General features: G+C 36.2%; 3 protein-coding genes across 10 annotated transcripts in view; 1 reads left to right on the top strand and 2 right to left on the bottom strand.

Annotated features, from left to right (window-relative positions):
• Window positions 1–2,313: 2,313 nt before the first annotated feature.
• On the bottom strand, window positions 2,314–47,662 carry LOC128011356 (eukaryotic translation initiation factor 4 gamma 3). Of its 7 annotated transcripts, none has more exons than XM_052593665.1 (35): window positions 47,045–47,662; window positions 41,110–41,197; window positions 37,469–37,645; window positions 31,489–31,581; window positions 31,165–31,197; window positions 28,108–28,128; window positions 23,391–23,570; window positions 23,103–23,211; window positions 22,554–22,660; window positions 22,266–22,361; window positions 17,811–17,898; window positions 16,306–17,082; window positions 16,144–16,223; window positions 15,768–15,987; window positions 15,555–15,679; window positions 15,168–15,287; window positions 14,531–14,686; window positions 14,110–14,307; window positions 13,804–13,950; window positions 12,018–12,254; window positions 10,318–10,422; window positions 9,219–9,357; window positions 9,019–9,107; window positions 8,012–8,108; window positions 7,743–7,860; window positions 7,148–7,362; window positions 6,955–7,073; window positions 6,307–6,479; window positions 5,944–6,069; window positions 5,761–5,842; window positions 5,587–5,685; window positions 5,328–5,474; window positions 5,163–5,244; window positions 3,454–3,600; window positions 2,314–3,299 (listed from the first exon to the last, which is right to left on the bottom strand). In XM_052593665.1, the coding sequence occupies exons 1-35, from the start codon at window positions 47,200–47,202 to the stop codon at window positions 3,118–3,120; spliced, it is 5,130 nt and encodes a 1,709-aa protein (XP_052449625.1). In that variant the 5' UTR covers window positions 47,203–47,662; the 3' UTR covers window positions 2,314–3,117. The 7 variants fall into 7 exon arrangements, with proteins under 7 accessions (XP_052449625.1, XP_052449626.1, XP_052449627.1 ...); XM_052593666.1 differs by having other exon boundaries at window positions 17,811–17,895; XM_052593667.1 differs by lacking the exon at window positions 28,108–28,128.
• Window positions 47,663–49,166: 1,504 nt separating this feature from the next.
• On the bottom strand, window positions 49,167–54,140 carry LOC128012021 (putative beta-lactamase-like 1). The gene is made up of 7 exons (XM_052594931.1): window positions 53,974–54,140; window positions 53,448–53,586; window positions 52,740–52,849; window positions 52,486–52,643; window positions 51,243–51,481; window positions 50,635–50,740; window positions 49,167–50,474 (listed from the first exon to the last, which is right to left on the bottom strand). The coding sequence occupies exons 2-7, from the start codon at window positions 53,551–53,553 to the stop codon at window positions 49,499–49,501; spliced, it is 1,695 nt and encodes a 564-aa protein (XP_052450891.1). The 5' UTR covers window positions 53,554–53,586; window positions 53,974–54,140; the 3' UTR covers window positions 49,167–49,498.
• A 42,123-nt stretch (window positions 54,141–96,263) lies between these two features.
• The window catches only part of LOC128012110 (ephrin type-B receptor 2), a 56,203-nt gene continuing 30,570 nt past the window's right edge, over window positions 96,264–121,896 (top strand). For both annotated transcript variants that reach the window (XM_052595103.1, XM_052595102.1), the window contains exons 1-3: window positions 96,264–96,427; window positions 110,376–110,440; window positions 110,751–111,435. In XM_052595103.1, the coding sequence (XP_052451063.1) occupies window positions 96,328–96,427; window positions 110,376–110,440; window positions 110,751–111,435 (850 nt within the window). In that variant the 5' untranslated portion in view covers window positions 96,264–96,327. The remainder of the gene's footprint in view (window positions 96,428–110,375; window positions 110,441–110,750; window positions 111,436–121,896) is intronic.

Raw genomic sequence — 121,896 nt, 5'->3', positions numbered from 1 at the left:
CAACTGGCTTTTCCCAGCGGAGGGATAACCCCAGACCAGCGACCGCGGCTGTGACTGCTACTGGTCCTCGCCAGGAGACAGGTGTCCAGAGGAGGGCGTGGGGGCTCAGAAGGAAACACCAGGGCCAGTGGCAGTTCAGATTCCGGCAATCTTTATTTGATGTTTATTCAATAAAAAGGCATACATTTACACAAAAAGAGCTTATTCCTCCTCACTCAGTCAATTTGGTGCCGCTCGCTCCGCCTCAGAGCAGCGCTTTGCAAGCATCCATTCAGGATGATAACACTGAAACAAATCCTGGTGCCAATTCACCTCAGGGACTGGTTTGCGTCCGTGGAATTAAAAGGACGCATACTTTCACATTCAGATAGCACCGCATCACAGACACTTTCTGAGGTTTACTTTCGAAGGTACAGCTTACCAATACTCTGTTCTCCCGTTCGGTCTGGCATCTCGAAGTGCATGGATGCAGCCCTTCTGTTAATATGAAGGATTTATTTCTCAAAAGTGCACTTCTTCTTTCCCTCGCATCGGCTTAAGTGCATAGGGAATTTAGGTTTGAATGCCCTTAGGGCCCACTCAACAAGACCTATCGTCTCCTCCTGGGGGTGGTCGAGAGGTATATCTATTCAATAGATATGCTTTGCAGCTGGCTGGTTTCTCATAATACCTTTGCCTGGTTTTACAAGCTTGGCGTTCATTCCATATGCACTGGCTTCAAATAGCTGCTCGCATAAAATTCAAGGCATTGATGTTTGCCTAAAAAACTACCACTGGCTCTGCACCCATTTACCTAAATGTGTTACTTCAGACTTATGTGCCCTCTAGAAGCTTGCGTGCTGCAAGTGAACGTCACTTGATTGTGCCATCCCAAAGAAGCACAAAGTCACTTTTACAGACTTTTAAATTAAATGTTCCCTCCTGGTGGAATGACCTCCCCAACTCAATCCGAGCAGCTGAGTCCTTAGCCATCTTCAAGAATCGGCTTGAAACCCATCTCTTCCATCTTTATTTGACCCTCTAACTAACACTATTATAATTCTATTCTTTAAAAAAATCTAACTACTTTTTAAATGATTTTGTATTCTATTTTCTTTTCCTTTATTATGCAATTGTATGTGTGTGTGTGTGTGTGTGTGTGTAAAGATCTCTACCACTAGCTTGTTCTACTCTTTTTTTTTATTCTGTTTTAATTTTATTTATTATATTATTTAAAAGGTCATGCTGTGTGTACTGTGTTAACCTCACTGAGATTTGTTATAGCACTTATATATCATTGCTCTTTTTGTTGTTTTTGATTGCTTCCACTGTCCTCATTTGTAAGTTGCTTTGGATAAAAGCGTCTGCTAAATGAATAAATGTGAATGTATTCCAGCCTTAAGTAGTATTGTACATCAGATATTATTTTAATAATTTCAACAAATTGTCAAGCTCACAACTCGGAAACGGTTTCCAATTCGACTTCATGGTGTTCATTTGCTTGAAGCACCAGTTGGTCATAAAATGTCCAAACTACCTGACAGTAGGCCTATTTACTGAGTTTCTTGAATCGCTGTAACAATTTTTGACTCAAACACAAAAAAAGTAAATTCTTTGCCTTTTGCAAGCTGAAATCAGCTGGACATCTGCCGAATAGTTGTCGTGCATTAATTCAATGCATTAAATATGAACAATGAACAACACTTTAATTTTGATATTTAAAGTGGTATGAATTAACATTGATCATAAACACATTAAATATGAATTAATGAACAATAGTACATTTATAAATAAACTAATGAATTAAGAAGAAAAGTGTTTTAGTTCAGGATTCAAAGTGCATTAATGTTAACAAATAAAATCTTATTGTAAAACAGTACATTTCTTACTTTTTTATTTGCAATTATTTACTTACATATACCTTTTCTACCTTTTACTTTCTTTTTTGTATTAAAATAAGTTTTTCTTTTCAGCAAGGGTGCATTTGTAATCAAAATATCTTATGATCTGTCTATTAATTAAAGAATCCTGAAAAAAAAAATTAGGTTTCTGATAAACTATTAATCAGCACAACCATTTTCTACACTGATAATAGAAAAAAAATGCATCTGGAGCAGCAAATCAGCATATAAAAATGATTTCTTAAGGATTATGAGACAATGACTGGAGTAATGATGCTGAAAATTTAGGAATCACAGGAATAAATTACATTTGTTACTGTATGTATGATCAAATAAATGCAGACTTGGCGAGAATAAGACACTTCTTTTAAAAAAAACAAAAAAAAAAAATCTTAACTGACAACACTGTAGAAAATTCACACCATCACCACGGTTTTGTACTTTTATGAATCTTTTTTGTCTTTAATTTATTTACAAGCTTTACATTTGCTCTATCAGTATGAAGAATAACAAGCACTTTAGGTTCAGCAACATCTCCTTAGTGGTTTTGTACACGTCACCATCTGCTCGTGGATGTCCATTCTGAGCTCTCGTCATGTGATCCCAGCAGTCTCCTGAATGCATAATTCCTGCAAGTTTCTGCCAGATTAAATGTTTCACAAAGAGCAAGCTAAAGCAGAGGAACATTTGGTATGGTTATTGAGATAATAACCTTAAACATGTACTAAACACTTCAGTACTGATGTACTCAACGCATCAAAAAAACAATCTGAAAATCATGGAAGCTGTTTAATCATTGTTATTCTCATTATATGAATAAAATCATCATTGTTATTACTCGATCCACCGATAACTGCTCATTGTGTCTGTCCGCAAATGTTAAATACCCTTTTGTTTATGCTGTACTTAAAAAATAAATAAATTAATGAGTCTGTTTCATTTCATTGTTGCGTGTTTGTATTTTTTAAGTCCTCTTAAAAAGTATAAAAAAAAAAAAAAAAAAAAACTTAACTGCAACATTTCTATAAATCATACATTTTTTTAGTGCTCCAGCAAATGTAAGTCATCTTAGGGTCGCTGTATGTCAGTGAACCGTACCATTTCAAATCTTGCTGAGCTCCATCCATCCTAATGCATAATGTGTTGCTTATGTTACATTTTAATTTGATGCAGTTATTGTTTCAGTGACTATCGTCTCTTCAGAACTAGTTGGCAAATGAGTCCATTTGTCCCCTCGTCAATTGTCCTCTGACTCCTCCTCTGCCTCGCGCAGCCACGTGAAGAAAGCAGTGACTGACTTCAGGGCCACACCTTTGCCTTGCTGTTCAGCGGGGTCTTTACTGACCTCCCACTTACAAAAGGCATCTTCAGATATCACATCCTCATCATACAAACAGTCAAAGAACATCCGGAGCAAATCTGCAAAAATGTTAAGAAAATGAAAATGTTTTAATCTCATGGTTAGCGCTCAAAATATCAAACTTAAAAAAATAGCATCCATTGTAGAATAGTGTTTCTAACAAATATTTGATGTGTTGTGCATCTAAATGGGAATGTGAAAGCTTTGACTCACTAGGAGGCTGGTCCAGTTTTACTATCAATGCTTGAAGTGCGTAAAGTGCTTGCAACTGTCTCTCTGTGTCTGAGTTAAGGTACTTGTGCAATACAGGCAATCTTTTCTGGATTATAGACAAGTCCACTTTGTATGAGGAGCCCTCAGCTGCAGACACAAAACACAAGATTAGAGTATTTCACACTTTGGCATTTGAAACTGTACCACAGAGTGCTAAAATTTGCATAACTGTATGTCCACTAATCTATAATTTTATTTATTTTTTCTGAAATTAATCGCGATTAATCCCACCTAACAATAACGTTTTTAAATATACTTCTATATTGCAATAATTAAATCTTCACATTCAATCTTCAAATGAATGTACAGACAACAAAGACAGTATATTTTTTATGTTTAATGCCTTAATGACTGATCAGTATCACTGTTGCCAACACTACTGGTGTCTCTATAAAATAGTTTTTAACACTAATATTTAACTAATGACTATAACCATTCAACATGATAGTATAATTGAGAGCTATCAATTTTAACATTTATTAGACTTAAAAAAAAAAATTCTAATTTAACACATCTTCACATAAACCCATTATAATAAAAGTCATATTTAGCTACCTGTGCCCTTCAGCAGAAATATACAGAAATTGAACAGAGTTATCCCTTAACCTCTTAAAGCTATAAAAGATTTTTTCTCTTTGATTAAAAACTTCACATCAGCCGGCTTATGAGGTTATTTGGCTGCTACTGCTTTAAAAGCCGCCGCTGTTGAACATGATGTGGATCTGACATGCATTGTATCTTCTTTCAACTCTCTTTACCTTTTCTGACTCACTTAAGGTCTTAAAGTCTCTGCTAATGAACTGACAGGTTGAATCGAGTGTGTTAGATGAGGAAAGTAGGGACGGAGTGCTTTAGGGCAGTTTGGAAAACCATTTTAGAGGAATTTTCTTGCAATATAACATATGTTATAGATATATCACTACATGCATGCACAGTTGTAGGCAAATTTAATTGCCTTTTTGGCAGTGTAGTTTATTTTGTGCTTTGATATGAAATGATGAAATGATGCAGGCTACAACCTGCTCTGTGAGACACACTGTTTCCACACTCGTTTGACTCACACCTGCAGCTGTAGTAAAGCTGGAGCACGCGTCTGAAATATCTCTGGTTTATTGTGGTTGTAAAGACGTTCTACAACTAAATAAATGCTCTTCTTGTCAAAAAAGAGTGCACTTGTGTGTGCGGTCTCCAACCCTAGCCCTGCCCCAGCTTTAACAGTGTTAAATATTTTGAACGCATTAAACTGAAAAAAATCATCACCTGCATTAACAAGCTAATTTTGTCAGCACTAATACTAAATAACTTGATGTGCATAAAATAATACATTTTGAACTTTTTATTTATTTGTTATTTATTTATTTATTTAGATTTTTGTACAGTTATGCTTAATGTGGGAAGAAAAATTATTAAGTTATATTTTTCACAAATATTATTCGAGTAAGTAATTATTAGCTATTTGAAAATCCCAAAACCTGTCTCATAACAACGTAAATAGCAGTAATTTTTTACATTTTTTTGTGTTTTAATAGTCGTTAAATGACGTCAATTTGGGATTAAATATGGCTCAGTCATTTCTTTAATAAATTACACTTCCCAAAACAGCTTTCTGTTGTTACTGTATTAAAAAAGAAAAAACCTAAGCCACTTACTTTTCACTGCTGCCTTGCACACAGCAGTCATTAAAGCTCTGATGAAAGGAGGTGAACTCATTTCTGATTCATCTAGATTGGCCTGTAATACACCACCACACATCAGTGACAAGATCCTTCACTTCCTATAACCAAACAAACCTAAAGAGCTGGATGTAAATCTACCTCAACCCAGTCAAAGATTCGTTCATCACCAGCCATGTCCTCCAGCAGTAGTTTTTCAAGTTGCTTGTTCAGTTCCTCAGACGAGAGTGTTCTCTTAGAGACAGCCTCGGGCAGGGTTGAGCCGTCAGAAAGTGTAAAGTCTAGTTTCTGTAGGAAGGTAAATGATTATCCCTTGTTCAGTATGGAACAGCTGATTAATAGGTGAGTTTTGATGGTTAGCATATATTAGATGTCTAAGAGAAGGTAAATGAAGGCTCACATGTTCTGTGATGAAACTGTGCACATCCTCCGTTTCAGGTACAAAATCCACCCAGCTCAACCCCGAGTCCCTCCATAGGGATCCCACTTTCCTATGGCTCTGCAAACACACAATCCATTCATTCCTACTACTGGCAATACAAACCAAATGTTTGATTCGAATCTTTCAGCTTACCATTTGTTTGCATAGAAGGTGCAATATTTCAGAAAATAATATCCCAGCTCTTCCCACAGGGAGTAATTGTTTGCTAAATTCACTGCAGACACAAAATAAGCAAATAAAACGCGTGTAAAGGCAATTACTAAAGCTGATGAGTTCTATGAATCTATTAACACCTCACCAAACACCAAACCTCACCTAAATAATTCTCTCATAGAGATTCCCCCCTCTCGAAGCACAGGGGTCACCAGCTCCGCAAGGTACAGCCATATATGGGGAATATCAATGGCCATATCATCTGCTAATTCAAGAGTTTCAGAGAACCTGGGGGAAGAAACAAGTATATTAAGTTGGCAATGGTATCGTTAAAATAAAAAAAATGTAAAAAAGTTATACATTGAAATTAAAAAGGGTTATCGCCTCATGCTATCTTAGTAGGTAATGATTGTGAGGCTGCTTACTAAATTTTGGAACAAAATTCAAAGGCACACATAACACAACCAATGCAGAGACTATAAGGATCAGTTTTCTTCTGCATTTGTTCAAGCACTGCAATCTCACCCTTTAAAGAACTGATGTTTGTGGAGGATTCCAGCCTGCAGGAGCTGGTAGAGCAGCTGACCCATATGGTCTCGCGTGATCTGACTCCTCTCCAGCGTGGACTCCACACCCACTCGCACAAACACATAGAGCATGGCAGGTTGCTCTAGTTCCTCCACACACTGCACTGCCTCCTGCATTACAAGTACACCACGCTTAGAAAACCTTCTACTGCCATTCACGACTTCTTTTTTCCTTTTATTTAGTTGACAGGGACATTGTACATTAATAAAACATTCCTGTAAATGTACTAGAATCAGCCTTAGACAAGATGTTACAAGTCACCCTAAAATAAAAATTAATTAAAAATACATACTAAAACATTTTATAATTACATAGTACAAATCATACAGTATTCCATTAAACAATTGGATCAAATGAAGACAATATAAAATAATTAACAATACAGCAAGCAAATTTAAATTTCTAGTTTTGACAAGTCTGAGTAGCATGTGTGTCTAGATCTCTTATAGCTGTCAGAATAGTATTCCATTCCCGTGCAGCTTTGACAGAAAAAGCAGACTGACTAAAATTACTTCATCTAAGCGGTATGATACAGGACTGGGAGATACAGTATTATAAGTGGTGATTAAAAAAAATAGTACAAACCTTGTAATCATTAATGTGCAAAAACTCATCAATAATGGACTTGGACCGCCTCTCCATGTCCTCTTCTGGTAATGTAGGCTTATCTGGAGAGAGTCCTGACAGTACTTCAAGTTTAACAGCTGCAATGAGAGACAGCCTTTAATGTTGGATTCTCTTTATGTATTTCACCATCATTATAATCACAATGGCTCACCGGACTCCCTGGATTGGCTACGCTCCAGTCTGCTGTTGTCTGCAGTGCTGGCGGGCAGCTTGGGCGTGTCTGAGGCATTCGAGTCTCTGCGGGACACTTCCTGGGCCGACTCCTCAGGAGCCTCCTTATTGCTGCTACCCAATGAGACGGGCCCTGTCCGAGCGGGACCCGCACTCAAAGGCTTATCATTACGTTCTCGTCCTGAGCTTCCTCGACTGAGAAATTCACAAGCACACAAAAACAGACATTCATGAATCCCCAAATGTAAGTGTTTTCTATCAATTCATTACAAATGAAATCATATTTTAATTGAATTATTATTATTTAACTTATATAATGTTTTATGTTTATTTGAATGTATTATATAATTTAAATATAATATTTGAAATATATTTGAATAATTATTCAAATTCTAAAAATGTCAGGTATAATAATTATAAAGCTTCTAATATTAATAATAGAGCAGCACAGAATGAGTGATGTGAGTGAGCGATTTTTTTTTACACATATTACATTTTGATTAACACAAACTAAATGTATTAATGAAAAGGTGTCTCCTCTTTCTCAATGAATATATTTTACATGCATACAATACCTGCTGAGAACTTTCCTTGCATCAAAATCTGGGGATGTAGAGGGTAAAGAGGAGGCCGGGGGCGCTGAGGGTTGCAGGGCTGAGTAACGATTTAAACTGGCACTGGGACGAGAGACATCTAAAAGAAAAAAGGGTCGATAGGGGGAGAGGAGGATCAATTTTACATTAGTAAACAAAGTATAGAGCAAGAAAATCCTGCTATAAAGTATAAAACAGCCAGAATTGATAGAGCCAGCAGCCCACGTCTGACTACATCAGTATTTCTTTACCTGACTCACTGGCCTTGGCTCCAGCCCCTCCACTGCTGCCCTTCATCCAGTTCAACTGAGCTCTTGGTCCCAGCTGAATCTTCTCATCTATCGTTGGCTGAAAAAAACAAACACACACACAAACACAACCATCTTTTGTAAGAACATGTTATATTTACTCATGCATTCACATAGATGAGTGTTTCTTGGGGATTTACAGACGTCATCATTTAAATTAGCAGCTCATCGGTGAGAGCTTTATGAACTGCACTTGGTCTGTAAGAAAAGGTACAAAGTGAGCAGCACTGCAGATCCCCAGAACCAGTGAGATACTAAGATGCTACTACACAAGACGACAGAAGAACCATCAGATGGGGCTGTTGAGTCAAACAGTTAATTAGCATACTTACAAACAAGCTAAGCAAAAAAGAAAAAGGTTTAATGTAAAAAAAATTATTTTAACACCGTTAAGACTCACTAAATATTGTTATATTCATGCTCAAAAGGAGATAGGGCCAATAGGGCTAGAAAGTTCATCCCGATCTTTTTTGTTTTAGTTGAGATGTTTTGCAGTAGTGTTTTAATTGTGCTTATGCTGTGCTTTTCACTGTCAGACAGTTTGCATGGTAAAATCAAGCACAGTTATACAGTTTTACAGTTAAGACCAATTAGTAGAATAGTCATTTTTTATAAAATGAATGAATGAAATATATATTATTTTTCTTTATAAATACATATTTTTTGGGTGAAATGCTTTAAGTCAACATGTTTTAAAGCAGCACTCTGCAAAGCACAATAAATGGCATGTAGCAAGGTGTAGTTAGACCTTCACAAATGTGATTCAGCTGATAAGATCGATTATTGACATAAAGATGCAGCTTCCTTGCTTCCAAACAGATCATGGGGGAGTATGACAAAAATGCAGAATAGGATATATAGATTCTCTTTCTCTAAAACTCTGTTATGCTAGCAATCTCAAGATGTGACTAGAAGGAAAACGTGTTTTTAGTTTGACATCTGGACTTTACCTTTGAGATCTTGGGAATCTTAGCGGGGTCTATTGTTCTGCTGTTCTTAGTCATAGGCACAGTGCTCCAGGTCTCCTCTCTCTGCACCACTGCAACATTAAGAGAAAGAACGGTTGGAACAGAGTACGGCTGGGAAGGAGGCCCACAGGACTGAGTAAGCTGTAAAGAGGATTAGCCTACAGCAGAAGTCTCTTTCTGACCTGGTCTCCTCTTGTTGTCCTTGGACAGCAGTTGCTGCTGGACCTTCCTCTGTTCCTCCTGCTCCTCCAACTTTGCCTCTTTATGGATCTGCTCAATGGTCTTTGGGCCAAGGTCAGCTCTCCGAGACACCCAATTGTGCTGAAACGAAGGAAGAAAAAATATTAAAGTACTCGCCCTAAATAAAGTTCAACAGGATCATAAATACTATTAACAACATTGACTATTTTGAGTGTCTACTTGGCCGATTAACAGAAACATCGCGTCCCCCACATCCCTGCCTACAAACTTTTCAATGGCTAAACAATTATTTATTACAATTTCTTTGTATATTGAGTAAATATAATACAAAAGAAACAATTTTTAACATTTCATTTCTTAAACTTTGTCTATGTCCTATTTACCATTATTAAACTGAATTACGTATTAAAAAACTGCCAATGAGTCAAATTTTATAAAAATAAAAAAAAATTGTGACTGAAGGTTTTTTATTTTAAATAAATGCTGTTCTTTTGAACATTCCATTCCAGAATTCTGTAAAAATGTATAATGGACAATAGCATATACATATATAAGCATTATATCACAGTTAAAATCAACAAACTGAACATATCCTTGAGTTTAAGCTTTTTGAGAAGTACCGTATTTTCCGGACTATAAGTTGCACTTTTTTCATAGTTTGGCTGGTCCTGGGACTAGAACCAAGAGAAAACATTACCGTCTCCAGCCTCGAGAGGGCGCTCTATGCTGCTCAGTGCTCCTGTAGTCTACACTGAAAACAGAGTGCCTCTCGCGGCTGTAGACGGTAATGTTTTCTCTTGGTTCTTGGTTCTAAATAAATGCGACTTATAGTCCAGTGCGACTTATATATGTTTTTCTTCTCGTCATGACGTATATTTGGACTGATGTGACTTACACTCAGGTGCGACTTATAGTCCGGAAAATACAGTAGTTAATTCATTCCCTCTTACAAAAACCTTAATGACACAATCTTGTACATCTGTCTTTATTTCATGAGTTTCAAATGAAATGTTGTAAGTTTGGTGCACAGGTTACTGAAAAGCTTTCTTTGATCCCCATTCCAAATGTAACAAAACTCACCAATCGCAGGTCAATAACATCCTGCAGCATGAACCGAATGCGCGATGAAGTTTTTCTCTCCTTTACTATCTTCTCCATCTGGTTAAAGTACTGATCCATTCGTGGCTAAAAAATAAGAAGATTAAGACTGTGAAGAAGATTCACAAGCTTAAAAAATAATAATTAATAGACTCTCATATACTATTTAATGGACTTCTTTGCTGACATGAATTGACATTCGCTTTTAATTAAAGGGGGGATGAAATGCTCGTTTTCACTCAATATCCTGTTAATCTTGAGTACCTATAGAGTAGTACTGCATCCTTCATAACTCCAAAAAGTCTTTAGTTTTATTATATTCATAAGATAAAGATAGTCTGTACTGATTTTTCCGGGAAAAACACGACCGGCTGGAGGCGTGACGTGTGGGCGGAGCTAAAGAATCATGAGTGCCAGTAGGCTTTTGCGTCGAGAGCATGTGGAAGCTGTGACATTACCGTGAGGGAAAACCCATCATCCCAAACAAACCATGGTTCACAGTCAGATTCAGCCGTTTATTTATGATCCAGAATCAGATCCAGAGGCTGAAACTGAACGAGAGCAGCAGCAGCAACCACTCGCTCCGAGCGGGGCTCGAACCCTGGTCTCTGGCATGGGAGGGGACGCACTAACAAGGAGGCAGAGATATTTGAAGCAGTTTTACTCACCGCCTGCGGTTCCATCACACGATCGTGACCCTTTATTGTTGGGATTGCATCATCCTTAAGAAATAAACGATACGCAAATCCGTCGTCAAACTGGGCCTTGTTTGTAAAACAAGCATCTTCGAAATGCAGGGAACAAACAAAAACACTTGCACAACTCCATTGATGCTCTGTAAAAATAAACTCCATCCACTGTTCCCTTAATGCTGTTTTTTTTTTTGTAATCTGTGCAGGGTTGTCTTGCCCTGGCAACCAAAAACACACTTCTTTTGTGACATTTCGCGACGCTCTCGCTCTGATCAGTGAATCGCTCTGATCAGTGAATGTCAGTGCTCTGCTATACGGGAGCACGCGCTCTTCCGGCAGAAGTGCCCTTAGGACCCATATAAGGAAATTCCGCTCCATCTAACGTCACACAGAGCCATACTCGAAAAAAACTTTCCAAAACTTGAGACAAACCGGAAGGAGTATTTTGGGAACAAAAATACTCCTTCAAACGTACAACTTAATTTTAGAAACTTTGTCCATGTTTAGCATGGGAATCCAACTCTTTAACAGTGTAAAAAACTCAGTATGCATGAAATAGCATTTCACCCCCCCTTTAAAGTAAAAAAAAAAAAAGATCAACTAATGAGACGAGGGTGAGTAAATAATGACAGAATTCCTATTTTTGGATGAACTACCCATTCAAGTGCATTAGGCACCACTCTCACAGTTCTCAGCTGAATCCAAAGTGAGTTTTGGAAGCAGAGCACATTAAAATGACTCATTTAGGATTTGTTTCCAAACAGCAGATGATATAAACGAGGCTCTGTGGATGTGAGAGGCAAGAGCAAAACTCCACTGCTGCAGTGCAAAGAATGGCCAACATATAGATTACTTTGCATATTTGCATTGAAATAAGCAAGAGTGTGTATGCATTCATATGGGCTGCAGCAGCAATCAACAGATTAGATGGACAGTTATTCTTAATACCCATTATATAGGACATCCTCCCGATTAGGATAAACCGCTGACCTTAGCTTTCTCAAAGTCCAGGTCCTTTCCAATAGTTGTGAGCAGCCTGCACAGGCACTCCAGTGACTCCTCATCATGGTTTTTCAGCAACTTCACCACGCAGTCGTGCATGATGGCCTCTGTCAGCATCTTCAGCTTGAAGAGCTCACCGATGAACTTGATGTTGCCAATGGAGCGTCTGCGGGCCTTATCTTTGGCTTCTTCCAGCTCCTCCTGCAGCCTTTCCCGCTCGCTAGCCTGAAAGCGAGAATAAGAGAAAGAGGACAAGTCTGGAGATTATTTTCAGAAGAAGCCCTTACAATAGCTTTTAATATTGAGATTTCAGTCTTTATTTCTTTGATTAAACTGAAACAATTTAATTGCAATTTGTTTTATATTTGTGAATTTTTTATTGGAATTTAATGGAAGTGACAGATTTTTTCTTCTGTATTGTGACTGCTTTCCAAAAGAAACAGATTATCGAGAATGCTAAAAATGTAGGGGGAGAATTTGGTTCAATTCATTGGTTGTTGATTGGATGAAGGCAGATCTAAATGCGAGCTAGCAGTGCATTGTCAGAAAAGGGTGGAGACTAAATGATTGGAGAAATCCAGCATACATCACCAGAGAAAAGTAGGTACGCACTGAAACAACAAAACCAAAATGAAAAGTTTCGGCAAATACATTTGGGTCGCAAAACTCGGTAGACTGTTTATAGTGTCAAATCCTCAGGTGATTAAATCAAATCAGTCGTAGTAAGTTTCTTTGGCAACAAGTCGCCTCTCAAAATCTAAAATTATCCGTATTGCTACTCAATCATATTTTTTTGACGTTCACCTGTTGTAATATATCCATGTTGTATGCATGAAATATATGCTAAAACAGTCAAGAAACATCACGCATCAGTCATATTTTATTGCCTTCAAAAGCAGTTTGGGCTGAAATGTTTTTTGGTGTTGTTGAGAAATTCAGAATTCAGAATCACAACGTTACACAAAGATAAAAAACAAAAAAAACAACTTAAAAACAGCACAAGACTTACATCGACTACTTTTACAGTAAAAATCATGAGATCAGAGTAACATGAAGGTCAATGACAGCAACTAACTACTGTATTTTCCGGACTATAAGTCGCACTTTTTTTCATAGTTTGGGCTGGTCCTGCGACTTACAGTCAGGTGCGACTTATTTATCAAAATGAATATGACATGAACCAAGAGTTCACATTACCGTCTACATGTATGAGGAGCTATGCTGCTCAGTTCTCCTGTAGTCTAGCACTGAAGACATAGAGCGCCCTCTCGTGGCTCGAGACGGTAATGTTTTCTCTTGGTTCTTGGTTCTAAATAAATGCGACTTATAGTCCAGTACAACTTATATATGTTTTTTTTCTTCGTCATGACGTATTTTTGGACTGATGCGACTTATATTTAGGTGCGACTTATAGTCCGAAAAATACGGTATAAATATGCACACAATTACAAAAAAAAATTATTTTAAAAACTAATTTTATATTTAATTGAGTTAAGGCTCATGTACCATTCATTTTTGTATATGTACTCACAGGTACATAAATATAAATACTAGCAATATATATATATATATATATACATATATAAAAGAAAATATGGAATATAATTGCGGAAAATGTTTTGGAGGTCATTTAAATCCACACAAACAATTCTAAGAAACGTTCTCATATCTCATGTTATTATAGGCAATTGCATCAAGGCAATCTGAATGGCCTGTGATCCATTTAAGATCCATTTAACAGTTTTAGTGATACTTTTGGTGCTGAAGGACTTACTGAAGTAGCTGCCTCCAGCTCCCTGTGTTTCTTCTCGAAGGCATCGTCATCCACTTTGTCTCTTTCAAACTCCTTCTGACAGCGATTCAGAAGAAGCTTCCGGAAATTCACATAGGTGCTGGGCTTATCCGTCATGGGTACTTTTAACTACACACACAGCATGTGACTAATTTAGACGTGCACTCACCAACTAAACACACTCAGTTTCCAATTTCACTTTGCTCCCAAAAACACAAATACAAATGTAAATAATGAATCAGTGATATTTTTGAACAAACCCTGGTTTTAATGGAAAGTCTGACTCACCAAGGCCAGACAGCTGCACATATTGCCATAGGCCACAGAGAAGCTGGGTTCATCAATGGCTTTCTCAAAAACCAGGTCTATGACTCCTTTGAGCCGCTCCTCCGTGTCGATGGTGAGGTCAGTCACCTGCTTCATCAGCTGGTTGAACATCTGTGGTGTCAATTTGTTGAGAATACTACGGACTTTTCGGAAAAGCTCCTGTAAAAATATCAATGAACACATTACTGAGTGTCCTTTACTTTACTTTCCAATACAGAATGCAAAAATCAATCCCAAGCTCGATTTCCTTTCTATATAAGAGGAAGTAATGATGTAATGATTTAATCATAGCTGAACATCTGGATACCACAGCATGCTTTTGTTGTGCTGCAAAATAAGACATTTGCATTTGGTTCCGGATTAAGTGTAAGTGCAGGAAGACCTGAGTTTTCATGGTCTCTGAATCGTCAATGACATTGTCCCGCTTCATGCCAGGTTTCCATGCATGCTCTGCTGTCTTCAGCTGCACGTCATCATTTACCGACACATTTGTGATGATCTTACGTCCAGATGGGCGACGCAGGCCAACATTCAGCAGCTGAGGGAACAGAAATTATAATAACAGAATTAAGAGCATATCTAGAGTAAGATCAATTAAAAATGTTTTAATTCATGTGAAGTATTAGAACTGAATTGCATTTAAGGTAGAGAGCGTAATAAATGACTTATTGTATTATATATTTATGGCAGTGAGAGAAGAGCAAAGGAATGTGTGAGAAACCAGTGACAAATGCTAAACTTCTCCTTTTGTGCATCAAGGAAAAACACGAGTTCAGAGTAACATGAAGGTGAGCAGCTGATATAAATTTCGGTGTATCTGTCTGATTATTCATATGCACGTATTTATAAAAAAAATGTTTTTGCATATTTACGAAAATAGATCGTAGGAACGTAGTGCAGGGGATGTTAATTGTAACTAAATGAAAGATCTCAAGAGAATAATAATTGGCTTACTGTAGTAATGAATCAAAACTCCATATTTTTTTGTATAAATAAAAATGTAAAAAGTTGGGACGAACCGGGGCTCCCCTGCCTCCTGAAATCTGTCGGCCAAAATCTGCAAATGCTGGTGTGAAGTCCGGGCCTCTGGATATTACACGTGGGTCTACCGGCCGCATGGCCAGCTTATTTTGGTTAATCTGTTCAGTTAGGGAGAAACACATTAGGCTTCTCTGTACAAGATCACTAATGAGTTTTACAGATTCAACAGATTTCCATAGCAGTCCATTTAATGGGACAGTGCTACTTAATTATGGTACAAGATACATTTCTATGGGAATTTTCAATTATTGCTTTGAAAACCATGATATACATGTTCAAAATATGGCTGTCAATGAAATGTGTTCACATAGTAGAAGCTATTGTTTTAACTTTTTTAATAAACTGTCCTTTTAATATTGTCTGACCTTATCTAGAACAACATCAGAAATAGGAGGAAGCCCCTCTGGTTTCTGCACACAAGCAGGCATGAATTGGAAGCCCAACAGGAAGTCTCTGTCGTACTGCTTCTTTCCATTCTTCTCTGCAGGCTCTGCAGAAGAGCAGAAACGCTTTCAGTGGTAAAACCTGGCAGATACACATGCGGGAAACTAGAGAAGGTTATAGAGAGATGGCCTTACGTGGCACTGCTTTGATCAGCGGCTCTTTGACTGCAGGCGGGTGCATGCTGTCACTGCTTTCGGTTTCAGAGGCGTGTTCAGCCCCGTTTCTCAGAGGCTCTACTTCCTGTTCTCCGTTCTCCTCAAGCATAGTTTCTGCTGACGGCCTCCTCTCCACCTCCACAGGAGGAAGACTGGGGATCTCTGCAGCAGGTTCCATAGAGGACTGATCCACGTCCTCCTACCAAACACATACATATAAGCGATATAAGCTGGATTTGTCAAATCACATTCAAATTCAAAAAACAATGCCTTGTTAGTGTCAAATAGCTTTGGTTTTATACATAATTTTATTACTTTAATGTTATATGTTAAAGGAATACTGTGGTAATTTTACCTCTTTATCTGAACACAGATCTTGCCCTACAGGTATGTCCTCTATTGGCTTCTTCCAGGTCTTTGGTGCACTAGATGTAGCTGTACAAAGAAAAGTCTTGTGTTATTTGACCGACCCCTAAATCATAGCAATTCATCTTAGCCGTATATTCCAACTGCTCACCTTGACTTGAGCTTTTTCTGGACTGCAAGAAGGGCTCGCCTCTCTTGTCCGGGAAGGCCTCGGTCTCCTTCCCTGTTTCCTTGAGCTCTGCTCCTGTAGACGGTCCCTTGGCTGACCCTGCAGAACCCTGACTTGGGTGCGTGAGTCCTGGAGGAGGAGCAGGTGTGGTGGAGATAGCAGCAGTAGTGGAGGTGGAGAGGGATGTGGTGACGGGACATCCAGTGCTGTCCTCAGCAGGGGGCTCCGGGCTATCCGCCTTTCCAGCCGCTGACTCGGCCTCCAGCACCGGTGTGATGGGCCTGGGCTCCGGGCTGGGGGACTGGGGCACGCTAGAAGTAGGCAGCAACGGAGAGACTTCCCTGGGTTGGGATTCCAAGTCGTCACTCGAGGGAGCAGCATCGGTGTCCGTCAGCCCATTGATGGCCTTTTCAGGCTGGGCAAGGGTCGTAGACAGGCTCTGAGGTGAGGGCTGCTCTGAGGAGGATTTCTCCGGCTCTGAGCTTTCAGGTTCTGGTGTGATAGCTTTAGTGGGGACAGGCTCAGCTGATGGGCTCGGGACATCAGCTGACTCCACTGTTGAGGCAGGTATGGAAAGAGTCGGGGTCATAGCTACACTTGAGGCCGTGTCTGGGCCAGAGGGGGGAAGCTCAGTTTTCTGTGGGGGAGAGGGCGACTGGACTGGGCTGCTGGGATCTCTTCTCTCCAGTGGAGTCTCTGGCTCCCGCAATCCAGGAGATGCAGTTTTTTGCGAGGCAAACTCTAGTTTTGGCTTGTCATCTAGAGCCATAAAGTAAACAAGGAAACGCATTAGAGCTATATAAACTGATAGAGTAAGGAACTTAAATATACAAATAAATCCTGAGAATACAGAAATTTGCTTGACAGTTTGCTCATGTTTTTGGTGAGAATATTATATTATCAAAAAGAATATCAAAGTGATATAAAAAAATGTATAATATATTTGGAGTGATATTGTTGGCAATATAACAGAAAAAACAGCTTTAAAGCGATGTTAAGAATTTCTATGTGAAAATTAAATAGTACAATATACACTTATAGGGGTGCTCTGATTGATCATCTACTGATCACCATCAGACGATAATTGCTTTGGGAAGTTTGATCGGCGGTCTCTATAAAGGCCGATCTCAAGCTGATGATGCACCTGCCGTGAGAGGTTAGGCACGACATGCAGTGACATGTCTCAAAATAAAATATTATATAAATGTATAAAATAAAATACAACTAAAATATAAATTAAATGTTATATTTATTTAAATTATAAAATATAAATAAATACATAGTTGAATAAATTAATGAATGAATTAAAAAAAAGTAATTTGCAGTATATGAGAAGAATTTTTTCCCCTAATAAGCCTAATTAGTTTCATTTTATTATTTGCATTCAGGATTGTTTATTCCCTGCTGTCTATAACTCTCGGACCTGTGACTGTGGACCACTGCTCTGAACCTGTGGGAAGAAGGTGGCAATTGCTGGAAAGCCTGACCTGCTTTCAAGTCGATGGTTGCAGGAAGCTGGGCGCTGTCCATGGTATACCTGATGTTGCCGTGATCCACTACCTGGCTGTTCAGCTGCTGGGATTTGAGGTAGAAATTGTGAGGATAATGAGGGCGGCATAAAAACTAGCAACATAAAGACACAAGGCACAAGCACGTATGAAGCACACAAACAGAATGGAAAAAAACCCCCAGAAAAATAAAAAGAATGGAGAAGAGAAAGAGGGGCACAAATGAACAAAACATAGGGAGGAAAAGGGGAAAGAGAGCAGAGACAGACACTTTTAACATTCAGGGAGAGAAGACAGAGGAAATGTCAAAACATAGTGAGTGCTCCATCGACAGGGACAATGCCTTAGGCTACATCTAGATGAATCTGGATGCATTTGAAAATGGCATTTTCGTTTTAAAACGCTCTCTGTCCACACTAGTGTTTTCAAGTGTTTTGCAAACTTAGTCTCACCCACACTAAAACATCAGAAAACATAACATTTTATTTCTGCACATGCACAAAGCCTCAAAAAAGCTCACTACAGACGATACACATGGAACAGACATTATACGTTTTATGTAGTTCTTCTGACAGGATTATTTTATTTACGAAAAGAACCCACCATTCACTGACATGTACAGGTCGCACACACTCACGACTGTATGTCTGTCTCAGTGTGGACAGAAGGCCAAAACAGAGAGAAAAAGATTCATTTTCAAACTAAACGTATTAGTGTGGACATGGCCTTAGATTGGGGGGGGGGGGTAACCCCTTAACTGTCCCTCACATTATTGAACACAGACGTGAAAATACATGATCCAAACTTAAATTTTTATAATTCAAGAATGAAAACATTTTGTAACATGATATTGATGTACCATTTTCATAGAAATGCAGTCTAATTTTGAAATGGGTTTCAAAGGATGCATTTTGAGATTAAGTTTTAATTGATTAAATCACATTTCTGATGATTTCTAAAGTGTGCTATAGAAAAAGGCAATGAAGAAGACTTTTTTTGACAAAGGTCAGAACTCCTGTTATGATGTAGATTTTTGAGTTGCACTCATGTCATAAATGAATCTATCAATTTTCTACATAGTTTTTTTTTACAAAAAAAAATATATAAAAAAAAATATATATATATTTAAGAGTCTTAGACCTTTCCAATAATATATACTTTGTCATGATTAGATTAGGATTGAATTGTTATACAGTGAAGTAAACTTAGGCGTCCCACAGAGGGGATGGGTGACAATTAAGAGGTTTTTAACCATTTTATGCCAAAAATCTCCCAAAAATGATCCCTCTTTTACATAGATTAATTTATACTGCATGTAAAAATGTAAAATTTAATGCAAATGTATAATATATATGTGTGTGTGTTAAAAGAAATGACTGGATTTTATCTGTTAGCTATTTGACTATCAACAATGTATTAAATTAACAGTATATCCTTCATTATTATTCATTATGAATACAAACACATATATATTTAACAAGTATATATATATAAATATATTTATACATAATATAAAATATAAGAATATAAATATATAAATGTATATACATGCAAATATTTTCAATATATATACTGTATATATGTGTATTTATATATACATAATATCCACAGCGCACACACACACACACACACACACACACACACACACACACATATATATATATAATGTACACAAAAACTTTTATTTTGGATGTGATTAATCTGAAGACAACACTAACCTAAAAAAAAAAAAAAAAAAAAAACATTTTTAGTGACGCCGAATAGTCGAAGAGTCAATGTTTCGATAGGAGGAGCCTGAATCGACTACTAATATCACAGTCTAAATTCTAATTGGCTATATGGGGTGCTCATTGTCTGATTTCACAAATAACAACAATGCAGAATATTAATAACTTTGACTGGGACTGTTATATACTGTCATATACATAACATTATAATGAGAACACTATTTTAATGCTGTGAATTTTTTTAGTTTAGTTGCTGTGTTTCTGCACTTTGTTGTGTGAAGAACGCGTCCACAAAAGGAGTTAATTCAGAGCCGCACAGACATGTTCATGCATTCGGGGCATTTGATGCAGATAGCTTGTCATTTGGTGCATAAGTCCCTGTGTGTTAACGTCAGTAATTATGACTGTCGAATGTCTGACTTGACTCTTGGAAATGTATTTTGATTCGACTGTCAGTCAACTGTCCGCAACATTTGAAAATTCAGATTCAACTTTGAAAATCCTTAGTCGGTGACACCCCTAAACATTTTAAAGTGTAGATTACTCCATAACTTCAGTGTCACATGATCCTTAAGAAAACCATTCTAATATCCTGATTTGGTGCTCAAGAAACATTTCTTATTACTATCAATGTTGAATACATATTTTTTTCATGGAAACAATGACACATCTTTTCAGGATTTTATTTATTTATTTATATATTTTTGGTAATAATATAAATGCCTTTAGTAAGTATTTTGATACATTTGATGTGTCCTTACTGAATAAAAGTACACATTTCTTAATATTAATAATATTTACTGATTTCAAACTTTTGAAGGATGGTGTATGTTACAAGAAAATATTAAAACTTCTTTTTTAATAATAATAATAATAATAATATTAATAATATGTATATATATATATATATATATATATATATATATATATATATATATATATATATATATATATATATATACATATATATATAAAATTTACATTTTTTTAGATCTAAAACACTGCCTTTTTTAAAATTCTTGTTAAAATATATTTCATAAAATATTGTGATATCACTTTTGACACAGACACCCCGCACCCCCTTGCAGTCCGTGGACCATAGTTTGAAAACCCCTGTTTTAGATTATGCACATAGAGGACTACGATATTCTATCTAAAATGTGCTGATGAGGAGTCACTATACAGGGAACACAAAGGGATCAGGATGACACAAACAATAATGAGGCAGAATATGCAAGTTGAAACTTTTTACATAAAAAAAAACAAAAAAACTTTTACCTCCACAGAAAAAAAAAAAAAGTTTTATTAGTATACATTAATTGTGCATTGATTAAAATTGGTGGCTTGTGGGTAAAAGACTCTTAAATAAAGGCAATGACTCACAGATATAAGTTGTGGCTTTAGATAAGAAGATAAAGTCCTGGGGCCTGTTCTTCGTACGTCGCTTATTACATCCGAGATCAAATGACACATCCAAGATGATATCATCGTGCTAATCCTGATCCGGCTAATTGGGTTCTTCCATCACACCTGTTGTGTATGATTAGTATCGCTGGATTGAGTTGTCTGAGATAATTGCGCGTTCATGTGTTGTCTTAAAAGGGGATATGTATCGATACTCGAAACCATGATCAGCAGTGCAGCGATTGGCTGGTGGCAAGATGGCAATGTAATGACGTCATATAATTTAAAACGACACCTGACGAAAAACTTGACAAATTTCTGGACTTTTATAAGGAAACAGCCAAGCAAACAAAACTACATAAATGTGATAATAGATACATGAGACAGATAATAGATACATGTTTTTATTTTATTAGAATTTTTTTCATTATTCCCAATTATTTAGATTCGCAATTTATAGTTGTGCAGTCTTTACATTTTTATTTCAATGTAGAAATGATCTATTCATTTCATTTTATATTTGGACAGATTTGTTACGTGACAGCATTAATGAAAGTTTCTTAAGGGTCAATATCATGATATCTGCATCTCCTGCGCTCCATCAAGCCACTCTTATAATAGCAGTCATCACTCAAAATAATGCACGACTCTATTATCTGTATAGCATGTGTGTAAGACTCTAATACAATTATGAAGTAATCATTTTATGACAAATAAATATTTCAGTGAGTAAAACTGGCTGTGTCTATAGTAGGCTGTTACGGACTACACAACATTTTTATATTATTTTTAAATAATTTTTTTAATGATTATTATTTTAAATTATTGTCCCTGGATCAGTACGATACTCTTGTAATAAAGTAGCGGTGATAGCAGGCATATTTTGAGTATCAGTTCTGGTTGAAAAGAAGCGATCTAATCCTGTTTACATGAAATAAGCTGCTCCCGAGCAGGTTTAAGCTTATGGACCTGTTGCTATGACAGCAGCTCCGGGATGAGCTTCGAAGAACCAAACGATCCAAGATCATGCCAAATCGTCAACAATCAAATCCAGCTAACTGAGTTAGCGACGTACGAAGAACGGGCCCCTGAATATAAAGGAATAGAAACTTCGGCAGTGTGGCTACAAAGTCAGTGGGATTGCTATGGTGTTCAGACTTGATTTTACGGTTTTGGATGGTCGCTTTCGTAAGAGTTGATTCCTAAGGTGCAGAAATTAAAAAAGGAGCCATATCAAGCTAAATCTGTATGTGTGAATATGGGTCTGTGTGTTTGATTTGAACTCTGTGATTGGCCATCTTACCTGTGGAGGTGTAGGAGTGGAGGAGGGCCGTCCCACCCCTGATAATATCTCGTCCGTCACATCCTTGCCGCCTTGGTTGGGGTCTCGGATGCGGATCTTGGAGGACAATAAAGTGCCGGATAATTAAATGATAAAGCATTAGAAACATCATTTACTACCCTTTCTGGATTTCTGAAGCCTTGTTAATTACATCTGAATTTTTTTCAATACAACTTTCCGAAAGGCATTATGGATTCCAGTTCACATACTGCTATAACGATACTCAATGTATGCAATGATGACACTCACTGTTTTCTTTTCCCTCTTAGCAGGTGGAGGTTGTTGTGGTGTAGGCACTATAATGGGTGGAGATGGTGTGTACATGTGTTGCGTATGATAGTAGGAAGGTCCTGCTCCTAATAAACCCCACAAGACAATTTAATTTAGTTCCATATTCAAAAATAATTCAAACTAAAATGAACATTTTGTTGATTATTTCTGATTAATCAATTAATAGTATAGCAAAGCCTATAAAATTAAAGGTTATAAATTCAAATATAAATGCATGAATGAATGAAAGCTATGCTATACATTTTGTGCACAAAAAGTGTAAAATATAATAACTTTATAAATGTTTTCTTTACTTTTATAACAATAATAAAACTTTACATTAAATAAATCCAATAAATGTTAGATTTTTACAAATTTTATTTAAAACTGTAATTTATATAGTTGTTGCAGCAAAGGGAAATCGCATAAAGTATATTAAAACTGCTCACAATCATGTGCCACATTTGTCGTAATTTTCTGAAAATATGTCAATTATGAAATTGTAAGGAAAGAGGTTGCCAAACTCACCATAAGCTGCAGAGAAGTCCCCTGGACTACCAAAGAAGGTACTGGGTCCAGTGGGCTGGACTGGGTACTGTTGAGGAGGCCCCACATATTGAGGAGCACTGTGACGGTACTGTAGAATTACAAATATAATTGAAAACAATACATATATAACCAGAAAAGAACTCTGCAATCAAATTTGTACGTAACACAACAAATCAAGTCTAGCTCATTAAACATCCTGATATAAACACACGGTCCAGATATAGTTAGTGTAACGTGATTCCGGTCTGCAGTCTTGTGCTGTCTGACCTGAGGGATGTAGTACTGTGCTGTTTGTGGGGAAGAAAAGGGCATGGGAGCCATGGTCATCATGATGGCCTGATTGGGGGGGTAGACCGCTGCTGTGGGGGTCTGAGAACTGGGCCGAATCGGAGGGTTGTTGCTTGGAATGGCAGACCGCGCCGTTTGCATCTGTGTCCTCTGGAAAAACTGTTAGGAGAGATACGTTATGTGGCTCACCTTTGGAAATGCTGACAAACCAATGAGAGTAACATTTCAGCCATGTTGTGTATCTAAGATGAAGTCCACTGAAGACATATTTGTAAAACTATTTAAGTAATAGCATGCAAGTAACAAAGAAAAAACATATCATCCTAAGTAACATGCACTCAAAAGAATACAAAAGTATTAAAGGGTTAGTTCACCCAAAAAATTCTCACCCACATGTCGTTCAAAAACCGTAAGACCGCTGTTCATCTTCGGAACACAAATAAGATATTTCTGATGCATGCATGTGAGCTCTCTGACCCACCATAGACAGCGAGTGCCCTTACACGATCAAGGACCAGAAACATAGCAAGGAGATTTGTAAAATAGCTGTGGTGTGGACTCTGCTATTCTTTAATAATGATGACGATTTTTAGAACTATATCTTTATTGTTATCTTTATAATTATCGTGCTTGGTGTAAAAGGACCTTAAGGGTCTTTGCTATCTCTAGGAGGGTCAGAGAGCTCTCAGATTCCATCTAAAATATCTTAATTTGTGCTCTGAAGATGAACGAGGGTCTTAAAAGTTTGGAACAACACGAGGGTGAGTAATTAATGACATTTTTGGGTGAACTTTCTCTTTAATACTTTAGCTAAAATGGTTTCACATTAGGGAGATTTTTCTTTTCAACTCTGAAGAGAACTAGCAAACTAAAGCAGCTTATTTGCTATACTATGAAGAGAACTTCCTATTAATAAATCCCTAAAATAGACCTGTTGACACAAGCTTTCACACTTGTGACTATGTACCAAGGCCAAACAACAACAGTGAATCATTATTTTTCATCCAAACAAACGGATAACTGGTTTCCCACTTAATCAGTGTATTAACAGTTTCGGAAATGTGTGAGTCATAAGGGCCACGTACACACTGCGGCTAAATACAGGTGTCACTCCTTTTCTGGTTGCTTAATTATATTTTATACACAAAGGTCACATTGTTACATTTTAGGAGTGACAACCACATTTAAACAATTAGCATTGTGTGTGTGTGTATGGAAAACAGAAGTCTTTCAGAAAAGCTTGCTGGCTTTATATTGTAATTTTAAGTTTAGCTATTTTTGATTTAAAAAATATATACTACTGTTCAAATGCTTGGGGTCAGTATAAAAGAAAAAATATTCAGGAAACACGCATTTAATTTAACAAAAGTGTAACACTAATGAGCTGATGGTATTTCAGCCAGCTGTTCCATATTAATGAATCCTGACTCTTAACACATTCTGCACTCAAAGACCAGAACGTGAGTAAACAAGGACCTTCGTTGTTTACATAATTCACCATTTTGGGCGCCCTGATGTCGGCCACATCCTGCCTTGAGTGACAGTTATTACACCTATTGAGACTGTCCAGGGATACCCGTGCTCTGTGTGATTTGTAGTTTGGTGTATTATTAGTTCAATTATTAAAAACCAATATATTCATGATTGCCTCCGAACCGCTCACATTACGAGTCAATGAAGTGTGATCTTAGCTACATGCTGTTTAAATTGAGTAACTAAATTTATCATAATGATAGGATAATGTTTTCATGGCCAGAGAATATTTTTCCTTGAATTATAAGAAGTGATAACTTTATTGAAAATTGATAAGTTAATCTTACGGCCGTTTGCTGGACAAACCACTGTTTGATTTGCAGTAATTTACAGTAAGAGATATCACAATAATTTATATGAAGAATGGAATATTGACATATTAATGAGTAAATTACAGTGCCCTGTAATGAGTTATTGGTATAGGCAATTGAGCTATTTTTCATAATCAATAAAATTTTGTGTAACTGTCATATGAGATATATATTAATCATATTCCCTATATATCATTTGAGTTAATTATTATGTACAACCCAGTAAATATTTCTATTTTTAAAAATGTGCTGCTCTTTTGAACCTCATGTTTGTCAAAGAACCATGAAAAATGTATGTATTAAGAAGCACAACTCTTTTCAACCCTGAAAACAACTAATCAGCATTTTAAATTGATTTCTAAAGGATCATGTGACACTGAAGGCTTGAGTAATGACTGCTGAAAATGCACAGAAATAATCTACATTATAAAATATAATGAAAAAGAAAGCCACTGTAATCATTTCATTCATGTTCATTTTAAAAAAGCAGCTTTTGATGTGAATAAGAGAAAAAAAGAAAATCTACCAACCCCAAACATTTGTACATATTTAACATCCCATTTAATAACAACCATCAGACCATAATATATTTACAGCCATGAGCTAAACTGTTGAATTATAGATCATATGAAGCACGTTTCACTTGAGACTGATTGAACAGAAACCTTTAATTAAAAAGATCTCAAACATTTACAATGTCTGAACCAGCATACCCTAAAGTGCGGTGACTGACGGTGATGTGAAAAGGATTTTAATTATTAAGCAGATAGGAGACGCTTGTCACAGGTAAACAGTCTTTCTTGAACTCTCTGATGCTGACAGTACACCGAAACACACAGTAATTGGAGACTGTGGGTGTGACCAGTAGAGAAGAGTTCCCTTAAGGACAGTCAGCAAGCTGCTCTTTGAACACAGACAGAGGCTGTACTATCTGCAGATGCAGCATTACTCTAACTGCCACAGATGATCAGGAGCCAGCAGTGCTACCTACAGAGGCAGCATTTTAAGGCATCATATGCACACTTCCAATTAAAATGCCGTACCAAACAGGAAGGCAATATGACTTAAGGTCCATTCTTTAGGCCAAGCATCACATGAAGCCTTCAAAGATGGTACAGTAGATGAACCAAGGGAAATGTAAAATACACATGTATAATCTATTCAACGAAAAATGAGTGCTGCACAGCAATAAAAATTCTTAATGAAACGAAAACTGAAAGTGACTAATCAAGCTGCAATTTAAGAACTTTTAATGTAATCATTTGCCTCTAAACACTTTGTCCACAATTTTAACTGCTTTTGAACTAAGTTTCCATTCCTTGCCTGAAACTACTTTGAAACATAACAGGTCTGTGGTCCAAGACACTGTGGACCATTCATTTTATTCAGAGTTCTTGACAATCTCGATGCCACATCAAATTATTAAGTTAATATTTCGAGTTTAGAGATTATTTTAATATCACTCTGCTTCATTTTTTTTAAACAGAAATTGTAAGGAAAAAGTAGGACAGATCTTCTTCTGACCATTCTATCATACACGGAGACAATGAAGCTTTTAATGAGAAGACTGTTTATAAGCTGTTTTAATCAAATGATACTGTCCAGTTTTAGACAACAGTCAGCATATTAATGCAATACTCGTTTCATCACATCATTAAATTTTTTCATAATTTATACTTTTTATGTTAAAATATGGTTAACAAAACTTTGGTTCTTAGGTCATAAGTGGCAGCTTGTAAAAGCAGTTTATGGCTCACAAATAATACCTACTTAAACATACCAAAAAAAAAAAAAAATTTACCTTCAGGCTCTACAGAGCCAGGAGTCCAAAGTAAAATTATAGTAATGATTCTGGACTACTAATAGTAATAAATTTTAATATTGCACATTACAATAATTTCTGAAGGATCTTGTGACATGATTAGAGCAATGGCTGCTGAAATGTCAACTTTTACATTTTGAAATATATTTAATAAGAAAAGTTTATTTATTCATTGCAATACTATTTCACAATATGAATGTATTTTAGATTAAATAAATGTAGCATTGGTAAGCATACGAGACTTTGTTCAAAAAACATTTTAAAAAAAACTTACCATTCCTCAAACGATAGAATGAACATAGAATATGTTACATGTTGCAAATTAACCTGCTGGCAAAGCAAGCGATTCAGCTCACCAGTGTTTTGCTCTTCCAGCACAAGCAGATCAATCCTCCACATACTGGGTTTTTTTAATCAATTTTCCCTATTTTTTTTTTTGGTGCATAATGTCTTGCAGCGTTTTTTTTCTCATTAACTACATTTGACTATATTTTTCTCATCAACTATATTTGTTTTAATTAAAACAATTTAATTGCATATTTTTAATAGTATTTATGAGCACTGGTGCAATAAAAAACCCATCATCAATAAACATGTCACTAAATTCACTGAAGACATTAATGCTGTTAGAAATCAACGTCTAACAGCTGAAAAGCAGCATGAAAACCCTCCTATAACAATCACACAGAATCTTAATGTCTGCATTTTAGCAGTCATGTTTTCTAGAGCATTACAACAGTGAATCCAGTTCCAACAACATCGACAACCAGTTCCAACAGGAAGCAATCAATGCATATAGAAAGAAACCGGTCGGCATGCAACCCTAACAAAATAAAAATACAGCAAGCACTTTCAAATCAATAAGACCAACATGAACATATACAGTGAAGAAGTAAACTGAAATGGAGGATTCTGCTGTCTTTGGGGTGGGTAGCTGCAGTGCAGTTGACAGCTGGGAAGCAGGAAGATGATGTGGAAATAGAAACGGAGGACTTCATGCCATGCATTTTCCTCAAGACTTGCAAATTACCTGAATGGGTCTGAATCCTCCCTTGAATATTGAAGCAGGAAAGAGAGAGAAGCTAATGGGATAATGCACTAATTGGTATGGAGGGATAAAGAGAGACTAACACACACACTTAAGGAGAGATCTGCAGTACAGAGCATGCAAAGAGCCTTTCCTTCAGGGAAAGCCATTTACAAAACAAGAGGGCACTATACTCTCCTTTTTGGGTAGCCAAGTGACATCATCTTTATGTAGAAATGCACAAGAAACAGGACCTGAAATCCACTAACCCTCACAGATGCTCACAATAAACTGATAAAGCGAAATGGAAGATAAATAGGCTTGAGCAGAAACAAGTTCAATATTTAAAGAGACAGAAGTTCAAAGCTCTCTGTAAAATGGGATGAATCACGGGATAATAATTCAGGAACAACACACCCAGATGAAGACACAGTGATGGTGTTAAATGACATGTAAAATAAGACTTTTAAAGCCTTTTAAAATTGTCTAGGCTAGTCTTGACTATAAGCTAGTCAAGCTTATAATGGACTACTACAGACAAGATCTACTAGCTACACCTGGTTATTCACTTCTGAACAAGTGGACTTATTTAGTTTGAGCTAGGAGTTTAAGCTTACAGAAGCAAACAGACCCTATAATAAAGTAAGCACACTAAAAGACTCAAGCTAGTTGCCATTTGATGTTTAAAGGTACAGTTCTCTCTTTTTTTTATTAATCCATGTCATTCCAAACCTGTATGATTTTCTTTCTTATTTGATAGATTATCACATCTTTCACTTTTTTTTTTGCCTACAAATTGCTTACTGGTTAAATGGATTGCAAGATACTGCCAAAAATCTGGATCACTTAAGGCCAAAGTATACTTCGGTTTTTACATGTACCCGAGGGTCTGCATACAGTGCGCATGAAGCCAATTTCATCACCAGTAGGGGTAACGTACACGTATTTGTACCTTTTGATACGAGGCCTTTGGTTTGGTACACATTACAAACTGAACAATTTGTGTGACCAATCCTATTACATTTGTAAAATAAAAGAGCTTACAGTCTGTGAAATATAATTTTCTCAGTGCCACTGTGCTCAACAGCCCAAAAGACATAACAGGCAACGTGATGTCTGCTTCTCCCATCCCAAACAAAGACACAATACTGCAGTAGGGTTGTGACGTTGAGGCAGTTCATTGGATTTTACACTATTTTCCTCTTTTATAAGTTTTTAAATTGCTTGTAAATGCTTTTCAATTAAAACGTTGATATGTATCATCTCAGTTTATAACATCAAAATAACAAAAGACGTGATTGCAAAACAATGGCAAAAAAGCATTACATGCATATTTATATAGTCACCAGTGGCGACCTCAGCAAAAACTTAATTCGCAAATTAAGATTTCTGGTTGCAACTGTTTTAAGCGCAGTCTGGAGCCCCGAGCTCTGGAGAAAAATAGAACAGATGCTGGACAAAGATGGACTGCCTGCGTTCACGTACATCAAATGGACTATACTTTGAAAGGCTACGCATTCGGCTGTGTGCATATGCTAAAAAAAAGAATACTTGGGACTTTAGTGCTCACACTGTGATTTTTCACACCAAATCTAACGATCTAACTAAATCTAACAAAAGCATTAGGATACAGTCATAAGCTGATAGGACAGATTTTATGACATATTTTGCGAACTTAACAAACAGCTGTAATGAATGAGGTGGATCGGACACATGATTATTTGTTATATTTAACAAATAGTGAACGTTACCCCTCCCCAACATGTGCTAGAGAAAACCAGGGCTCTGGTTAATATGGTAACAAAGAAACACATCAATATATGATGAACTCGAAGGAAATATAGAGTTTTCACTCTAAATACACTTTGAAACAGACAAATGTAACCTTGTTCTATACAGTATTGATTCAAACTCTTTTAAATTAATATTTTAGAATCGCATACTATTGTTAACAGAGATCACAGGTATGCCATGTTTGGTATCTTTCAGCTGAATTTTTAATGGTCGAAACACATGCCAACTGTATGCGCATGTGTGTGTATGTGTATGTTAGTTTAAGTGTTTATGTAGTTAATAAAGTCTTACTTGTATCACACTTGAGGTCGTTCATTGTTTGTTCATAACTGGAGTCCCTAATAATGCAGATTTTTGCTCTAAATAGTATTGTACAGTACGAAAGTTGTTTTCCTTCAACAGGAAAGTAAATTTCTTTGAATTGACAGACAGTTGACACTGAGATGTCAAGTAAATACTTACAGCGGATCTCAATATTTATAATTAAACATAACTAGTTATGATTGATTATTCATATTTCCCCTTTGAGCTGATTCGCTACACATCCAAAACAATGCTGTGTGCTGGGATAAATGCACTTTTAGGACATACTTTAGTGGTATTTTTACCAGTTTATAATTCATGAAAAGCTTGAATTAAGAAGTCAAACAACGGCAGGAGTTTACACTTATTCAATGCTAACGGAGTTTGTTTTAATCAAACCAAATCTTCCAAATGTAAACATGTTCTAAAATAACACTGGGCCCCATTGAAAAAACATGAGACAAAACATCTCCTATAGTAGCACAGAAGAAATAAAGGCATACAGATTTGGAACAACAGTGGGGTGATTAAATGATGAAAATTTTTATTTTGGGGTGAACTGTCCCTTTAAATGTGTGCAAAAGCGAATTCAGTCTTATAGTATTTGTTTGCTATTAAACTGATAGGCCCCGGGACTATTTTTTAATGTAGGGACAACATTGCCAGGTACAATAATTCACAAGACCACAGAGCAGTGGTCCTCAACCAGGGGGCCCCTACAAATTCCCAGGGGAAATAATTTCTTTAAGATTTTTGTAAAAAAAAAAAAAATAATAATAATTACTGTAATATGTTAATTTAGAATGCTAATACACTACACAGCAAAAAACAAACAAACATTTGTCCTGGCCCTCTGTCTGAAATGATAAATTTTTAAGGAGTGGCTCCTTTAAGGTTTGTTAATAAAACAGCTACTGGCTAACGTCACTGCATGCAAGGAGGCCATGCATTTGCGTACATTACCTGGTGATGGGTAGGACGAGGCACAGGGGCAAACTGATTGAAGGCAAAGAGCAGCATGGCAGAAGGGAAGAATCAGAGAGAAAGAAAGAAGCGAGAGGTAAGAATTATCACCCACAAACACATAAACCACAAGCTGTGCATGGCATATACAGCGCACTTCCCGAGAGGAAGTAATGACGCAAGGTATGTTATATGTAACATATACACTGCACCAACTAATGACCACAAACCACACCATAAACAACAGCAAAGTGCTCAGCATAAAAGAAGCATTTCTAACAGAAGTCTAATTTGAAAAAATAACATGGAATCACAGGCACTCACCGGGCGGCTCTGAGGCTGTGTGTTCATTGGCTGGGTTGGTGATGAGTAGACCAGAGGGGTCGTGCCGGCATTCTGCCCTGGTGTGTATGGAGGCTGCAGAGTCACGGGGTCCGAGAGAGGTCGAGTAGAGACCGGCAGAGAAAGATAAACAGCAGTTAGGATGGATGTGAGTTTTAGCCTCTCTGATAAAATCCCTACAGCTGAGTGAGCGTGTGCTGCGTGAGTGTGGGTGACAGAGTGAGTGTGTCCACTCCCTGCCGCTGCAAACACTGCGGTCTGCTGACACTGACAAATCTGCCATCTCTCAACACTGGCTTCAAGGCAGAGAAAGCGAGAGAGAAACAGAGGTGTAGTCCTGTTCAGACGTGAGTGGGCACAAACGGAGTGTTTGTGTGCCACTGGGTTCAGGATATATTGAACTATAAAGGATGACGGAACAGTTGCTTTCATTCAAAGCAACTTGCAGTATATTTATTTTGCCGTCGTTCTACCTTGCTCAAGTGGAAGAATGGTGATGGCTTGTGGGTTGCCTAGCGTGGGGTTTGAACCTAAAACTTTTCGGTTTTCTTGAAAGGTTTCAAAAATGATTGGGCAAAAGCAATATATAGATTTTTTTTGTTTATATAGTGGTCAACCATTCCAGTTTTTAATTGCAGAAGTAGATGAAAATATGTATTTTTGGCATTTTTTCCTTTTATTATGATAGGACAGTAAGTAGACAATTAGTTAGGTGGGGCTGGAATTTGCGCTGCTTTATTTAATTTTTTTTTAATTTTAGTATGTCTTTTTTTTTTTTTTTTTTTTTTTTACATTCCCTTATTATATAGTTGTATCTACATTTTATATTTGATCTAGATTTTTAGGCTTTAATGTTAATGTTATCTGTATGCACCGGGGGTCTGAGAGTAACACAGTTTTCATTTTCTGTATGTATGTACTGTATATATGGAAGAACTGACAATAAAGCAGACTTGACTTGACTTGAATCTGGAATCTGTCCGTGAGCTTGGACATGAACTTAGGATGCCTGAAGTGAAATGGCATTAAATCATGAGGCTATTGGCGCCGACTGCAAATACTGATTTAGCAAATGTTACTCTAAAATAAGCAAATAATATTTACAAAGTAAAAAAAAAAGAAAAAGAAAGAAAATAAACAAAGGAAGCTTAATTCTTATAGTTTTACATTAGATCTTTCAATTTCTGTAGTAAGCTGTTAACAGAATAATTTAGACTTGCATTAAAAAAACAAAGCACAATTTGTATCTTTTTTGTTAGGGCTGGGTATCAATTCAGATGTCCCGATTCGATTCTGATACAAAAGCTCTCAATTCATTCTGATTTGATTCGAGTAACAATTTTTTGGTAACATTTAATGAATATAGTTTTAATATAAATGCTATTGATATTTCTAAAACATGAACAGTAAACATCATTTTACAGATGGTGAATTAATAAAAAAATTAAGAGCCACACACCTGAATTTTTTACTTTTTTTTGTATAGGGTACTATTTTTTAAAACAATAACGGCAAAATGTGTTTCTTATTTTTCTGAAAATTAAAACATTAAATCAATTTATCTTTATCAAATTAAAATTAAAGCAGTTTATTTTTTGGTTTACTGCTATTTTTATTTTTACAAAACTAAATCTTATAAACATTTAGTAGTAGTAGTAGTTAGTGTTGTCATGGTACCAAAATTTCAGTATTCAGTACCGATTACCAGGAAAAATGCACAGTTCTCAGTACCAATTTCGGTACCAAAGCAAAACAGAAAAATATGCTTAAAAAAAAAAAACACAAAAAAATTTTTATCACTAAAAATAAAACCAAAGCCATTCTTTGTATTTATTTACAATTGTGTTTAAAGTTTTTCTACAAGCAATATAATTATGAAAAACAGAAAACAAGTTTCACACAAATTTAATTAGTCTTTTAATGAAATGAAATTTAATGAAATTTAATGAAATTTAAACATTTTATTTTCTGGTAAAATAAATGCTATTAAATTAAAACATGGAAGAAATATTGTGTGATTTATTTCTTTAAAAAATAGTTTCATTAATTTATAATAATTTACAGATACTGGTCCATATGGAGATTTGATTTGATTAATTTAAGCTAACTTTGACTAATTTCCTGACTGTCCATATTAAAATGTAAGTTTCAGTTTCATGACTGGATTTTGAGATTCCGTCCGCGTTTTCTGCTTTGTGGAAATCATAGCGCTGTACGCGTCAAGAACCAGGTCGACCAGGTACTCGGTACCACCAGTACTTAAAGAAACCTGGTACCGTGACATTTTCATTTTTTTTAGTACCGACTTGGTACCGAAGTACCGGGTCTTTTGACAACACTAAGTAGTAGTAGTAGTAGTGTTGTTATTGCACGGAGTCTTAAGACTGCACAACAGGCGAATACATTTCTGTCGCAGTTTCTTCATGTTAAACCAAACTTTTATTTTGACAGGGTGCCATGAAGAACTTGCAGCTGCTGTGTGTGTGTGATATGATGGTAGTTTTCTTAAAATAAAAGTGACTGTCAGCTGGAGATGATTTTCGTGTGTTCATATCGTCATATAATGAGACGCCGCAAGCATGGCCTGCGCTTAAGTATGTGTGAAATAAACAAAATGGTGCATCTGCTGTATCAGCCATTCATTCACTGCAGAAATCAAATGAATAAATGACATGGTTTACGTTACTAAGGTAAATAAGAGGGTGAAATCTAGTGGAGAAGACTAATGATAAGATTCACGTTAATCAGATCTTGTGTTAAATGATTGCTGAAATAAATACCAAAAAAGATCGATTTGTGACTTTTGAGAATCGATACTGAATCGACGTCATTTAAAAAAAAAAGTAGATTAATCAATTAATGCCCAGCCCTATTCCTTTATTCTATTGTATTTATCCTTTACTTTTTTATGTAGATGTCGTAGCAACCTTATTTACAGAAAATAAATATTTTATATATATATATATATATATATCGCTTTCTTTAAATCATTCACATCAATTTTTTATCATATGGCCCACGCATAACGTGTTAAATAATCCTGATTACAATATTTACCAAAATAATCATGATTATGATTTTTGGCACAATTGAAGTAAAATTCAGCCCAAATCTCTATCCGCCTCTGACATCCACAAACCTCAGCGATTCCTGCATTCACATGCACAGATTTTGATAGAGGAAAGTGTAGATACGTAATTAATGTTTAGCCTCTGGAGCACTCTTAGCTTATTAATAGGCAGTCACACTGGCAATGCGGGGCAGCAGTAAAGTGGGAATGTGAGTGCTGGTCCCAGACAGATAACAAGCTTGAGAACAGCTGAGTCACCCTGACAGTCTTTCTATTCCTGTGTCAGAGTCAGATGGGCACAGTGTGCATGTGCGCGAGTGGCTGTGTGTGCTTTGACATCTGCATCCAGTTATGTGAAATACCTTCCATCTGACCTATAAAGACCTCTGTGTAATGTATCTGTGAGAAACAAGACAACAAAACATTGATGTACATGTGCTGATTAATTGTGGCAGGCATTAGGGCTGGGAAATCTAGCTAAAAATGTATTTCGTTTTTCCTCAGCATCTTGAGGTTTCTGACAATATTCATTATATATCACAGTAGTTGTGTATTTGCTTTAAAAGGCTTAAATAGTATTTTTTTTCTTTATTATCAATGGGACCATAATTTTTTACCAAATTGTCCCTGAAAAAAATGTAAGTAGATCTAATTTAGCATAATGAAGATGTTTTTCAGTGTTGAAACACCAAATGAACAAGACGTTATTTTTTTTAACTATTTAAATGCTCCAATATACCGACACATTTTTATTAATATGAAATGAATTGCTTAATCAGAGCTTAGAGTCACTCTTTGACTCAGAAGGCCCTATTTTGACGATCGAAGTGCATGGTCTAAAGCGCATGGTTCAGGTGCACTCAGGGCGTGTCCGAATCCACTTCTGCCAGTTTAAAGACGGGAAAACAGACGGCACGCCAAAGACGCATGGTCTAAATGGGTTGTTCTTATTCTCTTAATGAGTAATGGGTGTTTTTTGGCCGTAACGTGCAATAAACCAATCAGAGTCTCATCTCCCAAGCCAGTTGTGCTTGCGCCGTGGCAGGTTCGCTATTTACATGCCGGAATTTAATTTTTCATTTTTACAAATATTTTGCCGCGTTTCCACCGAAATTACCCGAAACATTTGTACCAGGAACTTTTTTTCCCAGGAACTTTTTTCCCCCAGACCTGTTGCTTTCTGTGTTTCCACCGCGGTGTAAAGTACCGGGAAGATTAGGCAAACAGACTGGTGACGTAGGTCTGCGCGCGTTTCTCAATGGAAAGCACGCTGATTTTGGATGTGCATCGTCCTCGGTAGTTCAGACTTTGTGCATTCGTCTCGGGAGTGTGATGTACGCGACGACGCAAGTCCGGTAAATCTGTAAACAGCAGTGTACTTGATAACTTCAGTCAGCTGACCATGGCTACTGCAATTTTCCTCTCTTTATATTTACAATAAAACTAAATAGGATATCAAATACCACTGCCTCCTTTCATTTTCATTTTAACATGAGAACAGCTGCAGAAATGTACTTAGTTCAGGGATATGTGTGTATATACAACTTCTCGGCGGACAGATGATGACTGAGCTCTCACTGATTGGGTGGAGCAGACCGTCTCTGAGATCGGCTAAAATAGGCGCTGTCTTTATAAATAAACCACAGATTTCAGTTTTAAACAACTACATTCTCGCCTGAAATACTTTTAAAATTACATTTCATGACACAATAACAGTAATATTTTGAAAATGTTGATCCGAATAAATGGTGGTTGAACTCAACCAATGCTGCGTGAACTCAACCAATCAGGATTTTTAGCGCCCAAGTCCCGCCCCCGAAAGTTCCGGAACTTTGAAAAAGTACCACCTCGCCAACAGGGACTTTCTGAGGGGCATTTTTTTACCCGGGAACGTTATTTAGTTCCTGGTTCCTGCGGTGGAAACACACCAAGTACCAGGCCAAAGTCCCTAGTTCCTGGGTAAAGTTCCTGCGGTGGAAACGGGGCATTTGTGTGCTGCTTTGCGTCCCTGTGTGTGTAATAAGCAAAGTGTACATACATTGTGCAACCGCCTATAGGCACATATTATTAACATGTTCTTAAGAAAGAAAAAATATTGCGCCAGACTTTAGAACAGGTTTGAGTTGTGTGAGCACAAACTGATTGATTCCGGGACCGACCCCGGGTTGGGGACCTAGCAACATTGCCTGTCTCTTGTGACTCTTTGAGCTGGTGTTTTCAATATTACAACCCTGCAGTGCCAGAGGGGCTAGTCTGTGTTTTAAATGCAGAGGATGGTGTTTGTCTAAAAATAATACATAAAATACAATAAAAAGAAATGTGCGCAAAGACTGAAGCAGGAACCACGGAGCTACCCAGTATCCCCGCTGAAGCTGAGATTGTTCGCCAGGTCAGTGCAATGGTACGTGATGAGGTTGTGTATGAGCAAATTAAAAACAAATTGCAACAGCATGGAGAGATAGAGAAATCACAGGTAATTAGCAAATAAATCCACCAAGTGCTGGAAAACAACAGAAAGAGCAGCGGAAAATTAGATTGACCTTGCTATGATTAATGTTATGATATAGCCTAGCGTTTTCTATTTGTACATTACACGTCACATCCTTATCTTACATGTCATCATGGGACCTTTACGGGATGAGTGTGAATACATGCACAGATTCCGGGAAATCACTACCAGTGTGAATAAACCAAAATCTAACGATCCAGGAACAATTGCCAGGACACATTACCCGTGTATTTTCCAGCAATGGAGTTTTGTTGTCAACTTGTATTTATATTGTAACAGTATTACAAATATTATATTATAATATATTACCCAGCCTTACCAGGCATACAAACACATAAAAATGACACATTCACACAAACAGAAAGACTTGTGTGTGGACTCACCCCTCCTCCTGCATCCCAGCCTTTAGGGTTAGCATACAGATGCGCAGTGTTCACTGTTGAAACTGATACCTGAGAGAGTCCAGGGGAGGAGGCAAGACCTGGTGGTGTGGCCGCTAGGTTAGGGTGTCCCTTGCTGATTTCATGTGCTGTATATGGGGGACCAGGGGGTCTATGGACCTGAGAAAATAAAGAAGAAACACTTTAGTTTCAACACTGAAGAGTCAGACAAAATAACCATTACTGTTTTTTAAGTCAACATGAAACAATATTCGCAAACTCTCTTTACTTATGTAACACGAGACGTTGAATATCGTTTTAATTTGGTAACGACATGAAATAAAGGGGGGACATTGGGGGAGGTTTTGTGACCAGGAAGTGGAGTATGAAGGTCAAAGCTCACCTTCAAGAATATCACAACATCTCCCAACTAGGGCTGTGCGATATGGACAAAAAAAACCTATCACGATTTTTTAACCAATTTTGCGACTTTGATTTTAATCACGATTTTGACACACACAGACATGGTTTACAGTCATAAATGCATTCAGTATAAATTTTTAACTTTTTTTTTCTTTTTTTTCCTCGCATTGGTCATATAGCTCATTGTAGCGGTTCCTCAAGTGTTGAAATAGATTTGTTATACATTATACAGGTTCACACGTACTCCGTTTGCAGTGCGTATACAGTATGTGTATGCGGTGAAGAAATAGCAGCGATAGCGCGTTATTGTAACACGAAAGCACATTAAAATAATACGTGAGTGCGCTCACAACACTCTCTATGCTCACCGTGTGCAGTGTGAACGCTCTGATCCATTAACATGGGCTCGAATCACAGACAGTGTGTGTGAACCTGGAGTTAGGCATATGCCCAGTCTGTTCTGTTCTCGCGTTCCACTTAAGCACGCTGCATTCTGATTGGTTCAGATAGCATACTGCGGGAGGTCGGGACAGTGGAAAATCGTGCTCTAAAGCGATTTAGAAATCATTTCAATTAATCACACAGCCCTACTCCCAAAATCTTTCTGTTATTGTAACCTTCTGTAATCTGTATACTAGCATGTACCACAATTCACATATTTTGATTTTAAAGGGATAGTTCATAATTCAGTGAGAAATTAATGACAGAATTTCCATTTAGGGCTCAACTATCCATTTTAGAGAAACTACACCACCATCCAAAAGTCTGTGGTCGTTAAGATTTTTTTGGCTTGTTTTTGAATAAAATCAAATAAAAAGTATCTTATACTCACCAAGGTTGTATTTATTTAATTAAAAAAAAAAACAGTAAAAATTGTTGAAAATTTAATAGAATTTAAAATATCTGTTTTCTAACATATTTTTAAAATGCAATTTATTGCTACGAGAGCAAAGCTGAATTTTCACCAGCCATTATCCAATCCAATCTTCAGTGTCATGATTTTTCAAAACATTATACATGCTATTAACATAATAAATGTCTATATTAACACTTTTTATCAATTAAATCTGTCCTTGCTAAATAAAAGTATTCATTAAATAAAAATCTTACAGATCCCAAACTTTTCAACAGTACTGTATATTTCTGCAACAGCTATTACAATAGTTAACATGATTTTCCCCACCCACAGCCTTGATATCATCAAACAAATAAGGAAGTCAAACAGCTTCACTTGTTTCAGATTATATTACATTCTGATGAAAGACAAAAACTGATGAATCATGTTCAGTAAAACCAGAAACATTAATTGAGGAAGTAAATCATTTCAAATACATTGAACTGCCATAGTTTGAGGCAGCTTTCCTCATATTCGAATTAACTGTGAACAAAGCTTAAACAGTGTTCAACAACAGAAAGTAGGCTTATTCCTGTGTACTCTAGACTACGTCTTGAAGTCCAGTTCTTTCTATTACAACAAGCAAGCTCTGTTTACATGTAGATAGCAATTAGTCACCACATGAAACTCTCCTGTGAATACTCATTACAGCAGCAGCAATGGCGGTTACTATCCATAACCGTCGCTTACACAGGCATATGAGAGAGTGCAGTGTCATTGTCAGTTCTGCCTGGATTTTTAAAGTTGCTGCTGTAATTATAAATTGTAAATGCGGGGCCAGAAACTGATAATGAGATTAACTTGGTGGTTGCACGGTGAGAGACTGCAGCCCGAGCTACTCCATAACTCATTAAAGAAAACAAGAAACCTGCAGTACTGTCGTCTTCCTCACAGATCAAAGGCTTCATACAGAGAGCAGCCAGTTTTTACCTACTGTGATGGCTAAAGAACAGCCATCTGCATGCCAGACATAGAAAAATAAACATCTCCACCTCGGTCATACAGCTTATGTATTAAATGACAATCATTCAGTCAGATCTAGACACCTGAAATTTCACATGACTGGCTTGCTGGCTTTTCCAGGCAACAGCAGCAGGTGGAGAATGACCCACTTATTTGCAGAGATTACGCAGCTTACCCAGCAGCCTGGGCTTTTCCAGGGTGGGGTGCTGCTGTGCTGAGAAGGGGCGGGTGAGATCACACACACAGCGCTTTGGCTCCCAGAACGAGGGGCTTTCTGACCCAACACAGGAAGCAGGAACAGGAGAAAGACTAGCTCAGCAGAAAAAGAAAAAAAAAAAGCACCCCACCCGTCCACTTCCCTCACTACTGCTCGCTCAACCTCACGTCAGTCCAGCCAGCTGTCAGAAATCAATTCTCCTATTAAGGCAACAATATAAAACACCTAGCTTGCCCTTTATGTGTGTCAAATATTTTAAAGCCATTTGACACTAGATTGGCCAAGAACAGAATATTAAGAAATATATTCATAGTTTTATAAAAATACAAAAAAAAAAGTCTTGTTGTGGTATTTTTACTATAAATCTGGAAGATGCTACATCATGCAATAGGTTTATTTAAATTTCATTTTCAGCATTAGAAACACATGGATATCTAAAAGATATAAAGTCATGTTTATATGTAAAAATCATATACCTTTTTATTATTAGTTATTTTTATTTATTTTTTATTATTATTAAGTGTGTTCTCAAAATTCATTGAAATATTTAATTTTGTTGGAATATGATTCATTGCATTCCAGGAATCTTAATAAGGAAGAAAGCAATTTTAGCCAAATTTGTGGAAGTGGATGATGCATAATTTATGTAATGATTGTCAACCATCATTTTCAAAATGACTGGAAACATGTACTAGCATCTCTAAACTCAACTATGTATGTTACATTTTGCAATAAAACAAAAAAGAAAGAAAAAAACAGCTGAAAGACAGAAATGAATAACACATTCAATTTTTGGCGCTTTCCTGCTGTAGCTATTACATAGCTACAGCAGCAAACAGCTTCCACCAGTACACATGGTGGTCCTCATGTTGATGACTCAAATGCACTGAGGTTAGGAGTCAAATATTTTAATGTTACATTTGCGGGGAGAGAGGAGTGGTCTGATCCCAAATAAGAGTTAAAGCAAACATATGTACGAGAATGGTTTTATTTCTACAACATGCTTTAAAGAACCAGTTATATTCTTTAAAATGACTGCAGCAAAAGGGACAGGCTCAGATCATCTAAGGTAAAGCTGCATGGTTAACAAGTTTGTGTCTAGATGTGAAAGTCAGCCAAAGAAAGAAAATGAAACATTCAACTCACACTGTAGACAGCAGCGAGGGGCTGTGGGGGGTAGATTCGTTCCTCCAGGGACACTCTTGGGATCCTAGAGGGGAAATTAAGGAAAACTCTGGGGCAGAAAGTACTTAAGGCCAAACACAGCAACAAGGTGGGAAAACACACACGTAATGCATGAAGGAAACTGTTCAAGTACAGAGATTTCAGAAAGAAAAGCTGACAGAATAAAGCAGATCACATTTATCCACATGCAAATTAGCTTGTTTTACCTGTTCTGCAGATATATACAAATCATTCTCTCATTTTTATTTCTACTGGGCCAGATGGTCAGACTTGTACATGTCTTGCCAATATTTCGACTAGTCCAATTAAAAAAAAAAAAAAAAATTATAATAATAATAATAATTATATATATATATATATATATATATATATATATATATATATATATATATATATATATATATATATATATATATATATATATATATATATATATATATAGCTAGCAACACACTACTATTTTAAGTGATAGTTAATAATGATATTTCTTTGTAGATTATCTAACAACTTGGAAAACAGACAAAACAGAAAAGGTAAGAAGCATTATTAGGGGAAAGGGCATACTGATAAAACAGGCGCAGACCTGTAACAGAACTAACTTTACCCTGCGCTGACAAATATTTTTGTAAAAAAAAAAAAAGGCTAATTAATCTAAATAAAGTTTCGATTTCGGCCTCCAACGATTATGAGAATACAGTATCGTGATAAAATAGATATTAAACGAATAAACGCAAGATAAAACAAACTTTATTCCATCCCCTTTCCAGCATTGCACTTCTGTTCCTCTATAGAAGCCCAATTTCACATGCAAATCAGTAAAATCAAGTTTTCGTGACTTTAGCAAAATGGGATGTGGTTGATTTATTAAAGTTGATTTGATTAGGTTTTTTAAAGCACAGAAGATAACTTGCGCTGTTCCTCAGGAGTTGGACTGAGGAGTTGTATGGAGTCGGAACAGAACACGGACATGTTAAGTCAACTGTTAGCATAAAGTGCGCGCCTAAACAGTCAAATACGTGCACAATTTTGTCAAAATGTGGTACCTGTGGCTTGATTCCCATGATCGATATGGTTTAGTACAGTACAGTATGGTACGGAATTATGTACATTTCCACTGTCAGAAGTTTCTTCCACTTCCGCTTCCACTGGGGTACCTAGCACAGCAAAGGGTACCAGTAGGGTGGAGCTAAACTCACTGCAGAACGAATGATTAGTTGACTAGGATCATTACTTCTGCATGATAACAAGGGGATAAATCAAAGCTTCTCTTTCACTTGTTCCACTCAGCTGTGAGTGTTGGGCTTATTTACATCAGAGTGCGCAAATGCAAAAAATATATAACAGTGTATTTTATCATTTTATATTTTCACTCAGACAATAGCCGTTTCTCAATATAAGTTCTTGTCTGTTCTTGTGGACTTGGGAAACGTCATCGGCCAAAAACTGCGTAATTTTATAAATATTACTGTTATTGTGTCAAGAAATGTAGAGGTTTTTTGGACAAGAATGTAATTGTTTAAAACTCAAATCTGTGGTTTATTTATAAAGATAGCGCCTATTGGAAAATTTGCTATGCCGATTTCGGAGCTCTAGGCGATCACCGGGCGCTCAGTGTTCTTGTATCCGGCCGAGAGCAGCCTCGGCTCGGCCAGTCCTTCTGACATTTGTTGCTGGCTCTGGTGTCTCTGTAGTGATTAAACATGAGATACAATTTGTTTTGGGTAGGCTAAATTTAACAGGCATTCGTGGTCTCATGAATCTATTATTTGTTCCTGGTCATATTGTTTTGGCTGAGCTCAAAGTTAATATATTTAATTTTAACTCTACCTTAGTACAGCACTGACTTTGTAGAATGCATTCGACTGAACTATTTGCTTTTGTCTATATTTCCTTATACAAACCTCTTATACTTGTACTTAATACTTTTATAATGGCTATTATTGTTCATTAAAACTTACATTTAACATAAAGAGGCAGAGCTGTGCTTATTGTCGCGGTTCATTGTAGGTCGCTACTTTCCAGCATACACCATGCCTACCAAGTAATAAGGGTACTTTTGGCAGTGGAAACGCAAGCCTTTTTTAAAATGATTTTATAATCAAGTTTTTTATTACTGACATTTTACATTTACATTTGTATTATTTTCAATAATTTTGAGGACTCTTTTTGTTTTTGAAGATGCAGATACCATATAGCAACCTCATTTACAGAAAATAACTATTTTGCTATCTTTAAACAAATCACTCATATAGGGTTTTGGTAATATGGCCCAGTCATAATCAGACACAAGGGTGAGTAATTAATGACAGAATTTTTATTTTTGGTTGAACGATCACTAACCAAACAAAAGGTTAGAGATCGTTCAACCAAGGACCTACAGAAATCGTTCTAATTTTATTTTGCGCTTTAAAAAAACTCATATTATTAATGTTGAAAACAGTTTTGCTACTCTATACTTTTGTTGGTGAAAACCATAACGTTTTGACTCCATTTTCTGTAATTTAATGAATACTTGCCAAATAACAGTATTCACTTAAAAAAAAAAAAAAATCTTACAGACCCCAAAATTTTGAACAATATTCCATGTGTTTATCACTTTCAACATTCTATATGATATCCAGCACAAATTATCAATGCAGATAGATAACGTTCACCTTGGAATGTTTATTTAAATATGCTGATTAATTAAAATATGCTTCGATATGCTAAATATATACATTTTATTAGCACGCAAAATCATTTTTACTATGATTTGATCTATGTTTATGATTTAAACAACTATTGATTTTTACATTTACACATTCCTGTTGCTCAAACATTAGATCATGGTACTAGCAACACCAAGGTCACGGGTCTGATTGATACATAAAGAAAGCATGAACTAACGAAATATTTAAACAACAATATTCAGTACATCACATAAATACTAATATTTAAATTTGCAAGGCTTAAAAAACACCTACACAATCAGCAAACATAATGACGATGCAGTTCCATCACACTGGCCCTGTGAAACCCTCACTGTCAAGCCCTTCTCTCTTTTCCACATGTGTCTTTAAAAAGAAGTGAACATTCTGAAAGAAACTCGTGTGTTGCTCATGTTGCAGTTATTTTTCTGTTCCTCTATAAGCTAGCATGAGGTCCGACACAGGGGCTGAGTGCCACAAACTTGAATTCACATTGATGTCAAGACATGCTTGCTCCCAACAGCATTAACAACCTCTAGCTACACCAGAAAAAAAGAAGCAAACTTTACAAACCAACGGTCCTCAAAACTCCTACATCTATCAACCACACTTCACATGACTACACAAAGTGTCTTTTGAAGGATGGAGCCGTACTGTGCGATTCCTCAAAGAAAACAGGTTCTCACACAAGTGAAAATCCTCAACTGTTGCAACAAGGTTGTCCTACACAAGAAGCTGATTGTGTAGATCTGGAGCACAGAGGATGGAGATGCGTCTTCCATCTCCAGCCCCGCAGCAGAGCCGTGCCGCCTCAGTTCTGTCTGTACAACCAGGCTATTGTTAAGAGGGCGGGGAAACCCTTCCTCCTCCACTGCACCACAGGCACATACACACCGAGAGAGTTCAAACAGAGATAATGTACACTTTACTGTAACCAGGGTAAAACAACAGCTGTTAGTTACTCATTTGAACTTTCCCTTGGCGCCCTGCCATGAAACTTTCCCAGTAATCTCAAGCTCCAAAACCACGTCACCCTTTCACAGCCACAGCTTCGACTGGTTTGTAGGTTACAGATTTATTTTTAGTTCTACAGTCTCTTTTACGAAGATATACATTTGCAATGACACAGCAGTCACAGTGATTTGTTTTCTCTGCATTTCAAAATGATCCTCACTTGCTTTAAACATTCTTAAAGTTTCTTCTGCTACGAAGTGCATTATGGTATAAATACACCTCCTGCTAAAAATCAGAGCGTTACATGAAGGACATCAAATCCGAATATAAACCAATATGTTATCTTATATCTCATGCAAGAGTGTAAAGCAGATGATTCTCAGCTAGGAAATGTCTGCAAGTAGATTTCCTGTCAATGAACAAGTACATGAATCTAATCCATTGGGGATACATTTTTTTACATAGCCAAAAAAGGAAACAGAAAGCATTAACTGTAAATGCGTTTGGGGGAATCTCCCACCATCACGGTCTCAGACTGTTTTATTATTATGAATTGTTGGGACTGTTTCCCCATGTACACATAGTCTAATGTAATCTTTAGCCCTGTTATCTTAACTCCAAAAAAAAAACAATTAAGACAGATTTAAGTGACTCGTTGCAAATGCCAAACCAACAGGTCATGATATTTACTTGCTTATGATGACAAGTGGGCGTTACAGCAGAAGTCAGATATACAAAAACTGCCCTGTAAACCCACACAGTCAAACAGCAGGTTGTTTGTCCAGCAACCAAGAGGCTGACGGAGGGACACGGACAGTTACAACAAAAGGGCGTTAAGCTTTAGAGCCATAAAGAAATATCAACAAGACATCGAGGGCAAGCAAAAGTATGACCGTTTTTCTCTATGGGAAAACATATAGCCTGAGCAGTGTTAAGTCCACCCTACCTAACTATAAGAAAGAGAAATAAACGGTATATGTGGGTAGCATTTACCTTACCAAGATGTGAAACAATCTTAAAGGAATAGTTCAACAACAACAACAAAAAATAATTCTGTCATCATTTACTCACCTTTAAATTATTCCAAACCTGTCTTTCTTCTGCTGAACACAAAGAATGTTTTTTGAGGAATGCTGGTAACCAAACGGTTGACGGCAGCTATTGACTTCCACAGTATTTTAATTTTGAATACCTTCAAAGTAAATGATGACAGAATTAGAATTAGAATTATTGTTGGGTGAAAATCCTTTGAAGTCATTTTTTAGGCACTTGTCAAGTTTAAGATTTCGGGACATTTTGCTTACAGAAAATGTCTTCATTCAGACCAAAGGAAAAACAGAATAAACATTTAGGTATACACTACACATTTGATCCACATTGCCCTATACGCATAACATTATGCATTAAATAAAAAAAATCTATATTTATAGAGTACATATATCAATCATCGAATTTATATAACATAAAAAAACAGGAAACGTATTTTTTTTCCAGAATTTTGGCAGCGTTGATAGGATTTATTTATTTTTAAGTGATAAGAGATACCTAACAAATCCTGGCATTAATTTGTTGCCTCATCTGTTTAATAACACAACATTTCAGAAAACATGTTAAGCAAAACATGTACTGTCATAACAATACACTGTAATCAATCACAAAGGTAAGTATGGTGCTATCTAATTCTCCCTGTTCACCTGTGGTGCAGTGGCTTAAAGCAAATGCAGTGAATGGACAGACGCGGTCATTCTGACTAACATTTCTAGCGTGAATCGCAGTGGAAATTCAGTCACTTGTTTATAACAACATAAAGAGTGAGTTATACAAATATCATTTAAATGCGCTCTCTTATTTTTCAAGCGAAACAGAAAAGGAGTGCTAGCTTTAGCACAGTCAAACTGGATCAGCCCAAACCGGATGCGGGATGACAGATCGGCTTTAGAAAGCCACATAAACACTGTTTCTACACTAACGTGCTAGCACCACCATGTTCAAGAAACAAAACCTGACTTAAGCCACAACCAAACCAAATCAAAGCCGGTATTAGCCGATAACGTACACAGTACAACACACTCCAGCGCTGTCAAAACCTGCCCCGCCTGCCTAGACAGCAGATTTGGGCATTATATACACCTTCAATCGAATGCCTATGATATTAAAAAAAGCTATCCAGGTAACGTCAGGCGGCTCACTAGGCTCTAAAACACAAACACATATACAGATTTGTAATGAAGCGAGATGCTTTCAGAGAAGGATACTGTGTCTGCGGCTGTTGAGGCACCGGTGTCCCCTGCGGTAGCGGCAATGGGGTCAGGGTGGCCCGCAGCTGACTCGAGGGTGACGGTCCGGGTCCGGTTCCAGGTCCAGCGGCGGCAGCGGCGGCTGGTTTTGGCACCGCTTTCGGCGGCAAACTCATCGCAAATAAAAAACAAAATAAAACAAACGCACGGCTTTACAGATATTTACAATAATAAATTAGCTAGTGGCTAAACTGTCCACGTAAGAAAAACTATTGCTGGCGAGTTACGTAAACACCGGGCCTTTTAGGAGCAGGTTGCCGGTGTCTGAGCGGATAGAAAAGCTTGAGCTAACAGGCTACCTAGCTTATTGATAGAGTAGCAGGCTAAACTTAGCCAGCTAGCGCTTATTGTGGTTTATCTTCATTGCTGAAGGTTGGGGGGCTGTTCCCCCTCCCCGGCCGGGGTTTCCGAGGATCTAGTTGGCCTCTTTTTGCCAGGGCGATCTTGACAGGCGAGCCCCCTTTGGAAAATGAAGAACACTTTGTTTACAACTGCTCTTTGACGAGAGTATCTCCACGGAGTGTGATGATTCCGTTCAACATGGCGCTGTGGCCGCCTCCAGCAGTCCTACAGGACAGACCTTTCGTTTTACTTCGGGTGTTTTCGTGACATTTCGGCGAGTGGAATTTGCAACGAGTGTATACGGAAGTACGGAATGCGCTTTCCGGAACTCATAACCTACTTGGATGTTATCCAAGGATATAATAATAAACGCTGTAAAGACAGCCAAAAAGAATAGCATAAAAAATAAAATAAAAATAAAAATGACATCGTTGTATATGTACATATATGCAAACCTTTTCGTATTTATGGTTCGAACCCGATTTGTGATGATACAGTGACATCTTGCGTCCACAGCTGGACACGCAGTCTCTATATAGACAGTATAATTTTTATAATGTAGTAGTAATAATTTATAAATTAATAATGCTCTCTTGTGACCAAGCTCATGCTTTCAACACAATTGTATTTATAAAAGGAATAGCCTGATTGACTCCATAGAGAAAGTGAGCTCAATCACAATCAGTTAGTAGCCTATTTATTAGTATGAATTTATTAATGTTAAAGCCATGCTTTACTTTTGTCAAATCTTACATGGAGCATGCAATTGCTGTAGGATTCCAGAGTCAAGATGTAAAAAAACATTCAATTAACATCCTAAAAGATGAACGCTTTATGCATAAAAAAATAAATAAATAAATAACAATAACAAAAAACACATTCTCAGTCTAAAGTGTTTGTGTCTTTTCAGTTTATGGTTACTTGTGAACTTTCCTCTAACAAATTGATTTTTCAGGATTTGTAGGTTAACAGTGATGTACAGCTTGATTTTGCCAGTTGTCAGTATCCTCAATACTTGTTTCCCAAGAAACAACAGGGCATTGACAGCGGATTACAGCTAGTGTTTATCTCAGCAAGACCATATGTTGGCTCAAATGCCTTTGATGGACTTTGTGAGAACAAATACATTTATTTTTAATTGGTAAGTCACAAATAATTTATATCCAGTTTTTCTACATTGTACGGTGTATTTGTAAAAGTATATAAATTTAGAAAAATAACATTTACATTATTGATAAAAATAAAGATGCTAAAATGAGGCCTGTTCACACCAAGAACGATAACTATAAAGAAAAATATAACAGTAACTGTATTAGCATCCACATCAACTCACTTTAACACTCTATTAATCACACACTGTAGTTTTGCTATCTGGACCTTTAAATTCTATAGAGTCAGATGGGTTCTGATTGTTTGTGAACGTTTTTAGCGTTTTTTTAATTGTTCTGAATGTGATTCAAATGATATTGTGTCTGTGTCAATATCATTTTATTTGTGTAACGGATTTCCCTTTTCTCATTCAATTAAATTGAACTAAAACCTTTATAGTTATCATCCTTGATGTGAATGGGCCTTTACACTGGTTTGCATTCAAAGACAAATAAAATGTTTAGAAAAAAAAAATATTAGTATTAGAGCTGAAATATGCTTTTAACTACCTCTAACTGAACTCCGCAATGTGCGGATCAAGGTTACACAAAATGGGGTGCTTTGGAAACTGATACACAGGTGCAAATGCTTAGGGAAGGCACACACGTTACTTTGAAATAAGACACACAGTTCAAGCTTCTTCGAAACACACATAAATGAACGTCCGTTGTCCATTGTGTATAGATATTCCTCTGAAGAAAGGGAAAACAACAGCAGGAGATACTATACATAAAAATTACCATTTTCAAAATGGTCAAAATAAAGAGAAGAAAAGGTATTCTAAATATACATTCAGCATCTCGACCCAAAAGTTTATTAAAATGTGTACAATCATAGGTTGAAGTTCCTCAGAATTTGACACTTTCATCCTAAAGAGCACCTTTTAGCTTATTAACTCAAAAGCATGATCAAATGATTTCTTCAACCACTGAAAATTGGTTTGCGAGGTATCCGTGTGACTTTATAAGTGTTTAACCCTGGGACATCAAATCCTGGTGAGAGCCCCTTTTTATTAAAGATGTAAAAGTTGAAAAGCTGCCCATCCTGAGATTCAAGAGACACCCAAGCAGCGTTAAGTTTGAGCTGACATGGGTACTCCTTCTCAAACACCACCCTGAAGACCCTATCCTGCAGATAACTGAGTTTCAAACTTCTATACTTCATGGGAACCATCGTGTCTACTTGAGGTCCAAACTGCTCCAGAGAAAGCACTCCAACTGCATCTGCTTTGATCTCATAGAACGTTATGTTGCTATAAGTAAAGTAACCTATGTAGGGATCAGGGTCCGGAGTAGGATTGAAAACACGAGGTGCATCTCTGAAGGCACTTTCCATGGCGGGGATGAGTGAACTGTAGACTTTAGCCACCAGATCCTCATCTTCAGGTTTGGTTCCAGCCATTAGGATGACCAACCCCAGCTTCAAGCGAGGTACGAGGGAGATTGAGGCTGAATAACCATCCAGATCTCCATCTTTGCGGATTATGTCATAGCCCAACTGTTCATTGACCTCCCACGGTGTGCCAGTTTGTTCAGCAAAGTAGCTATTTTCACAGCGAAACAGAGAAGTTAGCATGGTTTTGAGAGTCTCAGGTTGGAGAACTGGATGGTATGCCCCCAGAAGCATCATTACTAGTTTGGCTAAGTCTGCAGGTGTGGAGTACATTTGCCCTGATGGTCTATACCAGCCAAGGTCATAGAGGGGTGCGGGGTAGCCGCTTGAGTAAACACCTATCGCCATCCGTTTCTTTATTTGAGAGGTGATTTCAAATCCAGTGTCCTCCATTCTCAGTGGCTGCAGGATATTTTCAGACACCCATTGCTGATAATCCATCCCTGCTACCTTCTCTGCCATCACGTGGGCCAGCAGGGAGAAGGCCAGGTTGCTGTAGTGGCATCTGAGGACAGCAGAGGACTAGAATTACTTCCTCTAGGGAGAAGCCACAAGTGCATTCATTGCATCTGCTGTCATTAATTATTTACACCTCCTCTCATTCATAAAACATCCTTTCAACACAAGTTTGAAGAGAGAACTATACTATCTTTGTACTAGCTTACTTTGTTCCAGGATCAGCCACGAGAACATCATCTTGTAATAAATCCACAGCAGCCTGAGTGTTGCCTTTCCACAGTAAAGTAGTTGCCCGGAGCCGCCTGGGTAAACCTATAATTAATAATGAATCCAAAATATACAGTTTTAAAATTATATATATGTATATATGTGACTCAAATAAAAAAATAAAACTATAAAGCTGCCATTTTGAATGCTACACCATTACTATAATGTGCATTATAAAAAAAAAAAAAATTATATATATATACTCTTTCCATTCTAAATTTCCTGTCTTAAACTTGAAATCACAATTTCTGAACACAATACCAGTATAATCAGCACCACTATTTCTGGCACATTATATAAACATCAGCGTGGGGTGAGCTGAGTACAGTGTGTTAGGCCATTCCTCCAGGTCTAATCATACACTAGAGGCAAAACCAATTAGTCATGTTAGGCAACAGAGCTGATTAGGGTAGCCATGGAAATTCTCAGCCTAAAAACATCTGATCTGATTACAGGTTTCACCTTCTTTATTTTTACAGCACTAATCGTATAGATGCTAATCATCAGCTATTATCTAAACAGCACCTTGAGATACTGTGGTCCTCACCTGACAGCTGACTGGCCATCCTTCTCAGGGTAACTGAGGAGACGTGGACTTGAGCCTCTCTAGTGCTCACGCCGTCAGAGGTGGCCTTCAAGTCATGATTCCTTCTTTTCTCTAGAGGGTTTTTTATGGTAAAGTTCTTAACATATTTCCCCAGGGGGTCATCCAAGGAACTCACTTTTCCATCCTCCCAAAGTTTGTAGAGCATCAAGGTGGGGAAGATTTTAGACAGGCTTGCAATTCTTTGGAGGTATAATCATAACAAACAACAAAGAATCACATTACGAAAGGAGCCTAGTTTATAATGTAAATTTGTATATCTACTGTATATGTGAATTCTAAATCAACTTTTTGATTAAATTTGTTGTCACCAAATGTATTCATCTCTCATAAATTGCGGAACTCAAATACATTAACTCACTAAAATATGTTCTAAGAATTAAAAAAAAAAAATTCCCATTAAGTTTTGAAAACATTTTTTGTATTTATGTATGTAAACTTTTTTTTTCTAACATTATGTGAACATTAGAGAAAAAATTAAGGTAACATTAATTCCATGTTATCATTTCGCAAACAATATGGGGAAGTTAGTTTGTAATGTCCTCTGAACCATCTAAGTTTGAACGTTTACTAAAATATTTCATAAAATTATTTCATGTAAATAAAATAAAAAATGTTTATTTAAATAATGTTTGCTAAGTGTTTGAGAATGTTATTATTAATGACTAAATAACTTTCAACAAACTCTCTATTATCATTGCTTGAAAAAGGTTTGTTCATAACTTTGAGATAACCTTGCCAGAGCGTTGCCAGTTCTAAGAAGGTTCTCAATTAGCATTAAAGATATTTAAACAACAGTTTTTCTCACTTATGTTTTGTTGGTGATGCTTGGGGAAATTTCGCCCCTGTGCAATTGCTTAGATTCCTTTTGAAATGAACATTTATGGAATAACTGTAAATATGACCTTGCTATTAAATGTGTAATTTAACTCTTGTAGTTACTTAAACATTTTATGTGCATGTAGGTTGCCAAATCAGGCCAACTGCATCAGTATAAAAGCAGAACAAGTCTGCGCTGTGGACGTGGCAACACTGATATAAACTGATCATATAGTCTATGTAAAAAGAATACATAGTTGAATTATGCCTTGTCATTTAAACTTTAATTAATCATGAAACACCCCTATGCCAGAGAAAGTGGAGAATAATCATCAAATCATAAGTGTGCAAAGCAATTTTAACCCACCTGTAAATTGTGTGTTCATTTACTGGTGAAGATGTGGGGTCACTTCCATTCCTTCTGCCAAATTTACCATTCCACAATACAGAATCATTAAATATTACAATGGCAGAGATGGCCGGCAGTTTTGTTGCGTCAATGCTGGTCCTCAAAATTGCATCCACCTGGAGTAAATCATATTTGTTATAACAGTTATCAAACTTATTTTTCTAGTCAGGAATCCAGAGCAAAAGAACTCGTAAATGCCTTGGCGGTCTGACCTTGTCCAAAGCTTGCATGAGGACAGGTATCGGGTGCTCCAACGGCACAGGCTCAGGGAAAAGTGGGCACATCTTCTCCTCTTTCACTTCTTTTGCATAACTTTTATCCACTGCAAAGTAAAAAAGATTACATGTTAGCTGTGACGAATATGTAAACATATAATACTCTAAGTGTGACTAGCATTCATTTGTAAACACAACAATTATAAACTATTTTGTGTTAAAGGCAGCACAAAACATTGGGGCCGTACATAAAAGAACGTGTTAATGCCTGAATCATGCATATGTAATTTATCATTATATAATATAGTGCATTTGACATGAAATGGAGCATGGGGGCGAGTGTTTGGTCTATAATCATGTATTTTAGACTAAGTTGTTTTTCCCTTCCCCCCAGTTATAATCAGGCTTTACAGCATGCAGTAATCTACAAGCCACTATGTCGAGCTCTGGGTAATCCATAGACTCCTGAAAACCATTAATTAAGCACAAGGAGATCGAAAAGTCAAAATGGAAGGATGTTCCCTTAAGCAGTAAATGCTGTCAGGGATTTCTAACCATTAGGTAAAAAAAGAACAAGATTTTCTATTTTTGTGAGAAAAAATGTCTCTTTTATTCAAAATAAGTATTTGTCATCCATTTATTGAAGTTTGATGGATTTTCCCCCAGTCTTTTTATTGTACAGTAGCTATTTGGATTTTCATTTACCTGGTTTTGCTTTGGGAAGTCTGTACTGCCAAATAAAACAGCCCGTCATTACAAAGGAGAGAAGCAGAAAGAAGACCATTCCTAATTTTGTCCATTTCACTTTCATCTTTGCAGTCGGGTGGTCTTCTTCTCTGGGAGGCTTAATGAGAAAGAAGAGTTTCACAGACACAAACTTCTGAATATTATATATATATATATATATATATATATATATATATATATATATATATATATATATATATATAGAGAGAGAGAGAGAGAGAGAGAGAGAGAGAGAGAGAGAGAGAGAGAGAGAGAGAGAGAGAGAGAGAGAGAGAGAGATAGGTTAGTTGCATCACACATATTGCATATATGTAACGTATTTTTTATCTTTAACAAGAATCATAAGAAATAAGTTCCACTGATTACCGTAATATTTTTTGTAAGCATGATTTAAAAAATAAACAGCATTGTGTACTGCTCATGATATTATTTCCACTGTATTTAATACTGTATGGTATAATATTCTCAGGATAAATGATCTTACCACAGGGTTTCCTCCTTTAAGACAAATTCAGAGTTCCGTTTGATCCGGCCACAACTGTTAGGTCTATCCATGCAAGAGGCTTGTTTGAAAAAAAACATTCAAAGTGGAATTCCACATAAGCTGCTAAAATACAGACATAACCAGAGCTTACTAGCCACTCACCAGCCATGCTTTAATCTTAACAATAAACCGAGCACTGACTTCTCAGCATCCTCTCGGCCAACTGCAGGCCTGCACGTCATAATCTGAAGATATCCGTCTTAACAGTCTCACTCCTGATCTTTACACATCCATTCTGTTCATTTAGGTTTATGTATATACATATACATATGTATATATATATATATATATATATATATATATATATATATATATATATATATATATATATATATATATATATATATATATATATATATATTTTTTATCTCATAACTTTTCTATTTTTAAACTTTTGAACTTTACCAATCCCTTATATTAATTCAGCTTTTGACATACAGCCGAGTATGGTGCTTAGGGTCATTGTCTTGTTGGAAGGTGAACCTTCAGCCCAGTCTGAGGTCCTGAGCACTCTGGAGAAAGTTTTCGTCCAGGATATACCTGTACTTGGCCGCATTCATCTTTCCCTCGATTGCAACCAGTCGTCCTGTCCCTGCTGCTGAAAACCCCCCACAGCATGATGCTGCCACCATCATGCTTCACTGTTGGGACTGTATTGGACAGGTGATGGGCAGTGCCTGGTTTTCTCCACACTAGAGCTGTAGTCAAGTCCGGCTTTGTCGAGTCCAAGTCAAGTCCAAGTCCAGGACTAGTCGAGACCGAGTCAAGACCGAGTCCAAAGAGGTTCGAGTCCAAGTCAAGTCCAAGTCCAAAAGTTTCGAGTCCAAGTCCAAGACCGAGTCCAAATGAAAGAAAAAAGGGTCCTCTTCAAGACCACATACTTAACTACTGATAATGTTTGTGATGCGAGAGAAAGCATATCTCCTATTCCAAGAAAATCATTTTACATTATTATTTGTAATGATCAAAAAGCATGTGCAAAGTAACAACTCTGTAGGACAGGGGTCTCCAAACTACATCCTGGATGGCCAATGTCCTGAAAAGTTTAGCTCCAACTGGCCTTAAAACACCTGGAAGATTAGTGTGTCTAGTAAGAGCTTGATTAGGTTCAAGTGTGTATAATTAGGGTTAAAGCTAACAGGGGCGTTAAACAAGATCCTGGGCCCTATGCATAGGCAGTCCTGATGGGCCCCCATGGCCCCCACCCATGAAAATATCCAGGTAAAAAATATATATTTCAGATTCATAGTTTTCAAGGGCCCTCTCTTCCTTTGGGGCCTTGCTAATGAGTACTGGTTTTACCCCCAGTCCGACCCTGGGAGCTAAACTTGGATAAACAAACAAAGTTTGGAACTGTAAGGTCAAATAATTTTTATGTACTTTATTTTTTGTTGACATTATATCTGTGGTCAAAAATGTATATGACTATGCCTAATTGGCACAGTGCACAGACACACGCAAATCGACTACTCCAGCATGCATTAACCATAATGCATACAAAGTGTTTGCAAGTACGACGTGAATTTTAGAATTACAATATTGCGTGGAGCTGTTACTATATGACCTTATCTATGTTGCATGTAAAAAATAAAATATGTAATGTAATAATTAGGGTTGTGCCTGAAGCCGAATACCTTATTCGGAATGGCACGGATAATGGCTTAAAAACGAATAACGCTCAAGGAATAATTCTGCCTGAATACTCGGCTAAAGCTGACAGAGTCTGGTGTTTGCTAGATAACAGGTGAGCCAGGGCATCAGCGCCAGAAGTGAATGAATGTAAACTTTATGAGTGAAAAGAGAGCAAATCAAACACCGCATTGTTGTCGCCTCTCTGTTTATCTCTCAGAAATCAGAGCATTGCAAGAGTAATTTTACCTATAATAATACATCATAGCTACACGTTTTATTATTTGTATATATTTAAAAGGCAAATATTGAAAGCTTAGGCTACCATATGATACGAATGATTGGAATAAGCACAGCGCGCTCACCGATCAAACAGCCGCGCTGCGCGTCTCAGTCTCTCAAAAACCAAATCAGTTCTCTCTCAAGAGTAGGCTAATGATCAGCTTAGATACGGATACATTGTCTACTTGTCCTACATGTTTGCATCTTTACCTTTTGCTGGTTTGCGCGGAACACACACATCTGTTTAGTGAAGTTCATTAACATTAAGACTCGCTCAAAGTGTTCTGCGTAATGAGAATGTGTGCATTGAATGGATTCAGTCGTGTTCAAATGATCACTAAACGTTTGTCATGACATCTCTCTGCTTGCATGATAAATATTATTTTAGAAATTAATAGTTATTTCAGTTTAACACGACATACTTCAGTGATAACTACAATATAAAAAATATAAAAAGTCATAACAGTCTTATCAAGTAACTGAACGATGTTGTATCCGAATGCAGATAGGAAAAATTCTGTGATTGTTACAGATACAAATACTGGCTGTTACATGAAAATGTAAATATGTAATGTCATATATAAAATGTACATATGTAATTGTTGCATAAGGCTATACATTAATACGCGTTTATTGATAAAAAAGGCTATCTAGGTGTAGACGTAAATAAAACACAATCTAACAGGTAGAAAATTAAAATATAGCTGCAAGCAGCGATGGCGGGCTCAAGCCACCAATGCCATCACCACCCCGGTGGCATCAGGTAAACTGTGCCCAGCGGGCACATGCATTCACAATATCCCTCTGGCAGTGAGGTTTTAAAGGACAGAGGGGAGCGTAGAGGGGAGCCTGCATTTGCAGTGGCTGGGCCACGACTCTGGAATACCCTGCCTTTAGAGATCAGACTGGCCCCTTCCTTGTCTATTTTTAAATCTTTGCTAAAAACTTTTTTATTTTCCTTAGTGTACTGACTACTGTGTTATGCTACATTTTGAAATGGGTGGTTTTAAATTTTTTGTCTGGTCTATTTTTATGTATGTGTAATATTCTTGCTCTTATGTTAAAGCACTTTGGTCAGCCAGGAGGCTGTTGTAAATGCGCTATACAAATAAATTGAACTTGAACTTGAACTTGAACTTGATATGGCAGTTAAAGGGTTAATCCGAATCATCTAGACTTTAAAATCACATTCACAGAACAATATATATATATATATATATATATATAACTTTAGTAACACTTTACAATAAGATTTCATTTATAAACATTATGTTAACATGAACAATATTTATATAGCATTCATTCATGTCAGTTAATATTCCAAACTTAAACATTAAAACATTGTTTTATTGTGATTTTTTTCCAAGCACATTTTACCAATTCCAAACCATATCAATCTTAATAACTACCATTATTTTTTATTTAATCATTTATGAGTGCTATACAATAGTCCAGGAAAGCTGGAAGAGAAAAACAGGTCAAGAAGAACTGACAAAAGAATTGCAAAAGAATTAGGAATTAATGTGAAGATGAATTTTTACTCAATTCTGCAAGACAGACTTTCAGGAAAGGAGGTGGAATAAAAATGAGCTCCTAAATCTTAATCCCGGATTCTGGAAGATATATTCCTCAAACCATCAAACAAGAGGAGGTGGTGCTGGTCCTTCACGAGTCACTCTAATCTGTTCATTAAGCCTATATATAAAGTCTTAATATATAGTATTTCACAATACTTCATGGTATTCTAATTAAATATTTTTTTTGGAATCTTAGATCTCTCAGAACCTGACAAATTGTAATTCTGAGACTCCAGGAAAGTGGCAGTTGAAATGTTGGCGCTGGAGACTAAATGCTCACTGATAGTTTCACACCTAATTCACTTAAAACACACACAAACACACACACACAGTGACAGAGGGACAGAGTGACATCAGATGTATGTTTTTTAATTTTCTGTCATCCATATAATGTTGTATAGTCATGAAACTATGCATATTTCCTCAGAATGACTTGTCTTCTATGTGTACATTTTTTTGAAGTGTTTAGAAGCTGCACTTTTTTTTACTGGTTCCTTTTTTACTATTATTTAAAAAAATCACCACGACAAAACCATTCAAGCTATCCAAAATTCATTCACACCTGTTCTGTAAGATTAATTCTTTAAACAGTGGTAAAAGAGGATGTGGTGCTGAATCTTCAATAGTCACTTAAAACGTATCTGTCCATAAAGCCTATTAAGAATTATTCTTAATATACAGTTCACAATACTTCAGCTTGTTATTCTAATTAAGTGAGGGTCATTTTATCAGTAAAATTCCTAAAATACATATTATTTTATTTGAAAGATTTCTATAAATTATTTAAATCATACTCGTTTCTCCAATAATTATTTAAAAGTAATCCTATAGCTCCCTCTGGTGGCCATTATAGGTACTAAGAATTGCAAGCTTGATTTATAAGTTATGATAGTTTTAATTTTATGCTGGCTCTTGAAAATGATAAAGCTATGAAACTTACTGTGCTTCCTTCAAATGAGGACTTCTACTTATATAAAAAATTATGAAGAGTTAGAATGAAAAATTTTAAAGATATAGTAAAATAACTATTGTATTTTTTATGTTACTTTAATAAATCTCTATGGCAACACCATTTAAGCTATCCTAAACCCATTCACAATTTAACATCTCAGTATATTGGCATCATGTTGAAAAAGGAGTATGGAGTAGTATGAGGAGGAGTATGAATTCATTTACAGGCTGATTTTATCATAAATCCACAATAAAATTTCTGAGTTCTGTATCAATCTGTGTTGTTGTTGTTTGTTTATTTTTATCTTTTATTTTTCATAGGAAGATAACTGACCCTTTACTCTCCTTTTTAATAAATGTGCTTATAAACCAAGGACAAGCTATTTATAGCTGTATTTATAAACTGCTTACTACTGACTATTAATATTGGGACAAGGCTTTATAAAGCATGAACTGACTATTTACTAATGAGTGCAGTTATTATAAAGTGTTATCAATGAATTTGCTAATGTTAACAAATTAGACATTATTTTACAGTGTTATCAAATCCTTAAATGACTCATAAGCATTTGTGAAAGTTCTGCTTGCATTACAGCTTAGTATTGATCTGTGAGCTGAGCAGATTTACTGTTACATCTATGAGATTATGTAAATTCAAATAAATATAATGTCACAGGATGTCAAAGGTCAGTATCAAATGAGTTTGAAATTATTATTTGCAGCACAAATAAGTTTTTTTTAGGATTTTTAAAAATCCCTAAAACTGTCAGAAAAAGGTTAAGGCCTAAGCTATTTCTATGTGAGTGGCTAAATTTATTTTGGTTTTTATAATTGTAATACACAAACTATGAAATTATACAAAATGTATAAAAAGGTAAATAAATAAATACGCACACATTAAAAAAGCAGCCAAGTCGAATGAGTTTCCTTTTTTATATAGATTAAAATTGAAGACAGAAGCAAGTGGTAAATGTGGTCACTTTAATATTCAAATCCAGTAGATCCAGTTTATGTTCACGTGGCTGTTTTCGTTTATATTCGCCAAGCTATTATGTATTTTGAAATAATCTTGTCCGTGATGTGTTCGTTCGTACGACGAAAGACAGAATCCTGCAGCTCGAGAGAGAAATGTTATTCTGCCAGTCGCGCTTTCAAATAGTCTTGCACACTTAAACAGGTCACAAACACCTGCATTTAGCTCTTGTAGTGTTACAATGGGTTTATTGTGTGCATTTGTGGTAATATTTTATTTAAAAAAGCTCTTAAACAAGAATAAATTCGTTTGTTTTGAGCTCGACACTGTACGCGCTGATCGGAGCGGTGATTTCAGATAGGCAGCCGCAAATAATTCATTTTCACACAAACAGTTCAAAAACATCTGAATTTAGCTCTTGGTGTGTTCTAATTGGTTGATTGTGTGATATCGCTGTAATAATTTATTTTTAAAAGCTTTAAAACAGGAATAAATTCGTTTTCTCTGAGCTCTTTACTCCAGACGCTCGTGATCACAGCAGTGATTCATCTCTCCTATTTCTCACGTATCTCTGGCCAGAAATAATTTATCCATGAGCCCTGGACCGGTAATAATCAGATATGTTGGTTTAGCTTGTCAGTGTGAATTAAATCTAAGTATTTATTTGTATTTTTAACCGATTTAAAAGTGAAAGTAAAAGTCCGGGAATTGAACCTGTAGGGGCGCAATTTCTCTCAGACAATGGAAGTCTGAAGCACATATACTCAAACAGAGGGACAGAGTGAGATGAGATGTCTGACAGTTTTTTAATTTTCTGTTATCCATACAGTGTTGTAAAGTCGTTAAACTATGCATATTTCCTCAGAATGACTTTTTCATCTGTATGAAAAAATTCTTTGACGTGTTTGGAAGCTGCAATTTAAAAATACAATAATGATTCCCTTTGTAAGGTCATTTAAAAAAAATCACCACGGCAAAACCATTCAAGCTATCCAAAATCCATTCACAATTTAAGTTCCTATCAGAAATACTGATGTGTGTTCAGAGTTTTGTGAAATTCTAAGTATGTTATTTGCCTGAAAATCACCTGAGAAGTATTCCAGTTTGACATGTTGCCACGCCAACAATTTTTTAGATATCGATATCCCCCTTGCAGATTTATATCGGCTGTGTTTTAACATTATTCTGATGAAGTTTGAAGCAAATCGAGTAATAATAAGATGCTGAATTCAAATCATTTTGAAAATGACACACTTCCTTCTGCCAGTTGGTGGCGCTATAACTTTGACTCCTAATAGTCACATATATGCGATCGACATCATACAACGAATAATCTGATGAAGTTTGATTAAAATCAGGAAATGTATGTGGACGGTATTAGACACTTCCTGTTTCTCATTTCTCGCCATAATTTCAACGCCTCGCCACAAGCAAACCGTTCGAGATATCAAAAATCCCCTGGCAATTTTTCATCCCCAGTGTCTTGAGATCATGTTGACCGAGTTTGGCGGCAATCGAGAAAAAATCCTATGACAAGTATTTCAAATTCCAGAGCATGCGCTTTTTACATAACTCTAAATAGCTGACTTCCTGATGGGCGGAGCCTATGACATGCAATACGAAAGTTGTTTGGCACGATGAGATCTATATGTGTACTGAGTTTCATATGAATATGTGCAAGTATGTGTGAGCTATACATCAACATTTCTGACTGTGTTCCAGGGGGCGCCGTAGAGCCCCTGTGCCACGCCCGGGTCCCAGCCTCTGCAGGCTCCTAAAGGCCACAGATTCCAAAGTGTGCGCAAATTTTCAAGAGTTTTTGAGTATGTTAAGGACCCCAAAAGCCCCCACAACTTTGACGAAAAATTTGAATACTAAACCCTAAATAGCCAACTTCCTGTTGGGCGGAGCCTATGATATGCAATACAAAAGTTGTTTGGATTGATGAGATTTATATGTGTACCGAGTTTCATACGTCCACGAGCAAGAATGTATGATATATGGCCCTCCATATTCCAGGGGGCGCTGTAGAGCCCCTGTGCCACGCCCGTGTATCAGTCTCTGCCCGGCCCTAATGGCCGCAGGTTCCAATCTGTGTGCCAATTTTCAAGACTTTTTAAGCACGTTAAGGGCCCCAAAAGCCCCCGAGACGTTGGAAAAAAATAATAATAATAATAATAATAATAATAATAATAATAATAAATATAGCTGCAAGCAGCGATGGCGGGCTCAAGCCACCAATGCCATAACCCCCCCGTGGCATCAGGTAAACTGTGCCCAGCGGGCACATGCATTCACAATATCCCTCTGGCAGTGAGGTTTTAAAGGATACGGCAGTTAAAGGGTTAATCCGAATCATCTAGACTTTAAAATCACATTCACAGAACAATATATATATATAACTTTAATAACACTGTAGAATAAGATTTCATTTATAAACATTATGTTAACATGAACAATATTTATAAAGCATTCATTCATGTCAGTTAATATTCCAAACTTAAACATGAAAACATTGTTTTATTGTGATTTTTTTCCAAGTATATTTTACCAATTCCAAACCATATCAATCTTAATAACTACCATTATTTTTTATTTAATCATTTATGAGTGCTATACAATAGTCTAGGAAAGCTGGACGAGAAAAACTCCTTATATTCATGTGTGCAGAATTATTAGGCTTGTTTTCTTTTACAGATGAAATGCGTAAACTGTAAGGTCGAAAATTATGAAATACCCATGAGAAATATCAAACACAAATGCAATACAGAAATGGATAAGTTAAGACTTGACCATTGTACAAAAAATGCTGACTGGGTCATGAGGTCAGAAAAGAAGAAGAAAAAAACAGGTCAAGAAGAACTGACAAAAAGAATTGCAAAATAATAAGGAATTAATGTGAAGATAAATTTTTAGTCAATTCTGCAAGACAGACTTTCAGGAAAGGAGGTGGAATAAAAATGAGCTCCTAAATCTTAATCCTGGATTCTGGAAGATATATTCCTCAAACCATCGGACAAGAGGAGGTGGTGCTGGTCCTTCACGAGTCACTCTAATCTGTTCATAAAGCCTATATATAAAGACTTAATATATAGTATTTCACAATACTTCATGGTATTCTAATTAAATACATTTTTGGAATCTTAGATCTCTCAGAACCTGACACCGAGTAATTCTGAGACTCCAGGTAAGTGGCAGTTCTGTAAAATGTTGGCGCTGGAGACTAAATGCACCCTGATAGTTTCACACCTAATTCACTTAACACACACACAAACACACACACACACACACACAGACACACTACCCACAGTGACAGAGGGACAGAGTGACATCAGATGTATGATAGTTTTTTAATTTTCTATCATCCATATAGTGTTGTATAGTCATGAAACTATGCATATTTCCTCAGAATGACTTGTCTTCTATGTGTACATTTTTTTGAAGTGTTTAGAAGCTGCACTTTAAAAAAATATAAGACATTTACTGGTTACTTTTTTACTGTTATTTCAAAAAATCACCACGACAAAACCATTCAAGCTATCCAAAATTCATTTGCATCTGTTCTGTAAGATAAATTCTTTAAACAGTGGTAAAAGAGGATGTGGTGCTGATCCTTCAAGAGTAACTCAAAACATGTCTATCCATAAAGCCTATAAAGAATTATTCTTAATATACAGTTCACAATACTTCAGCTTGTTATTCTAATTAAGTCAGAGTCATTTTATCAGTAAAATACATAAAATTCATATTATTTTTCTTTGAAAGATTTCTATAAATGATTTAAATCATACTTGTTTCTACAATAATTATTTAAAAGTTATCCTATAGTTCCATCTGGTGGCCATTATTGGTACTAAGAATTGCAAGCTTGATTTATAAGTTATGATAGTTTTAATTTTATGCTGGCTCTTGAAAATGATAAAGCTATGAAACTTACTGTGCTTCCTTCAAATGATGACTTCTACCTATATAAAAAATTATGAAGAGTTTGGAATGAAAAAATTTAAAGATATAGTAAAATAACTATTGTATTTTTTTATGTTACTTTAATAAATCGCTATGGCCACACCATTTAAGGTATCCTAAACCCATTCGCAATTTAACATTTTCAGTATATTGGCTTCATGTTAAAAAAAAGTTTGGTGTGAACTACTTGTGTCTTCTTGGAGGAGTATGAATTAATTTACAGGCTGATTTTATCATAAATCCACAATAGAATTTCTGAGCTCTGTATCAATCTGTGTTGTTGTTTGTTTATTTTTATTTTTTTATTTTTCATAGGAAGATAACTGACCCTTTACTCTCCTTTTTAATAAATGTGCTTATAAACCAAAAACAAGCTATTTATAGCTGTATTTATAAACTGCTTACTACTGACTATTAATATTGGGACAAGGCTTTATAAAGCATGAACTGACTATTTACTTTTTGAGTTTGAAATTATTATTTGCAGCACAAATAAGGTTTTTTGGGATTTTTAAAAATCCCTAAAACTGTCAGAAAAGGATAAGGCCTAAGATTTCTATGTGAGTGGCTAAATTTATTTGTTTTTATAACTATAATGCATAAACTATGAAATTATACAAAATGTATAAAAAAGTACAACAGTTATTGTTTTCCAATGTTTTTTATTTATTTATTTATTTTTTTTTTTTTTGGATTTACATTTAAAAAAATTAGCCTACTGGAATCATTCTAAACAGCTTGACTAAAACCTGTTAATATTTATTATAGACCACTGTAACTGTGTATAATCTAACAAACAAGTTTATTTTGAAAATAAAAGTGTGTACACCAGATAAATTGGACGATAAAGAAATTGCTAACAATAGTATAATAGAGCATGTTTTATGTTTTTAGGCGTTTAGATGCAGAAATTGACAAATCAAATGTAAAATAAAATGTAATTGATTTAATTAAATATAGATTAATTATTGTTAGAGCAAAATAATAAATTAATAAATAAATTAATACGTACACACATTAAAAAAGCAGCCAAGATGAATGAATTTCATTTTTTATATAGATTAAAATTGAAGACAGAAGCAGCTGGTATATGCGGTCACTTAATATTAAAATCCAGTAGATCCATTTCAGATATATTTCTCAACAGTTTATGTTCACGTGGCTGTTGTCGTTTATGGTCGCCAAGCTATTATGTATTTTGAAATAATCTTGTCCGTGATGTGTTCGTTCGTACGACGAAAGGCAGAATCCTGCAGCTCGAGAGATGTGTTATTCTGCCAGTCGCGCTTTCAAATAGTCTTGCACACTTAAACGGGTCACAAACACCTGCATTTAGCTCTTGTAGTGTTACAATGGGATATTGTGTGCATTTGTGGTAATATTTTATTTAAAAAAGCTCTTAAACAAGAATAAATTCGTTTGTTTTGAGCTCGACACTGTACGCGCTGATCGGAGGCGGTGATTTCAGATAGGCAGCCGCAAATAATTCATTTTCACACAAACAGTTCAAAAACATCTGAATTTAGCTCTTGGTGTGTTCTAATTGGTTGATTGTGTGATATCGCTGTAATAATTTATTTTTAAAAGCTTTAAAACAGGAATAAATTAGTTTTTTTCTGAGCTCTTTACTCCAGACGCTCGTGATCACAGCGGTGATTCATCTCTCCTATTTCTCACGTATCTCTGGCCAGAAATAATTTATCCATGAGCCCTGAACTGGTAATAATCAGATATGTTGGTTTGGCTTGTCAGTGTGAATTAAATCTAAGTATTTATTTGTATTTTTAACCGATTTAAAAGTGAAAGTAAAAGTCCGGGAATTGAACCTGTAGGGGCGCTATTTCTCTCAGACAATGGAAGTCTGAAGCACATATACTCAAACAGAGGGACAGAGTGAGATGAGATGTCTGACAGTTTTTTAATTTTCTGTTATCCATACAGTGTTGTAAAGTCGTGAAACTATCCATATTTACTCAGAATGACTTTTTTTCTGTAAGAAAAAAAGGTTTTGAAGTGTTTGGAATTTAAAAATGCAGGAAAATTAATAATTCAATTTTTACTGTCATTTAAAAAAATCACCACGACAGCACCGTTTAAGCTATCCAAAATCCATTGGCAATTTAAGTTGTTTAAAATGTTTTGGCATCATGTAGACAAAGTTTGGTGTGTATAGTGTTACTCTCCTCTGAGCAGTATGCATTAATTCACAGCTAAATGTAAAAAAAAATCCACATTCTAATCAAAATAGCTGACTTCCTGTTGATCGTAGCTGATGACTGTGAATTAGAAAGTTGTCCGTCTTGATAAGAAAAATTTTTGTACCGAGTTTGGTGTCTGTAGCTAAAACTAACCCCGCCACTTTTGACAAAAGGTGGCGCTATAGAGTGCCTCTTCCACGCCCTCTTATGAACTTTTGCCAGTGTCTAGTTATCATAATTACTGATATGTGTTCTGAGTTTGATGAAATTCTAAGCATGTTATATGCCTCAAAATCACCTGAGAAGTATTCCAGTTTAACATGTTGCCACGGCAACAATATTTTTAGATATCAATATCCCCCCAGCAGATTTATATCGGCTGTGTTTTAACATTATTCTGATGAAGTTTGAAGCAAATCGAGTAAAAATAAGATGCTGAATTCAAAGCATTTTGAAAATGACACACTTCCTGCTGCCAGTTGGTGGCGCTATAACTTTGACTCCTAATAGTCACATATATGCGATCGACATCATACAACGAATAATCTGATGCAGTTTGATTAAAATCAGGAAATGTATGTGGATGGTATTAGACACTTCCTGTTTCTCATTTCTCGCCATAATTTCAACACCTCGCCACGAGCAAACCGTTCGAGATATCAAAAATCCCCTGGCAATTTTTCATCCCCAATGCCTTGAGATCATGTTGACCGAATTTGGTGGCAATCGGCAAAAAAACCTATGACAAGTATTTCAAATTCCAGAGCATGCGCTTTTTACATAACTCTAAATAGCTGACTTCCTGTTGGGCGGAGCCGAATGACATGCAGTACGAAAGTTGTTCAGCACGATGAGATCTATATGTGTACTGAGTTTCATATTAATACGAGCAAGTATGTGTGAGCTATACATCAACATTTATGACTGTGTTCCAGGGGGCGCCATAGAGCCCCTGTGCCACGCCCGGGTCCCAGCCTCTGCAGGCTCCTAAAGGCCACAGATTCCAAAGTGTGCGCAAATTTTCAAGAGTTTTTGAGTATGTTAAGGACCCCAAAAGCCCCCACAACTTTGACGAAAAATATGAATACTAAACCCTAAATATCCAACTTCCTGTTGGGCGGAGCCTATGACATGCAGTACAAAAGTTGTTTGGTTTGATGAGATCTACATGTGTACCGAGTTTCGTGTGTCTACGTGCAAGTATGTATGATATATGGCCCTCAGTATTCCAGGGGGCGCTGTAGAGCCCCTGTGCCACGCCCGTGTATCAGTCTCTGCCCGGCCCTAATGGCCGCAGGTTCCAATGTGTGTGCCAATTTTCAAGACTTTTTAAGCATGTTAAGGGCCCCAAAAGCCCCCGAAACCTTGAAGAAAAATAATAATAATAACAAAATATAGCTGCAAGCAGCGATGGCGGGCTCAAGCCACCAATGCCATCGCCACCCCGGTGGCATCAGGTAAACTGTGCCCAGTGGGCACATGCATTCACAATATCCCTCTGGCAGTGAGGTTTTAAAGGATATGGCAGTTAAAGGGTTAATCCGAATCATCTAGACTTTAAAATCACATTCACAGAACAATATATATATATATATATATATATATATATATATATATATATATATATATATATACATATATTTAGTAACACTTTACAATAAGATTTCATTTATAAACATTATGTTAACATGAACAATATTTATATAGCATTCATTCATGTCAGTTAATATTCCAAACTTAAACATTAAAACATTGTTTTATTGTGATTTTTTTCCAAGCACATTTTACCAATTCCAAACCATATCAATCTTAATAACTACCATTATTTTTTATTTAATCATTTATGAGTGCTATACAATAGTCCAGGAAAGCTGGAAGAGAAAAACTCCTTATATTCATGTGCAGAATTATTAGGCATGTTTTCTTTTACAGATGAAATGCGCTAAAAAAGAGTTTTAACTCAAACTGTTTTAACTCAAAGTCGAAAATTATGAAATACTCATGAGAAATATCAAACACAAATGCAATACAGAAATGGATAAGTTAAGACTTGACCATTGTACAAAAATGCTGACTGGGTCATGAGGTCAGAAAAGAAGAAGAAAAAAAAACAGGTCAAGAAGAACTGAAAAATAATTGCAAAATAATTAGGAATTAATGTGAAGATTAATTTTTAGTCAATTCTGCAAGACAGACTTTCAGGAAAGGAGGTGGAATAAAAATGAGCTCCTTAAATCTTAATCCCGGATTCAGGAAAATTTATTCCTCAAACCATCGGACAAGAGGAGGTGGTGCTGGTCCTTCACGAGTCACTCTAATCTGTTCATAAAGCCTATATATAAAGTCTTAATATATAGTATTTCACAATACTTCATGGTATTCTAATTAAATCATTTTTTGGAATCTTTGATTTCTCAGAACCTGACACATTGTAATTCTGAGACTCCAGGAAAGTGGCAGTTCTGTAACATGTTGGCGCTGGAGACTAAATGCTCCCTGATAGTTTCACACCTAATTCACTTAACACACACACACACACACACACACACACACACACACACACAGACACATTACCCACAGTGACAGAGGGACAGAGTGACATCAGATGTATGATAGTTTTTTTAATTTTCTATCATCCATATAGTGTTGTATAGTCATGAAACCATGCATATTTCCTCAGAATGACTTGTCTTCTATGTTTACATTTTTTTGAAGTGTTTAGAAGCTGCACTTAAAAAAATAAAAGACATTTACCGGTTACTTTTTTATTGTTATTTCAAAAAATCACCACGACAAAACCATTCAAGCCATTCAAAATTCATCCGCACCTGTACTGTTAGATACATTCTTTAAACAGTGGTAAAAGAGGATGTGGTGCTGATCCTTCAAGAGTCACTCAAAACGTATTTGTCCATAAAGCCTATAAAGAATTATTCTTAATATACAGTTCACAATACTTCGGCTTGTTATTCTAATTAAGTGAGGGTCATTTTTTCAGTAAAATACATAAAATTCATATTATTTTTCTTTGAAAGATTTCTATAAATGATTTAAATCATACTTGTTTCTACAATAATTATTTAAAAGTAATCCTATAGCTCCATCTGGTGGCCATTATTGGTACTAAGAATTGCAAGCTTGATTTATATGTTATGATAGTTTTAATTTTATGCTGGCTCTTGAAAATGATAAAGCTATGAAACTTACTGTGCTTCCTTCAAATAATGACTTCTACGTATATAAAAAATTATGAAGATTTGGAATTAAAAATTTTAAAGATATAGTAAAATAACTATTATATTTTTTTATGTTACTTTAATAAATCGCTATGGCCACACCATTTAAGGTATCCTAAACCCATTCGAAATGTAACATCTTCAGTATATTGGCTTCATGTTAAAACAGTTTGGTGTGAACTACTTGTGTCTTCTTGGAGGAGTATGAATTCATTTACAGGCTGAGTTTATCATAAATCCACAATAAAATTTCTGAGTTCTGTATCAATCTGTGTTGTTTGTTTATTTTTTATTTTTTTTATTTTTCATAGGAAGATAACTGACCCTTTATTCTCCTTTTTAATAAATGTGCTTATAAACCAAGAACAAGCTATTTATAGCTGTATTTATAAACTGCTTACTACTGACTATTAATATTGGGACAAGGCTTTATAAAGCATGAACTGACTATTTACTAATGAGTGCAGTTATTATAAAGTGTTATCAATGCATTTGCTAATGTTAACAAATTAGACATTATTTTACAGTGTTATCAAATCCCTTAAATGATTTGTAAGTGTTTTGTAATGATTTTATTGACCTACAAGCATTTGTGAAAGTTCTGCTTGCATTACAGCTTAGTCTTGATCTGTGAGCTGAACAGATTTACTGTTACATCCATGAGATTATGTAAATTCAAATAAATATCATGTCACAGGATGTCAGAGGTCAGTATCAAATTAGTTTGAAATTGTTATTTGCAGCACAAATAAGGTTTTTTAGGATTTTTAAAAATCCCTAAAACTGTCAGAAAAGGATAAGGCCTAAGATTTCTATGTGAGTGGCTAAATTTGTTTGTTTTTATAACTATAATGCATAAACTATGAAACTATACAAAATGTATAAAAAAGTACAAGTTATTCTTTTCCAATGTTTTTTATTTATTTATTTATTTATTTATTTTTTTGGATTTACATTTTAAAAAATTAGCCTAAGGCAATCATTCTAAACAGCTTGAATAAAACCTGTCAATATTTATTATAGACCACTATAACTGTGTATAATCTAACAAACAAGTTTATTATGAAAATAAAAGCGTGTACACCAGATAAATTGGACGATAAAGAAATTGCTAACAATAGTATAATAGAGCATGTTTTAGGTTTTTAGGCGTTTAGATGCAGAAATGGAAAAATAAAATGTAAAATAAAATGTAATTGATTTAATTAAATATAGATTAAGTCTTGTTAGAGCAAAATAATAAATAGATACGTACACACATTAAACAAGCAGCCAAGTTGAATGAGTTTAATTTTTTATATAGATTAAAATTTAAGACAGAAGCAGCTGGTATATGCGGTCACTTAATATTAAATTCCAGTAGATCCACTTTAGATTTATTTCTCAACAGTTTATGTTCACGTGGCTGTTTTCGTTTATATTAGCCAAGCTATTATGTATTTTGAAATAATCTTGTCGTGGATGTGTTCGTTCTTACGACGAAAGGCAGAATCCTGCAGCTCGAGAGAGAAATGTTATTCTGCCAGTCGCGCTTTCAAATAGTCTTGCACACTTAAACGGGTCACAAAAGACCTGCATTTAGCTCGTGTTGTGTTATAATGGATGTATTGTGTGCATTTATGGCAATAATTTATTTTAAAAAGCTCTTAAACAAGAATAAATTCGTTAGTTTTGAACTTGTGACACTGTACGCGCTGATCAGAGGCAGTGATTTCAGATATAGGCAGCCGTGAATATTTCATTTTCACAAAAACAGTTCAAAAACATCTTAATTTAGCTCTTGGTGTGCTCTAATTGGTGAATTGTGTGATATCGCTGCAATACTTTATTTTTAATAGCTATAAAACAAGAATAAACTCGTTTTTTTCTGAGCTCGTCATTCCACACGCTGGTGCTCAGAGCGGTGATTCATCTCTCGTGTTTCTCACGTATCACTGACCACACATCAATTATTAATGAGTCCTGACCTGATAATAATCATATATGTTGGTTTAGCTTGTCAGTGTGAATTAAATCCAAGTATTTATTTGTATTTTAACCGATTTAAAAGTGAAACCAAAAGACAGTCTCCTCCCTTTCAGTCGAATTTCCCTTTAAGGAATTGAACCTGTAGGGGCGCATTTTCTCTCAGACAATGTAAGTCTCAGCACATAATACTCAAACAGAGGGACAGAGTGAGATGAGATGTCTGACAGTTTTTTAATTTTCTGTTATCCATACAGTGTTGTAAAGTCGTGAAACTATCCATATTTACTCAGAATGACTTTTTTTTTTGTATGAAAAAAGGTTTTGAAGTGTTTGGAATTTAAAAATGCAGGACAATTAATAATTCCATTTTTACTGTCATTTAAAAAAATCACCACGACAAAACCGTTCAAGCTATCCAAAATCCTTTGGCAATTTAAGTTGTTTAAAATGTTTTGGCATCATGTAGACAAAGTTTGGTGTGTATAGTGTTACTCTCCTCTGAGCAGTATGCATTAATTCACAGCTAAATGTAAAAAAAAATCCGCATTCAAATCAAAATAGCTGACTTCCTGTTGATCGTAGCTGATGACTGTGAATTAGAAAGTTGTCCGTCTTGATAAGAACAATTTTTGTACCGAGTTTGGTGTCTGTAGCTAAAACTAACCCCCCCACTTTTGACAAAAGGTGGCGCTATAGAGTGCCTCTTCCACGCCCTCTTATGAACTTTTGCCAGTGTCTAGTTATCATAAATACTGATATGTGTTCTGAATTTCATGAAATTCTAAGTATGTTATATGCCTTAAAATCACCTGAGAAGTATTCAAGTTTGACATGTTGCCACGGCAACAATATTTTTAGATATCAATATCCCCCTAGCAGATTAATATAGGCTGTGTTTTAACATTATTCTGATGAAGTTTGAAGCAAATCGAGTAAAAATAAGATGCTGAATACAAAGCATTTTGAAAATGACACACTTCCTGCTGCCAGTTGGTGGCGCTATAACTTTGACTCCTAATAGTCATATATATGCGATCGACATCATACAATGAATAATCTGATGAAGTTTTATTAAAATCAGGAAATGTATGTGGATGGTATTAGACACTTCCTGTTTCTCATTTCTCACCATAATTTCAACGCCTCGCCACGAGCAAACCGTTTGAGATATCAAAAATCCCCTGGCAATTTTTCATCCCCATTGTCTTGAGATCATGTTGACCGAGTTTGGCGGCAATCGAGTAAAAAACCTATGACAAGTATTTCAAATTCCAGAGCATATGCTTTTTACATAACTCTAAATAGCTGACTTCCTGTTGGGCGGAGCCTATAACATGCAATACGCAAGTTGTTCGGCACGATGAGATCTAAATGTGTACTGAGTTTCATATTAATACGTGCAAGTATGTGTGAGCTATACATCAACATTTATGACTGTGTTCCAGGGGGCGCTGTAGAGCCCCTGTGCTACGCCCAGGTCCCAGCCTCTGCAGGCTCCTTAAGGCCACAGATTCCAAAGTGTGCGCAAACTTTCAAGAGTTTTTGAGTATGTTAAGGACCCCAAAAGCCCCCACAACTTTGACGACAAATATGAATAATAAACCCCAAATAGCCAACTTCCTGTTGGGCGGAGCCTATGATATGCAATTCGAAAGTTGTTTGTATTGATGAGTTCTATATGTGTACCGAGTTTTGTGCATCTACGTGCAAGTATGTATGATATATGGCCCTCAGCATTCCAGGGGGCGCTGTAGAGCCCCTGTGCCACGCCCGTGTATCAGTCTCTGCCCGGCCCTAATGGCCGCAGGTTCCAATGTGTGTGCCAATTTTCAAGACTTTTTAAGCATGTTAAGGGCCCCAAAAGCCCCCGAAACCTTGAAGAAAAATAATAATAATAAATAATAATAATAATAATAATAACAAATAATCCTAAGGAAAACAATAGGGCTCTCGCCCTCCAGGCTTGAGCCCTAAATATAGCTGCAAGCAGCGATGGCGGGCTCAAGCCACCAATGCCATCGCCACCCCGGTGGCATCAGGTAAACTGGCAGTGAGGTTTTAAAGGATATGGCAGTTAAAGGGTTAATCCGAATCATCTAGACTTTAAAATCACATTCACAGAACAATTTAGTAAAACTTTACAATAAGATTTCATTTATAAACATTATGTTAACATGAACAATATTTATATAGCATTCATTCATGTCAGTTAATATTCCAAACTTAAACATTAAAACATTGTTTTATTGTGATTTGTTTCCAAGCACATTGTACCAATTCCAAACCATATCAATCTTAAAGCTGCAGTAGGGAACTTTTGACGCTCTAGCGGTTAATAAACAGAACTGCTCGCGTCTTGCGGAAGAACATTGTAGCTGGAGCTACTTCTCTCTGTTTATGTCTATGAAGAATCACAAAGGTACTGGGTTACTCCGCCGCGGTACCCCGAAGCAATCTAAAATAGCCGAATATAAACACTTATTATAGGTGTACCCTAGTGATTCAGGACAAGCTAAAAACACGGTTTGGAAAATGGATTCATGGTGTACTCGCTTATTATGTTCATTTTTCTACATTTTGAACACAAACAAAGTTACGGACCGCAGCTCTGATTGGTTGTTTTATACCGGGAGCGCATGACTTTCTGCAAATGGCAATAGGACCACTGGGAGGAGCCAGAGGAGCTTGATTTTTTTTCACAGATTATATGTCTCATATTCTACTGTCAGGACATAATGACAGGTTTAATAAATATGTAAAAAATATTTTTTTACAAAAGTTCCCTACAGCACCTTTAATAACTACCATTATTTTTTATTTAATAATTTATGAGTGCTATACAATAGTCCAGGAAAGCTGGAAGAGAAAAACTCCCTATATTCATGTGTGCAGAATTATTAGGCATGTTTTCTTTTACAGATGAAATGCGCTAAAAAAGAGTTTTAACTCAAACTGTTTTAACTCAAAGTCGAAAATTATGAAATACCCATGAGAAATATCAAACACAAATGCAATACAGAAATGGATAAGTTAAGACTTGACCATTGTACAAAAATGCTGACTGGGTCATGAGGTCAGAAAAGAAGAAGAAGAAAAAAACAGGTCAAGAAGAACTGACAAAAATAATTGCAAAATAATTAGGAATTAATGTGAAGATTAATTTTTAGTCAATTCTGCAAGACAGACTTTCAGGAAAGGAGGTGGAATAAAAATGAGCTCCTAAATCTTAATCCCGGATTCAGGAAAATATATTCCTCAAACCATCGGACAAGAGGAGGTGGTGCTGGTCCTTCACGAGTCACTATAATCTGTTCATAAAGCCTATATATAAAGTCTTAATATATAGTATTTCACAATACTTCATGGTATTCTAATCAAATCATTTTTTGGAATCTTAGATCTCCCAGAACCTGACACATTGTAATTCTGAGACTCCAGGAAAGTGGCAGTTCTGTAAAATGTTGGCGATGGAGACTAAATGCTCCCTGATAGTTTCACACCTAATTCACTTAACACACACACAAACACACACACACACACACACTCACACACACAGACACACATTACCCACAGTGACAGAGGGACAGAGTGATATCAGATGTATGATAGTTTTTTAATTTTCTATCATCCATATAGTGTTGTATAGTCATGAAACTATGCATATTTCACATATTTCCTATGTGTACATTTTTTTTGAAGTGTTTAGAAGCTGCACTTAAAAAAAAATAAAATAAAAGACATTTACTGGTTACTTTTTTACTGTTGTTTCAAAAAATCACCACGACAAAACCATTCAAGCTATTCAAAATTCATTCGCACCTGTTCTGTAAGATACATTCTTTAAACAGTGGTAAAAGAGGATGTGGTGCTGATCCTTCAAGAGTCACTCAAAACGTATATGTCCATAAAGCCTATAAAGAATTATTTTTAATATACAGTTCACAATACTTCAGCTTGTTATTCTAATTAAGTGAGGGTCATTTTATCAGTAAAATACATAAAATACATATTATTTTTCTTTGAAAGACTTCTATAAATGATTTAAATCATACTTGTTTCTACAATAATTATTTAAAAGTAATCCTATAGCTCCATCTGGTGGCAATTTTTGGTACTAAGAATTGCAAGCTTGATTTATATGTTATGATAGTTTTAATTTTATGCTGGCTCTTGAAAATGATAAAGCTATGAAACTTACTGTGCTTCCTTCAAATGATGACTTCTACGTATATAAAAAATTATGAAGAGTTGGAATTAAAAATTTTAAAGATATAGTAAAATAACTATTGTATTTTGTTTATGTTACTTTAATAAATCGCTATGGCCACACCATTTAAGGTATCCTAAACCCATTCGAAATTGAACATCTTCAGTGTATGGCTTCATGTTAAAACAGTAAAACAGGTGTGAACTACTTGTGTCTTCTTGGAGGAGAATGAATTCATTTACAGGCTGAGTTTATCATAAATCCACAATAACATTTCTGAGTTCTGTATCAATCTGTGTTGTTGTTTGTTTATTTTTATTTTTTTTATTTTTCATAGGAAGATAACTGACCCTTTACTCTCCTTTTTAATAAATGTGCTTATAAACCAAGAACAAGCTATTTATTGCTGTATGGATTTACATTTAAAAAATTAGCCTACGGCAATCATTCTAAACAGCTTGAATGAAACCTGTTAATATTTATTATAAACCACTGTAACTGTGTATAATCTAACAAACAAGTTTATTATGAAAATAAAAGTGTGTACACCAGATGAATTGGACGATAAAGAAATTGCTAACAATAATATAATAGAGCATGTTTTAGGTTTTTAGGCATTTAGATGCAGAAATGGACAAATCAAATGTAAAATAAAATGTAATTGATTTAATTAAATATAGATTAAGTCTTGTTAGAGCAAAATAATAAATAAATACCTACACACATTAAAAAAGCAGCCAAGATTTATGAGTTTAATTTTTTATATAGATTAAAATTGAAGACGGAAGCAGCTGGTATATGCGGTCACTTAATATTAAAATCCAGTAGATCCACTTCAGATTTATTTCTCAACAGTTTATGTTCACGTGGCTGTTTTCGTTTATATTAGCCAAGCTATTATGTATTTTGAAATAATCTTGTCCGTGATGTGTTCGTTCTTACGACAAAAGGCAGAATCCTGCAGCTCGAGAGATATATGTTATTCTGCCAGTCGCGCTTTCAAATAGTCTTGCACACATAAACGGGTCACAAACACCTATTTAGCTCGTGTTGTGTTATAATGGGTGTATAGTGTGCATTTATGGCAATAATTTATTTTAAAAAGCTCTTAAACAAGAATAAATTCGTTTGTTTTGAACTTGTGACACTGTACGCGCTGATCGGAGGCAGTGATTTCAGATAGGCAGCCGCAAATATCTCATTTTCACACAAACAGTTCAAAAACATCTTAATTTAGCTATTGGTGTGTTCTAATTGGTGAATTGTGTGATATCGCTGCAATACTTTATTTTTAATAGCTATAAAACAAGAATAAACTCGTTTTTTTCTGAGCTCATCATTCCACACGCTCTTGCTCAGAGCGGTGATTCATCTCTCGTGTTTCTCACGTATCACTGACCACACATCCATTATTAATGAGCCCTGACCTGGAAATAATCATATATGTTGGTTTAGCTTGTCAGTGTGAACTAAATCCAAGTATTATTTTGTATTTTAACCGATTTAAAAGTGAAACCAAAAGAGAGTCTCCTCCCTTTTTTAGTTCAGGATATGCACCTGTAGGGGCGCTATTTCTCTCAGACAATGGAAGTCTAAGCACACACACTCAAACAGAGGGACAGAGTGAGATGAGATGTCTGAGAGTTTTTTAATTTTCTGTTATCCATACAGTGTTGTAAAGTCATGAAACTATGCATATTTACTCAGAATAACTTTCTTTTCTGTATGAAAAAAAGGTTTTGAAGTGTTTGGAATTTAAAAATGCAGGAAAATTAATAATTCCATTTTTACTGTCATTTAAAAAAATCACCACGACAAAACCATCCAAGCTATCCAAATCCCATTCACAATTTAAGTTCCTCAATGTTTTTTCAACATGTAGACAAAGTTTGATGTTTATAGTGTTACTCTCCTCTGAGCAGTATGCATTAATTCACAGCTAAATGTAAAAAACAATCCACATTCAAATCAAAATAGCCGACTTCCTGTTGGTAGTAGCTAATGACTGTGAATTAGAAAGTTGTCCGTCTTGATAAGAAAAAATTTTGTACTGAGTTTGGTGTCTGTAGCTAAAACTAACCCCCCCACTTTTGACAAAAGGTGGCGCTATAGAGTGCCTCTTCCACGCCCTCTTATGAACTTTTGCCAGTGTCTAGCTGTCACTAATACTGATATGTGTTCTGAGTTTGATGAAATTCTAAGCATGTTATATGCCTCAAAATCACCTGAGAAGTATTCCAGTTTGACATGTTGCCACGGCAACAATATTTTTAGATATCAATATCCCCCCAGCAGATTTATATCGACTGTGTTTTAACATTATTCTGATGAAGTTTGAAGCAAATCGAATAAAAATAAGATGCTGAATTCAAAGCATTTTGAAAATGACACACTTCCTGCTGCCAGTTGGTGGCGCTATAACTTTGACTCCTAATAGTCACATATATGCGATCGACATCATACAATGAATAATCTGATGAAGTTTGATTACAATTAGGAAATGTATGTTGATGGTATTAGACACTTCCTGTTTCTCAATTCTCGCCGTAAACTCAACGCCTCGCTATGAGCAAACCGTTCGAGATATCAAAAATCCCCTGGCAATTTTTTAATCCCAATGTCTTGAGATCATGTTGACCGAGTTTGGTGGCAATCGGCAAAAAACCCTATGACAAGTATTTCAAATTCCAGAGCATGCGCTTTTTACATAACTCTAAATAGCTGACTTCCTGTTGGGCGGAGCCTATGACATGCAATACGAAAGTTGTTCAGCACGATGAGATCTATATGTGTCCTGAGTTTGATATTAATATGTGCAAGTATGTGTGAGCTATGCATCAACATTTCTGACTGTGATCCAGGGGGCGCCGTAGAGCCCCTGTGCCACGCCCGGGTCCCAGCCTCTGCAGGCTCCTAAAGGCCACAGATTCCAAAGTGTGCGCAAATTTTCAAGAGTTTTTGAGTATGTTAAGGACCCCAAAAGCCCCCACAACTTTGACGACAAATATGAATACTAAACCCTAAATATCCAACTTCCTGTTGGGCGGAGCCTATGACATGCAGTACGAAAGTTGTTTGGTTTGATGAGATCTACATGTGTACCGAGTTTCGTGCGTCTACGTGCAAGTATGTATGATATATGGCCCTCAGTATTCCAGGGGGCGCTGTAGAGCCCCTGTGCCACGCCCGTGTATCAGTCTCTGCCCGGCCCTAATGGCCGCAGGTTCCAATGTGTGTGCCAATTTTCAAGACTTTTTAAGCATGTTAAGGGCCCCAAAAGCCCCCGAAACCTTGAAGAAAAATAATAATAATAATAACAAATAATCCTAAGGAAAACAATAGGGCTCTCGCCCTCCAGGCTTGAGCCCTAATAATCCTAAGGAAAACAATAGGGCTCTCGCCCTCCAGGCTTGAGCCCTAATAATAATAAAAAATAATCCTAAGGAAAACAATAGGCCTCTCGCCCTTTGGGCTTGAGCCCTAATTAGAAACATCTAAACTTTTCAGGTCGCAGTAAGTGCACCGCTGGTCATGCACATCCTTTCCCGGAACAATACTGAAAGCTAAGGCAAGATGGAGAAACAGATGATCATAGTTGTACAAGGATAGCCATTTTTTAAATGAATCTATTAGCAGAGCTACTGAAAGGGATGTTTAGTGCTAGAAATCCATTTATTCTTTGCTGAAACTTCTGCGTCATCATGAAGAGCGGGTCATGGTTGCCCAGCAACAGCAGACGCCACTGGAGCGCAAGCGCAGATTACAGAGTGCTTTGGAAATAAGGAGAGCGGCGCACCTAGCGTTTTCCACACGTTTTCAGTCGCGACATCATGCAAATGTGGTTTTGTTTTGAAGGAGAAATTTTTTATTTTATTTTTTTGCTGGACTCGGTCGAGACCAACTAGAAGACTTGGCGAGTCCAATGGCCAAGTCCGAGACAAGTCCGAGTGCAAATTCAACGAGTCCGAGACAAGTCCGAGACGACAGAAAAATGTCTCGAGTCCGGTACTACAGCCCTACTCCACACATACCGCTTAGAATTAAGGCCAGAAAGTTCTATATTGGTCTCATCAGACCAGAGAATCCTTCAGGTGTTTTTTAGCAAACTCCATGGTTGCTTTCATGTGTCTTGCACTGAGGAGAGGCTTCCCTCGGGCCACTCTGCCATAAAGCCCCGACTGGTGGAGGACTGCAGTGATGTGACTTTCTACAACTTTCTCCCACCTCCCGACTGCATCTCTGGAGCTCAGCCACAGTGATCTTTGGGTTCTTCTTTACCTCTCTCACCAAGGCTCTTCACCCCTGATAGCTCAGTTTGGCCAGACGGCCAGCTCTAGGAAGGGTTCTGGTCATCCAAATGTCTTCCATTTAAGGATTATGGAGGCCACTGTGCTCTTAGGACCCTGTGCCTCGCCACGATTCTGTCTCTGAGCTCTTCGGTCAGTTCCTTTTGACCTCATGATTCTCATTTGCTCTGACATGCACTGTGAGCTGTAGGGTCTTATATAGACAGGTGTGTGGCTTTCCTAATCAAGTCCAATCAGTATAATCAAATGAACTTAAATGATTTTAGCAACTGGCTGCAATATAACTGTAATGATAAAAACTTCCTATTCATCGGGAAGAAGGAGGCGGGAACCGGCAGACAATCAAAACATTTTAATAATTCAAAAATAAACACAAAACAGCGCACCAGCCCCTCACGGACGACTGGTGCGCATAAATAAAAAGCAAACACGTAAAATATGTCCCAGGCCTGGTCCTCTCTCGTCCTTCACTATAGTCGCTCCAGTTTTATATCCTTCCATCTCCTACGTGGGACTCGATAACGGCGATGGGGCGCAGGTGCAGCTCATCTCCAATCACTACCAGTGACTATGTTTACATGCAGCCAATAACCCGTTCAAAACCGGGATATTAGCAATAACCCGGTCGCGCACGGCCATGTAAACACCGGCAAAAACCCGGATATGCTCACATCGGTTTTTAAAAACCGGGATATTATACCTGGGGTACCCCTTTTCTAACCCGAATATTTGGTCTTGTAAACGCGTTTCGGCATATCCCCATCAAAATGTGTGTTCTGCGCATGTTCTATTCGCAAGGAATCTTGGTCTTTTGAGTCTTTGGATACAGGAAGAAGAATCGAAAATGACACATATTGCGTCCTACGTCCAGACGCTAACCGTGCGTCGCCGTTTACATCGGGATATTGGCGACTGATTACACATTCCATGTATACAGGAGTAACTCTCTCTGCTCACGCATGTAAACAGGTTATCCCGAATGTTTCAGAAACCCAAATAGTGACCTTAACCCGACCATAACCCGAATTTTAACAGCTTGTAAACATAGTCATAGACAGTAAAAGAAATTGACACAGCGACCCCATTGGAACTCAATTGAGACAAGTGAAGCCCATTTTTAGCGTTTTTTAGCACTTCCGTTTCTGACGCGCAGACTCAAACGAAGCTTGACGACGTCAGCAACCTGTCTGACAGATGTAAATCTTCTAGTAGCTGTGCGTGCAAACTGCCATAGTTAATCTTGCAGAGACGGCGAGCTTGAGCGGGGAGTTCTTTGGCGTGAGTGAGCAGGAGTAAGTATTCTGATTAATTATTTTGTATAGTATTTTAAAATGTAACGCCACTACGCCATATTAAGTTAATTGCCTGCGAGCTTCTCCTCCTGTCTGTACGGTAATGCGAAAGAGAGACGAGTGGTTATGACGCAATCGTTAGCCTATTTTTTACAAAAACTGTTTATACGGGGCCATAATGCAACATAGAAGGTAATGGGGCCCTTTATACATTGTCGTGTATCTTTAGAAATAAATAATGGACAAACAGAGTCTCAGATGTAAAGTTATTCGCTGTCAAAGTGACGCCAAAATGAAAGGGAGTCAATGGGAACGCTAACCAAGGGGCAAGGAACTCGACCGGAAGTTGAAGTCAGGTGGGGGCTGCCATCTTTTAGCAGAACTTCACTTGCGTTAGCATTCCCATTGACTCCCATTCATTTTGGCGTCACTTTGACAGCGAATAACTTTACATTTGAGAAGTTTAAAGACTCCGTTTGTCCATTATTTATTTCTAAAGATACACAACAATGTATAAAGGGCTCCATTACCTTCTATGTTACATTATGGCCCTGTATAAACAGTTTTTGTAAAAAATAGGCTATCGATTGCGTCATAACCACTCGTCTCTCTGTCGCATTACCGTACAGACAGGAGGAGAAGCTCGCATGCAATTAACTTAATATGGCGTACTGGCGTTACATTTTAAAAAACTATACAAAATAATTAATCAGAATACTTACTCCTGCTCACTCACGACAAAGAACTCCCCGCTCAAGCTCGCCGTCTCTGCAAGATTAACGATGGCAGTTTGCACGCACAGCTACTAGAAGATCTACATCTGTCAGACAGGTTGCTGACGTCGTCAAGCTTCGTTTGAGTCTGCGCTTCAGAAACGGAAGTGCTAAAAAACGCTGAAAATGGGCTTCAATTGTCTCCATTGAGTTCCAATGGGGTCGCTGTGTCCATTTCTTTTACTGTCTATGACGCCAACGCAAGTGAAGTTCTGCTAAAAGATGGCAGCCCCCACCCGACTTCAACTTCCGGTCGAGTTCCTTGCCCCCTGATCACTACACCTGGCCTCACTCCTCGTTCCCACGCCTCTCGGCCCCGCCCCAATCGCCACAATAACAAAAGCACTATTCGGACGGGACTAGTTTTCTAAACTACGTTTGAGTTTCGATTCTTACCAAGGGGCAAGGAACTCGACCGGAAGTTGAAGTCGGGTGGGGGCTGCCATCTTTTAGCAGAACTTCACTTGCGTTAGCATTCCCATTGACTCCCATTCATTTTGGCGTCACTTTGACAGCGAATAACTTTACATCTGAGGCGTTTAAAGACTCTGTTTGTCCATTATTTATTTCTAAAGATACACGACAATGTATAAAGGGCTCCATTACCTTCTATGTTACATTATGGCCCCGTATAAACAGTTTTTGTAAAAAATAGGCTAACGATTGCGTCATGACCACTCGGCTCTCTGTCGCATTACCGTACAGACAGAAGGAGAAGCTCGCAGGCAATTAACTTAATATGGCGTACTGGCGTTACATTTTAAAATACTATACAAAATAATTAATCAGAATACTTACTCCTGCTCACTCACGCCAAAGAACTCCCAGCTTAAGCTCGCCGTCTCTGCAAGATTAACGATGGCAGTTTGCACGCACAGCTACTAGAAGATCTACATCTGTCAGACAGGTTGCTGACGTCGTCAAGCTTCGTTTGAGTCTGCGCGTCAGAAACGGAAGTGCTAGAAAACGCTAAAACTGGGCTTCATTTGTCTCAATTGAGTTCCAATGGGGTCGCTGTGTCCATTTCTTTTACTGTCTATGATTCTTACCACCTGACGTCTGTGATTTTCATGTACCAATTCGGACGGGACTAGTATCTCCGTGTTTATTACAGAGGTGTGAGGGTCTGATTTGTGCATCTGGGCTTCACAGAGATCACGCGCTCTGTATGCATGCATTGCATTCATTCAGAATGATTGCCTTAGTATTATTACACAATAAATACTAAATGGCTAGTATAACAAAACCATGTTAATGTGTGGTTCCTTTAGTTTAACTTGTTTTCCTTTCCTTTTTTTTTATTAAATGTAATTAAAACATTATGTAACCGAGTACATAAATGAACGTGAGTAATCTTACCTGATGCTGATATTACAATAGCCGGTATTAACAGTTTACGTGATCTTGCTCTTGACTTTATTATTTGTATTATTATTTATTTGCCGCTAAGCAAATATATCAAACATCCGCGCGGTAAGAGCATCTACGGTAATTCACGTTGGCCAAAACACACAAGGAGACGCGTTGTGAAATAAAATGTCACCGGCAATCATTCGCATTCGGACGGGATTAGTTTTCTCAGAGGATCACTGAGTTTGCTTAAAAACGGTAGGTAATTTGCTCTGGAATTATCACAGAGGTTGTGTGAGAAAAACACAGACGTGGCAGATTCGGACGTGATTAAAATCACAAGTACGTCTGTGAAACGCAGATTTCTCTAACGACCCCCTGTAAAACTAGTCCCGTCCGAATAGGAAGAGTGAAAAATTTAAGGGGGTCTGAGTACTTTCCATACCCACTGTGTGTGTGTGTGTGTGTGTGTGTTTATGTGTATATATATATAATTTGAATTTAGCATGCTATTAATATAATATAATATAACAATTACTTTTCATTTACATTCTTTAATTATTAATATTAGATATTATAATAAATATTTAACAAAACGTTGTTAGTCGATTATGCAGAGCACCATTTGCACAATACGCTATTTTTCTTAATAGATTATTATAATAAGACTGTTATTTATCTTATTTTGAGAAAGTAGTTTTACATATTTCATATATTACTTCTTACAAAAACAATTATTACATGCCAAATCTACCACATTGTGTTTCATGAAACACAAAATCATTTTAATGGCTGCACGTGCAGATAATTTTGCATTTTTTCAACAGTTGTCACAAGAGGGCAGCAAATTCTATTGTATTAATTTATATCTGTTTCGTTTTTCCCTAAATCTCCATGAGAGAGCAACCCACAACTGTCAGAATGACAATGAAAAAAGAAATATTTGCAAACAATAATGATAAAAAAAAACTAGCATGTGCCTCTATAAAAGTAATTAAATTGCCTTGTTGACACAATATGAGATGCATTGCATCGCTAGGAGACCGTTCAATAATGAATCAGGCCTGAAGTGGATATCAGTGCCATAAAAAGAGAATTATTGACTGGTAGCCATATGCTTGACTGAACTACTTATTTGATCTCATCCTCCTGGTTTTGAAGCATGGCAGTGAGCTGCTCCCCAGACCCCTGCCCTTGGGTTCCATGACTAAACCGGTGAGATCGATACTATCAGCCTGTCTGCTCAAGCTGTGACTGCTTGGTGGTGGTTTTATTGTGCCCACACAATCCCATATCTAATAACATAAACATATGTCAATCTGCCAGTCATACCTGACAAAATCAATTGTGAGTCACCTAAATGTAGTAGCATGAGATGGGGAAGACTTTATGTACCCTGATCATTATATTATTATCATTATGTTTAATTATTTTGTTTCTTTCTTTCACATATTTTTTGAGCCAATACCTTGATGACTTTCCCCAAAACTGAAGACTTGGGGTTCTATCAACTGATACCGTCCTACTATTCAGAGTCTAATTCACAGAGGACCATGTGCATGCTCCAGATATTAAATATTTGCTCGTCCTCCAGGCTTTGTTCAACTTAACAGAAAACTCTGCAAGTCCTGAAATGTCAAAGAGAGCAGATCTGAGTCACCTCTGTGAGCAAGGTCAATTTTTCCAATTTAGAGCAGCAGGATTAGAAAGCCAGACCTGTATTAGTGTGTGTTACTGTCAGAAGCCATCAAAATGGCATGGTGGGGTGTCATGTTTGCTTCTACACTCACAATAGAGAGTATTTTGTAGGTCTGTGCTCTCATTGGAGAGTTTGGTGCAAGACGCTCTGACCTTCTTTAAGGGGTGCTGACCTTCTTTGAGCTTGGTTAGTCTCAGGCTTTAATGCTGAATCATTGCTACAAACAGTATATGTGACTGTATTGATTATGCAGAACTTTACATTTGTACAGGTATTATTAAACATTTTTCTTTAATATTTAAACTAGTGCTGTCAAATGATTAATTGCGATGAATCATATACAAAATAAAAGTTTTGCTTTACATAATATATGTATGTGTACTCTGTATATTTATTATGTATATATAAATACAAATACGTGCATGTATATATTTCAGAAAAATATGTTATATTATAATAGAAATATTTTCAAAATATCTATTGTATGTGTGTGTTTTTATATATAAATAATAAATATACACATTACACACACATATATTATACAAACAAAAATGCTTATTTTGGATACAATTAATCGATTTATTGTTTTACAGCACTCATTTAATTTTTTATTTATTTAAATACTGTATTTATATTAAAATATGAAATTGTATTAAATACGTTGAAAATGTTTATTCTGTATTTGTATTCTATATCTGTATATGTATTTTATTTATAATAATACATATGTGTATAATTTTGTATTAAAAAATACATTATTTAAAATTTTAATTACATTATTATATGTGTATTATATTATTATGATATTTCGTATAATAATAATGACAAAAATAAATCTTAAAATATAATATCTCTCTCTCTCTCTCTCTCTCTCTCTCTCTCCATATATATATATATGGGAGTGTTTAATTAATAGTAAACTGGCTCATCTCCATACCTGTCATGTTATGTCTGAACATTGGAGCCTGACAGACACTTGTATGGGAGGCCCTTTCAGCATAAAAACGTCCCAGCGTTACTCGTCGTAATTATATTTTTACTAGTAACAATTCATTTAAAGAGCTCTATAATTTAATTTCTACTAGTAACAATTACAATTATAGAGCTCTATAATTCAATTGTTACTAGTAACAATTATGATTATAGAGCTCTCTAATTGAATTCTTACTAGTAACAATTACAATTATAGAGCTCTCTAATTGAATTCTTACTAGTAACAATTACAATTATAGAGCTCTCTAATTGAATTTTTACTAGTAACAATTATGATTATAGAGCTCTCTAATTCAATTGTTACTAGTAACAATTCCAATTAGAGAGCTCTACAATTCATTTATTACTAGTCATATGTCTCCATTGACTTCCATTCATTTTTAATTATAGAGCTCTGCAATTCAATTGTTACTAGTAACAATTCGGATTATAGAGCTCTCTAATTGAATTGTTACTAGTAACAATTACAATTATAGAGCTCTGTAATTCAATTGTTACTAGTAACAATTATGATTATAGAGCTCTCTAATTGAATTCTTACTAGTAACAATTACAATTATAGAGCTCTCTAATTGAATTCTTACTAGTAACAATTACAATTAGAGAGCTCTCTAATTGAATTATTACTAGTAACAATTATCATTATAGAGCTCTCTAATTGAATTCTTACTAGTAACAATTGAATTACAGAGCTCTTCAATTGATTTATTACTAGTAAAAATACACATTAAAGATATGTGTAATTGCAGAGCTCTATAATTGAATTACAGAGCTCTCTAATTGAATTGTTACTAGTAACAATTGAATTAGAGAGCTCTCTAATCGTAATTGTTACTAGTAACAATTGAATTACAGAGCTCTCTAATCATAATTGTTACTAGTAACAATTCAATTAGAGAGCTCTGTAATTCATTTATAGAGCTCTATAATCAAATTATTACTAGTAAGAATTCAATTGCAGAGCTCTCTAATTGCAATTCTTACTAGTAATAATTTAATTATAGAGCTCTCTAATTCAATTGTTACTAGTAACAATTTGATTATAGAGCTCTATAATTAAATTACAGAGCTCTCTAATTGAATTGTTACTAGTAAGAATTAAGTTACAGAGCTCCATAATTCAGTTCTTACTAGTAACAATTAGAATTAGAGAGCTCTGTAATTGCAATATTACTAGTTCAAATTGAATTACAGAGCTCTACAATAGCAATTCTTACTAGTAACAATTGCATTACAGAGCTCTGTAATCGGTGACATATCATTATGCTAATCGTGCCTTATGCATATTCAACTGGGGTATATAAACAGGCAGGCGGGAAATTTTGGCGCCCCCAGCTGACATAGACGAAGTACACGGTGGAGAGGCAGGGCTGAGCAGTCTGCAATATCTGCGATTTGTAGCCAAAACATTAAATTCAAACACAATACCATTTTAAAAACCCCAGGACGTCTCCTAACAAAATAAAAAGAGAAAATGCAGATAACACATTCATAAAAGAAATTATAGACTTATTAGTGCTCTTAGTGCAAGTTGTCTAAAAACAATCTGGTGCTTCCTACACTCAAAAAAATTTACTTTCACTTTTGCCAATTTACATTAACAATGTGAACTTAATTTAGTCTAGTTCATTCAACAAAAAAGTGTGTATTGTCAGCTTTACTTAAAAATGATTTGTTCAGCCAACATAACTGTTGCATAAAAGTAACAGATTAATAAAACCAATACAGACTTGAATCTCATTGGCTGAGGATTTTGCAGTGTATTATGGGTAATTGTTGTTCTGTCACCCTCTTGCAGAAGTGTAGCACCATTAGATAGGTACCTGAGTAATAACAGCTCACAGTTGAGTTAATGAACTTGTTCTAATGTAATTTAGGACAAATCACACAAATAAGTTGTTAGAAATGTAATATTGCATTTCAAATATGTGTTTGTGTTCTGTTTGATGAACATTAATTAAGAAGCAATGTTGGTGTTGAATTGAATTGGGCGACTGCGCTCCAGTTTACTGATTCGGTGTTAAAGTCTTACAAAATCCAGTTTACTGATTCGGTGTTAAAGTCTTACAAAATCCTTATTGCAGGGGGCGGTGATTCTGAAGTGGAATCGGTAATTTTTCTTTGTCATCATTAATCACAATTTTCATGTACAATGAACTGAATTGTTGTTTGTTGATTCTACTAAGGTTTGTTAATTTAAGTTTACTTTAACATCTTTTGTAAAATGAACTAAATTATTGTTTGTTGAGATTAGTTAAACAAATTGTGTTGAACCTGGTGAAATAATATTTTTAATTAAACCCAACATTTAATTTTTTTTGATGTGGGACACTGAAAGGTCTATGATAAAGGCCAAAATCTATGATAATGATGATAGTATTAATAATGATAATGAAAATCATCTAGTAATTCTCTTGGTTATGGATGAATTGATTGATAATTGAACATCATCAGACAAATAATACAATATGATAGTTTTTATGTTTTTACAGTGGGGATCGAAAGTTTGGGCACCCCTTGCAGAATCTGTGAAAATATGAGTAATTTTCAAAAAATAAGAGAGATCATACTAAATGCATGTTATTTTTTATTTAGTACTGTCCTGAGTAAGATATTGTGCATAAAAGATATTAACATTTAGTCCACAAGACAAAAGAATTCCTGAAATTATTAAAATAACCCCACTCAAAAGTTTGGGAACCCTTGGTTCTTAATACTGTGTTCTGTTACCTGATGATCCTCGACTGTCTTTCTGTTTTGTGATGGTTGTGCATGAGTCCCATGTTTGTTCTGAACAGTTAAACTGAGCAGCGTTCTTCAGAAAAATCTTTAAGGTCCTGCAGATTCTTCAGTTTTCCAGCATCTTTGCATATTTGAACCCTTTCCAGCAGTGACTGTATGATTTTGAAATGCATCTTTTCAGACTGAGGACATTTGAGGGACTCAAACACAACTATTTAAAAAGATTCAAACATTTACTGATGCTCCAGAAGGAAACAAGATGCATTAAGAGCTGGGGGTGAACACTTTTGAACACAATGAAGATGGCCAAATTTTTCTTATTTTGTTGAAATATAATTGTTTTCCATTTAGTTCTGCCCTTCTTAAGCAACAGAAGATACTTGTATGTTTCCCGGTACACAAATTAAGTACAATTTACCTTGATCTTCAAATTCCAAAAGTTTTCACCCCCCAGCTCTTAATGCATCTTGTTTCCTTCTGGAGCATCAGTGAATGTTTGAATCTTTTTAAATAGTTGTGTTTGAGTCCCTCAAATGTCCTCAGTCTGAAAGGATGTATCTCAAAATCATACAGTCACTGCTGGAAAGGGTTCAGATATGCAAAGATGCTGGAAAAAATAAAGTGAAGTAATTTTTCAAGCATTTACTTTTTATTTTAAATGCAAATAAAAGTAAAAATAGTAAAATAAAAAAGTAAAATTGTTTTTTTTATATAAATTAGACATTTTGACTAGACATAAGAAGTATTTGGTAAGATTTAGATTTTTTTTTTTTTTTTTTTTTTTTTTGCAGTGGACCTATGAATTTAACATGATTTAATGAGTTAAAATACTCAACAGCACTCCATTTTCTGTTTTAATGTCAGGAAATAAAGTTGATACCCATGTAGTGGAGTTGGAGGATTTAGATGAGAGCAGATCTGAGAAAGAAGGTAATGGCGTAGACATGGGGCAACAGATAGAAGAGGAAACGGCCAGTAAAGCCTCCAGAGCAGAATCAGATCCTGATTTATCGTCAAATAGTGAAATCGATGACACTGTCTTGGATGAGGAATATAGACCTGAGAAAGATGACAGCCCAGATAATGGTAGTGATACAGACACAGCTCAAGGAGCTGTCAGTGAAGGAGATGCAGGAGATGTACTTGAAACTTCTGCTGTTCAACGTCATAGGCGCCCAAGGCCAGATATGTGGAAGCGAGAGCTGATAAAGGAGAAGCGTCTTAAGGGGGAGAATTAGAAGAATCCAATGGGACAGGAGAGACCACCAAAGACCATGGGCCCACCCTACACATCACATCACTGCTTAAAGTCAGAGAAACTGACTGAAGAGCATGGAACAGATATCTTCAACAATTTCTGGTCCATGCCTTTCTTGGAGACACGCAAGCTGTATATCCAGACTCTAGTCCAAAATGTGCCCATAAAACAGAAGAAAGGTGTTGTTGCATCTTGGAGAACAACGTCCCTATTATACTACCTGCAACTGGCAGATAGACGTAAACTACCTGTGTGTAAGAATCTTTTCTGTTCAACACTTTGCATCGCCCCCAGAACTATCGGATCATGGTTAAAATCCAAAACTGATCCGTGTAAACCCGAGATCAACAAGACTGGCCCATGTGTGCCCATATCAGATGTTGACCAGACCTTCCTGAAAGAATGGCTCTCTGGACTGCCTACAGTCCCATTCCATTACTGCCGTCAGGACAAATTACACATCTTGGTTATATTTAGGAGAATAAAAAAACTTTGGTTATGTTTGCACAGCACCTAAGTGGAACTTTGATTAAGGGTAGAAAAGGAAAACAGTGGTTAAGGTTAGACATTAATAAGACACAACTTGGTTAGGGTTCACAAGTTACACATCTTGGTTACATTTAGGAGAGTAAAACAACTTTTGTTATGTTTGCATTTTATATGTAAGAGAAAGTCATGGCATATTCTGCCTAAGTCACTTTTATTGGTTAGGCAATTTAATGATGGATCTTTTTCTTTTTGCATACTTGTTCACACATCTGGTTGAATGTACTGTTATAATATTAATAAAAAATAACAATGTGATTTCTAAAAAATTTTTTTTTTCTTGTTTACCAAAAACATTGAAATATAACTTTTATCAATTATGATATGAGACTAGCGATAATATATATTTTTATATATACAAAAGAGTTAAATGCACAGTCAGAATTCGAGAGGGGGTTCAGCGAAAAATCGTCAGCTGTCAGCAGGAAGTGGCTGTCACTGGCAGCAGGAAGTGGCTGCCAATAAAACCGGATGGCAGCTGTCGCTAATACCCGGAAATTGGAGGAGGCTGCCGGCGGAAACAAGACAAATAAATAATTAAATACACTTATGATTATGTTTAATACTTTTTAAAATAAGTATAAAGGTCAGTATTGTATATTATTTGATTTAAAATATTGATCAAATATAAACAAAGAAATAAGATCACTTTGCTAAACGTTAATTTCCAGCTGAATGTTTATGCATGCATGTATCATTGTTTGTGTGAAATAAAACAATTTATATTTATATACGAGAGTGGCACTTACTGGGTGCATGTTGTATATTTATTATAGGCTATATACACAAATGACTGAAAAGAGAGAAGTCTCAGAGACCTTTATTTAAAATCATAATTTGCGGTTATATTTGTAGTATTTCAAGAAACAACTATATATATATATATATATATAGTATAAAGTAGCTGTTAAAATTTGTAACTGGGTTAGTAAGTTGTCAAAGTCAGTGCTTTACAATGTAAACCATATAAAATATATCCAGTAAGCAAGCAGACTAAAATATCAATCAGAATCACTAACAACAATCCGGAGGTATTTTCAAGACTCTTAGATCAGAACTGATGAGGTATACAGAGTTACTTCTCCAGCATCTTGCACCAATCACTGTAAAACCCAGGGTGGATGCGCATCTCTCCTCATTTTCCTCTTGCAACATGGTCAAGTCAAGCATCGTTTATTTATATAGTGCTTTTAATAATACAGATCAAAGCAAAGCAACTTTACAGTATTAAATAGGAAAATAGTGTGTCAGTCAATAATGCAGAAGGACATTAGTAAACTCAGTTTGTAGTCAGTTTATCATTCAATTCAGTGATGTCATCCTTCAGCTCGGTTCAGTTTAAATAGTATCTGTGGAATCATTTGCAATCATGTCAATGAGATCGCTGTAAATGAAGTGACCACAACGAAGCAAGCCAGAGGCGACAAGGAACCAAAACTCCACCGGTGACAAAATGGAGAAAAAACAAGGTCTTTACAGGGGATCTGTATCTGGGGCTCTAGTTGTCCTGGTCTCCGCTGTCTTTCAGGGCTGTAGAGGTCCTTTCTAGGTGCGATCCACCATCTGGTCTGAATACGTACTCGATCCGGGTGACTGCAGTGACCTTCGAATAAGAAAGAAACAGATTAATATAATTGAAGATGTTAATATCTATACGATGTTTAATAGGGAGCCAGTACAGGGTTTACAGAACTGGGCTAATCCGGTCATACTTCCTGATTCTAGGAAGAACTCTAGCTGCTGCATTTTATTATTCATAAGAAAATGGTGACTTTAATACCTAAATTGCTTTATTAACAGTAGACATGCATGCACAGCCATATTAATGATTATTCCCATTGCATCTTGTCATCATGTACAGAGCAGTGATTAAATTTTCATGCATAATTTGCACACCTGGTAAGCAGTTGTTGTAAACCTTGTCGCAGTGTCTGCAGGGTGTACATTTTGTTGAATTCCTGACATGGCTTAGACTTGTTCTCCATTTTGTTCCACCTGTATATTGAGATGAGGAGCATGAAAACAGCATTACAACAAAGATAAACATTCAGACATGGCAACTGAGAAATGTAATGTTATGGCACCTTTTTAAACCTCTAATCAAATATGTAAAAGAAGATACTCAGTCAAGCCAGCTGGATTGTGCCCTCTTTCGAAAGGAGTCTGTATACAGTACAGCAGACTTCTGAATTTGGAACAAACCAAAGACGGACTTAGTAATGTAGCATCACCCTCCTCCAGGATCACGCAAAGAAGAATTTCCAACAGTACAGCATCTGGCAACTATTGGGTATTACAAAAAAAAAAAAAGGTGTCAGTGGCATGGTTTTGTCTCAAGATGCACATCAGTAATGTTTTTTTTTTTTTTTTTTTCTAAATGCATGGTTTACACAAGCTACTTCAATGTTCTAAATTTAACTACAGCCTAATCCTGGCTTAATCCAAGCCCTGTCTGTGAAACTAGACCTAAAAGTTATAAGGAATTATTAACCGGTCCATTATATTTTGTATAGATAATTAAAAAAAAAAAAAAAAAAAAAAATTCACATGCTTACAACTTCAACTGGTACACAGAACAGTTCTGCACATGCATAGTATTAGAGAAAACACACCTCAATAGTGCAAAAAAAGAACTCTTGAATGTATATCACACAATCTCCTGAAAGACTTAACATGCAAAAATATATGGTTAGTGTTGCAAATTTATCTTCTATCATTCCAGTCAAACAACATTCTTTTATATTATTCAATAGACTGTTAACACGCTAACAAAAGTTAATATTTAATGGTACGTCAAACGTAATTTGAAGTTAATGGTAGGCCCCTAACAAGGTACACAAACAACGTTGCTACCACTAATTAGATTTCAATGAACAATTAAACCAAAGTAGGCACCAAGTCTACCAAGTCGTTCACCAAGATAACAATTAAAATCAAACTTACAACGCAAAAAAACATTAATTACTCCGATGACCAATTTCTGAACTTACCGTTTGATCAATCGCAACCATTACTGAAGCGTTTGGGTGCAGTTATATCTGATTGGTTGCGCCCACGTTGGTCGATACTGATTGGCTCCCACCGTAAGGCAGGTCCCGCCTACCATCCGGCTGCCAGTTACTGCCTTCCGGCTGTCAGTTACTGCCTTCCGGCTGTCAATGGCAGCCACTTCCTGCTGCCAGCTGCCGATTTTTTATCTGAACCCCTGCTGCTCAGTGTTCTCTTGTTCATTTTACTTAACAACAAACACATGCAACCACAACAGGCATAAGCTTATTTGAAGGCAAAATATAAAACAATATTGCAACCTGGAGAAAAAAAGAAGAAGAAGAAAAAAAAAACTTTGTAAAAACTTTAGGCTAGATTTAACCTCGAGTCACAATTTATAACAAAGTTTAAGACTATTTGGCCTAATGTTTTCTATTTTACTAAACAACAAACACAATCATTCTATTATTGCATATCAATTCTAAACACTGTAAATATTCATCTCAGGCATCATCTTAATTTTGCTTTAATGTGAACATGATTAATGTTACCTAAGTCTGTACAATATTTCAGGATACTTTAGAACCACGCTACAGGGCTTTTATTTTGAAACGCACTGTTGTAGGCGGGATATCTGCAATCTGTTTTGCATCTCATGAATAGGAGTTTCTACTAGTAATAATACAATTATAGAGCTCTGTAATTGGAATTGTTACTAGTAAGAATTGAATTAAAGAGCTCTCTAATTCAGTTTCTACTAGTAACAATTACAATTAGAGAGCTCTGTAATTCAGTTTTTACTAGTAACAATTGAATTAGAGAGCTCTCTAGTGGAATTGTAGAGCTCTGCAATTGGATTATTACTAGTAACAACTGAATTACAGAGCTCTGCAATTGTATTCTTACTAGTAATAAATGAATTGTAGAGCTCTCTAATTGGAATTGTTACTAGTAAAAATTGAATTATAGAGCTCTTTAATTCAGTTGTTACTAGTAAGAATACAATTGCAGAGCTCTATAATTCAATTAGAGAGCTCTACAATCATAATTGTTACTAGTAAAAATTGAATTATAGAGCTCTATAATTGTAATTGTTACTAGTAAAAATTAAATTATAGAGCTCTTTAATTGAATTGTTACTAGTAAAAATATAATTACGACGAGTAACGCTGGGACGTTTTTTTGCTGAAAGGGCCTCCCATAACACTTGGTCACTTTCCAAAATAACCCAGTAATCACTTACACAGATGAGTGGAAGTAAAGACAGAATACTGTAGGCATGTTTCCAAGTGACAAAAAAAGAAGAAGAAGAAAATGAAACAAAAATTTTCATTAAGCCCAGTGAAACGTAATTAATTCGAATTATTAAGCAGAATGAAGCATTTTAGTCACCATTCAGGACAAAAATATACTACTTTTCATTATTATGACTAATTGTAGAGGGCAGCTGTATGATGTCACTGATCTCTTTTGAGCTTAAACGAGGACCTTTTGTTCTCTTATTAAAACACACCCACATGCAGTTTAAAACTGTAGTATAATCAATTGGTTTAACAGTGCTTCACGGTCTCGATTAAAAAGGTGATTCATATATATAACAGTCAGTGATATGAGCCAGAGTAAAAACCAGTTTCATGGTTCAATTCATGATCCTCAAGTCAAGACAGATTAGACCTGATTGGGTTGTTGGTGCCATATGTGACCTACAATCTGCGCTCTGCTTGTATTAGTAGACAGGAGGGACGCCAATCTCCCTAGGCAAAGGTTTCCATGGAAACGACCCCTGGATTTTCTAGTCTGCCGTTTTGCAGTCCTCACTCATCTTGAGGCTGAATTATCCTAGATTCCTTTATGTCAGCTCCATATTCTTCTGCTCTATTTCCTCCCTCTCTCGCCCCCTCTCTCTCTTTCCCTAACTCTCTGTCTCTCTCTTTCCTGTGGTCTTTCCCTCTCTTTGCTCTGGCTAAGAGCTCTGTTGTATGCCATTTGGAATTTCACAGAAATGTGTATAATCGTGTTCTATTTTTAATGAGTCATTATGATTTTCCTCATCAGTCAATGTGCATACTACACTGTTTTATGACTTGCGTGACTGCAGATTTACAATCTGAAGCCTATTTATTCATTTCATTCTCTCTTATGTTTTTGACCGAACGTACAAAAACGACATTTTTAATTGTAACTATGCTAACAGCTCCAATATTCAGGATCTGAAATGATATCTGAAATGCAGTCATACACTAGCTCATCTCACTACACTAGCTAGAGTCCCCAGGATTGCAATTATCCATGTATGAGGGCTGAAGTAGCTACTAATGGAGGTTTTCACATGGGAGTCAAAGGTCACGAGCGAAGGTGTTGAGAAACGAGGCCATTTGTCTTCTTCACACCAGCCCCTTGTGTGATCTATCAGCTGCGTAATCTTCAAAACCATAAAACTGCAAGTGACTCAAGGGATTAGAGAACTATTTGATAGACGACCACGTGTTACTCTATCAGTTCACCCCCTCAACCCCCCTGCGTCCAGACAGCACATTTCTCACTCAAACTCCAGGGGGCACTGTTGCTATAATATGAATTTATAGTGTCATTTATCAACCAAATGAATTCCTGGCAAACTACTTGGCTTGTGAATCCAATAGAAGCATGCTACTAATTTCAAATTTCGTAATAAATAATTAGTGCAGTGCACAGTGTCTTTTGTGTGACTTTTGTGTTAACTGATAAATAATCTTAATCTTATTATGCTATTAGATTTATTAATTTCTATTTAGATTATTATTCCAGTTTTAAGATTTTTTTGTTTGTTTTTAGAACAGTTTATTATAAGTATTATTATATAATTAGTATAATTATTTTAAATGAAAGTAAATGAATACATTTCAAATGTAATGTATTTTTATTAAATATAATATAATATACCTAATGGTATTTAAAAGAATATTAATCATTTTAAATTAATGCAAATCAATACATTTAAAATTCACTAATTTAATATAATATAATATAAAATAATATAATATTAATCATTTTAAATGAAAGCTAATTAATTTATTAAAAATTTAATTTAGAAAATAATAATATAACATAATATAATATAATATAATATAATATAATATAATATAATATAATATAATATAATATAATATAATATAATATAATATAACAGTTTTTATCTTGCAGACACTAGAGATAATCACGGTGTTGAGCATCACTCTCGTCATACAGTCATTCCCGTCCCCTCGTCTGCGTTTCATTGGTTTCGTCCAAACTTGCTTCAGTTCTTCCAGTTCAATGGGGTTTATTCGAGTGCTTGCGATCATAGTGTGTTCACAGATGGCCTGCCGGACAAGTTTTCAATGAATATTCTAGGTCTTTACAGTCAAATGCCCAAATTCACGGCAATTATGGATATAATTCGTTTGTTATGGATAATACGGATTGTGTGGGCTGTTGAAGGTAAGAGCATGTGTCTGTCAAACGTGCGCGCTTTGAATTGTCTGTTACTTTTTACGCTACATGATACTGATGATATTGATTAAATTAAAATGATCCTTTTTTTTCTTCAAATAAAGCCGTCGATACTAGTGTTTTACAGACAAGCTATATTATCTCAAGTTAATTGTTTTCGTTTCCATTTAAGTGCACCGAAAACAGGTGCACTGCAACTGTCTGTGGGTATAAATGAGTTAGAATGGCTTTCCTTCATTCTCCATTTACATCAGCACAACATAAACTGTTAAATCAGAGCAAAACTTAAAGGGATTGTTCACCAAAAAAATAATTCTTCCATCATTTATTCACCCTCATGTTGTACCAAAACAGCACGACTTTATTTCTGTGCAACACAAAAGATGATGTTAGACAGTCTGTTCCATTCTCTTCCATCAAAGTGAATGGTGAGCGAGGCTCATTCTGCCTTACATCTCCTTTAGTGTTTAACAGAAGAAAGAAAGTCATACAGGTTTGGAACCGCACAAGGGTGTAAATGATGTCTCATTATCAAGTCTCTTACACAGAATGATCTTTAGAGACATCTGAGGATGTATAGGCTGATATCTTGTGAGCTGTCTTGGTAACTAGAAAGCATTTTCTGGTATAATAAAAATATGCTTTATAGGTGCCCAGAATGCTGTCTAGCTAGGTTTTGAAAGCCACAGAGTAGTATTGTAATTCAAAATAACTAAAAAATATCTAGTCCTTTCCATAGTACATCTTATCTGTCAAACTCCAGTCTTTCTATAATTGAGATTCTCATTAGAAGTCATTCGATTCTCAATCATTGTGCTTCTAGAAGTTTTTCCTGTACCCATTGTATCTTGGAGTAGGTCCTTGTTGGTATGATGGACCTGTTGCAGCAAGACATAGGAGGAGAAAAATGACAATTGTTACACATTTATTTTGAGCATGACTTCATCTATGATATCATCATCTTGTTCTTAATCACTCACATAATTCACTCTTAAAATAAATGTTCCAAAAGGAGGTTTGTGATGCCCCTGAAGGACCATTTGGCTTCCCCAAAAAACCTTTCGGTGAACAGTTCCATTTTCTCTTTAATGTGAAGAACATCTGAATAAGAACTTTTTTCCACTGACCACTATAAATAATGTGCAATGGAAAGCCATCCATGGAGGATATTAAAGGTCTTCATGGAACTAATAGATGCCAGCAGAGAACTTTATTTTTATTTTTTTATTTTAAAGAGTGTAGTGATTAATTTATATTTGTTACCTGTTATATAGAAATTTATCTGTGGAATGTCAGATGAGAGTTATGCTTTATCTATTATGCTATTTTAATGATAAAATATCAATTTATAGTGATTCACTGTAAACGGGGCATACATGATGCTTAGCCATACCCTAAAAAACACCATCCATTTCTATTTGTTTGGTTCTGTCTGATGGATGTGAGCAGTAAAAGCTCATTTATCACACCTCAGAGCAGATACAGATCTTGGGAGAGAAATAATCGTTTACAGCTTCGAGAAACACACATGACTTAGGCTGCGACTAAGGGCATGGATATTTCCTCAAGTGAGTGTGAATTAGACCCCGCTTTGACTAATCTAATGAATTCGTCCTGTTTCAATTTTGTTGGCTGGTTTCTTCGTTTGCCTAAGGGCAGAGAGTAAATGATTTGCTGTAATGTGAAGAAAAACATGGCTGGACTGCCACTTAAGCTCCTGTTCTGTTTTGTTCTGTCAATCCCGTTGAAAGCTATAATGACAGGACTGTGCAGGAAAAGCAGACCCCCTCAGCTTTTGTAGAAAGTAGTGTGCATAAATTATAGTGGCTGTTTGTTCCATTAGAAATACACTACTTTCACAGGATTTACTAGAGTATCTAGTAATTTTAGTATCTAATAATTTTTTTTAATGATATACTTTTAAGGTGTTATTTATCTATTCAAAATCAATAATGCCATTCATGCATAAAATTGAAAAAGTAAAAAAAAAATAGTTCAGGTTGTAAAGTGTTGATATGACTACCTACCATATTATAATTGTATGTAATACAGGTATTATAGGATTAAATGAATTTAACCACAATTTTTTTTTTTAATCTAAAATAGTAAATGATAACTGAAGTAAAACAAATTTGTTATACCTGAATTAAAAAAAGTTTAGTTTAATTTACCTTAATGCTAAGGAATTATTTCTCATTTTCATTCACCTTGATGTACTGAAATAAACGAAAAATAATTAAATAATAATTAAATCTATAAATTTAAGTAAAAATGCCAAAAAGCAACAAAATTCAATTAAATTCAATTAAATGAAAAAATTAATAAAAACTATAATAATACCTTAATATTAATAACAATGATGCTCCCGATTCCCTACAATTATATTGCTAATTAAAAATTATTATTGTTATTTTGGGGAACAACTTTTTAAAATAAATAAATAACTGCATTTTAAGAATTATAGTCTCCTCTATTCATGGTACAGTGGAAAGTTACTTTTAATGTGATGGTTACATCACATTTTTAATCTGGTATTATCTTTTTCAGCTGTCAGTTTTCAAAGCAATTTGAAACTATTATGAAATCACTAATGATATGACCAGGATTTTTGTAATATTTTTCCTCTTGTTTATGTGGACCCTCTTGTACAGTGTGTCATTGACTATATAATTGTGGGAGATTTTTAACATCTGCAGTTGTTTCTGACCTTAATTGGAGTATACAACCACCAACTTTGTTTTCCATATAAAAACAGCAGCCATTTATCCAGGGTCTGTGTGATGTGTGTCAGACCAACCTCAGTCCTAGCTGCACTCCCCCATCCTTCTTTATTAGGACCAAGACCAGCCTCTGGCATCTGCAACATCTTTCCGAGCCTTTACATAAGCACGGCAAACCTGACCAATTTCAGTCACGTCAGACAGCGCTGCCTCTGCGGCCTGTCAGCTTTGCAGAGCGACAGACATAACAAACGGTCTCTGAATCAGTGAATTTATGGGTGATGGGAAACTGGGAGCTTCCATATGGCCTCTGATGAAATGACAAGATTTTATCCACAGGCTTGAGAGGGGGTCAAAATGGTGAAATTATCAGGTATCCAAGAGGGACTTGCCATCTGCTTGACAATTTAATTATCCGTCTGTCTCTCTGTCTTGTTGAGTGATCATTTTGAATAAAATGAGGTGAAATGGATTGTCCTCTTAATGTTAATTATTAGCCAGTTTAATGAGCGCCGTCATATTGATTTAAATTCATGCTATTTTTGAGTGCAGAGATGAGGGTACAAAACAAATTTGGTTTGTAAACACATTTAGAATCTCGTTTAACAAAATGTCAAAGTGTCAGCTGTTATCGAGGAGCAATATCTCTGTAACCACCACACATACGTGGGCAGATGTTTCTTAAATGGAGAGCGTAAGCAGGGTATAGTGGTCAGTGTGAAGAGTTTAAAGTATACAATCCATCTGTTTTATGAATGTTTTAAAGGACAAGGAAATAAGCAACACACAGGACAGGATGATACTCTGTAGCTTCTCTCCAAAGTTGAAGAGAATAGTGCAATATTGCAGTACTATTAATACTGAAGTCCTCCAGTTTTATTTTCAGTTGTCAATAATTGAGATGTAAGATATGAGTTGCATTTTTATGAAATGAGGGCTTGTTCACAGTGGGATTCAAGAGACACAAAAGAAGTGCCAGCTTCAGATACCTGAATGTTATTCAGCTTCGCTATTGATGACGGTCATTATCAGGAAATAACAGACCTCTGGAACATCGCCACTGACCAATCAGAATCAAGCATTTCAGTGAGTCGTGGAGTGCAGCAGTTGGGTTCTGGAAGTAAAATGCCATGCATTGTTTCCATGGGTTGTTGATTTTTAATGATAACTAATAAATGTTTAAAGGCAGACCAACTGTGAGTTCTGAGGTTGTCTACTGACGGTATACAATATACCATCGCGCAGATGAGCACTGACCTTCGCCTAATCCAACGAAGCACCGGAAATGATGTAATTGTGTCCCCATTCTCTCAAATCACAACTTAAAGGGATAGTTCACCAAAAATGAGAATTCTGTCATTAATTACCCACCCTCATGTTTTTCCAAACCCGTAAGACCTATGTTCATCTTCCAAACACAAATTAAGATTTAAGTTAATTTAAGTAAAATTTTGATGAAATCCAAAAGCTTTCTGTCCCTGCATGGACAGCAATGTAACTACGGTTGCAAAGGTAGTGAGGACATTGTTAAAATAGTCTGTGATATCAGTGGTTCAACTGTAATTTTATGAAGCTACAAGATGTGCAAAAAGAAAACAAAAATAAAGACTTTAACAATTTCTTCTCTTCCATGTTAGTCTTCGTCATGCATTCATGACAGTAACATGTGTGTGTGTGATTCTGGAGCCAGGGCTTGGAGCGGCACTTAATAGACAGCCATAGATCACTGACAAGATACGCAATATTGCGTTCATTATCCCAGATGAATCGCCTGCGATAATGGACGCGATATTACGTAGCTTGTCAGTGATCTATAGCTCTGTCTATTAAGTGCCGCTCCATTTGAAAGCAGGTGATAGCGATTTAGCGCTAATCACGGAACCAGATTTACTGATTAGATGCGCATGATCATATCTTTAGATATATCGCCCAGCCCTAGATGCGCTACGCCTTGTTTGCAAGCAGAGAAATACACATGTATGTGTCATGGTACTGTCGTGAATCGAAGACTGACACGGAAGAGAATAAACTGTTGAATAAAGTCATTATTTTTGTTTTTCTTTGTGTGCAAAATATTCTCGTAGCTTCATGAAATTAAATCGTGTTAGTTCCCTTGCTGTCTGGGTCAGAAAGCTCTCGGATTTCTTCAGAAAATATTAGTTTGTGTTCCGATGATGAACTGAAGGTCTTACAGGTTTTGAATGACACAAGAGTAATTCATTAATGACAGAATTAGATTTTTTGGGGTGGGTGAACTATCCCTTTAAAATGTATTGTTTATATGCAATCAACAACTTTAAAAAGATAGTTTTATATTTCTTCATTGTTTTTATTTGATTGTGATTCTCAATAGTTCTTAGACCACAGGAACCAGATAAGTCCTCTGCACAATCTTAAATTCCTGCAGCATGGAACAACCTGCTGGTTTCGTCTGGCCAAAAGAGAACTGGCTCCCCGACTGAGCCTGGTTTCTCCCAAGGTTTTTTTCTCCATTCTGTAACCAATCGAGTTCTGGTTCCTTGCCGCTGGTCTCCTGTGGCTTGCTTAGTTGGGGACACTTATTTTCCAGCGATATCGTCGACTTGATTGCACAGATACTATTTAAACTGGGCTTAGCTGGATGATGACATCACTGAATTCAATGATGAACTGCCTTTGACTGAAAATTTAGTGTTTATTATTGTCCTTTTGCATTGAGGCAGTATTTCCCTATTTGATAATGTAAAGCTGCTTTGAGACAATTTGTATTGTTAAAAGTGCTATATAGATAAAGGTGACTTGACTTAGGATTGTAATTAGGAAAAGGTTAAAACCTTTGTTTTTTGTCTGTTTTTCAAAAACCTTTTTTCTTCAAATCAAAGAGTGTACTGTTGTGATTCACATCATAGCTGGTAGGTTGTTTATGACTTATAGAGATTTAATGATGTTTTTTTTTTTTTTTATCCCTTTTAGAAAAAAAAATTCAAAAATGTCAGGGTGATATCATTATGAAGAAAAATGCCAAAATAACTGAATGGAAACCTTAAGAGTTTGGCAAAAGTTTTAATATTGCACATTAAACACATGGACTTTTTGTGGACTTTTTAATTTGACATTAGCCCAAGTAAGCCTTACACTGATAAATTGAGTCCAGTAGTTTCTTGTGCTTATCTGATGAAGATTTATTTGAACATGTGGCTTTTTCTGCATTATTGTGTTGTTGTTCATTCGATGAAGATTTATTTGAGCACATGGCATTATTGTGTTTGTGCTTATTTGATTAAGATATATTGGATCATATGGTACATTAAGCATTTCACACCTGTCAGATCTGCATGCCACCAAGCTGGAAAGATGTTTATCTTCTTCCTACTAGTACAGAAAAAGAAAATGTTTTTATGTTAGTCCATACACAGAATGGTGCAATGTAGTTCTCTCCTGTTTCTGAAGTCTGGCTCATTCACTATACTCACAGGTGTCTAATGGACTGCATGCTAAATTGATATTTTCTTTCTCTAAAACGAATCTGTATATAAATTATATTCATTGACCTAGAAGCTTTACATTCCGAAGTGAACCTAATGAAAAGAAAAGAGAGATCCCTAAGCTAAAAAATCTCTATTGAGAGTGATTAAAAATCAGATGAAAAGTTAATTTGCTCCCATAGCCTGAAGCTGCTAATTTACTCTGATCCACCAAGGATCTGATCTGCAAATGGATTGTTGTTGAGTGATCTTCAGTCAAAACCTTCTCAACTGGAACCATTTGGAATAAATTTGAACCACGTTCTGTATTTGTTGGTATTCGATTTAAGATTATAGATATTTATCTACTCAGTAATCTTATTAAATGGAGAGAATTTGCCTCAGGTCGTGGCTTCCGTCTTCCATGTATAATTTTGATCAGTGTAAGCTTCATTATGTGTTTCTCTCATTTTCAGGTATTGAATGTCTCGAAGCAAGCAAGAATGATTATGAATGGACATCCCAGATAATAAGCCGATATTGCATAATCATAAAATCCTCAATAGTAACAGGCGCAGGCACAGTTAATACACAGCGGTTTTGCCGTCAGAGCAGAAGCGCTCTTATTCCACAGAGAGCTGACATAAAATATTGAAATTCAAAAAGCTCACGACCTACTTCTCTACTATCCTTGATTTTCAAACTGTGATTATCTGAAAACACAAGGGTCTTGTGATGCTTCTTATAATGTCCACCTCCTCATACATTAGTCATGCGGACTGAATTTGTATTCGGTGCATTCAGTAGATTATTTTTAAGGTAATATATTTTCCATTAGTAATTCATAAATGTACTCTGCATCTCGTAATTTCTGTACCTTTGAATTAATCAATAAATGTCTTAAGCGAATATACACTTCTGTTCAAAAGTTTGGTGTCAGTAAGAATGTTTCTTTAAAGAAATTAATACTTTTATTCAGCAAGGATGCATCAAATTGATCAAAGTGTCAGTAAAGACATTTATAAAGTTACAAATTCTTTTCTTTTGAACTTTCAAACTATTGCATGGTTGTGTATGCAAGCAGGGTCAAAATTAGCTCGAAAAAGCTTGAAACATGATTGAGTTTGGCCTGTAACTGCAAAATTGCATGGTCTGGATTGAATAATGATAATCTGACCCTCGCTGATGTTTACTGACGTGAGCGATTCAGTTGAAAGACTAAACCTCTTCCTTTAGTGGGAATCTAGGAGCTTTTTATTTTTCCAGGTCTATGCGACAACAAATGGGTGTAATAATCAATGAATCAAGAAGTCTCCAAAAAGAAAATATCCAGATCAAAATCACAGAAAGACAGACAAGACATTGTTGCAGGGATAAAAATCTATAATGCGAAAAATGCTTCAATGGCCTATATATTTTCCCAGTACACCCACCATTCGGCAGGTGTGGTTAATTTTGGCCTCTGAATGTGACTGGTCTGTCTGCTTCAGGGCGCTTTTTCAGCTCCTGGCCCACATTGCCATAGAGATGAGAGGTGTAAATTGGGAAAGCTGGGGATTAGTGTTGGGTCTGTAAACTGTGAGCAGGCTGCTCCAATGACCCACTGCTCATTCAGTGCCATCACATTTGGCTCCTGTCTGCAAATGTTAGACAGTCACACACTGTAGCAGAGACATGTAGGGGTTTAGATTCAAAACGTCCCCCTGACATCTGCTCAGAATTCTGACATAACAGAGTGAGACAAATCTCTTGTTGGACTGCAGCGAATGCTTTACTGCCGCTGTACCACAGACATGTTTCATCGATAGCTTTTGTAGGTCAGTAAATCCCAATTCTGTATCCAACAAAGGATTTATGAGGAAAATGTTCTTAAAGGGATAGTTCATTCCCCCCAAAATGAATATTTTGTCATAGTTTACTCACGTCATGTTGTTCCAAATGATTTTCTCTCCTGTGTGCAACACAGAAGCCAAAAAGTTTAAATGTTTTTCTCCCTAAAATTCACTAGTCACTGGTGTCAAATTTAGTTTTGTCCCCATATAAACAATTGGAAAGTTCTTTAAAATACAGTGTTGTTATTGTTTCAGTAACTGATACTGACATTTTTTTTTTTTTGGTAATTAAACATAAATAATAAAATGTAAAAAGTAATTAAAAAACAAAAAGAAAAATAGTACTAAAATATTAGATTAAAAATACAATTTAAATATTAGATTAAAACAAAATGATTGTTGCATTATCAACTAATTAAAACAGAAGTATTTACAATTCTAAGATTAAAACTGAATAAAAAAAAGTAATAACAATAAGCTAAATAGAAATATAAAAAAACTAAAGTAAATGACCAGCACATATACACAAACAATATTAGTAAAACATAAATTGTAATAAAAACTGAAAATGTAAAGAATTAAAAAAATGCATACAAATAATGCTTAAGTTAAAGTCTGAAAATTTTATTTTATATAACACAGAAGAAACCACATGAGAATGAGTGTACTGTATGATGACAGAGAGTTTATTTTTGGCTGAACTGTCGCTTAAAGGATTACTGTGAAACTACAAAACCATTTCCTTCTTTCTATATGTCAGGCTTGTCATCGGTTGCAGACTGGTGCTATTGTTCTTTTGAAGATGGATTGTGAATTTACACACTCAGACACACTGCGGCAGTCCCCATGGTCTAGTGAATGTTTTAGCATCCCACCCACAGGTTGACTGACGGATCTGGAGCACAGAGGATCAATGCACTCTGTCCTGTTTTTGGATGCGGAATTCTGAGCATGTCCTCAGACTAGTTCACGCTTTCACGATGTGTCATAGCTGCTCACTGTTGGGCTTGGAAGCTATTGATCAGTTTAGAATATCTATTACAATCAGTGCTGTTTGAATCCATCATGTACTGGAGACATGGTGTTTCAGTTACATAATCATGTTTACGGTTACAATTATTTATTTCTTTTTTTACATTACAGCAACAGCCCTCGAGCTATGTACATGAACTAGACGAGATTGGTCAGATGTTCTTGCTTTAATGAGATACCATCTGTGCAAGTAATTCACACGATCAATATCACATTTATTTGATTAGTGATCAAGCTGGAAGTGTTTTTTAATTCCAGGATAAGATTAGATTTTGAATCTTAGATTATGAGACTTTTGGATCCTAATGTATGTCAGTAACAAGCAGTATATAATATCAGTGTTGCATGTTTTTATGCGTGCGTGCATTCATTGGCAATATTTGATATAATGGAATGTAAGACCGTAGGGATCTGCATAGTTTGTGAGGGTGTGTGTGTTGTGTATGATCAAAGCTGGATTTAATTAACTCTACATTAATTTTTCAGTATGTTTCAAGGGCAATGTTTGTGCTTCTTCCATCTGAATTAAACAAACAAGAAAGGCAGTATTGGAGATCAGCACAATAAAAAGCTTTATGAAATGAGAATGTACTATATATCAGCGCTCATAAGAATAAGAAAATAAGTTTAAGAATATTTCTGCCTGTTTGAGGGGAAAAGATTGAAAATGTTCTGTTGATTGTGTTAAGAACGTAACCAAAATAAATCACAGTCGATTCATCTTTACAAATGGACCTCATATGTGACCCTGGACCACAAAACCACATAGCGCAGGAATATTTGTAGCAGTAGCCAAAATTACATTGTATGGGTCAAAATTATCGATTTTTCTTTTATGACAAAAAAGATCATGTTCCATGATATTTTGTAAATTTCCTACCCTAAAAAAAAAAAAAAAAAAAAGTAATATGGGTTTCTAAGAACTTCATTTGGACAATTTTTAAGGTGATTTTCTTAATAATTTTATTTTATTATTATTATTATTATTATTTTTATCTAGTTTTTCAAATAGTTGTATCTCAGTCAAAAATTGTCCTATCATAACATACCATGCATCAATGGAAAGCTTATTTTTTATTTAGCTTTCAGACTAAATCAATTATTTTTAGCACAGCACGTTGACTTGTTGCCTCGTTTGGGCTACCTTGTTGAGCGCAGCGGCACTGAGAACATCATATCTCACACACTTTCATTTGTTTTATTTTCCAAATGTAATAGGATTAGTCCAACGAATCATTTGGTTTGTAATGCGCACCGAACCGAAAGCTTCGTACCGAACGGTTCAATACGAATACGTGTGTCATTACACCCCTAATTTCCACATAATTTTTGGTTATCTTTTTTAGTTGCAGCATGAAGCCCTGCACATAATTAAGTTCTAGATGTGTCTCATCCAGGTCTTTTTATACAGTATGTCCCGTAGCATGGAAAGGAGTGGCCATAAAACAAATGTAGCTCATACAGTAGATTCAGAAGAGCAAATTAGACTTTAAATATTTAGCTTCTCAGCCACAAAGTGGTGTTTGCCGAGTCAGTTTAGATTTGTTACTAATAGTGTGTACTAGTTTCTCCACTTAAAGTTTCCCTGTTGATATTTTCTCACTTGTAGTCACATCAAGAAGAAGGATTCTATGTTTATCACGTTTGACAGAAAAATCAACATTTCTTAATCCTCCCTGCTTGCTATTCCATTATGTATGGGTATTTTGAGATTTATTCACCTGCATTTAAATGCCATTCTATGATACATATAAAATTACACATTACACAGATATCGTATTGTCCAAGAAGAGAGTGATTTGGTAAGTGAATGATGAGGTTCTATGGTTTTGGGGTGCGTGCTTGTGTTCACCGCATCGACATGGCTCAGCATGTGCAAACTGGGCAATGAAATTAATAAATAAAAAAATGTGGGACTGAAGTTGGGCCTTGGCACGCTGACCTAAAATCCAGTGAAGACTCGCCATGTTTCCCGTGGGATTAATTCAGTGTGGCATACAGAGTGTAGCGCAGCCTGTAAGGATTATATGTACTGGACTTGGGCTCCCGCTGCCCTACTTTTCATTAAAATATAGAGAGAGAGGGAGATTGCATGAATGCCTGGACAGATGGAGTGGGGGTTTGATTAAACAGTGCACCAAGTAGTGGGAAATGCTACAACTTTCTCTTTTCTCTTTAGATTTTCATTATATTGTTGCATGGATGTTTTATGTGAATGCATGAGGCTGTATTAGTAATCGTGTTTTGTGCTTTTTTTGTTTGACCCGTGGGCTTATAAAGTCTAAGAGGATTGTTTGTTTGCTCTTGTATTTTCCTCCCGGCTTCATCATATTCTCACATTCACAGCATTAAACACAGCAATGGTGCTGTTCCTGAGAGAAATATCTTTGGTTGCCCCTGAGCTGCAGAAGCTGCTGAAATATAAATGAGACACTTAATGGCTGAGGCTGTATCGAGCCGGTGTTTACAGGGATCCCAGGATTTTGTGTCACTGGGATTCTGGCTTCGATCTCAGGAAGTCCTCTTGCCATTTGCCAAATACCGATTCATAAATGCCACGGGGAGTCTGTGTGTCACACTGGATGTGTTTATGTTGCCTTGACTGAGGGCGGCCCATATGCCCTGGCAGGACCCCATATGTGATCATCCCTCAAGACATGAAAAAAGCTCGTTTCTTATATACATGAAATTAAACAGCTATACACCGCACTACAGCTTTGGACAGATGGTAGTAGTCTAATTTTTCTAAATGTTTAGGGAAAAAAGTTTCCCATCTCCATTCTGAATGTTTCAAGCTATTGGTTTCTGGAATATTCAGATCAAGACCATATAAAAATCTAAATTTGCAAAGTTTTGTGACTTTTAGTTGGAGTTTGTTCACTTTGAGGCTGTCTATAAGTGTGCTCCTTAACACTGAAAAAAAAAAAAAAACATTTTAGCAGATATACAGATTTTAAGTTTCTCGGAAAACTGACCAGTAATACTGAAGAATCATCGTGCACTGCATCATTTTTTTTTTTGTCCTTTTTTCTTGGGCAGGATTTTTTAAATGGCCTTTATAATAATTACAATTATTAAACAAATCATGGATACCCTTAACATCTCAGCCATAGTCAAAAATTTTCATTCATCAAGTGCCAAATCTGATTAAAAAATCATGGTCATTGGCAAGTGCCTATGTAAAACAGTGTTACTCACCAGTTGGGCGTTTACTTTTTATGAATTTGAACATATCATGGTCTTGGAAAAATGTTATGGCTTGTTATGGCATAGTTGCATAGCTCATTGTGGTGCTGTGTTTTTTTACACACAAGCAGCTCATGATTCACTGTTTCAGTGTCTCGTAATGGCTCAGTTCAGAGGAAATGTCTCTCAATCTCTGCAAGTTCTGTGAGTTTGGGACACACATAATTTGCATATTAAAAAACAATGCACATCAACCATCTTTTTCCAAATTTGTAATGAGAATTTTTTTGTAAATCTATGAAATGGAAAGTTCACCCAAAATGAAAATTAGCCCATAATTGACTCACCCTCAAGACATCTTAGGTTTATATATCTTTCATCTTTCAGACAAATCCAATCATATGTTATATTTGAAAAACGTCCTGGCTCATCCAAGCTTTATAATGGCAGTGGGCGGGTGTTATTTCCTGTCTATGCCCGCATCCTACATAATCCAACTGGAACGGTGTTCTCTTGTGAATATGCATACGTCAGTTAGCATAAGTTATTATGCTATAACATTTTAAATATGAATATTTTTCTTACAAAAATGCATTGATTCGCTACAGGATGCCTTTATTCATCCCCCGGAGCCATGTGAGGCACTCTTTATTATGGATGGATGCACTTTATTGGACTTCTTTTGGACTATTGGAAGAGCCAGGATGCTTAAATGTAACTCTGATTGTATTAGTCTAAACAAGAATGTCATATACACATATAATTATCATTTTAAATCTTTGGGTTAAAATTCATAAACATTGAGAAAGTTTTGCCTTTTGCATTATTTTTCCATTTACATTGAGAAATATATTGGTGGATGGATATTGGATATTATTTGTGTATTTTCATTTCCCTTATTTTTATGCTTAGATTAAGATAAAAATATAAAGAAAATCTTTAAAAAAAAAACACGTAATTAAATAACATGTAAATGTGATCTTCTGCCAGTTTTAAAATTAATAGATTTCATCCTGTAGATTTATAATGTTAAGATGCCTAAATTCACATAGTTTTTCATATTTATTTATTTTGACAAACTATTTTAGAATTTTATAATGGCCGCAAGGTGAAAAAAATCACCTGCTTTGTGGTTTCAGCCAGACTTTTATTATCAATGCATTCCTAATTTGTTCATTTGTGTTTTGTTTCCTTAGGCCAGCTTCAAAGCACTTCAACAAATCTTTTGCTCTAAAACCCTCTCTAGAGTCTCATTATGCTGATTTTGGCTGTATGCAGAAACCAGTTATACCTGGCTAAATAATTGAAACTGTCAGATCAGAGTCATGTTTCTGAACTATATTGTCCAATTTGCCATATTGAATAGAAAGGCACCCTCTGTCATCCGGGGCAATTACGAACTAGATGTGAAGGGAAGCAGATGTTAGAACATGGTGTGATCTATCAACTGTGATGGATAACACTTCCAATCTAGTAATGGCCATTTGTAACATTTGATTAACAATAAGAGTAAAAAAAATAGCGAGCTATTACCGCTGTGAAATGGGCAACTGTTATTTTGCATCTCGGTGTGAGTCATCATTCATTTAACATTCAGAAAAGCTATCCATTATGCATCATAATTATTGTTAAGAGACTTCTCACAGATGCTCAAACGTGCAGTAAAAGGCTCTTGGCGGCAGCATTGTAAACTTACAGGTTTTTGACATGCATTTCTTTTCAGATGTGTTGATGGACTCCACAACGGCAACGGCAGAGCTGGGCTGGACGATATATCCATCACTGGGGGTGAGCCTCATTGAAATAATTTAGATGATCAGAGCTAGCATAAATGAATAATTCAGCGCACAAATTCAGCGTGACTCATGTAGTGCAGCAAATAGAAGTTGAATGAATTCAAAAAGAAAATAATTTTTAATGCAATCCATGTCATTTGTCTCATTTCTGCACATTTTTACCTTAGATGTCATAATGCGTCTGTAATGGTGCGAATCCACGAACGAACGTTCCATAAATATGCAAATAGCATGAAAAACAAGTTTTTACTATTATAAACATATTGCTTATTCAAATGTTATTATCTGTGCTTTGGTCCCAGTGGGAAGAGGTGAGTGGCTATGACGAGAAGATGAACACCATCCGCACCTACCAGGTGTGTAACGTCTTCAACGCCAACCAGAACAACTGGGTGCGCACCAAATACATCCAGCGGCGAGGAGCCCAGCGGATCCACGTGGAGATGAAGTTCTCCGTGCGAGACTGCAGCAGCATCCCTAACGTCACTGGCTCTTGCAAGGAGACTTTTAATCTATACTACTTCGAGGCTGACAGGGACATAGCCACCAAGGTGTATCCCGCATGGATGGAGAACCCTTGGATCAAGGTGGATACCATTGCGGCCGATGAGAGTTTCTCCCAGGTGGACCTGGGCGGTCGTGTGATGAAGATCAACACGGAAGTACGCAGCTTCGGGCCTGTGTCCCGCAAAGGTTTCTTCTTGGCTTTCCAGGACTATGGAGCATGCATGTCTCTCATCGCCGTGAAGGTTTTCTATCGCAAATGCCCCCGAGTTATTCGGAATGGGGCCATCTTTGAGGAGACCTTGTCAGGTGCGGAGAGCACCTCTCTGGTCTCTGCCCGGGGCAGTTGTGTACCTAATGGAGAGGAAGTGGATGTTCCCATTAAACTGTACTGCAATGGAGATGGGGAGTGGCTGGTACCTATTGGGCGCTGTGTGTGCAAGGCCGGTTATGAGTCTGTGGACAACGGGACTGTGTGTAGAGGTGAGTTTTGTTTCTTATTCAATGCTACTTAATGAGTATTAGAATAATGTGTTATTTGTTCACCCTCATGATATACCAAACCCATCTTCTGTGATTTTTAAGGGTTTTCTTTTTAAGATCAACAGGCTGTCAAACTCCAAATAGGACAAAAAAATTTAATGAAAGTACTTAATATACTCATGCACTTTATTCTGTGTCTTCTGAAGCTGTATGATTTCTGGTAGACCACAGTATGAATCATTATCATTGTGACTTCAAACCTGTACCGTATGCATCCTATTTGAGAGCTGCAGTTAAAGATCTAAAGTGTACATAAAGACAATGTATATAAAGTTTGTGTTGTGTGGCTTTAGGAGCTTATTGCACAAAAATCTTCTAAAAGAAGTAGTTAAGAAATGTGTTCTCATATTCTCAATTAAAAAAAAATATTCTTGATGACAGAAAATATTGTTATAATTCTGATTAACTGGCATGATCGAAGTTTAGCAGTTTTTTATATTGTTTTCAGGAATTCTTATTAAAACTGAAAAGGGATAGTTCACCCAAAAATGAAAATTCTGTCACTTATTATTGCCCTCGTACTGTTCCAAACCCATAAGACCTTGTTCAAGCGAGACTCACTACATTACTGTGTCTTGACCATGGTAGTACCCTTGCTGTCTATGGAGGTGCAGAAAGCTTTCGGATTTCATCAAAAATAGACAAAACCAATAAAACCCATTACATTGAGGCATTTGTTGCATCCAGTGGGGACATGATTATAATGACTTATACTGTCTTTTTACGTGTTGCTTTGCGTATCGCACTGTGTAAATATAAAACCATGTCTTCATTTGTGATCTGAGAAACGACAAACAACAAGCACTTCTCTACACTGCTCAAAACTAACGTTTGAATCATCAGTGGTAAATTCTGTAAATATAAAAAATGTACTACAGGCTGTGAGTCAGAAGTGCCAGACTATCCTTGCAAAGTTGGAACTGCCCCACTTTATAGAACAGCCTTTATGCACAGACCCATTGTAGGCTAGTCTGCAGGTTCAAGAAACAGACCTCCATAAACGCACTGCGGATTCGAAGAAGGAGCAGCTGTCCAGCTTGCGGCAACCACATGCGATGACCCCTGGGTGGACTCCACTTTGTCCATGGTGAAAGCCGATCCAGCGATCCACAGAGCGAAGTTGATGTATTTCCTCAGTGACCAGCATGGATCAGCTGTAGACATAACAAAGCGGATATCGTCCTCTTTTGGAAGGCCAAACAAAGTAGTTTTAATTTTCTCAACAAAACACGTCTCATGGCAGCAGCAGCAACAGCGAGAATAAAAGTTATGCTTCTTTTTTTGCATGAACATTTGGGCAGCGTTATGCAAATCTTCCCACACAGTGATGTAGACATGTGGGGGCGTGTTTAAATGAGGCATTTTAGCAGGGACGTGGACAATTCTTAACTTTTATAAAGAATATCTCTTCGAATTTGAGACTTTAGTCTTTACAACTTTACACATCTTCTTTATGCATCAAGACGTTTTTACACTCCGAAGAGAAAGGAAAATTTGAAATCGCATCATATGACCCCTTTAAAAAATGTTATATTCTTAACGTAGTTTTAATTTATGCTAACTTATTCTTACCAGAAATTTAAAAAGTTGACTCGGTTAGTAGTTTTCATTTTTGGATGAGTTTCTTTAAAGTCTGCCAATCTGATCCTTGTCTGGTCTGGTTTGGTTTTAATGGCACACTAAAAAGTGAAACTGTTGTTGTTACTTGGGGAACAATTTCCAGCAGATCTGACCCTATGAAAGGATGTTCGTTGGTGTAACTGAATGTTGTCAGATTGATTTAGACGTTACCACATGAAGCACATTTTTAGGTAGCCTGACAAAACTATTTTTTTTACAGTTCCGGATGCCAGCAATGATAAATAAATAATGAACAGCCTCAGCTTCAGCCTCAGATTTCTGCACAATGAAAAAGAGATACATTGCCAAATTAAGAAAAAGCCTGCATGCAGATTTACAGTCATTTCACGCAATGACAGAAAAGGGCGACTTAATGTCCTTCCTGAATGCACGCACACGTAATGTTTCAGAGTCTTACTATTGAAAGATGCCCTGCAGGTACAAAACATTCACTGGCCTTATCCTTATGAAAGCCAGCTGAAAGACACTGGGCCATTGTGTCCTCCGGCCTGTGTCTGCATGTGCAGTGGTTTTCTTACAGTGTTCTTTCAAACGAACTGTGCACATGCGCATGCACACAAGCACTGACCCTTAAAACTGTTTTTATAACATGAGATTTTGCCGTTATTCTTGGATTACTCAACAAGAAAGTAGCTCTCTGTGTCTGAGAACAAGGGAGCCGTAATGAATAGAAATCCTCCAGTCAGTTGTAACGCTGCATTGATAGGTTGGAATGAATAGAGGGATTTGGGTAGAAAAAGGTGTTTTTTTTTTCGCCCTCACTCAGCACTCGGCAGATATGATTACATTCAAGGAGTGCAGGGCGGCGATGAGGGAACGATTTTGGCAGGGTTCTCCCGGGTACTGTTGACAGAATCTAAATTACTAATATCCCCCCATCTGGAGCAGCTGATGGATGGAAATCGGCAATATCCTGGGCGAGCACAAGGCAGACCGTCTCTTTTATTTCCCCTGGTGTTAATCCTCCTCGCTGCCACCACTTTAATGACACTCCTAATTGACTAATTTGGAGTGCGCGGGGGGAGCTGGGTGGACGCTTTGACGCTGCTCTCCCTGGCGAGTCCATTCAGAAATCAAGCACAACTAATGAATCCCCCTGTGGTTGTTAACCAAGGGCTGCATGTAGACAAATGGATTTATGAGTTCCATTTTCTGTCTCTAAAGGAAATATGCAGTAGCAGTACTCATTAAAGCCAAGTAGAGACATAATGGTCTAATTGATAGCGAGCTTGACGTGTAATTCTCTTATACTGTAATGTAACTGGAACAATGGCACAGCACTGCATGCTTCAGGTCAATGGAACTTCAAAAGCCCTACGTGAGTGGTTTCATCTCAGTGGCTGTGTGTTTTTAGAGCCTTCCAGTGCTCAACAATAAGGATTTTGTCTGCTGGCTTAGTTGAACTCAGGCTAGTAGTTTTGTACTTGCCTTGCCAATATTTCTTTTGGCTCCTCCTCATAAAATTACCATTTTAGTTGTTTTTTTTAATAATTGGTTTTGTTTTGTTTTCTTAATAAAATAAATAATTATAAACCAAATGCATCTTCATTACAATAAAGTATTTTCTTTTGACTTTTGTTAGTTAAGCTATTAGTTAAAAATGTAAGTACTTTTTTCTATTAAATAAATAATGAGCATATTTTATTAAATGTTGTATTATTATTTTATTGCATTTGTTAAATTTGCAATATTTATTTTGCAAATAAATAAATAAATACATTTTAAATAAATTAGCAATATTATATTTGTTGTTTGTTATTTTTTTACTTTTATCTAATGCTGGCCCCAATATATACAATTATTTGTATCTGATGTGTTTTATTTTATTAGATTTTTTTTATTACATTTATTAATTATATATATATATATATATATATATATATATATATATAATATTTCAATAAAGGTTTTAAACTACAACATTCAACAACATTGAATAGTTTTCAAGCAGGAATAGCTGTAAATTATACTGACCCAAAACTCTCTCACACTGGCCTTAAGCTATCGGGCTATTCTCATTGCTGAGCCCTGTCAAATATTTAGCCTATTGAAACATGACTAACCATCCTTATGAAAGGAAGTACGGGAACAGCTTGTGAAATAGCATTTATATGTGTCTTGTGCCAGGAACGCCTCTCATCTCCATAGCCAAGAGCTGAAACTCACCCACACCTCTAATAATTATAGTGGTAGCACTAATTCAGTTAATCCAGCTGACATTCTGACCCTCTCTGTCCTTCTCTGGAGATCATCTTCAGTCTCCTCGCTATCATTCAGTTGTGGTTTGTGATGGCTATTATTGACTGGCTTTCTAGATTGCATTACATTAGTAATTACATAGACCTTAAAGTACAGTCTCTGCTTGTTTTAACGTTTAATGATTATAAATAGCTAAATTCAGCCGGACAGTGTTGGCCACAGATGAATAACCTCTACTGTAAGGAGCTGGACTGTGGCCAATCCCTCAAGCCAAACCAGCTTGGGTCTCCAAACAAGATGAATGTTGGCAGATTTTGCTTATATTGTGTTATGACCAATCAATACATTCCTCCACGGACAGCTGCAATGTGCATTTGTTTTAGTATGTTGACCTTTCAATTAGAAGTAATGGTTTTGTTATCTTGTTATCTTTGAATATGAAATGTTATTATCTAGGGGAGCACCTTAGGCCTAAACCTCAGTTATTTAACTGATTTGTTAGAGTAAGCTCAAAGCTAAAAGCTTGCAGCAAATCAAGGCTGTGTATTCTTAATTATGTAAATGCAATGTGTCACATCCGCTAAATCCAATAATAAGTGTCTGCTGGAATGTTGTATCTATCTTTTAATCTTTCACGGTCACTGTTGAGGGCCACTCAGTGACCTTTGTGCAATGCTGCCGCTGTTTAAAAGCTCTAGTTTCATGTATTTACGCCGGATAATGTGTTCAGATGGGCACTATAGATCATAATGTACCAACACTCTCTGTTTTCAGCACGTCGGGGTCACAAAGTCTGTCTGATCCTCAATTTTACCTCAACCTTCATGACTGTACATATTTTTCCTGACATATAGAGAGAGTTTCTGACTAATTGTGAGTATCCTGACTTGGACACAAATGACTCTTATGAGCTAGTTCTTTCTAATGAATGAAAACATATCGTGTTGGCTCTCATAAGACAGTTCTGGTTAAATAATCAGGTTATTTGTAGATACTTAAACAACTTAAACACATTTCATTTTAGTTATTTCCCAAGGCAGCATTTCTAATTTGCATTAAAAAAATCTGTATTTTTGTTTTATTTCATTATTATTTTCATCTAAAAAATATATTTAAATGTTTTAGCAAAACTGAATGAAAGTAAGGATATCATTATGGATGCCCAGGCCAACAGTGCAATAGATCACCTGGACTTCTTCAATGTCATCACATTCGAAATGGTTCTAGAATATCAGGCATATGACACATTCACCATGGCACAGGGTATTGTATATGTCTGGATGTAATTATATATGGCAGCCAGTGAGAATGCATTGTGGGTGTGAGGTCTGGAAAGCCCCTAGATGAACCGTGTTATTGGGCATGGCAGTAAAGAAGGGTGCTGGAGCTTGTCTCCTGAACTGACTTTATCAGGTACAGCTCTCTAATCCAATCTCAGCAGCACATTGCTGCAGGGAGGTCGTCTGCTACCTTATTTGTTCCTGTGACACAGGATGTATTTCAATTTGTTTCGCCGCAGCACTGGACGTAAAAGGACTGCAGTCGAGCTATAAGGCAACCAAATCAGATAGGTATTTGTCCATGTAGAGGAAAACCACACACATATAATACCTGCATATTTTATTTGCACACTGACAGATGCTATAGATGTGCCTCTTGCTTGACCTTGGGTTGCAGGGTTATGTTACAGTCCCTAGATATTAAATCAAAAGTTTTAGTCTTAAAAAAAAATAGATCTCATTCTTCTGAAGAAGGCTAAGTGGTCATTCAGTGCAAGTTCATTAATCCACAGCTTTTGTTTTCTGTCATGTACAGTAGTGGATTATTGAGGATTTGTTTAGATTGCTTCCTCATTCTGTATCTCACAAAACATGGATATTATTGAACTGACTGACCATTTCCATTTTTATTTAGCGATGAATGCACATGACCATTACACCTCAGTTGTGTATTATTTTGGAATAATTCAATGGACTTCAGTCCATTGTTCCACTTATTCTACCATTACAACACTACAAGACATTGTTCAGATCTTGTATTTCAAGAGATTTAGCAGTTTGTCCTTAAATGTTCTTGTGTAGGATTAATTTCTTACGCTTCCTTTGCTAATTCCAAAACAACATTTTAGACGTAGTAACAGTGGCTTGAACCATTGATACTAGCAGACTAATGCAGTTATTAAGCTGAAGCAGAGAGATTAGGCATGTGTGAATCACATGAGGCTGTTTGTTTCTCGACAGAGTTCAGCAAAAGCATTTATACTAATAGTAAAAATTTGAGTTCATATGCTTCAAAAACATTGACGTTATTACCTATAGTGAGACATTATATGTAGCATAAACTATTGTATTTACTGATAAAATCATCAGAGCAGTACTGACAACACGTTTCAGCACACACATAATAGAAACATGGGAGATTGTATGGGAGAGAGAGAGTGAGACAGCAAGTATGTGCTTTCCTTGAAAATAATTGCACACCTTACAACGTTCAGATTCCAGCATTTGACAGCCTTGTAAAATCTATGTAAACCATGAGTTTCAAGGCTTGACGCATGCATTATGACTATGTTTAAGTAATGCTTAGACTGTTATCTTCTATCTAAAAGATCTGTGGTTGCAGGTAATACCAAGTTTAATTTCCATGACTTCACATCCTGTTTGAACTGTGAAGGCCTCTTAGTACATGGCACGTCTCATGGGACATTGCAGTGTATATATTTGTGGAAAGTGCCATATACTGTACCTTCTGAAAATGTTATGGTTGACTCAAAATTTACTGAAAAGGATTTAGTACCAACCTGTCTTTTAGTCTGTTTCTGTTCACTTATTATTATTTATTGTTAAAACTTTGCGTTGACATGGAAATCAACAGAGCTGTCTTGAATAATTTCAGAGTTTATAACATTATCGTTTCCAAATATACGTGTGCTTACTGGGTTTTGTAAATGTGGTTAGATTTTTATGAAGCAACTGACTGAAAATGTTTTGTGGTGTATATGTCACTCTCTTGTTTGTCAGTAGCTTATGTCAGCATTCAGCGCGGTTTGTTTAAAGGCTTTCAAGGCAGTGCTTTGCGTGTATTGGACTGTGCGTTGAAGCACACTGTTTTTCAGCTGACCTTTGTGTCTGAAGATGTTAGGCTTACGATAAGGGCAAGTCAGAATTTAAGCTCTCCGAGTGTGTTGCTTGTTGAATTAAAGTCAAAAGGTTGTCATAAAAATTTTTGTTTTTTGACAGCTGTTTTTTTTATGGTGTATACCATTCAGTACTAATACTAAACTTACCTTTAAACGCGAGTACAAATTGTCGACAATCAGTTCCTGTTCCTTCTGAGAGAATTGAAAACCTGCATGGAGATAAAAGATGAAGCTTCAGTGGAGCACAGAGTTAATCAATGCTGAGAGCTGGATGTCCACACTGGATCTGCCTGCTCCTCGTCTCTTTGATGGGAAGCAGGTGTCCTGTTGTCATCGATGAGTGGCTCATTGATCAAAGGCCCTTCAGGAGTCCAGTGCACATCCATCAGACTCCAGCGGCCAGGCAATGTCACCGAAACGAGGACTGTCAGTGCCTCTTCTCCTCGCACAAAACACTTCACTGGCCAGGCAAAAAAAAGTCAACTAGCATGCCTTTTTTGTTCCCCTTTTTAAGTAAATTCCATATTACAATTTGCCATTAGTGCAATGTCAAATTTATGATTTAATTATTAAATGTTCTTTAACATTTTTAGAGTTAAATGCATATCATGATAGAGTTTTAAGTGTAGTTTATTGTGAATCAAGGCATTCTGAGACAGAAATATCATATGTGACCCTGAACCATAATACCTGTCATTAGGGTCAATTTTTAGAAATTGGGATTTATACAAATCATAAATATATAAAACATATCTGAATGCATAAGCTATCCATTGATGTACAGTTTGTTAGGATAAGACAATATTTTAAGAGTGTGGTTCAAAAAACGCGATAAATACCATAAAAAAAAAATAGGTGCCAAAATCAGTTTTCTCTCATGTTTTCTCCCTTTTTTTCCAAACCGCGACAAATGCCAGTCTCCCCTCTTTGTGATATATCCCCTCAACCGATCACAGTGCACCATTCCACACACTGTAAACAGTAACAACCAATCACAAAGCACAATTCCACGCACTTTAGACAGTAATGACGGCACTCTGAATACACCCAGCATCCTAGTTTTCCTCATCTAATTTGTACTTTGTGATCAACAAACAAGGGCTACATGATAAATCGCATGTGATTGTCATGCGCATCTAGCCAGTAAAGCTGGTTCTGTGATAAATCATCACTGCATGCTTTCGGATAGAGCAACATTTAATACACAGAGCTGTACATCACTGACAAGTAATGCAATATCACGTTCATAATCGCAGATGAGTCGCATTCAATTATGAACAAGATATTGCGTAGCTTGTCAGTGTAAGGCTTTCTATTAATGCCATTAATGTTTTTGTTAATACAGCATATAGCATTAGTCAACTAAATGAATGTAACATGGCAAAGATGAATGCACTTTTGGTAGCTAACTGAATGTAAGGCATATGTGATTCTGGATTTTCTGTGGTTTAACGTGATGTTGTTGTTCATGTTCTTGTTCGTGATGAAATGTACTTTTATTGTTGTAATTAATTTATAGCATTAACAAGATGATCTGTTGAATTCATTTTGGGAGCGATGACCGATTGAATGTAATTTTAGACCAGGGCCTGCGTACAAGATTAGTATTGGCCAAGTTCAGAGCCTGTCATATTTGGATCAGCTAACTATGTTGAAAAAAAACTTTTATACTGAATCAATGAATAAAAAGAAACGTGTCATGGATTTATTGCATTATGGGAATTTTATTTTATAATAACTCTTTGAAAATCAAAATCTGGATTAGAATTTTTTATATTATTATAATCTAAAGATGCTATGTGAAAGTTTGAAACAGAAAATAGTGTTTTTCATCTTGCCACTTTCTTGGTAAAAAGAAAAATCAAATTTTTACTTAAATTGATCAAAATGGATTTATTGAGTTTTGGAACCAAACTCTTGATTTGGCCGAGATACAAGTAGGCTATTTTAAAATCTGAAATCTGAGGGTGCAAAAAAACAAACTGAGAAATACACCTTTGAAGTTGTCCAAATTAAACCCTTAGCAATGCATATTACTAAGCAAAAATTAATTTGTGATATCTTATGGTAGGAAATTTACAAAATCTTATAAATCTTAATGATCTTTAATTAATATCCTAATAATTTTATGACACTTGCAGTGTAATGACAGCAAGTGAAGTAGGAGAGAGAGAAGGGATAGGATCGGGAATGGTCCACGAGCCAGGATTCAAACTTGGAACATCCACAGCATGGTGCTGAATGTGGGAGTGCTGCCCACAAGGCCATCAGTGACAACTAATATTTATATTTAATTGAAAGTCATACTGGAATTGGTTAAAAACAGTGGGAATGTGACTTATAAAAACTCCAAAACTTAAAACAGGCTGGCCTTCGTCGTTTCTGTTCACACATTGGCACACCTGCTTAAATGATTGACAAAAGACCTATGCGGGGGGCACAGAGAAATAGGGCAAGTGAGGTCTCTGTTGTGCAGCTGTGAAATGGGGCTGAATCCCAGACTCAGCCATTGGCAGTCTGATTGGAACGGGCTGCTGTTGAAATGGGATTTTATCCATTTTTCTTCTTTCTTTTTCGTCTGTCTTCTCAACCAGCAATTTCCAAAAAAAGGATTTATTGTAAAATCAAACACCAGCTTTCTGAACCTGTTTAGTAAAGACATTAGCATAAAAAAATGAGCTTTATGTAGTTGTCATTTGTATGTGGGTGGTTGACATTTAGGGATGATTATTTAGGGAGGGAATGTAGAGTATAAGACAAGAAAATTACATAGTTTGAACATACCCGCGGCTACTTAGAAAAGTGTGATAATTGGATTTTTTCATTTTTTTTCAACTAAGGTGGCTTGTTTTAACAGCAGGACATAAGTAAAAACTAACTTTTTGAAGGACATATGGAAAGAAACCACAAATATATTGTTGGGAACTGTTTTATTGATTGTGTTCTAAAAACTGATTTAAGGTCATAATGGCTTACAAAGTGTAGGAAGCAACTATTGAAAACCTATATTATTTCTCCATCAATTGATATTGATGGCACACATATAGGGCTGTTATGGCCCTAATAATTGACATGCACCAGAAGCTATATTGCAACATGTTTCCTACAGTTTGCATACCTAGCATACTGGTAGCATACACAATGACACATAGCAACATTGTTTTTAAGATAACTCTGACCAAAAACATTAATGCATGTTCGTGCGTGAAGACTGACCATAGATCTGTTGCTCTAAAAATAGACGGTGTCATGAAAAAGTTACAAGGCAAAAGTCTCCTCCTCGCTTCCAACGTCCTTCAGAGATGTTATCTGTTCATCCTGGCCGAGGAAGGACTGCTTCCCCATAAAAAGAAATACAGTATATACAAATTAGGGATAAACCCAAATGAAAATTCTTGGCTGAAGCTGAAATCGAACAAAAT

Source organism: Carassius gibelio, chromosome B23 (genome assembly GCF_023724105.1).
Source record: "Carassius gibelio isolate Cgi1373 ecotype wild population from Czech Republic chromosome B23, carGib1.2-hapl.c, whole genome shotgun sequence".
In the NCBI taxonomy this organism is placed as follows: domain Eukaryota; kingdom Metazoa; phylum Chordata; class Actinopteri; order Cypriniformes; family Cyprinidae; genus Carassius; species Carassius gibelio.
The sequence above is the reverse complement of the archived record's forward strand: the minus strand, read 5'-3'. Positions and strand labels throughout refer to the sequence as shown.

Coding starts and splice junctions, on each gene's coding strand:
- LOC128012021 (XM_052594931.1), bottom strand. CDS start 53,553: ATGAAAGTGAAATGGACAAAATTAGGAATGGTCTTCTTTCTGCTTCTC. Junction 52,644..52,739: donor TCATGCAAGCTTTGGACAAG/GTCAGACCGCCA, acceptor GATTTACTCCAG/GTGGATGCAATTTTGAGGAC. Junction 51,482..52,485: donor AATGAACACACAATTTACAG/GTGGGTTAAAAT, acceptor ATACCTCCAAAG/AATTGCAAGCCTGTCTAAAA.
- LOC128011356 (XM_052593665.1), bottom strand. CDS start 47,202: ATGAGTTTGCCGCCGAAAGCGGTGCCAAAACCAGCCGCCGCTGCCGCC. Junction 6,480..6,954: donor TGCACATTAATGATTACAAG/GTTTGTACTATT, acceptor CTTGTAATGCAG/GAGGCAGTGCAGTGTGTGGA. Junction 5,843..5,943: donor TCTATGAGAGAATTATTTAG/GTGAGGTTTGGT, acceptor TTGTGTCTGCAG/TGAATTTAGCAAACAATTAC.